At 37.2% G+C, this 144179-nt stretch overlaps 1 long non-coding RNA gene across 2 annotated transcripts; it reads left to right on the top strand.

Moving 5' to 3' along the window:
• The first annotated feature begins 58859 nt into the window (after positions 1–58859).
• On the top strand, positions 58860–138681 carry LOC146445498 (uncharacterized). Of its 2 annotated transcripts, none has more exons than XR_014852296.1 (4): positions 58860–59163; positions 62539–62691; positions 137227–137332; positions 138554–138681. It is a non-coding gene; the product is annotated as an uncharacterized LOC146445498 (long non-coding RNA). The 2 variants fall into 2 exon arrangements; XR_014852309.1 differs by lacking the exon at positions 58860–59163 and adding an exon at positions 60256–60337.
• The last annotated feature ends 5498 nt before the right edge of the window (positions 138682–144179 follow it).

Genomic DNA, 144179 nt, shown 5'->3' with positions numbered 1-144179 from the left:
CCAATTTTCCCAACTCTCATGCACTTCCATCATGTAGAGAGGATACAGGAAAGAGCAAATGGTTTCTGGTGAGGAATTTTTGGCTGATCTTCATGGAAGCACAGGAAGTGTGCCTTATTTGGGCACAGCAGAGGCAGGTTTTCAATAAATTCCAACCTTCTAGAATGTAAGGGAATGAGGGACAAACTAGGACATTATTAGGACATTATACTAATCCATGGTGCCCTGCATTTTGGCCATTCTGAGCAGTACTGATTTCCCCATTCAGGGATGCTTAAATAGAAAGGGAAAAAGGGAATGTCAAAGATAGGGAGCAGCTTCTCCAGGAGGGCTGGCTACTTTGCCTGGGATGCTCTTGGCTGGAAAAAAGAAAATGGTACAAAATGTGAGAAGAAGTCCATATAAATCAAAAGAAAGCATGTATTTGACATCTTGGTTTATAAAACTATGAGAGGTATGGTGAAGGTAGTTTTTTTCTGGCCTAGTATGGGAAGTCAAGAGGATAGAGAGCATTTTTTGTTCATATTCTCATCATAGCAAATAATATGAAATAAATTTTGTGTGATAATACCACAAATACTCTCATAGCATAGCTCTGTACATGGCTACTCTAAAATATAGTATAACATGAGCTTCCAGTGTACAAGGAAAGGAAAAAGTACCACAAACCTGGGATTGCAAAATACTTCTATTTTAGAACATTTCAAGAATCATCATTCTTGAAAATGTGTAAAATTAAACAAGTTTTGAAGGCATATCAGTCACTAATGAAAAGGAACAACAGACTGAAAAAAGAATTAAGCCAAATTTTCATTTCATACCCTTTTTAATTTAAAAGTATATGACAAGATTCATTAACAATTCTCCCTGAGAAAAGAGAAATGCTTAAAAAAATTAAAGGGTAAAAAAATTGCCCTTGTGTGAAACTTCAGATTAATTTTAACAGTGTCTGAAGTCTTTTAAGATGCATAAGAATATTCAATAATTATGTGTAAGGCAATTTATCAAAGTCATTTGCTTTGCTGGAATGCAGGTTTTAATATGCAAATGTAAAGTAAAATCACTACTACAGCTGCATATAAATACTATAGCTCACTTCCCTCAAGTTAATTTCTACGTTGCCAATAGAGAAATAAGGGTGCTTTTTATTTAATACAGTTCATTTCATTATGGATGTAATTCAGCTATACATTCAAAAATGACAGTTTGATTTGGTTTCCCTTGAATATTTTGAAGCTTTCTGAACTATAAACCTTTAGTATGCAGCAGAACAATATTTTAGCTCCATGTTAATATTCAATATTATGCTCACAAATTGAATTAGTCGAGGAGCTGCAACTCCCATAGTGAAGGTGCTTGGTATGAAATGTACAGCTTAGTGCAGATTTTATGCTCTCAAACAGAGGTGCTGTGGCTTTGTTTAGCAATTCTTCTATTTACAATATGTTCTTTAGGATGATGTGTCAAAGGAAATTCTGCTGGAGCAGCTTTAGTAGAAGAAACTGCTGTATCTCTTTTGAAAGCATGAAAACCATTAGTATAGGGGAAAAATATATTAAGAGAGCCTGAAATTCAGTGGTGAAAGGGAACTTTTCCCTTCTGAGCTAAATTCCCGTGAAAGGAAATATTCAGTTTGGGTCAGATGGACTCAGATTCAGTCTTCAAGATAGTGAATAATAATTCAAAATGCTGCTTTTGAATAAGACTGTTGTATATCACAGAATAGGGGCTGAGCTTTTATTAATTCTAGAGAGAAGCCTGTTTGTGCTGAATTTCCCCTGAAAGTTTAATTCAGTGCAGGTTATGCTTCCAGAAACCCTTCATGGCGGTTGGAGCAACACAAGTGTGCTTATTTTTCTGTTTCTGGGAAAGAGAAAACCCCCCAAAAAACCAACCAACTTTGGGCAATTATTTAATGGGAAGAAACCTCCCACAGGAATGATGTAGTCATGTTTATTAAGGGGAAGGAAAAAGATGATAAAATTTGGTTTGTTGTTTTTTTTTTTTTAATTAGTACTGAACTGGTTGTCAAAATCTGTGTTGAGCCTCAAGTTGCCATAGACAGGGAAGGTCACTATCCTCCCTCAGAACCTCAGAAACCAACTGGCTTTAATAGCTGGGTATAGCCCTTAACTGGAAAGAGAAAAAAGAAAAAAAAAAGAGAAAAAAGAAAAGAAAAAAATGTCTGAATGCAAAGAAACAAAAGTTTGGCCATGGTAGCACTAACTCAGAACATCAGTGTTCTGCTAAATGTATCATCTAACTCCCTTCATTCTCTTTCCATGAGCAGCCAGTCCCTGTCCTCTGTAGCCTGCTTTCTGCAGGAATGACAATGCAAAGCATCTTTTCCTGCCTTGGTGAGGTCCTCCACAAGAGTTCCAGAGACTACAAAATCAAGTTGTTCAAAGTTCTGTGGGGGCTGATTTTGAGCTGTGAATCCACAGCTGTGAAGTCTCTCACAGCATAATTCCTCATTTCTCTAGAAGAGATGCACAGGATGTGCACAGGGGACTCTAATTTCAAGCTGCTCCTTCTTGCTCGGATGCAATTTCTGGTCCACTGTGGCCAGACCAGAGGAGAGCTTCTGGAAGTTGGTTCATGTCATCCCAGAGAAGGAGGACCCCAGAAACTACAAGCCTGTCAGTCTCACTTAAGCTTATCCACTTAAATAAGGATTTAAACATTTAACAGAACAAAGACTAGAAAATAAAAAACCACAAGCAAGGAAAAAAATATAAAGAAGCTGTAAAGGATGCATGATAACCTTTTTTTATGAACCTTTCACTAGTACTAATCATTAACGAAAAGAGAAATTCTGAATTTTTATTTCTTTCTATTTATTTATTTCCTGGCTAGTTCTAACTTGCATGCACTTTACCCCATGCCCACCCTGACACTTCTGCTGAAATAAGAAGAGGAGGATAAAAAGGTCATGAGAGCAAGTGGCAGCAGCTAAAATGTGTCAGGAGCCATTTCTCTTGGGTTTCACTCCTCTTGTACAACGTGAAGGAAATTAGCCTTAATAGAGTGCTGCTAGTCAGAAAAAAAATATATCTCAGAACTGTGTGCTTTATATAAATTTCAAACAATTTGGTTTCCCCCATGGCTGTTTTAATATTTAACTTTGGTCAAATGTTTTTAAAATATTTCTGTTTCACTAAACTGACATGAGTACTGAATTACAGAGCTGCTGATTTCTTCATGTCTTATTTTAGGTGTCCTTTATTTTAAAAGTCTTTAATCTGTAAACTAGCTTATATAGTTATAAATACTTTCTATTAGGTTTCCTTTCCTTTGTGTGTGGAATGGGAAGACCATATAATTTGTGGAGAACTTAAGCAATTTCAAGATCTCAACTTTTCCACAACTATTTATTGATTGAAAACTCTTACTAAATACTTATTGAGGTAATTGCTTATAAAAGAGAATTCCATTGTGTGCAGTTCAGTGTCAGTAATGCTTCAGTTCTTTTTGCTTGTTTGTTTGTGGGGTTTTTTTTTTCTGTTACAATTCATGTCTATGTTGTAGAAGTTGAAGATATAATTGGGTCAACATCTACAGTCTGCTGTCATATATCCATACAAATCAGCAAATAGAAGTTAATCCTCCAGTTCTGTTGGGAATTAATGAACAGAGTTATTTACATCCATGGTAAATCAATCTCTACTGATAAATGAGATCTCAAAAAAGAGTAGTCATTAAATGGAGATATGATAAGGGAGCATTATTGGAGTTTCTACTTCTCATGGATATGTGTAGCATGGGCCACACTGAGAGAGAAAATTATGATTTGAACTGTGTAATGTTACTGTATTAAATACATAAAAGAATATCAAAATCAACTGACTCCTATGCCAAATTCCCTTCAGCAAGGAGAACACAAAATAGGTAAAACAAAACAGGCAGAAATATCTGTTTTCCATATATTCACACACAAGCTCAAACTGTGTATATGTAATAGAAAAGCTAAAATCTATGGTCAGTTAATTACTTTTAACTGGGTTAATATTGAAGTTTGTGATTCCTCAAGCTTTCAGTGTAGAATTGAACATACATTGCATGAATTAAGAATTCACCAGCATTATTTTTTCCATCATATAACCTTAATAGTTAATTTCAACTGCAATAAGTTAAAGCTATATTTAATTTTGGATTTTGAGCATGTGTTACTCTTGCAACAAATGAATCATTTCCCAATTAATTTTTAATATAACAGATAGTAATAGTATGTGATTATGGTTTCTTAGTAATAATTTTCATCTTAAAAGGTAATTTGCCATTTTAGATTTTCTTTATCGGCATATGCTTGCCAGTGTGAATTGTCTACAAGTGACATGAAAAGTTGTAAAACTGATTAAAACTACTGTATCTTCATCTTATAATTTTTAATGTAATTTTCTTTTCTTCATTTTCATATGATAATGATTTGTTACAAGTGTAATGAAACAGAATGCCCATTGCACTCTCTTTAATTAATATTATTTATTTTGTTGAATTTTGCATGGGTAATTTTTTTTACAGAAACAAATATGAAATATTTCCATTTTATCTTTCTGTAGAAAATAGTGGAAGACCAAAACATTGGAATTTAGATTTTGTGAAACAGGGTACTCCAAAACAGAAATGTATATCCCATGTTCTGGGGTAGAATTCAGAAAATTAGGTATGCCAAAAAAAAAAATTGGGTCATTTTTTATTTTCACTTCATTTAATTCCAGAAGTCCAAGGAACTGCAGGTTTAAATGGTCTTCACCTGAGATTCTCTCTCATAACATGTTCACCCATTGCTGATGCCATACAGAAGGAATTCCTACTATTGCCATTTTAAGTTCTTCAGTCAATTCCATGGAGATTCAAATGCAGGATGTTCTGTCCTTTCACCAGAGTTCTTTATTCATAGTTGGTATATAAAATATTCCTGCATGCAAAGATCTAAATGGTCTTTTGTGGGCTTTAATAGTCCTTTTATTTTAATCTGTTGTTGTTCCTGCTGTCCCGATCACTTTGCTACAGCTCTTCTTTAATACCCATTCCTCACCTTGTTGAAACAATTTAAAAAATATATAATCAAGCCACAAAAAAAATCCTGCAGAAAACATACCATAATCATAGTTTAGAGTTAATTAAATATTTTTACATAAGGTTAGAGTGTCCTTCAACACCCACAATATCTATTAGCAATATAGGATGAAAGAAAGTCCACAGAATAATCCGATTTTTTTCTAATCTTGCCTTTTTTTGTCTTCTTAGATTGTCATTGCTCATTAATCCATGACAATAATATCAAGAGCAGTTTAAATGCCTTTTGGGTTTTTGGAAACATTTTTTTTTCATCATAATTTTTGGTACTGCAAATAAAATTTGGCATTTCTTTTCTTAGGTCAAAAGTTTTCAATATTTAATGCAAAGTTTATGATAATCACAATGCTTTCGGGGTTTTTTAATGTTGTTAGAATTGGAAGCAAAATATAATTTGAGAAAGGGTGATGTTTGTTTGCTTGGAGGTTTTGAAAGTGCCCAAAGCATGATATTTCCTTTGTCTTTTGCTCAAACGCCCTGAAAGTTTCTACACTGAGCCATCACTCACATTGGTTGTGGGTTTTTTACAGCAGGACTTGGTGCCACCTGAGATGTGCTGGGGACAAGAAGGTGAGGAGGTCTGTAAGGAACACAGAATATATTCCCTGCTCCAATTTTCCAGCAGTACAATACCCCAGGTGATGTCTGCTGGCATCACAGGTAAGAGAAAAATCTCCAAACCTTCACTCAGTAATGAGAAAATACAGAGTGCCCATAAAATGGTTTGCTGCAAATTCAAGTTCCACTGAAAGGATTCACAAAATAAAGTGATTCAAGCTAGCTGGACAAAACACACAGAATCAGGAAGAAATATTTCATTTCCCTAGTGCACATTTGAAAGACGAGATAAATTTAAAATATTATATGAATATTTCCCAAGCAGACCTTAAGTTTCTGTTTGTTTATTTGGTTTTATGCTTTTCATGCATCTGTTACTTGCAGAACTTCAGGGTTCTGCTGTGCCAAAGCAAAGTCCAGAAGTAGAAAGAGCCCTGTTCTGCACAGGGATGAATAATTCCTGCCCCAGAGTGCTCCCAGAGGAAGACTGAGGTGTGCAGCAGGAAGAAAAGCAGCACAAGTTACTTTGGTGCAGTGGAGACAAAGCCGAGGCAGTGAGAAAATTGAAAAAGTAAAGCAGAATCTTGTTTTTCAATGTTTTTATGCTGAACTTTCTATGTGAGTAATTGGCACGACAATGTCTAGTCATACCAACAGCACTTCAAGGTGTTTGTCTGAAAATAAGAATCTGAGAAGTGCTGCTGGATGAATTCAGTGCAAGGAGCTGTCTTTCTTCTTTTCTTACCATATAAGCAGATAGCTCAGCTCTCTGATAGAAATACTCACAATTAGATGTTTAAAACAGACTGAAAATTGTTTGATGAATGTAATAAAGTTTGCTTGGAATGCTTGTGAATATACTAATTTGCTTGAGTATTCATGTAAAGCAATTATAAGAAGAAAAAAAAACCCAGAATGACTATTTTATTCCTACGGAAATCTGTGAAAATTCCTATTGGAACATCACTCTATTATTTTTATTTCACTTGCCTGCGGGTTTATCTATACAGTTTCTTTTTTAAAGTGATTTGTGGCACATTCAGTATTTAAAAATAGCTGGTTGTAAGAAGACGAGAGTCATAACTCTTTGCTTATAAACATCATCAATGGCACAGCAGCCAGCAGAGCTTTTCCTCACTGCATCAGCTGAGAATGAAATACAAACAGGAGCCCTTTTCTCTCTGGGGTGAGGAGAGCAAACACCCAAATTGAGGAGGACAGCAGATCCCTGCTGGGCAGTTTAGCTGCAGGAATCTCAGTTTGCATTGCTGGATCTACTTCCTATGTAACATTCCTGGTAGGCTTGAGCATTCTGACACTTTTTGTATTAAAAAAAAAAAAAACAACAAACAAAAGTGAAGTAAGATTTAATTTCCTGCTTCACTGAAGTGGTTTGCTGGCCCTTGAAATGCCTTTTATTTCTGTGGTACCTAAAAGTCTCATTCAGATTTGCTGTTTGTCATGCAGGTAAATTTATTTTGACTTGTTTACCTAGATTATGTATCTCTCAAAATCCAGTTTTTATTTTTATTTTATTTTTTATTTTTTAATATGACAACAGGTTCAATGGCTGTTGAATTTATAGTCCAGTCCAGATTTTAAATTAATCTAATTAAATATAAAGGTGGGAAATATGATTTTGTTGAATTGCAGTTAATATCTCCCTGCCTAATAAATTATTATCTTGTTTTCCCTGAAATAAAAACTGTCTCTGCTGCCTGCAGTGCATATGACCTGTCACCAAAAGCATAAGCAGAGCACATGCCCTTTGTGCCTCCATAAGGGCAATGCTCCAAGGACCATTTTTTCTTTTTTGTGAGTGAGCACTATGAAAATACTGCTAATTATTGCTGACCCAGCCTGTGACACCGTGAATTCAATCACACAATTTGAAGCATAAACTGAGCAACAAGCTAATCCCTTGCTGTATCATTATCCATCTCTCACCCCCCTCCTCGGGATTGTTGAGGAGAGGATTAAAGCCATGACACATTTGGAAGGGATTGGAATGACCTATGGACCTTGTAGTTAATCTCTGATGCCTGAGGAGCAATGGAAATCCTCTCATAATTGGGATTTCTTAGCTGATTTCATTTGTGCTAACACACTATACACGATATTTGCTGGGTTTTGACTCAGAAGGGGAAGGTTTATGAGGAAAAAGATACAGATAAGACAGTATTCTAAAACCAAAGGGTCAAATAATTGTGACTTTGGTTGCCCAGGCGAGCAGTGGGTGTCATCAATAGCAAATGCTGCTAATCATTAATTTTTTTTGTCAGAAGACTATATATTGGATTTTTCATTGGTCTTTCCACAGCTATTGTATAAACAAAACAAAGCACTCTTGCTTTTTTACCCCCTGGTTTTAAAAGAGATCCACTAATTAGATAATTTGTGTCATTAGGGCAAGTCTGGGGATTTTTCTTTCCTTAAGGAAAAAAGCCACAGCTCTTTTGCAATCTCTGCATCCTTGGAGACTGTTGAGAGGTTATTCCTTATCAATTTAGCAGCTTTTCAAATGCTTATAGCAGGGTGTGGGTTTAAAAAAAAAATACCATTCAATTCTAACCTTCTTGTCTTCATGCTATTGCAAAACAACAGTTAATAGAATTGATTAGGAGCTCCTGCACGAAAATACAGAGCTTACTTTGTTCTTCTTTGAAAGGTATTTTGAGCCCATGTGAGCCCTGGCTGATGTTTGGTAAGACTCTTTGGGATCAGACTGCTTTATTTCTGTAGAGACACTTATTGACAGATGTCAACAGAAGGTTCAAAAGCTGGAATTTTACTCCAAGCAAAAAGCAGCTCCATATGGCTTCACTTTCCCTAGACATATTATATTGTAACATGAATGATCTTGCTCTAATTTCCTGATAAAATTGATAAGTTCAAGCCTTAAACCCAGAATTGATTCCTTTTTTTCCAGTTGATTTTAAAATTTTTTGATAGTTAGAGAATGTCTGTTTGCCCAGCTGCAGTTTGGATTCAGTTAGGGAGTTTGGGTTGAATATGTCAAGAAATAGACGTGAAGACAGGCAAAAAACCAACAAAAGCACAGATATATTTGCCATATGTAAAAATTACATTTCTAGTATATATTCATACATATGTAAATATATAGTAGCAGATAGGTATTCATCATGGAATCATAAAGTGGCTTGGGTTGGGAGGGACATTAAAGATCATCTCATTCCAACCAGTCTCCAATAAGAGACTATTAAAAATGTGCACTTTTGATGACTACTTAGACAGATTATTCAAATTATATTAGGTTTTACTGGGTCAAGTAACCCACAAAGACAATTTTTTAAAATTACCTTTATTTAATGTGAATGTTTTTAACAATGAGATCTTATTAACATATAATTAAAAGTAACTCTAAACTTAAATTTTATTTATTGCACTTTAATACACATAATTTGTGCAGTTTACTTTGCCCTAAGATGGGGGGCTAACCTCTTCCTGCTTCCTCTCTCCTCATTTACGTCAGCAATTGCATGCACTGTCTTCAAAAATTTCCTACTGGTCTAAAAATCTCACAACTTTAGTAAGAACACGAAATTTTAATCAAATCTTAATCAAATCAAGACTGGTCAGCACAGTGTCTAGCAAATTCCTATCAATATTCTGCTTCTTTTTGCATGAAATAATAACAGAGTACAGCAAGAGGTTGATGGAACCTTCTGAAGATACCAGTGCTACTACCACCATGAACATTTATCAAAAAAGATCCCCACCCTATAAATTAAAAGAATAAAGATATTGATTATATTCAAAGTAAACTTTTTATCACTAGAAATATTCTCCCCTGCTGTCTCATTCCTCTAGAGCTGTTTGTGTATTCTCCAGCATTACTCTTGGTTCAAAACCAGGGCTTATTGACTTCATGGTAACAAATTAAATGACTGGCTTTCTGTGTTATACAGCTACAAAAAGGAAAATCAATTCTTCCTCACACTTCATGATACACCTTCACACTCCTTAGGAGATTTTAGTGTGGACATGTCTTTTAGCCCCTTGAAATACGTTCTCGGACAGTTGGGTTTGTGTTTGCCTAAGAATATCTATTTATTTTTTTATGCTGGTTATTTCTGATCCTATTATGGTGTTTCTCTTAAGCAAATATATTAAGAGGGCATTAAAGCACTGTCTCATCTCAAGGCTGTTATTGAACAAAGAGTTCTAATAGTCAAACCTTCCCACTTACAGCAAAAGTGGACAATTAATTAAGAGTTTATTTTTTTTAATATGAGTCAGACAAAGTGTCATCCACATGCTCTTATTTTAGATTTTTTTACATCTTGATCACTCACTCATATTGTTTTTTGATTGATTTGTTATTTACTGGCAGCTGAAGTATGTTTTCAGGTCTTTTGCATAGGTTTAATCTTGGGATGGAAATCATATGTTTGAAACTAATAATCACTGCTCTTTCAAGAACAGCTTTAACATTTTTAGCTTTAAATAAGTTTTGTTATTATTTTAATTTATAATAAATTTAAGTGGGTTTTGCATGAAGACACTCTAACAAAATTAATGTGTATAATAAGATATTCTCTTGAAGCACAACAATTTAAATATGCTGCATTCAATATATGAGGCAAAAATGCATTAAAAAATTCCATTACTCTCCTTCACAAATAAAGACATCAATATAAATACAATGAATATAAATATGCATGATGCTAAAAAAAATTCACATAAAGAAAAGTCTGATAATGAAGGTAGATTTTCTTCCTAAACCAGATGAAGTTGCAGTTCCTTGATATTATAAGTAACTAATAAATAAACAATTGCATTTGAAATTTTCCACATCGGCTACACAATCTGAAAATAATTACCTATTCTCTTCTGGGCTTGCCTAGAATTGGAATACATCTTATATTAATTTGTTTTCTTTCATTTTAATATATTTTCTATAACTCTGGTGTTCAGTAAAATTGCTATTCACTTGCTATCAAAAGAGTACAGGTTTATTTCTTTTCCTCTTACTTATTGATAAATAGCCTATTTTTTTTTTTTTTTAATGCAGCTACTTCCTTCATGCTGGAATCTGAGCACAGGTACTGATAACCCTAAATCCTTAACATCAGTCCTAGCACAGAGCTGACAGAAGGAGTTTCCTAAATGTTTTTCTGATAGTGACATGACTGCAATGATATTTATATTCTTTTCACAATGAAAAAAAGAAGAGGAGGAGAGGAGAGGAGAGGAGAGGAGAGGAGAGGAGAGGAGAGAGGAGGAGAGGAGAGGAGAGGAGAGGAGAGGAGAGGAGAGAGAGGAGAGGAGAGGAGAGGAGAGGAGAGGAGAGGAGAGGAGAGGAGAGGGAGAGGAGAGGAGAGAGAGGAGAGGAGAGGAGAGGAGAGGGAGGGGAGGGGAGGGGAGGGGAGGGGAGGGGAGGGAGGGGAGGGGGAGGGGAGGGGAGGGGAGGGGAGGGGAGGGGAGGGGGAGGGGAGGGGAGGGAGGGAGGGAGGGGGAGGGGAGGGGAGGGGGGAGGAGGGAGGGGAGGGAGGGGAGGGAGGGGAGGGGAGGGAGGGGAGGGGAGGGGAGGGGAGGGGAGGGGAATCTAATTATCTTCATTGATTTCAATTGCTCTGTCTCCCTTAACCCCATAAAGCTCCTCTCTAAACCTTGTACAAATAACATGAATATCTTTTGTCACATTTGATGGGGAACAGGAGCACCTATATCTCACTAGAAATCAGTCATTCTGTAGACTCTGTAAGATTTTCTTCAAGCTCTTTACAACATATAAACAAGCATACAAAAAATCACAATATTAAAACCTCGTGTGTTAAAGTGTTTTTGCTTTCTTATGTTTCTCATCCTTTGCATTAAAGTCCTGGGTAACACCATTATTTGAAGGTTTTTTGCAAATGGTAAAGAGGAGTTGTACACAAGCCCTTTATGTTTTCTCTGTTCCTCTTTGCTATTTTCTCTAGTTTGCTTTTCCCTGTGTCCTTTATTAACACTGACAACAAAAGGAGGCAGAACCTTGTGATTAGTTTTTGTAATGCAACACAGCTCAATCATGGGATTTGTTGCACACCTGTGGTAGAATGGGACTTCAAAGAAGCAAACAATTCAAAGTTCTTACTCACTGCACTTGAACAAGGTGAGATTTACTTTAATTAGACAGAAGCGACCATGGATGGAAAAATATTGTTTGATTTATACAGACTTAACACATGAAGTGTGCTCAGTGTGTCACTAAACGGTTGTTGTTTTTTTTATCTGAGGCCAAAGATTTTTCACCCGCATTGCCTAATCTTTATTGGTTCCAGAGGTGAGCACTGAAGAAATGTGATACAAACCAGGGTAGGTGAGATACAGGCAAAATTGCAATTTTTCTAATTCTGATGGCTGCTAAAGCTTGAATGGTCAGCACAAATTCTACCACAATACATGATTAGGTAATGCTGAACTTATAAGGAAATTTTACTTTATTTAACAGGGAACAGTTTCACCAGGTAAAGCTTTTTCTAAAGAGCTTAGATGCCTTTTGAAATTGCTTGCTGAATTGTGTGGCAATTTGTATGTCTATTTATCACTCATATTCATAATCTCATATTCAAAAATTAAGTCAGGCATCACCTTCTGCCCCATTAAAATACAAATGTAGTCTCTCTTATACGTAGTCTTTCTTCACCAATTTCTGTTGTTTGAGATTCAGATAATTTATTATTTGTGATTATTGTTTATGAATAACAATACCTATCCAGGTGACTGAGGATTAAGCCAGGGATTCCTTGCAGAAAATCCACCTCTACAAGCCCCTGTCAACTTTCTGAAACAAAGGCACACATTTATTCATTTTTTCTTCATACTCTACATCAAAACAAATTCCTGAAATGCCAAGTTTGTCTTTTTCCTTTCATTTCGCCTCCTCCCCAAGCCTCTTTTAATTGCTCTATATATATATATTTTTTTTTTTAATAAATCTTGATACACCTTAAATACTGGGAGATAAAAGACTCTAAATTATAGCCAAGTACAGACAACCCACTTCAGGAAAAAGTGACAAATGAGTCAGAAAAAAGGGTGTAAATTAGTAAAAATGAAGTTCCACGGATAAAGAAGAATAGTTCAGCAGGGTCTTTGCTGCTGGTGCAGAGGCAGCTCAGTGTGCCCTGTCTGCTGCTGGGGGTAAAAGGGCAGCTTCAGGTTCTGCACATGTGGGCTACAAAAATTTTGCTTACTGAAGTTAAATGATTTCTATAACAGGGTGTTTCTGAACTACCATTCAGATTCTCTTATGGGGTTATCTCACCAGCTTTGGTGGCAATGTTAAGCAGGTTTGGTTTGTTATTTTTTTTTAGCAGAAATGGAAAACAACTCATGGGTAACACCTTTAAATAAACACTTGGGTTTGAGTTTCTGACACTTGACTTCTTTAATTCATTTTATTTCAAAATATTTATCTGAAAATACACATATTTACCTTGCAGATTCCACAGGCGCTTTAGTCTGAATGAAGGTCACATTATCCAATGCTGCAATTGGATTTTTGAATCCCACATAATTGAGCTTTGGATTCAGTAGCCAGATCTGATAAACTCTTCAACAGCATAAAAAACCCAGATCAATTCAAATGAAATAATAATTTAGGTCTTTGATTAGGAATTGGAAACAAGTTCTTAAAATTTGGAAAAACCCCAAACCAGCAACACACGTTTATGCTTTTCACAACACATGGTTTCTAAGCTGCCATTTGAAATAATTTAAAAACCTCAAATAATCATTGGCATTTGAAGGGGATTGCGAAGGCTACTGGTTTCTTCTGATACGAATAGTATTAGGGAATAATACTTTGTTTTAGGGAAAATATTAAAATTATGTGTAATTTTGTTATTGTGATTTATTTTAAGAGAAGTACACACCTGACACTTGTAACTTTTAGTGTTACTTTCAATTAATAGGTGGCCACCTATTCCAATGGTGGGGTGGAAAATTAAATTTTCTTCTTTCCAGCAGATGATAATGGAAAGGTTTCTGTAAATATTTCAACAGCTTCAGATGAGGTAACATTGCATTGGGACTCTTAGGATTCATTTATTAGAAGAATATATTGAAGATGCAAACTTTGGAAACAAGAATTATTTTTCTTATTTTCTTTTTTTGCCTTATTTTACCTAAATCACTTGTATTTTCACTAAATTTCTTAATTAATTAAAAAATCAGTAATTAATAAGATCCTGCTGTTCAACAGTCCATAATTTTTGATGAATTAGTACTGGAAACCATTTTTTTCTGTTTTCATTTGGAGACTGAGGGGAACCTAACAAAGCCTGTGTTTCATTTGAAAAATATACAACTACCTTTTGTGTTTTGGTTTTGGTTTTTTTGTTTTGGTTTTGGGGTTTTTTTGTGGTTGTTTATTTCTCAATATCAAACCCTTTAAGGCAATATATTTTAAAATGTCCCTAAACACTCAATATGAGTAGAAAATTAATTTGTACGGATGTAGAGTTTATTGAATATTCTACCTTACTTTGCTTTAATAAGTATTTTTCTGGTAATATATCAAGGAATATACAATGCACTTTACAGCTCAGCATGGATTTTCAACTTAATGATTTTCCTCTGGTTATGAGACTGTCTACTTCAAAATGATTTGTTTAGAAATACAGTAATTCCTTGGTTTTAGCTCACTTTTGAATTACTATAGGGGTCCAAAGCACTATGAGATGCTTAAATTAAATACATAAGATGGGACTGAATGCTCCTCATGCTGTTTCCAGGTTATTCAGATGTATTTACCATGCAAGGCTTTTTATTCAGGCTGCTTTCACAACATAAATGTAACAACTGCTTTTCCTTGAACAACAACTTTCATATTGAGTTGGACAATCTTCTGCAGAAGCTCATGTGGAATGAGCAGCAGATCTACCTTTGGTGTAGAAAGGTATCAATGGCTCCACTGCTGAAAGCACTAAGTGCATGCAGTGACCATGATGTATCACCTTCTTACAGGAAAGTTTAGTCAGAACAGTTGTAATTAATACCAAGTTCCTGATGCATTTAAGAGCTCTGCTTTTAAAATACATAGTTAAGAGGTAATTTGAGAATTTGTGGTTAAGGTTTTCTTCAGTTTGTCTTTAGACTTTAGTCTCCTTTTCTGTCATCCTTCAAATAGTTATCAGCGTTTATTTTCTCATAGCAGCAGCTGTAATTTTTTTGTTGCTCACTTTCTTACTGTGTATTTAAAAAGTGAGATGATTAAAACAGAGGTTGCTTTCCTGTGGATAGCTGCAGGAGCAATCCTAAACCATCATTACATGTGGATTCCCTTTGTATGCTCTTAAAGCTTTCTCTGGCACTACAGTCATGCATTTCATAGACAGATCCAGCCTTCCGTGTTTGACACACACAAGGCAATTAAAAGGTACTTATGAACAACTGGGATAGACTTGCAGAGTCTGGAGCATTTTGTGGCCTAGAAACCAGGGAGATGAGTTATTAATGAAATGAATCATCAGATAATAGTCTCCCATGAATTTTAAATGGAGTTTTCTAAAGTTCTCATGGGTAATAGGAGGTGAAGTGACTTGCATTGACTTATAAAGAAAAATGCGAGGTGCTTTAGCAGAGAATTAGCTTAATAAGGGAATTAATTTTCTAAATACACCTCTCCAGAGTTAGTTTGCAATACCATTCTAGTCTAATTTCTGTTCTCACAGTTGATGTTGCTCTACAGAGCTGACACTCCTACCATCATGACACTCTTATCACCAAATTGCAGCCTGAACAGTGGTGCTGCAATTCACCAAAGAAAATTTTCCTTCAGCTTTTAAGTGGGGACCAAGCATTGCTCATCCTAGTTCAATTACAGCAATTACTGAAACAAGTGGGCTGACTGCTGAGGCTTCTGATTTCACCTTCACAGAAGCAAAGGCTCACAGTCTCAAACACAAATGAAAAGAGTCAGGATGTGGCCCAGAGGATCTATCCTCAGGATAAAAATAAGCAGGATTTAACTCTTGTATAAAATCCATCTTTGCTTCCCTTGTCTGGCAGGCAGCATTGCTGTTTGTTGGTAAAATTCATATTTTGTATGATGCAACGATTTCAGAATGCTATAGACAAAAAACTTTAACACTTGAGTAAAGTTTATTAGTAACAAGTCAAAATTTAGTTGATAGGGTTAAAGAACTGTACTACTGAGATGCTTCAGAGGAAGCAAGAATGAATGTGTCCTTTCTCTATTCGAATACCTAAGGATTTTTTTTTTTTTTTGGTACCATATACTTTCAATTGCACTGAATTTTGACATCATACTGCACAGAACGTCCCAGAAACGTTTTCCCACTCCTTTCCAAGAGCATGCACATAGCAAAGCATCTTATAATGAACCAAGTTTTCTAGCAGAAAATGTCCACGCTCTGATTTTCTTTTCTTTTCAATTCAATTTCTTCTCACAGGACTCAATCTTTTGAAGCAAAATATTGTTCTCTATGGCTGATAAGTCAGTGCATATTAAATGAATAAGCCTATAAAGTCTTTATCTGGAGAACTGTGTTGTTCCAACATGTAGATGCTCCTTTATATTTCAGTTTCCTATATCAGCTTTGGGTTCTACAGTCTCTTTCATAATGGAGATGAATGATTGACTTAAAAAGACTAAGTGAATGATTTGTTGATGGAAAAATTTATTTTGAGGATTTATGGAATTTCATTGGATTTTGTATTTAAGCTACATCTTAGGAGAATAAATGTAGTTTGCGATCACAGGTAATTACAGAAACCAGCAGAACACCAGAAACTGCCTTTTGCCCTCTCAGCTCTGAGAATCAAAATTTCCAACTCAAGGCAATGTACAAAAAATGGTTTTGCGGATGAATTTGAACAGAACTAGCGCAGAGTCCTGCAGCCAGTTAGGTTAATAAGAAAAAATGTTATTACCTTTTTCCCCAAGGATGCCATTAATTTAACACTGGCAAGCTATCATTAGTGCTGTGTGAAATGACTAATTCTCCCTCAGGAGCTGCTCACACAGGAGGTGAGGGGTTTTCCTTAAGCGTTCACCAGCCTGTGCGAATCATAGGTTAGAGTTTCACTGCAAGTGCTAGGGAAAAGCTGCACGTGGATTGCTGCTTTTGCTTACAGCGTTGTGCCCTTTAAAACACTTCAGAATTAAACCTTCAAGACTAACTTGAAAGAAAGAATTAAGCACCTTTACATCTCCAAAAATGCTGCTCTTTCTTGCTCAGCTCTTACTCGTACTTGTGTCACACTCCCTCCTAGAAGAACCTATCTCTCTCATGATCCTGCTTGGGAATACTTTTTTATTTTGAAAAACAAACCCAAAAAAAAAAAAAAACCCCAAAACCAAATAATAGGTGATTTTTTTCCACTATTCCAATATTTTTTTCAGTCCAAAGGCTAAGCTTCTGGTTTTCTGCTTTATTACACTGCTGTGTTTCCAATTACAAAATACATGCATACATATAAAACTGGTTTTTTTAAAAGATTCATCACAATGGAAATTCAAGTGTTGCATCTGAATTAGGAGCCTAATGCCACTGGAGAAATCCAGGAAGGATTCAAGATATTTGTTTGAAGAGGAAGGTCAAACAATCCAACACTAACGGCTATACCCCAATTTCTTTAAAATTAAAAAAAAATAACAAGAAGAAAAAAGCACTAAGCTGCATAATTCAGCTTGCATATCAGCAGCAAATAGCTGGAGGAGAAGAAAAAAGGAATAAAGGAGCCAGTGGTCTGAAATGAGATCAATTACCTGAAAAAATCTATGATTTACTCTTTACCCATTGTAAACAAACTGGTTTGTTGAAGTTAGGATGGTAATTATATAGCCCCTTATTGGCAAAGTGGTTGAGGTAGAAAAAGAGATCTGAAAGAGCTATTTTTTGGGGAGGTGGGAGTTGCTTTTTGGTGTGGGGTTTGTTGTTGGTTTGGTTTGGGCTTTTGCTTGTTTGGGGGAGTGTTTTTTTGTGTTTTCTTAGTATTTTTCTCCTTTGAGATGGTTTTGCAGAGTTGTTTTATTTTGTCTGCAGGCAGCACCAAGGGCATGCTGTAATCATCTGGGGCCAGGATGTCAGATGTTACTAGGAAGGACTTTGCCTTCCCCTGATACTTTTCTATGTCACTTAGCAGTAGAAACAGCTACTGTTCTCTCAGTCTCCAAATTATCTGATAATATTTTTTAGAAACAGATTGCAAAAAGTACATCACAGTATTTGAAGATTTTCAGTAGCCCTGATGCTCTGTTCCCAGCTCATAATTCTGCATTGTGCTCTAGTCCTGTTTAATGCCTTGAAGAGTTTCAGTGTGTGTTGATGACACTGTGAACCAAATATTAAGAAAAATCTAGAATACATCCAACCCTACTTGAACAAGAGTAACACTTGCAGTGAGAAACTGCCAACATCAGAACAACTGAGGAAATAAAGCAAAACACAGGTAGAGACAGTGGGAGTATTGCCAGTGGTTTCTGTAGAGCCAGGATATACCTCTGATCGTGATAAAAAAGTTTAGACATTCTTTAATTCCCTCTAATGCAAGCTGAAGACAGCAATACTTCCTGAAAAGGCTAGTGATATAAATTATTATTGATTTAACTGGCACTAGTTGATTTTTTAATGCAATATTCCAAAATTATCACTAATGACAATATTCATCAACTTTAAAAAAAAATCCCTAAAATATTCATTTGGGCTTCAGGTTAACATTGAAAATATGCTTTACAGAGCCTTTGAGATTTTCTGACTTTTGATAGCATTTGACATTTATATTGCATTTCAATTCTTCTGTCCATATAGTTGTGTTGCTTCTATGAAGGTGTAACTTCAAAACAATTGCATTTTTAAAGCTCTTTTTTTTGTAAGTAAAAATAACAAGGGTAACTACAGGAACAGGACAGTAGCTGTAATTACGTTATTAATTTAAAGAGATTTTTTCTCTCTCCTGCTAAGTTCATAAAATTATAAAGTAACCTCCTGGTGTTAAATACAGTGAGAAAGAAATCACGTGTATATAAGTGAATAATTGCAAGTGCATCTTTAATCCACTGAATTATGTCTTCAAAGGACAGCTTATTAAACAGTCATCTTTAATTTTTTGGAGGGAAAAAAAACCCCAAAAAAACCCTTTCATTAATTTACTCCTTTCTCTCTTCTGTTTCATCAAAAATCCACTGTCATGTGCCAATAGAGTAGGTCAGGGACTAACATATCAATTTCCATGCTCAACGTGCAATTTACTAATAAAACTTTGTGATTTTTTGATAGACCCTCCCTGTCTTTTGTCATTCTTTTCTACCACTAGCATTTAGAAATCTTGGGTGTTCCCTTCCCCTTAAGGGTGGGATGTCAAAAACAGAAACATCTTCGTCTTTAATTGTGAACACACATGACAGCAAATATGTGGTTGGAAGAGCTGTGATCAGCATGAAGTATTTTTTTTTAATCTAATTTCGAAGAAATTACATGAATATAAAATACTTCACAAAACTCTCTCCCCATCTAAGTGTATTTAGAGTTCACATAAACAACTGCAAAATGAAACCAGAACTATTCAATGATAACTTTGATTAATTAAAACTGTACAGATTCTGAGTTTCAGGTTTTCAGCACCAAGGGACAGACTGTAATTTCTCCTGAAAAATTTATCCTACACCCAAGAGCAGTGCTGGACTATTTAATGTGAATATGATATCCCCGAGAAAGTGGCAAAATGGAGTCTAACAATGTTCCAGAAACTTTGGATAAGAGATTAGGTGTCCTCCAAAATCTGGTGAAGAGCTTCTAGCAAATCTGTTGTACACATAATATACTTTATCTCTGCTAGTAGAAACAAGGAGCCAAGACCTGAAAAGTAATACTAGGATGACATCATAAATCCAATCCAAGATTGGAGATAACACTGTAACAAGCTGCTGACTGAGCCAAAATGCAGTTGCAGTTGAACTTTGTGCTAACATTTAGTCGCTAACAGTGAAATACCCACCTGGTGAATCCCCCATCTCACATAAACTCCTTCTCCATAGATGATGCCCAGCAAAATACTTGCATATTTTAATAATCAGTATCATTAAATGGAATTGAAGCTGTAGCCTTTGCTTAGAGTTTTAGCTTGTTGCACATGTGGGAAATGTTGGTCTTTCCCTGCTGGAAGTGTACAAAAGCAAGTAGCTGGCACACTGAGGCTGTGCTAGCTGCGTGGATTGACCACCTAGCACCCAGCTCAGCACAGAAATGACACAAATATCTTGACTCTGCGTGTGGATTGGCTTCTTGCACACCAGGCAAAACAGCCCACATTTGAGACAACAAAGCTGGGTTGTGCTTTTGCCAGGATAACAGAGATGGAACTTTTTGCACTCTCCGATACAAACCACTAGAAGAAAACACAGATATTATTTAAACTAATTTATGTCAAGAGGGGCCCCCTCCTCACACCCACCCCTCCCACTAAATTTCTCAAAGCAAACAAGTTCCACTTGCAAGTTTGCTTTGAATAATTTGACATTATTCAGGTCTTTTGGATGTTGTTATTCAAGTCAGCCCTTCTGTTGCTTGCATTTCTTTCTGTAGAGTGGCAGCTGCTTCTTGCAACTGTGTGATGTTTTTTTCCCTGAAAAAAATCCAGGATGAAACAGCAAACCTTTTAATTAAAGCCCTGTTTAGCATAGTGAAAGAGAAATGGCACATGTGAGAGCTGATTACCTGGGGGACTGAGGGCTCAAAAAGCTGCAAAAAAGCATGCCTGAAGAGAGAGTGGAGATCACTTGCTCTTTCCTCTGGAAGGTGCAGAAAGCTGAGAGGAATGGGAGTTCCCCATTTGAGAGAGCCCAGGCACAACCCTGGCAGGGGTTTCCTGTGACAGGATTGCTTTATGTTGTGTCGTGATATTTCCTACACTATTTGTAAGGAGAGTTCAACCAACATGGAGAATTTCATCATGTTAAGAGGTATTGTTAATAGAGGACCCTGTAATCTATCTCAGCATGTATTTAAAATAACTCTACAGTTACAGCTGATGAGAGAGATCGCTAAATATCTTTGTTCTGAAGAACTTCGGTCATTTGTCTTGAAAATACAAATCGACTCCCAGGGTACTGTATTGAGCTGTAAGCACATCTGGGGATCAAAATGAAAGGCTTAAGCTTCTTTGTTTAAAACAATTCTTTGGAAACCAACAAAAGACTTGCCCCGTCAAGTAATAGATCAGTAACGACATCTCTTTCTGTATTTTTAGCATCATGAATCTGTTGCCTGTAGTAGTTAATCTGATTCATTATCTTGCTGCACTCTGAACCTCACAGATTTTGCATACCAAGATAACACTGGAATTCTAGTAAAGATTTTTTTTCCTGAGGGAGGATGATGATGATGATGTGGGTAACTGTGCATTAAAAAAGTTTATCATAAGCAGACTAATTGCCTGTGAAATATTACTGAGAGCATACTGACCAAATTGGGTTGTGTATAAGTGATACCTTGTGAAAACCTTGGCTCTAATGTGATCTGGTAAATTCCCCTATAGCCTGCCAATTTCCAGTCCCAGGCAATCAAAGTGAACTGCTTGGTCCAGAGACAAACACTGCAGACCCAAAAATATTTTGTCTTCATTTAAACCTTAATCCATTTAAATGGAATCTGCACTGTAATAGTAGTGTTAAATCACAGAAACAGGAACGGTGCTAACAACAGGACATTATCTTTTATTGAGGGCAAGCAGCAGGGTTGCTACTAATGAGGACATCACCAATTTATCAGCTAAAGGTCAATCTAAAAGGATTCCTGCCCTCTGCCTGTCCCCCGCCCCAATGTTTTTTCCTCTGTGCTCTTCTGTCTGAACCCCAAATCATTTTTATCAATCAGACTCTGCTATGACAGAAGACATCTTAATGCAAAGTCTACATAATGTTTACAAGGAGTATGGACTTGCTTAACTGGCAAATTCTGTTTTCCTCCTCCTATTTTTCTGTCCTGCCACTTTCCTTAAAGTTTGTGGTCATTTTTAAATCTTAACACAAAAGAAATCTTTGATGATATGAATTTCTTGGTGACTGGCAGGCTTTACTGGAATAAAACTAGGAAAAGGATTCAGTATCCTTCATGTATTATGTAGCTATCAAAGACAAGAGCTTCTAAATTCAATATTGAAAATTGCAGGTGCATATCTTCAAAAGACTTCTTGATTGCAAAAATATGAAATAAGTAAGATATAACTCATTCCTTACAGCTGTAGGTTAAAGATTAGATCAATTAAATCACAACCTATTCCAGAGTAAAATCAAATTAAGATTTTATCATACAAATTTAGTTACTTTTTACCTTCTCAAGCTTGTGTCAAATATTGGTTAAAACATGACACCCAGAAAGATATTTACTCTTTCTTTAATGGAGCTGGCAAGCTCACATGGTCCCTTTGCACAGGAGCTGTCTGGTGGGATGTGGCTTTGCCCTTGCCAAGGAATGAGACCTCGAGAATCAACTAAAAGAAATAACCTGTTTTCCTGCACCTCACTGGCAAGACACTACTCTGTTGGAAGCTTGTAATTTCATTATCTCTTCACACAGGGAACTTGGTATTGGTGATATTTTTCCTAATTTTGTAGTTTGTTACAATCCATTAAAAGCTCAGGTCTTCATCTCGATTCTTGTATCACTTTTTTTCTTTGTCATTTCACTATATGTGGATTAGTACCTTGGGAACAGCAATTTTAAAATAATTTTGACAAGAAGATTTCAAGTTATTAGAGTGAAATAGAATCATAGAAACAAAAATGTTGGAAAAGACCTCCAAATTCATTGAGTTCTTTGACTGAACACCATCACATCAACTAAACCATAGCACAAAGTGCCATTTCCAGTAATTTCTTGAACACTTCCAGGGATGGTGACTCCACTGCTCCCCTGGGCAGCCCATTCCAGTGCTTAAGCATCCCCTCAGTGAAGAAATTCTTACTGATGTGCAACCTAAACCTCCTGTGGTGCAGCTTGAGGCCATTTCCTCTCACCCTGTAGCTGATTACCTGGGAGAAGAGACCAATCCCACCTGGCCACAGTCTCCTTTCACGCAGTTGTAGAGAGCAATAACCTCCGCTGAACCTCCTTTTCCCCTGGCAATGTTTTTACCATTCCCATTTTGAAACCACGTTTGGTCTAATGGGCTTTTTTTAATGAAAAATGGAAGTTTGGCATTTATGCACAGACAGTCCAAAATGTTGGCAATCCATTATTTAAGACTGTAATTTTCAAGTAAGGCCACACTTGCATGCAGACTTGCACTGTTCTAATGTCACAGTCACTGTGATTGTACCCAGGAGTGCCTCTTGGTGACAGCACACCAGATTGGGTACAAGATCTGAGTTACCAGTTTCAAAGGAAACAAGAAAACAATAGTGATCATCATGATAAACACTACTCTCAGCATGTGTTGTTAAATTATTAGGTTTTTAAACTAATTTACTTAGTGGATACTCCTAAACAGGTTAAAAATGGATGATTTATTGATTTTGCCTAATCTTGTGAGGAATCAATTTAACCTAGGCTGATGTTTCAGGTTTAAAACAATTTAAGAGTGTCTACACAGGAGTTTTGCACCACTTTAACTAAATTAATCTTGAACCAATTTAATTTGGGCTGGAATAACATTTTGGACAGGAAACACTGAATAAAATGCTTAAATGTAAGAATAAAGTGGTTCTAATCCCAAATTAATGATCAGACTCTGCCTCCAGTTACTTGTCATGCTCCATTAAAATTAGTAGGATTGTGCTGCACCTGGGAAAACAACCTTCAGCCAAAGGTTTTCCTTACTGAAAAGCACTGCTCTTTTTGAGGTGTGACTTCATTCAGATGACAAGTGGAGTGAAGGCTTTAGGTTTTTAGGTGTAGATAGATAGTTTAATGCTCCCAGACTTCAAGGTGGGTATGAGTAAATTCCACACAATGGCAGGGAAAGGGGGAAAAAGGGAAAGAGAAAAATAAAATATATTGATGGGCTAAATGTTAGAATTCTGATTTGCGCTGATTCTTGACTCTTCTTTTAACAATTTGTTAGATAATCTATTTTGTTTCTCGAAAGTACTACAGTGATCCTAAATCTCCTTTGCTCCCATGATCTATCTGGAAGAACACATCTATGCACAGACACCTCTTACAAAACCTCTGCTTCAGTGCAGCTCGTGTGCTGTCTTGTCTAGCTCCAGCACCCCTGCCATGGACAGGGACACCTTCCACTAGACCAGGCTGCCCAGAGCCCCATCCAACCTGGCCTTGAACACTCCCAGGGATGGGGCAGCCACAGCTTCTGCCCTGTTCCAGTGCCTCACCACCCCTATAGTAATAGATTTTTCTTAATATCTAATTTAAATTTGCTCTTTTTCAGTTAGAATCAATTCTCCCTTGTCCTGTCTCTCCAGGCCCTTGTAAATAGTCTCCCCCCATCCTTCCTGTAGGTTCCCTTCAGGTACTGGAAGGCCACACATATGGATGATGGATGAATGCAGCTTCCGTGTAGCAAGGTAAACAGCATCCTTTAGGATTTTTGGTATTACCAAACTGTGTGATGTGGTACTCTCTGCTGAATTTGCTCTCCTGCCAGTGAACAGAAGCATAGCTGTATACATGCCTTGCTTAAATGCGGACTCCAGTATCCTAAATATGTTGATTTTGTAGAAACTGCATGTGGAGGATTCATAGGTTTGGTTTTTTGTTTGTTTTTTCTTGTTTTTCCTTTTGTACAAGGCCAGGAGCATAAGTGCTGCTAGATAAATCTTAACGATAATAAAGATCAATAGACATGAGTATATTTATTGCTGTTTGTAAACAAAAAATAGAAAATGCTATCTCAACTGCTGTAAAAAGTGTTGATGAGGCCCATTTAATTCATAGATATTGCTGATATTTTAATTCAGTGGTAGCACTGAGATGAGAGAAACATATATCTCTCTGAATTTACATTTGCAGCGAAATGAGAGCTACTGGAAATACGGCTTAAGAGCAAGTTTGCTGCTAGTTCACAATATCAGAATCCTACTTGCACTTGGTTAATTATGAAAAGTCTCCATTTAAAAATTCAGTCCTGTAGTTTATAGTTTGTCACAAATGCCGGAAAAATAATATTGCTGATAAAACTGTGTGCCACTGTCCCTATAGGCACAGTGTTACAGAATAAATATGAGTGTAACAGGCCTGGTTTTAACTTAACAGTTTTAGAAAATTTACTGTGGCAGGTCTAGTTGGGCATATTTCTTCTCTGAACCACCCAAAAATTGAAAAGGGCAAAAATCTTAAATACTAGGGTGAGAAGGATGTGTTCCTTTTTTAGAGTCCTTTTCAGCTCCCTCCCAAAAGCATATATTTTTTGTTAAGAAATAACTGAAATTATTTGAAATCACCTAATTACATCAGTCATATTTTTTCAGATATATTTCCATATCTTGAAACCAAGTATCATGCATCTTCTCAAACTGAAGAAATGGAGAACAACTTAAATCTTATCTTTCAAAAATGATGATCCAGTGAGAGGGAGAAAAATTTGCTGAAGTATTAGCAAGTAGACCAAACTTTTCAAGTTGCCTTAGTGGCACCCAAATGTTAAAGCATATGGGCAAATTGCCACTGTCAAAAACACACATGCTGCTTTCTTAAAATTAATTTAAAGCACATATTTCATGGGCCAGAATGTCTAATTGATGCTCTATTGGCTTCTTTCCACATTCTAAAACTTACTTTGTTCCAGATCTCCACTCCTCCTGCAGATGGTCAAGCCTCAAATGAAGCTTGGATTGGCCAACAAGTGGCTTCCCAATCCCAATTTGTTTTCCCTTGCCTGAAGTTGCATGAAATTCAGCTCTGAAATGAATTCTTGCTGACCACCATGTAAACATATTTCACTTACTTTACTTGTTCTTTGGTTGGTTTTTTTTTAATACATCACACAGTAAGCTGATGCGTCTGAGATTTGCCATGGGGAAAGTTTGAGTAGCTATTGACGATGACACAAACTGAGTGGCAAAATTACTTTTGCACGTTTGAGCTGGCATAAGCAAGGACAGGAAGTTCAGCAGATAATCACTCCTGGTTTGAGGCTGGCACTGGGCTGAATTACCAGGTATAACTAAGCCTGTACCTTACCAACTATGCTGGCTCTTTCATGAATGATAGAAGGCATTTTAAACCCCTTTTCTCACAGCCAGACAAGCTTGGTTCACAGAAGGTGATTTCCAGTACTTTACATCCCTAGTGTCAGATTTTTGCAAACATACATAGCTTCCTCAGGGACCTTATGCTTGTCACATTCAGCACCAGTAAGAACAGCTTTTTTGGTTTATTGCATTTGATCTCCCACTACTTTATAGCTCTGTTTGTCGTGCTAATACTACAGCTTACCGTTTGTCAGATTTACACTCTTTTTCATTATGTAGTCAGGTGTATGTTCTGCTGTCATCAAACACCAGTAGCTGTTGTGAAACATTTTGGGGCTGGGCCATAAAAAAAAGGCAAAGCTGCAATATTCTGTGCTGCCAATGGAATGAACTAAATTTCATGTTCTCTTTTCACACAGTTTCTTTAATCCTAAGTCAGGAAACCCCAGTAACAGGTAAATAAGCAATTGGGTGGGAGCTGAACTTGGACATTGGAAAAACATTCCACCATAGTTTATTTTGCCTCTTCCTCCTTTGCCCCAAAACCAAAACCTGAAGTGTTGATTTTGTTTGGTTTTGGGGTTTTTTTTGTTTGTTTGGTTGGTTTGGTTTTTGTGTTCTTGTTTGTTTGTTTTTCTACATAGGAAAGAGTAATATTAGACTTTTTCTGAGGAGGGAAATTCCTAATGTTTCTTCTCCTTTCCTCCCTCTGAAATTCAAAGCTCCAGAGAGATAGAAGTGACTGTGGCCTCTCCACACCAGCCCTGGAAGTTAAAGTAGTTTCCATCTTCTGCCTGAGGGGTTTTAAACAGGCTTCTTCTCCAACCCCTGCCTGGGGCTGCTTTCTAAACCACTGACATCCCAGCTACTCTCATCCAGCCAACATAAATTTCTCCAGCTGACATTGGTTTGTTCTGCAGCACAAATGCTCACAGGGAACATCTACTAGAAGCCCTGTAACTTAGTGTAACTTGCTTCTCAAGTGAATATCCTGCTCACTGGAGTCAGTGATGCTGGAGTAAATGGTCGTACGAAGCAGCTATCATTCCACTGTCTTTTGGGGAAAAATACTCATTTTAGGCAAGCTTCATCTCTCTGCAGCTCTACATTCTGCATATAATCCATTAGAAAAAGACAATTAAAAAATATAGCAGACTAGATGAAAGTGTTGCTCTCTGCCCTCCTTTCCAATACAAGACTGCAGGGTAAAGGTGTTTTCTTGGAAATGAAATATATGAGTTTAATCTACTGAGGGAAAAGAAGGAATGTAATTGATATTTTCCATATTTCTCTACTGAATTTCAATGTGCTAATGCATCATCTGATCCATTCCAAACACATCAGGATTGCAGCTCATGTGCAGGGCAGCTGTGTGATACATGTGCAATTTGTTCATGTTGCCCAGACAGATTAGAGCCGCTGCGCAAGAGCAGAAGCCTAGGGAATAGATCTGCACTTGCACAGCCATATGATCTTTACATGCCTGTTGAGCACTGGGCTGAGATTTTTGGAACTAATTCAATCAGGGGTACAGCCTGTAGAGAAACCCAGAGGAAAACACAAAGTCTCAGATAAAACTTCCAAAGACAAAATAAATCCCCAAGCAAAACAAACCAAAACCAAAATCCCCACAAACAAGAACGCAGGAAAAGATCAGATCTGCTGATCTTGTTGCTTAAGCAAATTTGCACCTAGTAAGCTGACTTCTCTGAGCCCAATTGATACATCCTGACCCTCTGCATTTTTTAAATTACTTGTCTCAGGTCTGTGACTCCAGCTAATGAGTGTAGCATGAAATGTTGTGGAGATGATAGAAGGGAGAAGAAACTGAAAAAAAGCTCCATATATCATTGAAAGGGAGTTGCTCTTCCATCTGAGGAAAAGTTTGAAAGTATTATTTTGGACAGAGTTTAGCAATGAAGGGGAAAAACACCTCTTCCTTTAGTGAACTAAAATTCTATGGTATTGTAAGAATTCTCATTCATGCCTAACAAGACTAAATGCAGGGAATCAGAAAAGAACTGGAGAGCTGAAACAGTAGGAATATTTTAAAGAATTTAATTTATTTCTGGCATGTTCAGTCTTTCATGTTTCAAGCATTTCACACATTTTAGAGTATTTTATTCTTCCATTAGAGAGCAACTGAATCGATACGTTCTGTTCTGTGCATTTCTGGAACTCTTGCTGTTTGGAACTATTACATTGCAACTGTATGACACCCTCTAAGTGAGACAAAAAATAAATCAAATTTTGAAGGGTTTCCTTGGACACCTACAGAGGTTGGATGATTAAGTGAGACTGAGTGAATAATAGGTACAGAAAAATACATTCAAATAATTTTTATCCTTTTTTTGTATTAAGGAGACTTCCCTGTCTGACCCTAAAGAAGTCACTATGGCACTTACACCTGCACCACCTGAGCTGGGTGACTCTGAAAAGGGACCTTGAACAAAGGAACCTCTGGCCTTTTATAGCCTCAGTCCAAGTGTGCAAAAGTCTGGCGGTAGTCAGCTCCTGCTGTGTCTCTCAGTGTCCCTCTGTCCCCCCTCACCGGGTCCTTTGTTATGTAAAGGGTCAGCAGTTCACAGTTCTTTTCTCAGGCTTCCACCCAGAGCCTGATCTGCAGCTACCTCAGCTACCTGCACGGAATAGAATATGTTCCTCTACAGTTCTCCCTTTATTTCAACTGAGCACCTGCTGATATGCTAAAAGGGAAAACAGAAGCTTTTCAAGGTATTTAGCCACTTCCCTTACATACAACATCATTACAATTAACAAACCATTCCAGAATGAAGGCTAACAACATTGCCATAGGGTGGAAATTATTAGCAATGTAAAATCACAAAGGATTCTCAAAAGTCAGTAACTATGAACCGGTTGATAATATATAAACATACTGTAACAAACATTCATCTTCATCCAATCAGCTGGCCTTAGTTGGGATGTAAGTTCCTAGTAGTGCCTTCTACTGGTAGTAGTTCCCAGGTGTCTCCTAAAGAGCATCTCTGTCCCCAAAAACTCATACATCAGTTACATTCACTGTAAAATGAACACCTCTATCTGATTCAACTGACTCTGAAATCCCGTATCTTGGTATAAATTCCAAGAGAATTTAAAAACTCTGAGAGCAGCTTGATACAGGTGATCTTCTGGCATGCTGGACAACAGTTTATGATTCCCTTTTTGGTGGCATAAATTGCTAAATATTCTTTGGCAGAATTGGCTTTCCCGGAATTGTTCATATTCCATCACCATTTTGAGTTGCCTCCCACTTTCCCATTGTCTCTTTACCTCTACTGAGCAGTCCTTCTCACGCACTTTGTCTTAGGGTCTGTCAAACTTGGCCTTTCACTCTGGCCAAGCCTCAGAGCCACAGCTGCCCCCTAACTTGTCAAGGTCTCTCTGCCTTGTTCCTTCCCTTCTTCCCAGATGTGCTGCACACATCAAAGATTCTCATTCTGCTCCCTGCTCACTCACCCTTGCTGAGAGTGGTTGTGCTTCTGCTACCTGTCCTTGGCTCACCACACAATTAAATCGGATCAAACCAGTTCAGACCAGTTCTGACCACTTCAAACTGATTCCAACTGGCTCCAACTGGTTAAAAATGGTTCCAACCAGCAGACCAGCTTGAGCTGGGTGCCTCTGGAAAGAGACCAAGAAGAAAGAAATCCCTGGGCAATTATATCCTTACAACTTCTGCACCTGCCCCTCACACACTCTTCATGTGTCTTGCATGTACCTCTTGGTACAGCAGTAATATTTGGCCTTGGGTCTTCTAACACCTTACTGGGCTCTTTCCCTGTGTCCATGGAGGATGGCCATTACTTGTAATTATTTTATCAAGTTGCAGCTTCTGCTGACAACTGCATCCTCTTGATATTCTGCCTTGTGGTTCTGGTGCACCTGCCTGCAGGCAGGGCATGGAAAACCTAAGGAGCCCTAGACTTAGGATAAATGTTACCTAGCAACAACAAAAACAGCACTGTGTTATCAATATTCTTCTCATACTAAAGACAAAACACAGTACCACACCAGATACTAGGAAAACTGCTGAGAAAATTAACTCTATTCTCTCTGAAAACATACCCAGGTCGAAGTTCTCAGCTTGCAGCCTGAGGTTTCAGCAAACCTAGCTAATACGTTCTATATCACACAGTATTATAACTCTATGCGACTCCTTCTTAAAACTGCTTTATTCTAAACAACTAATACCTCTCAAAAATTTAATGAGAGAGTCCCTGAGCTCCAAATCCAAAAGCTCTCTAGTAAAATCATGTAATTTCTTGGTTCTCTCTGCCTTAAAATGATCTATCTCCACCTTCTGGTATCCCTCTATTTTTCCTGTAACTGATCAGGATATAACTGCTTAAGAAAACAAAGCACAATAGGATTGCTGCTCCAGAATGTAGCCTGATTTATTGTACTTCCTTTCACTCCTGAAAGAACAGCAGGAGACAAGAATGGAGGAAGAGATCAGATGGTGAAAATAAGAATTGTGCTAAAATTAACTCTTTTGACTCAAATCGTGCTCTCTGCAGGGGATACCAGCTGAATATTGTGTCAGGAGGTAAGTATGCTTGGGAGCCTAAAAGATACCCAAAGGGAATTAATTGAGTGTCTCAGAGACCACAAGGAGCATTTCTTAAATCTCTTGTCAGAGATACACATCTGCAGGTTTGACAGTAGAATTTCCCCCTTAGAATGTAGCATTTTATGAGACATGCTAGGTGGGTGCTGACTTTACAGTTTATCATTTCCCTCCAATGATGTGTTGCTTCTGTAATTAGAGCTCTTCTTTTGATGCCTCCAAGCCTAATTTTTTCCCTTTTTTTGCATCTTGTGTTTGTTTTCATCAGGTTTCCATGGAAATCTTGGACTTGTAATTGATTTTTTTGAAGTTCAGCAGTTCTATAAGTAGACGTGAAGCATTCTAGTTAGAATAGCTTCCACTACACTATACAATGCTACCCTCTAGTTCTTTTACAGTACAATAGCACCTTCCTTTAAATCTTTGTGTAGGTATAACAGACTAAAAACACGTCTGGATCAACTTTTTTATTTGTGTGAATATTCTGGGTGTTGGCTCAGAGGAGAAAAAAAAATACCTTAACTTCAGTGAGGAAATTACTCTACTTTTGGAAGAAACAGGGCTTTCCAAGAGGGTTTGTCATCAAAATTAGAAGGGTTGTTGAAAATATTTGCTGCTGTGGGAAGGCGACATTTTCCAGTTGTCTTTTACTGCTGTAAGCTGCCAAGGGTAAAACACTGAACACTGTTCAAATTCAGCCCTGATATTTTGGGTGCTGAGCTGAACTGGCTGTGTTGCCTCCTGCCTGATGAGCATTCAGCTCTCTGATCTAAATGTTTTCTAGAACAGCAAAAGGAACTAAGATAACCCACAGCCAAAGCTTTTTGTCTAGTTACCAAGTGCTTACCTTGAAAATGCAGTCCACTGCTGACCTAATTAACCACCCCTATGGGAGTGAGTCATTAAAACAGTAATCTTCAACTGTGAGACAAAACTAATTCCCAGGAATTTTAAATTATTGCATAGTTTCTCCTTTTGTGCTTCAGATATTGAAAGCTATGATTGAAATCAACCTCTACCCTCGGCCAAGATTCCCTAAAAATGAGGTTGCCACTGATTCTTTTACCTGTTTATCTCACTGCTCTAGACATATCAACATGGTCCAGATGCTGTGTGACATATAAATGCATAACCCACTTTGTCAGAAAGTGTTTGTCCCTTTGTAGAGCAGGAAACAGAATGAGTGCAGAGAATGTCAGATAAAATATCTGTGCTTTTTCAAGTTTCAACAATAACACTGGGGTTAGTATGGAATTACTACAGTTTTTATGTATACCTTCCTTCCACAGGTTGGGATTCCCTTTGATTGTCATACAAAGCATATAAAGTGCAGTGGTCATCCTTACCATGAGGAGGTATTGAAGACCTCTCTTGTTCAAATTATTTTCAGCACAACAATAGCGACACATAAAGTCTTATTACCTTTCACATGACAGAAGTTACTTGGAACATTAATTATTTGCAGAAATAGTGGAAGGTAAAATGAAACAGGAATCTGTTATTTAATTTTTGAGAACATCTGAGTATTTCACCTCAATATTTGAGATTTCAGATTTTCCAAGCTTGGAAAAAGTCTTATTCTATGAGCTGAAATACCAGTGTTTGATAGTTGAGCCAGTTTTAAATAGTAATGCATACTAATTTTCCATCTATATATGCTTCCAAGTTAATCACAACTCTCCCCAAAACTGAAGTAGTTGGTGGTATTTTTCATCACAAAAGCACAAAAGAATTTAACTGTGTTATGAAACACATTAATGTCACTGAAATCATTAAAAATAGCTTGCAGGTAATCCTCTAAAGATGTAAAATTTGGTTCAAAAGTTTACCCGAGGCCTACACAATCTATGTAAATGTTCTGGGACATACAATATTTTATAGGAATTTGTTCAGGTGGAGCCTGCATCCAGCTGCCCAGAAAGACAAAAAAACCCCAATTTTCTCAATGGTATTTCAGTGTTCAGGCTCCAGAGCCATCAGGAGCTTTAAGCTACAGAACACTGCAAAACTAGCATGAGTGAAATGAGGAATAAAAGTGTGAACATTTTAAAAAAATGAGCTTTAAATTCAGGTTAGAGTTTGGTGTGCATTGGTCTTCTCCGTTGTAAGTGAGAATTAATCTAGTACTTGGTAATGAATTTTTAGAATGAATGGACTGTCTCAGATATCCATTTTGACAATTTATCAAAAATGACAAAGTCTGTTTTTCTCTTCTCATTTTTTTATTCCTAATGTTCAGAAATCTGGCCTTGTTGAAGCTAAAGCATGTAAAAAATATGACTGCTTTGGATTCATCCATCCTTGGTTGTCATTTTGGCATGGGCAGCTTGTAGAGGAAAGCAGCAATCAGTTCACACAAAGAAAGATCTCAGTTAAATTATAACAAATGGTCAAAGAAAGAAGAGAAAGATATGGAATTTGGCTAGTATTTTTATATTTCTAATTAATTTTTGATATAGAATGGACATCTGGGAAGCTGAAAATCTTGTTTATCTGCAGTCTTTATATGCCACTCATCCTTTGATAAACAGCAGTGCATGGTTTTGCAGAAGTGCTAATGATGGCAGGGCCACCAGCAGGAGCTGCAATGTGTCTTGGGTTTCACTTTCCAACATTTCCAGGATGACTGAAGTTCACCAGTGTGTGAGGAGAAACCTGAAGAGGTTGTCCTGAGAAGCATGTTGGTGTGATTTCATCGTTTTTAATGAATGCTACCTTGTTTCTCACAAAATCAATACAAAACAGCACTTCCTGAAGCAGGAAAAAGAGAAAGTGAGCTCCCAAAATAGACTCAAGCAAAACTTGTGTCTTTCAGCTACTGATACCTGACTTGGTGAGGGAAGACAGATCTTAATGTCTCTTTATAGGGAAGCTATTTTTGTCTAGTGTACAAAAGGTTTAAGTGATATTTTTGCAAAATTGGCAATGATGAAGCATTTTTAAAATCCAGCTGCCAACTCAAGGAAGAGTAGAAGAGTGAGGATGATGAATGGTCTCAGAACAGCACGGGCGGCCTGATGGCTCCTCCTCCCTGGAAGAGGAGGCTCTCTCCTTTCATTTTATGCATTTCTCTAATTCCATTTTATGTCTTTCTTCAAATTTCTGGTAGCAGTCTTGTCCCATTTTATCCTCGGAATCTTATTTTCCCTCGACCTTTACAATAAACTGGTCTCTTTATTCTGCCTTAGTGAATTAAAGCAGTCTAATTTTAAAACAATTTTTTGCAATCTTCAACAATCCAAATTAGCTTAAGAGAAACTCTGGCAAGGGATGTGGATGAGCAGTGGCCAGAGCAAGGAGAGTAAAAGAAGAGGGGAGGTGCCAGTAGCATCAGAGAGCCATTGAAATGCTTCCTATTGCCTTGTGTCCTTTCCCATTAGGCCACGAATCATTTTTAGGAAACTCTTCTTGAAATCCACTGCCACTGGGGAAATAATTTGTAAGTCTAATTATTAAGGATGGTGCCTAGCTATAAGAAAGAGCTAGAACAATTTGCAGGTGTGAAGAAGAGCACTAAGCACCACCATCACACAAGCAAGCTCTAAAGTCAGGTTGCAGAACCCAGAGAAAACAGGAATATGAAGCAGTGGGTGTAGCCTAGAGCTTCTTTAGTGCTGTATTTTTGAAAAGGGACAAACATTCTCCTGTCTGGCCATTGCAGAGGATGCTTTCCCTTCCATGAGTGCCCTGCTTTAAGAAACAACATCCATATGTGAGAACACTTCCAAATTTGTTGGGCAATTGTTTTTTATGTTCTTCCCCATGACTGCTTTTCATAGCTCTGCTTTCTTGTACAGCTAATGGACTCTTACACTGTCTATTGACCCTGTAACCCTAACAACTTCTGAAAATCATTAGATTTGAGAGGAAAGTACATAAAATAGAAAATAATGGAGGCTTTTGTTACAAGATTGCCTGTGTTTCTAAAAGATGCTGAATGTCTCTTGAAATTAAAGAACATTGCATCCTTTGCTGTATTATCACACAGATGAAAAGACACAGAAAATTACATCTTACTGTAGCAATTCTTTTGTTAAAATATTATTTGTACAGCCAATAGCATTTACTTCAATACTTGTTGAAGTTTTTTTTTTTAAATCTAATGATTCTACATCAAAATTTCTTGGGAATTGAAGTAGTGTATCTTACTAGCTCAATTCTTCACAATTGAGGTAGTGTGCTCAGAGCCAAACAAAAAAAACATGAATTATCCAGTTTGACTCACAATTGTGCTTCACTTCAACAGTATGTGTTTGCAAGGCAGTACACCTTCTGAAAAAACTTTTCATCTTGGCTTAAATTTTTATTTGGACGAGAAAAAATAATAACCATAAGGAAGCACTAATTGATAGTTCAGAGCCTCAGGTCAAAATCTAACCAGTAGATAACCTGCTAGGTGAGCACATAAGAAAAAAGGACTTAGACTAAGATATCTATGTAAGGAGTTCAACTACTTTGCAGAATATTAAGCCATACAAGGAAAGTCTAGACAGAAGAACACCCTGGCTGTGCAAAGTGATGAATGAGTAATGATTCTCGCACTCGTGGAGCTCTAGTGAAATCAACAGATCAAGAGCTGGTGTCAGTGGATTAAATGTCAGAATCACATCATGAGGAGTGATTGAGAAATTGTCTGAGACTAGTTATTGTATTAAAATATGTTGATGTTGTGTTCTTTGGCGGGAGAGAAACTAATTAGGGAGTTCCAAAGCACCATGAGCATCATCTCTCCCAGTCCCACAGCACAATTTAAATACTCGTGCCAGTGGCAAAAACCTGATTTCCTGCAGACAGATGGAGCTGGGAGTTGCTGAAACCCTTTAAGACCTCCAAAGGAAGTGCAACACAGCCTCTCTCTGGTCTCCTCTTGTTCTCTTTGCTTTCTGTTGTTTACTTTGCTAATTTGCCCGAAGCTGTTTTCTCTGCTTGGTTTGTATTTGCTTTAGAGGATGCTGCTTAACACAGATTGCATCTCGTGTTTGCTTTTTAAATTCAAACACCGTGCTGCCCTCATAGTCAAAAGTTGTCTGCAGCACCAAAAACCCAGGCAATTCACCCTGGGAAAAAAATCCCTTTGATTTCGCTGGAATTTAATTGGGATATCTTGCAGAGTTTTAAGTCGACAGGTGAGCTTTAATGATGCTGGATATTTGTATGTGGTGTCTTTAAGCAGTATTAACATAGAGGTAAAGTGATGGATAGCAAACAGAACATGTTTTTTTCCACAGAACATGGTTTTTTGCACTGCTGGAGGAGCTGAGGGGGTGAATGATGATGTTAACCCAGGGATGGAGCTGCTCCTGGCTCTGGCTGCGCCCAGAGCTTTGGGAGCACAAAATAATTCCATGTGATTGCAGCCCTTCTGACCCCTATCGCCCATAAAAAGCAGGAAAACGGCGGCATCTCTAAGAGCAGAAATATTCTTCAGCCCGAAGATGGGTGTTTTAAAGAAAATCATTATCCCGAGGGACATTCGCGGCGCGAAGCGCCTGAGGGGCGAGGCCAGGCCGCTCCGCCAGGTGGCGCTGTGCGCTCGCGCCGCTGGCGCCACGGGAGCGGGCAGAAATCCCGGAACGGATCCCGGCAGAAATCCCGGAACGGATCCTGGCGGGAGAGGGTGGGAATCCAGGAACGGATCCGGGTGGGAATCCCGGGACTAATCCGCGGGGAAACGGGTGGGAATTTAGGAACGGATCAGGGTGGGAATCCCGGGACGGATCCTGGTGAGAATCCAAGGACGGATCCACGCGGGAGCAGGTGGGAATCCAGGAACTGATCCGGTTGGAAATCCCGGAGAGGATTCACGCGGGAACGGAGGCAAGGCGCCCCGCGGGAGAGGATGGGAATTTCGGCACGGATCCCGGTGGGAATCCCAGAACGGATCCACCTTCTGGAGCTTTACTTAGGGGCTGTTTGTAACACCTACCCAGTTAGGAAAGTGTATGGAGTTCCTCCTATAATTCATCCGCCGAAGCTGTCCTAGGAAATAAGTCTTTAACTGGCAGGTCAACTTACTGCTTTCTCTTACAAATCCAGTGTGTATATATATATATATATATATATGTATATATATATATATGTATATATGTATATATGTAAATTTATATATATATATGTAAATATACAGTGTATATATATAAACAGTATATACCTACATACATATATATACAGTATATATACAGTATATATATACAATACATATATATGTATATATATATACAGTATATATGTATAACTTTCTCTTACAAATTCAGTATATTTATAAATCTGTATATATACTGCACATATATATATATATATACATATATATATAAAATGTCTCAGGTTTGTGTATATTTTCTGATTCATCTCCATCTGCAGATGTGCCTGTGTAAATCAAAGGAAGGTTGCTATATGTAGTTATAAACATACACACACAAAACTAATTGTGTTTTTCACAACAAAGTAGGTGGTGAATGAGATGTGAAACAACTTCTGGCTTCTGAAGAATATGGGCAAACTGCATCGATATATTTCTGCTCAGTGTTGGAGTAAACCTGACTTAGCACAGACCAGCTGCCCACAATGAAAGGCCTGGTGAGCTCAGTGGGTTCTGGAAGAACCAATACTGGTTGATAAAGTGTCATTGAAGAACAGTGATTTGGTATATATTTTTGTTCTGTTCCAGGTTTTATCTCCTGATATACTTGTGTAATTATACAATAATTATATTCTTGCCTCAGGAGTAATATTATTACTGAGAGGGTACTGGAAGTAATAAGAGTAATAAGTGAGTGTTTGATGGTGGCTTGCTTGTTTGTATATTGGTGTTTCTTTATTTGGTTAGTTATTCGGTTTTCACCTTCCCTATAAAGATTAGTAAACATGATTCCCTCATCATGAAAACACTACTTATCTGAATTTTTTTAAAATTTAATATTGCTTTCTTTCCTTTTTAGAGAGAATTATGAAGACTCCTTTATGAACTACTTCTACTGGGTATTTTTTAAAGGGATACAGATTAGTCAGACTTGTTATCTAATTTAATGCCTCCAAAATTAATTGGGTGGATATCATAGCAAGGAATGCAAATGGAAAAACGGATTGGCCCACATATCCACTGAAAATAAAATGTAATGACATATTAATCTAACCTGAGGTATTGGATGACTGTGGTTATGTGGCTAGAAAATACTTCTCAGAAGGACAGCTGGAAAACTGCTATTCAGAAAGGATTGTCTGTTCCTACTTAAGGCAATGTTTAATCCTTAACAAGTCACTTGAAAATATTTATAAGAAATAGATAATCAAATATAAAAACTAGAAACGTTATGTTTTCAATGGCAACTAGTATTGGCATTGTTCATAATTTAAAAAAATTAGGCTTCCCACGAAGGTTTGATAATGCACGACATAAATTTTCTCATCTTTGCTTTAAATATTAACATGAAGTTTATTGTTTGCAAGAAACAGTAAAGTTTCTGAAAATACAAATTTTATTCCACAGGCCCTCATCCCTTGGCCCCAAACATCAATGTAATGAGAAAAAAGAAAGAAAATAGTGCACTTTTTCTCATTCTTTTTTTCTCACTTGTACTTCTGTACTCACTCAGAACTTCTTACGGAATTCCCACCCAGAGTGAAACTGTGAAAGCAAAAAAAAAAAGTATATAATGGAATTTTAATAATGAAAAGCAATGGTTTATATTAAATAATTTTTATCAAAGAACTTTGGAACTTTCCAACTTTTAATCCCATATTATTACACCCCCCTTGCAAAGCAGAAAAGAGGCATTGAGTTCAGAGGAGTTTCAATGAGTGAACTACTGCTGCTGCATGGAAACAAGTTACTGACTGAAATCATATCCAGAAATCACATGAGAGGCAGATGCAAAGTTCTGCAGAATACCTGAGGTATTCTTATCATATTCTGTTATTGAAAAATGGTTGTAAAAAATGACATTGAGTGTATGAAATATGAATTTGGGGTTATTGAATAGTCAGTCATGTTGGCTTCATGCTATGGTTTGATCAGCATAAGGCAAGGAAGGTTTGCAGAATATCACAGAGATCTGATAAGAACAGTATTTTCAGATTTACATCCTTATTTTTAAAATGAAATTGGATAGCATTCCCCATGTGCTCTTATACACGTGTTTTATAGAATATAGATTGGTGTTTCAACCCTTTTGGTGTCTATCTTTCAGCCATGATGTATTTTTTGTGCAGAATGGTTTTTGGCAAATCAGTTTTGCACAGAACAAAATCTAACTATATGATGAGGAACTTGTCCTGAGTTCAATCCTATAAGTGGTTTTAACAGGCTTGCATAGATTCAGCTCCATCTTAATTTATCTTTTTCATTTTTCTCAGCAAGCTTCTTTCAACCTGCAGTTTGAAGAGGCACCTTTGAAATACAAGGTGAGAAGTCTATCAAACAGTAGGAATTAATGATGAATACATTTCTTTTAACAAGGGCTGAAGACTATTCTGGAAAAAATAATGTTCAAAGACTGGATATATGATATGGTTGTATTACTTTTGGAGAATTCATGCTATATTATGAAATATCTTGCTGAAAAAAAATCTATTTAGCTATTTTCCATCTTCATTCCTTTAATGGGAAAAAAAATAAAGTGAGAAAATTGCATGTCTCTGTTAAACAGAAGGAAGGGTTATCCCAGAACTTTGCATTTATCATCTGATCATGTGCAAACCTTGTTTAGCGCAGGAATAAACAGAGTCAAGTTAAATTTGTTGTGAGCTTGAGCCCCTGACAGTGCTCATTTTATCAACAAAGACAAATGAAGGAGCAGAAATTGTAGCATGGCCTCTACTATTTCATCTTTGTCAACCTTAAATACAATCATTCACTGCTGATAGATTTTTCTCCTTCCTTCTCCCAGTAATACTAAGCTGTCAGAATCACTCTTGATGTGGTCCAGAGCCCAAGAAGCAGTGATTAAAAAAGAAGGAATGAAATTAGCTCTTTTAATCTCCCTCTTGATAAATATCATATTTTCAGAGAAGGAGCTCTGAAATATCCTCTTTCTTGTTGCAGATGCCATTTCATTAAAAAGAGGTGAAAGTAAATAGTAGAGTGGTTTGACATGAAGTTTGTTTAGAAACCAGTGATTAGTGGCATCACACAAACTCTCAAAAGACTGAATACTGAAAAGAGTGGAAACTCAGTTATCAGTGGAGGTTTATTTTCTGCAGAGCAATCCACAAAAAATACCATATAGAAAGACACATTTAGGAAGTGCCCAGTACTGATTCATTACTGATAACAACTGCATTGAAAGATTGATCTAATGACCTCAAGGTGCAGAAAAGCTCCTCACCATAAAGGGTTATCTTTCCTGGCACTCCAGTGGTTAATTTTTTAATTTTTTAATTTTTTTTAAAATTCCCTGTGAAAGACTATTTCAACTTTTCTTTTTAATCTGTCATTGTTAAAGGGAAAAGTTGATTGACAGTCTTGTGGTTAAAAAGTTCATAGTTTGCCAGATCACAATATGTCAATTCAAAATTGCATGATGCAAACAGGTGTTAAATATTGGTATTTAGCTGCATAGGGTCAGGTCACATTCAAAAGGGGACAAATTAAATTAGGCATGGCAGATTTCAAAAATATCTGTCTATCTCACCCTTGTGTAAAACAGGATGTGACTTCCCATCAGACTTCTTATGTCTTGTATGAAATAAGGAAGGCAGAATCCAAGGATAATGATGTATTTAAATAAAAAAACTTAGAACAAGTAAAATGTGAAAAGCACAGCAAGACGAGTTTGAAAGATTGCAACCATTGCAATGTAAAGAAAGGACCAAATGATCATCCCCTGGCAAAGGCTACATAAGCTACTATGTCCCACAAATTCTGACTAAACAATACAGAACCATGATGCTGTATAATCTAATTAGTAATTTTAAAGAATATTTAGAAGAATTTGTCTACAGAAGCTGAAGAAAAATGGTAGTAAAATAATTATCCACAAATGACTTTTCATTAATTTATATGCTTTAAAATGACCTGTACTGCTTTTAGGTCTTAATTTTTAGCAGTTTTTATAAAGCGTGAACTGTTGTTTCATGCCAGGCTCCAGAAATATGGTCAAGCACAGACAGGAGCACAAGAATCCTGCCAAGCCTTGCTGAACCTGTTTGGAAGAAGACAGCAACTGAAGTTACTGGAACTTTGCTATAAGAATTTGCAGAGGTGAAGAAAATTAGTCGTGACTTTCACCTGCCAGCCTGGAAGGCTCATAAGGCTGTACACCTCATAAATCCTGTTAAAGCCCCATTCAGGGAGTTTAAGTGGGACTCTAGTTTTGCTTTAATGGCCTGCATGCCAGCAGGGTTAGACTGGAATGAGAAGAGTAGAGAATTGCTCAGAAAGCCCTGTGCCACTGCAGCACTGTGGTGTTTAACTGGGATATTTTGCTGTGCACCTATATTAAAATAAATAGTTTTCCCCTCCACAGGATGTAACAGCTGTACAAAAAGATCTAAAGGGTAATTATAACATCAGAAGACTCTTCAGATTTTGGATTTCATTATTAACTCAGAGCATAAATTGACTTTGAGTGTGAATATAATTTCCATTTTCAATAGCCTTTATGGGTTTTCATCATTTAAAAATTGGTGTTCTGGAATACTTCTTGCATGTTAGTTCAACCTCTAGTTAAACCCCCAGACCAGCACCAGCCTCACTTTGGAAAGCTGGGTCCTCAACTTCTGAAATTACTTAATAAACGAATTTAATTGCATATTTTACTGATTGACGTCAGCCTAGGATTTCCAGAGGTGCAAAAACAGGAATTAAAAAAGCATATATACTTTCATTATATAGAGGGTTTTTTTTGTTGTTTATCATAGAGAAGAGAAGCCTGAGAGGGGATCTCATCAATCCATATAAATATCTCAGAAGTGGGTGTCAAGATGATGTGCCAGACTCTTTTCAGTGGTGCCCAGCAACAGGATGAGGGGCAATGGCATAAAATAAAATACAAGAAGTTCCACCTCGACAGGAGGAAGATCTTTTCACTAAAGGTGACAGAGCTCTGGAGCAGCTTGCTGGGGAGGTCATGGATTCTCTCTCTCTGGAGACATTCAAACCCACCTGGACACATTCCTCTCTCACCTGCTCTGGGTGACCCTGCCTTGGCAGGAGGGTTGGACCAGATGATCTCCAGAGATTCCTCTCAGCACTAAAGATGTTGCAATTCATGCAAAGCAATGATATTAAAGAAGCAGGAGTAGAGATAGGAGGTACCTTAGGTCACAGAAACAATGAAATGAAATCAAACAGGTGAATTTTCTAGACCCTGAACCCCAGCCTAATATTCCTTTAATTCTTGCTGAGAATTTTGTCTAATGCTGTGCTGGTCATTACTAGAATGGGAAAATATTCTCTTAATCTTTCCAAGGCAAGCCTTGGGGAAAAATGGATGAAAGGCTGAGTGTCAAACTGAATGAACAATCAAAGATATTGCTGCTTCTTAAAAGAATAATGAAGAGTTTCAAGATGCAAATCTATCAGGTTTTGTTGAAATGTAAAGGGACAGAAATGTCTTTTCTCATCTGGGATGGAGTGCTGAAAGTTAAGGGTTGTTTTTATTCCCCATTTTTATTAATCCAGGGACTTCTCTAAGAATATACTTAGTTCTGTGGAATCATTATCCAGATGGAACTACCAGTAGGGTACATGAAACAGTTTAGCTAATTGAAATATTCTAAAAACAAGGATGGATGGTTTTATATGCTAACTCCACCTCACAGTCATCTCTGTGGACTCAGTTAAGCATCCAAGGAAAGGAGACACAGTGCATATTTTGATCCATGTCACATGAAAGGGGAGATTTCCCCAAACCCTTTGTGTTTGATCAGTCTGTTAGGAAAGCCAAGCTCCTTGTGCTCAGCCTGTTGTCAGCATCCCCTTCTGGGGACCCGTCGTGGGGCAGCCCACTGAATAGGAGGCCAGTTGGACAAATTTATTCAGGGACACACACAGAGCATAAAACAGACCCCTCCCAGGTCTTCATGCTTTTATTTGAAGATGTAGCTTGCTGCCAACAATTGCTGATACCCTTGAAGGACTCACACTAACAGCCCATGGAGCAGCACTCTTTATTAATAACACTGTGACAGGCTGTTTGAGGATTGCTGGTGATAGGATCTAATTGCAAAAATGCATTTAAAGCAATACACAGACAATCCCTAACAAAAGATCACTCCAGGTATCATTCAGTGCTCCTAGAGGACAATTTTCACCCAGTTGGCCACCCAGGTAGGGAGAAGACAAGTTCAGCTTGATCCCAGAAATTGGGAAGGAGTCTACTCTGACTTTTCCCCATTCTTAACTGACTTTTATAGTATTTCTTTACGATGGGGTGGAGCTTGGGTGACTCTAGTCATGCACAACGCTCAGTGAGCTGTGCCAGTCCCTTGGAGGGAGGCAGGTAGTCTTGGTATGGAGATGTGCATCAGTATTACGTCCCAGGAGAGTGATGTTGCCATGGTTGCTGGTCTTCTTTCATCTCTCTTGGTTCACAGTTGCTCTGTGGCTTATCAGCTAAAAGATAGCACTGAATTCCCTCCTCTGCAAGGATTTCAACAGAGCCTGGCCATGGTTTTCCCACTCTGCCCCATCCTCCTCTTCATCCCCCCTTAGATTGTGTTGTATGGGCAAAGTTGAGCATGCTGACCACTTTCCATCCTGTGAATAGCAACCACATTTCCCACTACAATTTCTGTACTGCGATAACTGTGTCTGTAAATTTCCACTTTTTTTTAAATTTTACCCCGGTCTTTTTTTTTCCCTATAATCCATTTTCTGTGTTTATTTATGATAATAGCAAAAGGAAATATGTTTGAAGGGTGAGAATTTTTCTTTAGGAGCAGGTCTCAAAATGATTGTTTGAAACCATTTCCTTTGGATCGTTAAAATTCACTAGAGACAGCTAGAGATAGTTAACACTGATATTCCTTTTGCATCTTTGTATAGCAGAAAGCAGGAAGAGATCAGAGAGTTTGGAGTTCCCCATTCACTCATGCTGTTATGCCCTGTTGGGAAGGTTGTTGGGATGTAAATTCATGGAGGGTAACTGGAAGAGGAAAGCTGTTGACAGAATTACAAGATACTCACCCTTTGTGTGTTAGAGAAAACAAATGAGTTGCTGAACATGTGAAAAATTTGTGCTGAGAGAGAAGTCAAGAGTGGTTAGAGGTACTTCAGCACCTGAGAATAGCCAGGCTGTTTCCCTTCCTAGGGAAAAATGCACCATATCACAGCTTTACGTGCATTGCACTTCATGTGCAACATCACAATAAATATGTCCTACAGAGCCTGATTTCAAAATATTACACATCAGCTGAAAAAATTGCAAAACAAATTGGTTTTCTTTAAATGACTGTGGTATTTAACAGAGTTTTCCTCTCCACAAATGTGATTTATAAGATTTTTTTCATATACATTAGTCTTGTTACCTGTAAAATTGATGTGTGTCGTGTGATGCTATAAATGGATAAAGAAAGGGAGTTTTGAAGCACAGATATTATGAGGAGAAGACATGACAAAAAGATGAAGTGTCAGAAAAATGCAATTTTGATTTAGAGAAATCGTTCTGACTTTATACTGCAGATGGGGAACTAGAAAGCGTTCTGGGAATGTGAGATGTTTCTGTACTACAAATTTACATCCATGTTTTATAACCCATAAATTTATAAAGATTTTGACATGCCAATGTTCAATAAGGAAGATAGATTTTCTTTGGATTATTGGGTGGTAGGAAGAAAATTTTATCAAAACCATAACTTTGCACAGTAAAAATGGGAATGATGTTGTATTGTGTGAGGAATAATCAAAATCCACTTGGCTGTGAGCTTTCATAAATATTCTGATCTTATTCCTGTCCATCCATATTACATTGCCATTGATTCTGCTTACATGAATATTTTTCTTTTCCCCAAGGCAAGGAGGCTGCAATGTTCATGTCTATTGATCTCCTTGCTTTAGACCCACGACCAGAGCATTCCACAGAAATTTTCTACACGTAGATCTGCTGAATGCTAAGCATCCTTGCTAACCCTGAACACCTACAGGAGGTGCTGAGACACCAAACCCCTACATTTTAAACAAAAGCTGCTAAAATTTGGGCTGAAACACCCAGAGAAAACCTACAGAGTGTATCTGAGTGTGCTATAAAGGCAATTTCCTTTTTCTTTGGGAAAGCAGATTTTGGGGAAATGATATATTTTTTAAAAATATTGCCTCCAACTTTACATTTTAAAATATTTTTTGCAGTATTTTCTGGATAAAGATATTAAACCAACATTTCATAAGTTATTTCAAGAGAGTACTCTCTGATTTCTTGACCCAAACAACAAATAAGTAAAAAAAAAAAAAAAGAATATTTCCCCTCCAAATTTCACTGTTGTCTCTGACTTTGAGCTGTGCATATCACAGGGTTTACAGACACAGGAATTGCTCAAATCCCTTTTCCTCTGAAACCATCCTTCTCTGAAGCACATGAATGCAACCACTGTAACTTAGGTCAAGAAAATTATCCCGCAAAAAAGATTTTTATCTAAATAATGTATTATTTCCCCTCATATCCCATGAACAATTTCATTCTGGATGAGAAGATGAACACGTTTTCTTCAATACTGAGTGCAAGAAAACTGTTTGTCATCATTTGAATGTGACAGAGGTTTTGGTGCATAGGGCTTCCTGCAAAAGACAAAGCATAAAGCAGAAAAGAACTATACTCACAGATGCACAAGAGAGTCCAGTTAATAGTTAATGACAATATTGCACATTTCCTTGTTCTTTTTGTGTCCAAGTCCTGCAAATCTAATTAATTAGAAATGCTGTAGTGTTATAGCATTATGTGCCACTTGTGCCTTACAGCTTTCAAGGAGTTTAAGAGCATGAGAGGGTTGAACAGTGAATAGGTTTTGTTATCAAAAGAGAGCAAATATATTCAAGACAGTATTTTCATTGTGTGCCGTTTTTTCTGAAAGAAACTATTCAAGTATATATTAAAAACCACAGTTAAATGAGAGCTATGTAATTATACCACATTCAGTTGTTGTTTAAGAAGAAAAAAAATAAATAAATGTAATTGATTGCTGCTAAAAAGTCTGTTTTCCTGGCTCTGCATGAACAAATGCTTGAAAATAAGTCACTTGACTTTAGCCCCGCACAGGACTCAGATGGGCTCACAATTTTTCTTGCATTCTGAATACTGGTCTAGTTCTCTAAATGTCATAAATGCTCCTAGGTCCCTGGCTGTTAACAGATGTACAACCATTGACTAGACAGTGCATTATATAAGTCAGGGGAATTTACAGCTCCTCACTCACCCTCAGTTACTAATAGCTGATTATCTAGTTCTTATCATTTTCTCAACATGATTTTTTTTTTTAATATAAATATCTAGCAGGAGCATTAAAAGAATTTTAAAGAAAAAAAATTGGATATAGTGGAAAAGGGCACTTTTCTCTCCATTGAGATAGTATTTAGTTTGTTGGAATATGACTACGCTCTTGGAGAGGATCTTCAGGGATTATTTTCATTAGGTTGGTGCAGAGGTTATCTTCACCTCCCAGTCATAAACAGCAAGGAGAAAAGAAAGGGTGGAGGTGGAAGATAGGGGAAAAGAGACTTGTGAGAAGAGGCAGGAGAGGAGGGTCATGAAACAGAGCTGAGAGATTAGTCACACAAGGAGATTCGACGGTGAAGTGGGAAGAGAGCAGTCACTAAAGGAGGCAGAAACAGAATTGTTGTGAGATATACTAAATTGTTCTAAAGGGAGCTGGAAGTAAGAACAAGAAGCTCCTGAAGTATGGGTGGAGCAAAATCAGAAAGATTTCTTGAAGATAAATAGATGGTAGTAAGTTAAGGCGAGCGATTAAAAATATTCTGGAAATAACAGAAATTAAAAAAAAAAAAAGGCCTTATTTATGCATTCATGCAGTGGGAGTTATTTGCAATAACACTTTTAGATGCCATTTTCCTTTCCATCTGCATTCATCCCGTTCCACTGAGAAACATTTGAATTTAATGCCCTTGACATTCTGGTTTCTGTGCTTACCGAAGAGGGAAAGTAACATTGTTTGGACTGGTATTATTTCTTGAACATTACGACAAAGAAAAGCTAACTTCACAGTGAAACTTTTCAAAGGAAGACAGTTTAGCACATACCTTTCTAATATTTGTTATTCCTAGTGATTCCCATTATGTGGAGTTATTTGTGCCCACTCTATTTATTGTAGCAGGAAATGTTTCAGCTTTAAAGAGAGCAGCACTCTATTCAACTGACTCTGGCTTTTACCTAATGATCCAATAAGTTGGTGAGTGTTTGATGTGTACATATTGTGTTTCAGGTCTCAGTGGGAAGTTGCCAAGACTTTTATTGAGTGGTAATATTTTCCCCTTGCTGGTTTTGGATTTCTCTGAGGATCAGCAGTTAACACAGCGTCTTCTCTTACAATTAGATTAAAGTGCCGGTGATTTGTTTTTCCTTCATTCAATTTTTTAAATTAGGTCATTCCTTAAAAGGTTATCTTAATATAGTAAATGCACTACCTCTATGAATGAGGCAAGCTAAATGATGCATGGGTTTTTGCTGTTAGGACTCTGTACAAAAGACTTTTAGAAAATTCCCATCCTGGCAGAAATAAGGATAAACTGCAAGTTACAGACACAAGTGCTAAGCTTGCTTGTAAGCAGTACCAAAAAATCACAGCTATAGAAAGAAAATCCTTAATCTTTTGAGCTCAGATGCTGATCTTTAGCAGCTTGTTCCTGTTTTGATGAGCAGTTTTATGTTGGCTTATATTGGTTAAGGATCTATCCTAGGAGGCTGTGCAAATTCCCACTTCAGGTTTAATTTTCATTGTTCTACTGCAATTGGTGAACCACAGTCATAAGCAGCAAGAAAATTTTGGTTGGTATATTTTTATACTCCAGTAATGGATTTTGAATTATTTGAGTAGGTGGTTGTGACTCAGTGGGTTTTGTTGGAAAAAATGTTACTGAAAGCTTGCAAATATTTCTGGCTTAGCCTGAGTTCCAATTTGTTATTAGTTTGTTTGTTTGCAGATCCTCTTCAATTTTCAAGATTTCCCTCTCTAACAATATAAAGAAACAACTGCAGATTGGCAAAAGAAATGCTCAGCCTTCAATTAACAGCCTTTCATAAGCAACATGGATTATGCCCTAATTCACAGAATCATAGAATCATAGAAGCAGCAGTTTATATACAGTTTATCTTCTGTAAAACCGAATTACTACAGAACTTTAATTATATTGTAACATGAAGCCATCTTTAAAAAAAAGACTAATGAAAGATTAAAATTTTAAATGTTTTAAAGGGTTGTCTATAGTATAAAAAAATTATGTAACAGAGAAACTGCAAAACAGGCAATTTTTTAAATTCTGCCTTGTAATATGCCTTTAAAAACACCACTGTGTAGGCTAGCAATTCATACACTGTTATCTGTAGTCTTTATTAGCCCAGTCATCCAGTAGACCAGAGCAGCAGATTTACAGAGAGCTGAAACATAAAGAATTAAAAGCTCAGATACAATAAACTATTAATTAATCAAAGTAGAAGAAAAGATTTAACACCTGTTGGTAAACTCTTTAGAGCATACTAAAGATTTTCATAATTTTTGACTATAAGGGATCTAGTTTTGAGACTATTATCAAATTCTGGCAGATTCTGATATTTCATTTACTGCAATATTTGTAAAGAAATATAGATAAGACTTGATTATTAGTTTTAAATAGTTTATTTATGCAGTATTTCCTTCAGAACCCTGTGGGGCCTGTAGAGTCACGGAAACCTTGACACTAGGTGAAAATTTCAGCATTTTTCTGGGTGGAATTTTAAGGGATACTAAAAGCTATTGAGACCTCCTATTTTAAAGTTTGGTCTCTTGTCTAGGATTTTTTACGGTAGAGTTTGATTTGCCTTTCTTTTTCAAACCCTTCAGTATTTGTAAATAATGCTCTGAGTAATTTGCAGACAGGCATGAAGAAACAATATGACTGTTTATCCAGCAAAATTTTAATTGGTGAGAAAGAGTGGTGCAGTTAAGATTAATATGTGAAAAATATGTGTTTTTCATCTGTATGCTAGTACAGGAATTGTTGCTAGTGTTTTGTTTAATAATGAATTTACTATATCAACCTTAAATGTGCTTCTTCCCTAAGTACTTTCAATTCAGAAGACAAGAAAAACTTGTCAGTCTTGACAAAGTGGAACCAGGCAAAGTAGAAACCTCACTCACCCATTGTCCATCCAGTGTGACCAATTAAAGCATTCTATCCATCTATTTAGCATACCAAATTCAATCAAGCTATTTAATTAGCTGATGTTGCTATTAATCATACAGCAAGCATTGGTAGTGTATTAAATGCTATATAAAGACACAAAGGAAAGACACAATTCCTTCCTTAAGAGAGTCTGAGGGAGTCACAGAGACTCCAGCAGTGCACATGGGCAGCTCCAGAGGAAGGCTCAGCTTAACAACAGCCTGGGAATTCCATTTGTTTTATTTATGTAGTGGATATTGTGGTGCCACAGCATTTACAAGAGTACAAGGGATGATGGATCATGTTGAAACCTGGGTATGTAACCTTACAAGGTTGGATGAGACAAACATTGGAGCTGATATGCAAAGGTGTATGAAGGGAAGAGGGAAGCGAAGGAGGATTTTGTCTCTATGAGACAGAATCCATTAGAAATTCACAGCTTCTAGACTAACCTGTGACCCCTACTGCTTGTTTTTGTGTGACAATGTTTGTGTGAAGGGGCCAGGAGGCTCTCCTTTCTGCGGAAGAGAACAAAAATATTTGAAGCTTCTAACTGATTTTGCTTGAGTATATCACAGTACAGCAATGCAGTTGTTTCCTGGGATTGTCAGAGAGCTACTTCATTGATAATTCAGTGGTAGGTGTCAGAAATTAGAGTTTGACAGTGATATCTCTTTAGCTTCTCTGAGATTCCATATAAACACTGTCATGTATGTATGTTTGCAGAGAAGATGTTTCAGTCACGGTTACCCAAACTAAAAACAAAAACAAAAGTAAACAAAAACAAACAAACAAACCCCCAAGAAAAGTAAGTCTTTGAATTTCATCAAAGAATCATTTACATTTATAATTATAGACTCTTAGTTCCTATAAAAATATGCCCGCAGTATGAGAACTGTTATTATTCACACTTGCAGAAGTTCTGGCTTTTGTAATACAAAAGTGTATATTCAAGTAAAAGATCTGAAATAATAGAATGTCATACATTAAAATCTCTGTAAAAGTTACCCTTTTTCTTTTGTAAATTCCTTTTTAGCTTTCTATTGTAAGTTACAATAGACCATTTTATTTTTAGTTATTTTGATTGTTCTGTATTCTCTTCAGAAATGTGTATCAGCATGCAAGCCAAGTACACTTAGTGTCAGTATTTGAGATTTAATAAAGATGGCAGCATGGAAAAAAATAAGAAATGGCCACTAAATAAAAGGTTTGAGAGCTTGCAAGAATGTTGGATTCAAACTAAACAGTCCAGACTTTGCTACAAGGCAAATCTGTCTGCAATATTTTATTAACTTTTGCATTTGCTGCAAAGACAGCAGATCAGTAATTAAAAGAAGCTACAGAATATACAGATTAGCAACAGGAAGCAACATTCTTGAACACTGATGAAGAACCAAGGGCCTGAAACACCTCTTGGTTTTAAGAGGTCTCTTTAAATCAGTGAGCATAAGGATCCAAGCAAAGAAAACTATTTGTGTTAACTTGGTTCTGATCTGTAATGATGTTTTGATGAATAACATAGATTTTATTTACTAGAATTATATCTGGGATTCTCATTTCTAAGCAAAAAGTTGAAATCTGGAAAAAAAAAGCTTTCAGCTGATAAAAAAAGGTTATTACACTGCAGAGAAAATGGAAAGTTCCTTAAAAATCCTAGAAGTCATTTGAGACTTTCTAGCTCATCAAGGAAAATTGGTGAGATACTGCCACAGGGAGAGAAGTTGGAGGAGATTAGCTCTTTTTATCATCAGTTTCATTTCTCACTAGTAAAGTCTAGAAAGGAAATCTCCCTTCTGTGATGAAAAGCCAAGATCTGTCTTCTCAAAGATGCTAAGTCACCAGCCTCATTCTAAAAGCTCAGTAACCTGGATGTGAGAACCACTGATTTCTGTACACACAGAAGGGGCAGAGGGGTCACTGACATTTTTCTTGAATAAGCTGTTGAGCATCTGATTGTAAACATAAATGTTTGGTGATGGGTCAGCCCTCCTCTTCTTGGACTAACAAGGGGCAGGCAGGGGTACACCAAATAAAAAATACCCTTGATAATTTAAGTGAGGTGACATGCTCAGGGACCATTAAAATTAATTAGAAAGCTCAGAAATCCATGCCATTCTTGAGGCAGCCAGCTCAGGTCTGTTGCCATTCCTCTGGGGCTGAACATGCTGAGCAGGAGCCCATTCTGAGCAGCTACCTCTGAGCCCCTGGCAGTCACTGAATGACCCAGCTAAAGCACCTGTGAATGATTGAGTTATAGGTAAAATATAGGAACAAAGCTCAAAATAATCTTCATTGATTTCCTCAAAACCCCTAGCTCTCATGGTGAATATGGTGGTGCTGGGTTAATAGTTGGACTTCAGGATCTCACAGGTCTTTTCCAACTTAAATGATTTTATTTTGCCTGGCTACCACTTCCTGTATTTTCCCAGTCCCTAGCATTTTTCCTTTTATCATCATTCACCACTACCCCAGAAATTTAAAATGAGTTTACACAAAGCAAACCCACAAACTAATTTGCTTGATCCTTGACTGCTCAATAAGCTATCATCTGTCCTACTCTGCTTTCTGATTCAGAAAGTTATTTAGAGAAGTAGAGGTTGTGTAATTCTGTTCTAGGTATTTCCAGAGAGACATATTAAATTGCCTCATGAAAAGGACCTGGTACCTAGGTCATCCCTTTTGCCAGTGGTTACAATTCTTTCCAAATTGTAAATGAAGAGTGGGTTATGTGGAAAATACTATAAATGTGGAAGAAAAGCCTAATAATGTATGAACATGAGGAGGGTGAACTAAAGCTATACTGGTATCTCATAATTTTGACTCATTTTCACCCCTTAACTGTAACATGCGGTTTTTTCGGGTACTGTTCATATTAGTTTAAGTGAATAAGTATCTTTATCTTCCTTTAAAAATGATATCTTTTGTGAATTTTTGGATATGTTTTTCTATGCCTGGAAAATGTTTTGAAAAATAAAAGTAAATCATAACAATCTTATTTCATTACTGTACATTTTTTCTGCCATCTGTCACAGCAGAGTTATCTCACAAAAGAATATTATGTAAACAAAAATTTTAAAGAATTACATCTAAATCACAAAATATATTTTGAAAAAATTTTGTGGCTTGATTTTGTTTCTGGTTTAAGCCATGGAAGTACCTTCTTTTCTCAACACTGACAATTCCTCTGTGTGGAGAAAAGCAAGGAAGACCAAATCAAACACTTGAATCTTTTTACTTTGCACAGCGTGTTGTACTTCATTCAGAAGGATCCACTTGAAATTCAAAATCGCACTTCACACTTAATCACCTTCCACACTGCACAGGGTGTGCTAACATTTGTGCTTATGTAAGGAGCAGTAACTTAGATGGGAATGAAGTATTTGAAGTTTATTATTACAAACTAATACCCACATGAGTCACACAAGACTACAGCCAAATAAAAAGCGTCTGGCATTTAGGGTTATGTTCTGCCAACAGGGATACCAAATTTCTATTAACACAGGAGTGCTTCTGAAGACAGAACTTGGTTCCAAATTTCACAGAACTTCTGCTGACTGGCAGCTTATGAAAATGGGGACATATTGAACTGTGTGCAGCCAGACTGATGTGTTTAAGAGAGTCTTAATAGACACAAGTGAGAGGAAAATTAGTCTGTGAACACAGTGAAGACATAGAGTCGTTTCTTAATTTTACCAATTTAGTCATCATATTGGATCAAATAGGATCAAACAACTGAAAGGGTCAAAGTCTGTCTTCAAATGGAAGTTCTAATGGATACTATGAATTCCCTGGATGAAAATTAATTTGGACTTGGTTTGTGAAGTATTTTCCAAGCCTAAGAAAGGACAGGCTCTGACACATTTATTTGGCATGCCTTTGAAAAAAAAAAAGGTGTTATATTCACAACAACTATATTTCTGTGCATAATATTGCAGTCTATAAAAAGGAACACTTTAATACATTTCTTTGCCAGTGGAAGATCGATTTAAATGCAATACTTCATAGCATTTAATCCAATCTAGATTAGGACTCCAAGTGATGAAATAATAGGTAATTCTGTCTCTTCAAATATCTGGGCATTGTGCAGAATGTCTAATAGGACTTTGTTAAGTTCCTTTCAACGTCCAGTTTTCAGTTACTCAACTAATGAATTGCATTTTCTCATGTGCTTATTGGAAGGTTGGAGGAAAGTATCCCCTTTATACTGTGCCTTATTGAATGGCAAATATTATCTTGGTCTTCTTACAGACATCCTATCTGTAGTCTTTGGGATTATTGTTAATTCATTGCAGATAAGAGTATTTTTTAATATAGTAGACTCTCTATACTTTTAATAGAATAATGTGAATATTAATTCCTTATCAAAATGTCATTCATAACATTTATATGTAATTAATTCTGTTCTTCTGAAAGATTTAATAGCAGCAGTAATAATTTTCAGTCTTGATGCAATCATTCTAAGCACAGAGGAAAAAGACATTTAGCTGAGGTTTTCATCTGTACATCTCTTTCTCCCTCTGTGTGCATGTTGCAGGTCCTGGGTGGATTCAAGGTGATAAGCCCTTGAGAGAACCATAATGTGATTATCTTGCAGAGAGGTGGTAGAATAAATAAGATTATCCATAACAAGCTTAGCTACTGATGAGTTCAAGCTGTGCTGATACACAAAGTCCTGACACAATCATAAGGCAGTAACAGAAAAAATACAAGTTTGCAAAGGAGAGAGTGCTGCTTGAACTGCAAAACCTTCCATGATTAATGCAAACTCACCTACAGCCTTTCACATTGAAGCTTTACTGCATTTTCCATACTTCTTTCATAGACTATTCCAGGGTGAGCTTTACGTCTCCTTGTACATACAAAAATTGGTATTATTTAAATTGAGATTATTTTTAGCTTTTTAACTTTTTTTTGTTTGTTTTACTTGAAGAGCAGCTGAGCATTTCTGTGAGTTGGAGTTATTTGTGATCTGTATTTACAAATGAATTTTTTTGATAAATTATGTTTATATGATCATGTAGGTTGTAAAATAGAATGAGGCTGTTCTTTTAAAACATGAAGACACCAAGTAAATGTCATCCACTCATATTACATTAAGGACAGAGGACATGTTGTTGAATTAATTTACTTTTTTTTGGTAATATCAATTTTTGACTCTGTCTTGCATAGTCTGTCTTTGACTCCAGCAGTTCAAACACCTATTATTCTTCTTTTCTCCTAATTACCTCAACTCCACAGAACTGAATGGAAAAGTTGCTGCTGTGAACACAAATCTAATCTGCAGTACTTAATTTAGCCTTTTGGATAAAAAGGAACATATGTAACAGTTCTCTCTCATATAACATTGTCAAGTCACAAGGAAGTTTATTACGACTAGTTTTCTAATAGGGCTGTTGTAAAAAAAACCCCAGAATATGCAGAAATTAAAAGGTTTATTAAGTAAAAATTGTACAATTTCAATATGAACAAATGCAAGAAGTTTTCCAAGCCAAGGATTTCAAGTACTAGCAATAGTTTTCAAGTACTAACCTGGAACACCTTGATTTCCAGAAGCACAGCTTGTAGGTTTATTAAAATTATTGGTTATTTTGTCATGTCATGGTGAAGGAGCTCAGAGGCAGGAGGAATTTTTGGCTAAAGAATATAGTTTTAGATAACCAGTTTAGAGCCTGACAAAATTCTCCAGGTCATGATAAAATCCATATTTTCTAAATGATATCTAGGGTGAGGGACATTTTCTGAGCCAACAATGCCTTGGGCTGTTCACTGCCTTGTGCCAAGGGAAAAAAATTATTTTAATTAAAAGAAGCAGTGACTTTAAGGCTCAGTTAGGGGCAAAGAAATGACACCAGATGTATGTATATTATTAATATGACGCAGGTAAAATGCATACCTTTCTTAACTTTGCAGCTGAAGTGTCTGAAATAAATGCCTGAGAAGAAGGTAAAACATGCTGATGAGAGAAAAAGACATAAGACATAAATTGATCAATTATTCTGTAGAATTTATTTCTTCAAAAAGAGAAAGTATAAAGAAACCAACATCTATCTGGAGAAAAAGAAGAGAACCTAATAATACTGCATTACAGATTTGATTTCCTAGAGCTTCTTTCTATGAAAAAACAGCAGAGGGAATGTCTGAACTTTACATGTATTTCAGCACAGCTTGTTAGATATTGCAAAGCTCTTACATTGCAGCTAGAACATTATTATTGGTGATGTATAATTTAAATAGGAATCATTTTGATTTCAGACATCTGGAACATCAGAACTCTTCAACAGCCTTAATGACAGGGTGGAACAATCATCTTATTACAGAAGTAAAAAGAAGAGGTTTCTCTATAGATTAGAATATTTTTTCTGTAGTGTATGCTTTTATAAGCAACTCTCTAATCTGCATATATTAAAAAGTTCTGATCTTACAGAGATGAACATTTTGCATAACTATGAAATTAAATTCACAATGTAATATTTCTTTCTTAAACCAAAGCTAAGTTTTTTATTTCTGTTTTCTTTTGGGTTTGGGGTTTTTTCCTCAGAAAATTAACCACATAAATTCCTCTAGAAATCAACAGACACATAGGGCAAACCTCTGTTGTTATTGCTTTTTCTGACCATTTGAAATTCTCTCTTCCAAATGCATGAGAAATTGACTTTTTTAAAAATCATCATTAATAATTAATAATTTTAATAAAAACTTATTGCAGAAGGGAAGGCAGTGCAGAGAAACACTCCTTTTTTTGCTATATTGCTGTGTGAACAGGGAACAGGGACAATTTTCATTGTTTCTAAATTGGTAAGTAAAAGTAAAAGCCTTTAACCAGTTCCCAATAGAAAGAGAGCTTAATCTATTTGCAGATGTACATGTTATTTTTGGCTGCTGTTCAAAAAGGTGCACTGGAAGCAGTGTGAAGCAGTGATATCCTTGCAGTTAATTTTAGTGTGAGAGAGGGCAGAGTCAGACTCCTCCTCTTGTTCAAAGGAGCAGGCAAATTGCTGTTAGTAGAGCACTACAGAGGCTTTGGACACAACTGTTCATTAGTGTCTGCAGAGAAATTTGTGGCCATGTAGACAATTGGCATCCATGGTGAGGTGACATCGCTGCCACCTGGTGCTCTAATGAGATGGAAGGCAATTAAAAATAATTACTGCTGCAAACTCATTGAAATTCCGTAGTTTGTTCAACTCTGGCCCCTCGTAATTGCTGCAGAACGTTTTGGTTTATCTCAAAAATTACAGTGAAACTCAATGATATTTTAAATCAGGAACTGAGAGGGAGTATGAATCTCAAAGGTTGATTCCAAGGAAGATATTTAATGGCTACAAACTACCCTGGTATAGCATTGCGAATTCTATAATTTCAATATTGTAGGAGTGTCAGGAGTTTCACCACTGAACCAAATCTGAAGGTCGTTCAGTGTAGAGTTCTGACGTTAAAATTTGTGCGTATGGATGTACATACACATACATACATTTCTGGACTGAGAGTCTTGGAAAGTATAACTAGCAGGAAGTTTTTAAGTTTTCAAGGCAACATCACAGACTGTACAACGCAAATGTTAAAAATGGAAGAAAAAGCATAGAAGTTGCTACAAAATGTCTTCTGTAGAGTTACTCGCTAGTGATGTCATTAGAGAATTTTCAGAGCTTTGTGGCCTCTGCAGGAGGTCTCTGATTCCAGTGGTAAGGGAAAAAGGATATTCTTTCCAGATAGGACCTGTGGGCTAAGCGGCTAAGCAGTGAGTGAAGACACTTACATGGCAGAAACACTTTGAGGAGCTCCTCTTTGAGGAACCTCATTTGGGGGATTGGTTTGAAGTCCCAGTGCAAATAAATGCCCTGGAGAATTATGAGACTGTTGCTGACAGGACCCTTTAACAAGACCCTTCACACTAAAACATAAAGGCATCATGCAGTTCTACTTCTGGCATTCACAGTCAGTGCCATAGCCGCTGTTAAAATAGAGAGAAATCTCCAAACCTAGAGGAATGAAGTTGGGTGTTATTAACAAGACCTCAGAAACACAGAAAATAATTGTTTTGGGTTTTCAGTATTTCTATTCCAAAGAGTTTAGCTGGACAAGAAATAAAGAGAGTACAGTATACTTTATACAACATACATATACCATAGCCTACATATAGTCTGAGACAGAAGTGAGAATTTAGCTTATAGATACAAAGCTTGTAATGTTTGCAGAGATGTAATTTTGAAACATAAGTCATTTATGAAGATTTTAAAGAAGAAACAACCAATGCCTCCCCACAGTTAATAATGAAATTAGCTTTAATAACTACAACATTTTGGTGCTTCACAGTAATCTGGAGTTTTGCAGCAACTTCTGGGAGGCATTTCTCTCCTGGGATACCTCTTTCCAGAGAGCTGTCAAGTGTCTGGTGTGGCAAGGACCATTTGTGCAAGGGGAGAAAAGAATCAAGATCAGAGAGAGTAGAAGGGCAGGAATGGGAGTTTTGCCAGCCTTGAAGAAGGAGGAGGCCTGGGGTTGGATTTTACTGAAATCTAGCTGCACACATCTTACATCCCCTTGTGCAAGAAGTTGAACTTCTGGACATTGGTTTTCTAATGATAAAATTCAAATGTTGTACTAACCAACTGGAATGTGCCATAAACTGAGAAAGCTGAAGGTACAGTTCACATAATTCATCCTCCATTCTGGTAGAGCTCACTACTGTAAAGTTGGTGGTGGTATGATCAGTTGTGACTGGAATGGTATGGGATTCTGGAATAAATGTCTTTTTTTTAACTGAAATTCAATCTAGATACATATTTTCACTTCACATTGTTTGATAAATACTATACTGCTGTGTGAAGAAATGCCATATCTTAAACCAGAGATGTAATAAGCTAATATTCAATAGCAGAAATGTTCAGATTTTAATTCTTCATTGTCTTAGTCATAATTTTCCTTCACATCTGTTTTCTCTTATGAAAGAAATAAAGGCAAAACATGTGCTACGGGACTGATGATTTTTTGTAAAGGCTCTAATCTAATTTTCTGCCTATTTCAGGCTCAATTATCGATGATGGCACTATTTTTTCTGCTTTTCTTTTTCTTCTGTGTTAGTCTCTGTATCAGCAGAGACAAGCCACCACACTGCAAAAGTGTGCTGTCATTTGTCATTACAGAGGACAATAGTTCCACACTATACCAACTGTGTGTTTTGTCATAGTTTTATAGGCACCAGGTATATAATCATATGCTATGTTGTGGCAGCCAGGAAGGCAATGCAACACATCAGCAGGAGAACTAAAATGGCCTTCAGCAATATGTGCAAATTCAAATGGTGAAATACTGCTTTCTGTGGGCCTTTTGTATTTATATTCAAAATGCTGCAGCACAATAACAATAGATGAACACAGTCAGAGGTCTAATGAATTAGATTTTGCCTTGGCTCTGTTGAAAACACATTTAGCAGTTTCAGCAATGGCAAGCCCATCTCATTAAATTAAGTGCCTCAGCCGCCAGTGCCAGCAACACTTCATAAGACTGATGTACTAAAGTTTTTGGGATATTGCTAGTCTGGCACATGTCCCAAAGAGATGATCCTCTACTTTTTAGAGAACCACTATCAGATGCAATAAATATTTGAGGATCACCAAAGCTAGACAGCAGGTTTGTGCACTGAGGTGAGGGAGGATGGAAAATATGAAGAGTTATCTAGCTTTGTCCCTAGAACATTTTTTTACTTCTATCCAAGAGAATTGTTCATTTTATATAGGGCCAAATTTCATTGCTTTTATTAATATTAAGATATTATCATGTTGGCTTAAGTGATATTTATCTTGCAGCAAAGTGTTTTTCTCTGTTGCTCTGAAGGAAGGAATTCATCATTATATTATCTCCAGTATAAATATATTTGGAAATGCAGACCCAAACCTATTTCACAAGTATTCCTATAGTTTTCAACCAGATGAACTGCTCAGGCAGGGCATCATTGGCCTGCAGTGTACTGGAGGACCACAGTGGAGCAGATATCCATAGAACAGCCCTTGGAGGATCCCACACCAGAGCAGGTGGATGTGCACTGAAGGAAGCTGCAGCCTGAGGGGGACCCCATGGAGAAAAGCCCACACAGGAGCAAGTTTTCTGGCAGGAAAAATGGGAGACCCAGGCTGGAGCAGTGTGTTCCTGAAGGACTGGGCCCCATGGAAAAAGAGCAGCTCATGAAGGACTGTAGCCTGTGGGAAGGACTCGTGTTGGAGAAGTTTGTGGAGGAATGTCTGCTGTGGGAAGGACCCCAAACTGGGGCTGTAGGAAGGAGTGGAGAGACAAAGCATTACGAACTGACCTCCAGCCCCATTCCTCACACCTCTGTGCCTCTCAGGGGGGAGGAGGTAGAAGAGTCATAAGTGAAGTTGAGACTAGGAAGAAGGAGGGCTGGGGAGAAGGTGTTTTTAGTTTTCTTTTTATTTCTCACTATTCCACTCTGTTATAAATTGCCAAGGAATTAGTTTTCCCAAGTGGAGTCTCTTTTGCCTGTGATGGTAATTGGTAGGTGATTTCCCTGTGCTTATTTTAACCCTTGAATTTTCCATCATATTTCCTCCCCATCTTGTTGAGGGTGACAGAGTCCCTGGCAGCCAGCAAAGGTCAAGTCACCACAGCTGAATAACATCAGGATCTGGTTACAATAAATGTCATTTCTGGAGACCCATAAACTTGTGATTGATGGGAAAACTGACATCTGATTAGTAAAAAGTGTTTGAAAACCATGTGAGATAGCTTAGATAAATCTGAGAATTGCTACTAGAATTTGCAAGCAGAATGTCATAGAAAAGGAGTTTCCAAAATGGATTGTGGGGTTAGACATTCTTTCTGCTTCTAAGGGGAAAACGATGTAAATATTGAAAATTCCCTGACTGCCTTTTGAACTTCCAGAGTGTTTAAGTGTGTGAGTTTTGCACGTGTGGTGGCAGAAGTGCACTGGACTATTTTCAGGAAAGGAAACACATGTTTCTTTAGCATAAGCACAGGATCAGCTCTTGTTAATTTACATGTGCTGGTCTGTGCCTCATGTAAATTATGAAATGTTATTCTTCAAGCAAAATCCTAGATAAATTCTGAGTACCACAAAATCATAAAGTCTGTAAGGAATACACGTGGTGCTTATGAACCATCCTGTGGATGATCATAACTGTCTTATATCCATGTTTTAATTTAGGAAGAGTTTGGTCTTCCAGCTTGGGAGTGTCCCTTAAAGGAAGCAGGAGTTGTATAGAACATTGTGGAATTATTTAGAAATTAGAGGAAGTACCTATAGATTAAGAGTAGTTTGATGGTTCTTAAGCTATTTTATAGCACTCAACTCAAGATCCAAAGAGCTGTAATTGCAAACCTAATAAATTCAGTTTGTATTGGTGGAAAAGGAGAGCTTTAATCTTGTATTTCATGAGAAAACAAATTCACCTCTGTGTGATAACAAGCCTGGTGGGAAAATTAGCTGATTGACCCTGAGTCACTGCTGACTTCAGTGACAGTTAAAGACAGTCATCCTTCTCTCTTTCACCCAACATTCAAAAATTTACTGCTTTAATGGGGTTTTCTGCAGTAAAAATAGCTGTGAAATGTGTCTTGTGTGTTGCAGATAAACTATGCTAAATACCAAATCCAAGCATGACGAAACAACGCAGAAAAATCTTGCCTGCTTTAAGATTTATCAAAACAGGTATTTAATTTTAAGTATAGTAAAAACACCACTTACTTTTCAGTAATAAAAGGAGAAATCTTAGAGGCACACTGATTAGGCTTTTAGTATCATCATTTTACTGCTAAAAAAATCATATGCAAGTAGACTTCTTATTTCATGCTACTGGTAAAAGCCAGGAATGGCCCAGGAGGTTCTGTGTAAAAGCCTCCATTTCTCTGTAAGTGAACAGAAGTCTTTGGTCTGTCTTGACTCAGAATACACAAATGTAAGCCTTTGCAGAAAAGGACTTATTAACTGGCTTGAATTTCCCCATACATTTTTACTAGGCTTGTAGGGGAGACTGAGATTTGGTCAGACAGTTAGATTAGACAATCATTGTGGGTCCTATCCTATCCTATCCTATCCTATCCTATCCTATCCTATCCTATCCTATCCTACCCCACATAAAATGTATGGGAGATTTTCACATCTACATAAAATCTCCTGATTGCAAATCTTTCTTGAAAAAGTATTTCTATGCTTAGTAAATTGCTGTTACACTTTTCAATTATACTACTGGATTTTTAAATCATAAAATAAAGGCTGTTGTCTTCTCAAATGCATCAAGGTCAGGCATTATCTCAGAGTTTCAGAGAAGCTACTGCTCTAGGAAAATAATGCATAAAGATATACTGTAAGATGTCAGACTACTTTTGTGAAGACAGAAAACAATCATGGAACCTGTGCTCTCTGTAAGGGCAATATAATCATACTTTCCAAAAGTATGTCATTAAGAGTTTTGGACAACATTCAAAATTGATTTTGAGCATCTAAATAAGGCAACTTCAACTTTTGTCTGCCTCCCTTTACTCATTAATTAAATGATCTCCTATTTGATCTCAGGCCAGCTTAGCTTCTGTATCCACTTTCCACAAACTGATGCTGAAATTTTGTTTACTAATTTTATTACTTAATGTGAGAACTTGCAACATTAAAACTTCTCTGCCTGAGACCTCAGCAGCCACATTGCTGCAGGGTGAGAGGTGACCATATGCTGGCAAATCCACAATAAATATTGATTTGAATGCTCTTAGCCTGTGGCAAATGCAGCGTAATTCAAGTTAGCATGAAAGAAGGCTAAGCAAACTCAATTTATTTTACATTTGCCATGGGCTAAAAGAATTCACAGTGGACAGTTGCTGTAGATCAGCTGCTGTATTTATGAAAGCAATTCTTTTGTCAGTAAGACTGGAGTGAAATCAGGGAACAATCAGGGTAGAAATCTGTAATTCTGGCATTGCAAAATACAAGTATCCAGGTAGTCTATGAAGTCATCACATCCTCAGTGTGAAATACTAGAACAAGTATATTTGATGGGAAGAAAAAGAGTTTTGGAGACGTGTTGTTTGTGATGGGTACTGTTAGTTTTTCAGCTGGAACCAGAATAGTTCTTACATTGCCAAGCAAACGTAAGAAAAACAAAACCAAAAGAAGAGACATCACTTTTGACATTTCAAGTAAAATTATAGATTTATAGGTATAATGAATGGAAAAGTATAAAATACCAACTTTTCCTTCCTGGAAATCAATGAAAATGTGCCAATGATTTCAGCAAAAACCCTTTTGGCTAAACATTTTTCTCCTCATGTTTTTCATCTCCTTTCTCTGCTGTACTCACAGTGAAACCTTCTATATGATGCTTAGACGTGGATCAGATTTTCAAATTAACTGATAATGTTCGTCTCTCACAGCAGCCACATGCAACCCTTAGGTGTTGGCCTCCTCTATATACATTATTCTATATAGAGCATGTTGTGCCACTATACTAGAAATAAAGAAGGTTTTAAACACTATAATCAAAAAACTTTTGATGAGAGATCTGATGAGAGATGCCACCTACCTTCTGCAAAGCTGGTAGGCAAATTACTGCTGGGCACCACATACACTGTTGTCTGTACATTAGGTTTGGATCAAAGGTATTTAAACTTCAGCCAGTTCAGGGAGAGGACAAAGACAGTTAACTATCTGCATCTAGGAATTTTATCTAGGGCATACTTCTAATCTCTTTGCCTTACAGTTTTCTTGTCTGTATAAAAACAGCATCACTTTCATTAAAAAAAAGCCTGATTATTTGCTATGAAAGAACAAAATATTCAATGAAAAAAGATTATCCTATCCAAGAATGAGAAGATAACTGCTAGGCTGTAGAGAAACAGTCATTTTTCTGTCTTTTTCTGCAGCTATTTATCATTCAGTGTGTGACAGCTTCAGCAGGACGTAGACAGTCCCCTCAAACTACAACATCCATAAATGAATGTTTGCCGTACTTTCCTGGATATAAAGATTATCCTCGAGCAAGGAGAAATGATGACTGAGATACCTCAGCTCCTGATGTGAGTAAATAAGCTATTTGTCACTTGAAGCAAGGACTGGTTGGGAGCATAATACAGCAGCAGAGCTGGGGGTTGGGGGTGGAGGGAAATCCCTTACTACAGTTTAATTGCAAGCCCACAGAGCAGGAAAAAATTAAGTAAACCTGCCCATTTCAAATTCTCTATTGGAAACCAGGAGGCTGTTTTCACCTGCTGCAGGTTGTATTTTACAAATTCCAACGTATTTGCCTAAATCTTTTAAAACAGTCTTTCAAGGACTCATGATGCAAGTTTAGACATATGATTTGAAATAAGTTTGAGGACAGTCTAACTATTAGTTAATCATGATGATGTAGTGGCTGGAAAGTAGGAGAAGAAGATTTAAACATTTCATGTATTCCACATATATTTTTCTGGTACAGTTCTTCTGGTACAGTTTGGTAAAAGGCACTGGCAAAACCAATACTGGATACTGAAAAGAATAATATTCAAGCTTGATTTTGTCTCTTTTTTTCCCCAAGTACCTGAACAGGAAATATAGGAAAAATGCAATTACTGACTTCCAATTAGAAGCTCAGCTGGTCTGAGGAGCAAAAGTAATATGCTTTAGTACTTGGATAGCCTGATGCTGCCCTAGAAACAAAACCCAGAAATTTTGAGTAAATGATAAACTACCAACTGCTAACTTTGAATGGTGCTGCAGAGAAACGCTGTTTCTTATGAAAAAATTAAAATGGCAAAGATGCAATAAGCTTATATGACTGATAAAAATCAGTGACATATAATGGCAGGCAGTGAGAAGTCCCCCAATGTCACTGTAAATGTATAATAAAAAAGGTTGCTAACAGTGGCAAAATCATCTTTGGTTTGCATAAATGAGAGGGAAAAGACAGATGGACCTGAAATGATCAATAGGAACACAAAAAGTAAATTCAGTCATCAGAATTCGTTCTCTCCATGAGTCAGAGGCAAAGCCAGAGTTTCTAGTTTGTATTGGAATACAGGTTGTGCTTAAACTGTATTTCTGCCAAGTGTTGCCATGCCATTTACATAAAATCAGTTTGTTTGGGTTTTTTTGTTGTTGGGGGTTTTTTTTGTTTGGTTGGTTTGGTTTGGTTTTTTGGTGTTTGTGGGGGTTTTTTTTGAATTTTTTTTTGGGGGGGGGTCAAGCAGACACAGTTTCATCCTTTCTCTTGTTCTTTCCCATTTTTCATTTTCATCATATCATTTTCATACATTATCACTTCTGGAACCATGGACCAATAAGCAACTTTCAGACACATAATTATGTTTTCATGTATTCTTTAAGTTCTCTCAGCAGTGAACATTCAATTTTACACTTGACGTTCTGTACGCAGCACATTGTCACAACTCTGCTGGTTAGCATGACTTTTTCCAGTCACCTGTATTGAAGTGGAAGTGGACCTTTGGATTTCTGTGTTAATATTATCTTTATCCTGCCTGCACCTAGAGAGTAGATGGAGAGGGAAGGAGAAGGGGAAAGAAAAGGCTCTTAAAGAACTCGGTTCCCTTTTATTTCCAAACTTTGTTCTGAACTTTGATCTCACCAAATAAGACAGGAACATCTGTATTTTATGTTGCAATTCAAGACACAAGTTAATTATCTCATTTTTGTTAATATTATCATGTTGGGGTTTTTTTGGTTTTTTTGGCTGACAGAACAACCAAGGGCAATACTTTGTTGTATTAAGCAGGCATTGTAACAAATAAAGATTGCAAATATTATTGCTTGAATAGCAGATAAGGCAATTGCAAACCCAGGAAATGGAGCTCAAGTATCTGGGAAAAAATTTATTATTTTTTACAGGGATAAAACATTTATTTCTTTTGATTGAGCAGTGCCAGTTTGGTCTCTGACACTGTTTAGGATATATCCACTGTGGCTGATGGGAGAGCACCCAGCTTTTTAATGAAAAGGAAAAAGCTACCTCTCACCATATCAGTTCAAACAATAGGGAATTGGAGTACTGGGGCATATAGGGAAGTACATTTACTGACCTCAGTGCAGCTTTAGATTAAGACTTCAGAATAAACTATAACATAAATGTTGGCATTCTTTCCTTTAGAAGTCTACCTTAATTAGAGGCTAATTTTGTTCCTCTTTTTTTATATGCAAATTTTCACATGAATCCAGATTAATTTTTTATTCATACTGTAACAAGAGTTACATAAAAATAGATTTGAGTAGCTGATAATTACAAATTCGTTAATGATCCTTGTTAACAATAGATAGATGCAATTGCAGTAAGATACCTCCAGTATCAAGGTCTTAGTAGTTAGATATATATACTGAATTGTACACATTAAAGCCATGTATTGTATAGGATTGCTGAGAAAAACTCTTCCTGAAAAAAGTTGTATATCATGCTTCTATAAATCAGACCTATTATCCTGATGTTAGTCTAGCACAGTGATAACATTTAAATAAATGTTGCTCACATATCTTTAATTGTATGGAAAGCTATGTGTCTCCAGTCTGAGAAATATTATGATCAAAGTGTCAGAAGGACAATACCCTTGTTTTCTTTCAAAGATAAGGTAAGATTTGTATTCAATTCACAACACCTCCAAGACATGGGGGGAAAAAAAAGAAAGAAAGAAAGTAAAGGATACTGTGAAGTGTTAATATAAGGATATACATGAATGAGAGAAAAAGTTATCAAATCAGTAGGTGTATATGTGGAAGTTAAGTACTAATTGTTAACTTGACAGCCATTTTTAAAATGTAAATACATCACGAATTTTATGTGTATATATAGCTGTACACATATATCTATCTGTATTTAGACTTTTTAGACATTTAAGTGTTGCTTCATGAAAAAAGCCTGTACTTGCATGCAGGTCTGGTGGTTTTAGGAAAGTCAAAGTCCAAACCACATCTGTCCCACCATGCACGACATTGTTTTTACTGCTCTCTGTTGCTGTACTACTTGTGTTCTCAAGGCTCATGCTCTTGGTGAATGAGAATCTGATTGAACTCAGTATTCTGCAGAAAGTTGCGCTTAAGATAGAAATTAATTTCCATCCTTTATTCAATTATCTTGTATTTTGGGTTTGGAAGGTGAGAGAGAAAGAATTTGACAGCAGCCATGCCCAAGAGCTTTGCCAAAAAGGATAAGTTCTGTAATGCCTGAGAAAGGTTGAAATGCTGAGTGCCTTTATCACCCCAGAAAAGTGATCAGGTAGCAAGATTGTGTCACTTCAAAAAGGGCTTGTCCTCAGATCCCCCACACTTAATTTTTCATTTAGCTGCTGGTACTTGACCAAGCCATGTTTTAATATAAATAGCTCATTCAAAAAATTATTTTCTTTTTTTAGAGCAGAAATTTCACTTATGGCATCAAGAAAATTAAAATGTAGTTCCTGCCAATTGCATTTCTCCTCTCCCTGTCTCTTTTGGCTTAGCTGACTAAATCATCCTGGCTCATAATTTTTCCCATTTTGTGCAAGATTAGAGAGCTTTATAGCTAATTAATTGCTACAGATTCCAGTAGCTTGAGGAAATATTTATTTTAAATCTAGTTTCATATACATTGTTCTGTATGCATAATCATACATATTCATGTAAATATGGATACATACAAACATGTAGGGGAATGTGGTGTGGGGTTATTTTGTTGATTGGTTGGTTGGCTTGGATGGGCTTTTTATTTGGGGGTTTTTTTTGATGTTTGAGTTAATCCTTAACCACAGCCAGCTGAAAAATATGGAAGTGCTCTATTTGAAGCATTGTGTATGTTATGCCTCACACAAGTCATACCTGAAGTGACTGATAAAACTGAAGAGCAGATTCATCTTATTCTACACACTAAGCACAACAGAGTGAATGCTGTGATAGTCAGGTTACTATAACTTTCCTCAAATTCATAGCTTTTTTGCCTCCAGACCTTGATATTCTTTAGAATATCTAGATAAGACATACTGGAGGAAAGGCAAGCCATAGGTCAGTGCTCCAGAGCATGATAAGAGCATTGCTAGCTATGCTATAGTGAATCTGTACCCTCATAATTTGCCATATTCATTGAAACTTAGAGGGTTTTTTATTTTTCTCTTTTAATCCATTTTCCTCCTTTATTCTTCTGGTCTTGGGGATGCTGATTCCCTTCTGCAGAACATACATAGTCTGTGCAGTGGAAGAGCTTTAGGGACATTTCTGTCCATTTTATCAAACTGACATGGTGGTGAATTCTCTGTTTCTCCACCTGGCCACACAAACATCCTAGTCCATGCTGGCAGTACTGAGTAACACCAGTTGCTTTTGATAATCAAAGAAGATTGAAGTATCCCATTCACTTGCTTCCAATCAGTCTTCCCAAAGACTTAAGCAGGCATTAGTCCAGAACCTCATGGGTGTCAAATAGGAATGCAGGGATGTGGAGAGGTAAAGCAGTGCTGGGATTGCCCAGGCAGGGAAAATCCAGAAAATCAACATTCTCCCAGGCATGGCTGGAGAATCTGTTCAACAAGAGGGAGCAGCTGCTGCCCCAGCAGGATCCACAGGCTGACCAGACAGAACATTCACTCATTCCAGACAATGCCAGTGATTACAGATGCATCTCCAGCAACTTGAGAATCCCACTGCATTGAAGCTCATGATGTAGCAAACTTCAGGACATAGAGTACACTCTTAGGATTTATCTGCTTCAAAATCAATGATTTCTATCCTTAGACTTCCTTACTTTTCAGACCAGAGTCCTTCCAGAGACTTATCTATTTTCCTCTGACATACAAGGCTTCTTCAGATAGGACACGTTGATGCATTTCTGTGATTGAAGGAAATGAAATTTGTTTTGGAGGAGTTAATGGCATCAGAAACAGATAGAAGCACGTTGAGAATCATGTGTGATAACTGCAAGTGATTATAGTCAAGACTACATGTGAAAATTGGAGAGAAAACTAGTATGCTTTCAAAGACTCCAGAACGCAGGTATATATAGTAGATATATATATGCCTACTTTTTTAAAAAGTAACAGTGAAATATTTGGGCACTGAACAGGCTCCCCAGAGAAGTGGTGACAGCACCCAGCTTGAGAAAATTCAAGAAGGGTTTGGACAATCCTCTCAGGTCCTGTGCAGGACCAGAACTTGGATTTGATGATTCTTGTGGGTCTCTTCCAACTCAGCAAATTCTGCGGTCTCGAGGATGCTGATTCTGTGATCCTTTGATGGCTCATCTGTCTATCCTGCTGAAAATGCTTCATGCCTTAACATATTTATCATTCTTCTTTTCCTTAAAAAAAAATTTAATGGCTTCTGAATGATTTCGGATTTACTTGTACCTGTAGTACAAGTAAGTAGTTCAAGATACACATTAATCCCTTTGATACACTGCAGAAGTGGAAGTCGATTTTAAATGGATAAACTTATGAATTGAAGCAGACTGTTTAATCAAAGGCAGCTTTCAGTAATTATTATCATCATTGTTATTATTATCGTGGGTCTTTGCTCCTAATGGTGGTAGAATCAGATGCTGGACCAAAATTTGTAACTGATCAAGTAACTCAGGAAACTGAAATCCCGTGTGGAGATATGACACATACCATTATGTATAATGTTACCCTCAGGTTCCAGTGTTGAGAACGAGGAACCCATCTGCAAACAATTTGTGTACTCCTGGGTAGGCATGATTAAGACATGATTTGTTTTGGCTGCAGTCTAACCTTTCCTGCACAAAAAATACACTTTAAACACAATCTGATAATCTGTTACCTCTAGAAATGAAAATAGATGAAATAATATTTATGTGTACAGTGGGAAGATAAGCATTCCAACTAAATTATTTTTCATGGCCTTATTTATTCAGTAAAGTTGTAAAGAGAAGCTCTTTTTTTTCTGCACAGAGGCAGCAGGAACCAGATTTCATTCTGATCTTGGCATATGTGAAAAGAAATATTTCTAGAATCTCTACTAATTTCTTAACAGTCTGTTCAGCAGAAATTATTCTTCTTGCTGATGCTGCATGCCATTTCAATAGTTTATGGAGTCACTGAACTTAATCCAAAATTCATTTCCACAATTTTCAATTACTTTTTTTTGCAGAAAAAAAAACTACTGGTCCTACCAACCTGATCTATACTTTCTCTCCCTTTCCTAATGCAAAATGAGAGGAAATCACTCACAGATACTTTCATTGTATGAGTCATATTGCTTAACATGAAAATAAAATATCCCTAAAAACTATTTGAAACTGAAGAGTCAGCACCTAGTAGAGCCAACACAGGCATCTATTGCACTGGCACATCTGTAGAAAACATTCATCAAAACTTAGAATGTCTATCAGAGTGTAGTCACTCCAGTATTTGTGTCTCTGCCTGGGTTTACTTCAGTGAACAGCTTTAGAGCAAGTGAGGCTGCCTGTGTGAGAGAAGCTGTATATTCATAGAGTGCTTTCAGGGTTTGGAGTGACTTACATGGTTAGCAAAACCATTATCTGCCAGTATTTCAGCAGGCCATCCATCACAGTCCCAGACTATTTCTTCTTGCCATGCTAAGCTTCATCTCCCTGTAACTGTGAGCTGAAAATCCTCCTCAGAAAAGAGCAGAAACTTCCTGTTGAGTAGTGCAGAACCCAGTATACTTCATTAGGAAAATACTACAAATATTATTTCTTCACTATTAATTGCATATTGAAAGCCTTGTACCCAGCACACATACCTTCTAGCAAATCTCTAGCTCTTTCTATAGCATTGGAATATTTTAGAAGTCACATAGAGACTGCTTGCATAGAGCTCAGTTACTTCGGTTTTTTAATGTAGATCTAAGTTGAAAGTTTTGCCAAAGACTTTAAGACTTTCTGACTTCAGTACATTTTTCATAGTTCAATACACAAAGGTTTTTTTTGAGACAAGTCTGTGTTTAGAAAGAGGTGAGACACTGGTACCCTAAAGACACCAACAGGACATTCATTGGAGAAGAGGATGAAGGAACTTAAGACATACCACTTTAATTAGAAAATTACTCCAAGAACAGAAATAGAATTGTTTTAAAATCTCCCTCTCATTTACAGTCCATTAGTATCAATAACTTCTTCTAACAAAAGGCATAGAATGCTCTAGAAAGTGTCTCTATGTCTGCCTGTTGTTCATATATTACCAATATCAGTGAATGACTGCTGGCTGGTTTTGCATGTCTGTGTTGTCTCATTGAATTAGTGAAGAGATTCACTGAATTTACAAAAATATGCTTGTGACAGACCTAAATTCTTTTCTATGCCACTGTGCTGTTGCCAGCGTGGAATAATATGAGAATATTTCATCTTTGGGGATTAAGATGCAAGTACAACTAGTTGATAAGTATAAATGCATGCAGCCATCACCTTAGCCCAGAAAAAACTCAGATTGCCAGGGCTCTGGATGTGCAGTGCAGTGGCATTTCAGGATTGCAGTGCTCTCAGTGACAGAGGCAGTGCATTGCCTGCACAGTCCCTCCTGGTGTTTTTTGTTCAGCTGCAGAACCCTTTTTAACAATAGGGAGGAGGCTGTAGCTTGAATATTCCCTGTGCAGAATTCTCCATGGAACACTGACTGCAGGATGGGAAATTTACTTTGTTAAACTACATCAGTCTTCTGAATACAGCCTTTCTGCCCTCTGTCCTTCATCAGATCACAACCACAGCTTACATGTAACCCAAACTGAATAATCAAATGCCTGCAAAATATCATTTTTCCTCGCAGAAGTGATGGATGCTTACCAAGGCACTGCTCTCTGTTTGCAGCAGGGCTGTAAGAGTAACTGGCCCCCTAAGAGCCATGAGCTGAAATGTCTCAATCCCTTTAAGACCGCGTTTCCATGTAAGAGCACCTGAGAGTCCTGGTCAAAGTATATTAGCAACCTGATTAAATTCCTCTCCGTTCCTCTCAGACAATGCCCTTAACTGCTTCTGTTGGTTTACTGCATTAAAGGCTCATCAGAGTTACAGCTCCTGACTCAGTATTAATCACCCTGGAGGGTTCTGCTGAGGTTCTCTCCCGACGCCACGCGCCGTGCTGACGTGGTTTATGCAGAAGGTCACTCTTACCTTTATTGCCTTGGCATTTGGAGGACAGCAGCCCTGCCCTGAGATTTTTGAAGTGCCAAGGACATGGCACGACTAATTTGATACACGAGAACTGTCTCAGGCTTGCCTGCAGGACTTCTCATTTCCAGACATATTTTTAAGGCACCTGTAGTTTCACAGATCTATTAGACTGTTAAAAGAGCTGAAATTATTTTTCACTGTATACATTTTATTTTTTTGTTTCATTAATATTTAAATTGGTAGTCACATCCACTGATACACTGGTAAAGAAAAAAGTGGGTGCACTTACCTGTTTGATATTCACACCAGTGAAAAATCAGTTATCACCCAGATTAGATGTGCATAAATTCTATTTACTTACATTTAGGCTGGCTGAACTTCTAGCTGCAGCAACACAAAATGAATGGAAAGCAGACCCGTGAGTTATAATTTTAAATTAAATAGGTGCACATAAATAAACATACATGACATATTATCCCTGATGACAGAGGAGATGTGCTTCCACTATTTTATAAAGATACATTTCTTTTTGAAAACAGATAACTATTATTTTCAATTCCTGTTTTAGGCTGTAAATGTGTCTCTACTACTCAAGATATTTTGTCTTTATAAGTCTCGAGAAAAGACATATGCTGAGCAAGTTTATGGTTACTGTACTACTTAGATAATGGTTTAGTCTTGCACTTTTTAAAAACAAACTTTTACCCCCCTATATTTTCCAAACCTTTCTTTGTTGTTTATCTATATGCAGGCATATAATTGTATTTAATGATTAACATTAGATCTAGGCCAAAGTGATTTTTTTAATGAGCAGTAGCACTACTGCATGGTGTTTTATGCTTTAGTATGGAAGGTCATTTTTTATTTATTATTTGCTTTCATAATAAAAGGTTCAGAAGAGATGTTTATCAGGACAATTAGTGACCCTGGGGTTCTTTTGGCTAGCAAAACAAGCAAAAACAGAATTATAACATCCCAGCATGCCTTCCATTTGCTGTGGGCTCAGAGAACATGCTCCTTTGCCAGGAACATCTGGCTTTTGAAAGCTGGTAAAAAGTTTGGGATTTCTGTAATAAAACCCAGAAATTAATTACAAACCCAGGAGTAACTTCCATATTTTTTTTGAAGTGGAAGCTGTTTCATTTTCCTTAGGGATGAAGATCAGAATGAGATGGACTTGCCAGTAAAGCTGGGCTAAACAAATTATTCAGTAGATACACACTGCTGCAGCTCAGGAAAACTTGATTCCACATTCTTGTGAATTAGTCTACTCAATAACATTAGCAAAGGCACAGAAATCCCCATAAATACAGGTAAATATAGTTCTGCAAGCACCAAAAGTTTTGATTCTATTCTCAATTTACTAAATATGTTGGCATCTATTAAATACAATAATGAAAGAAAGAGAGACAGTTTTTAAAACATTATCATTCTAAAAAGACTCACATAATGTTATCTAAGTGCAGTAATTGCATAAGAAAATCTGTCATGAAAAGAAGCTTTTTGTTGCTTTTCTTTTTTTTAAAATTCTCTAGGGAGACTCAACTAGCAGTTTAAACAGATGTCTAATTTCAAAGTTATGATTAGTTTCCTACAGGGTTCATTCATATGGTTTAGTTCTGTGTGCAGTAATTTGCTGAACCAAGGCCAATGTCCTGTGCACGTAGGAACATCCATACTGGTTCTGTCTGTGGTACAGACATTATTAGATTGTGCACATTGTGGGTAAGACATCTTTCAAATGACTCCCCAGTGCATTATGTCACCACTGAAATTTGATACATTTTTTGTTTTTCAAATAACCTGTATTTTCAGATCATTTTCAGGTGCAGAAGGGGCTTCTCAGTAAAAAAAGCAGACTTAATCAATCACATCATCACTTAAAAGTTGAGACTCCAACTCTTGCTTGTGCAGGGCCAAAACCTCAAAGACTTGAGTGAAATATATAAGCACATAGCTTGTATTTTAGCAGTAGCTTGTGAGTATGGATCTGAATTTTGTTTCTTGTGTTTGTGCTTTATAAGCACGTTTACCTGAATGTTTGCAGAAATTAGGTGTATCTTGCAGTTGGGTGAATGTTTAAGTCTGTTAGTTTTTTCTCTAAGTAATAAAAGTGTTAAGAGGAATTATTTAGTACCCAGAGGTATTTTCCTTGCTGTTTTTTTGCTTGTTTCTTTGCTTACCCTCTTTTCCATTCACAACATAATTATTTGGGGTTTTTATTTCCCCACAGACTCACAGACTGAAAGTCAGTAAGCTGCCTCCTTGCTGGAAATCTGTATATTCTTAATTTGCATAATAGTGAAAAGGGTTTGTGGCATTTCAGTAGGAAAAGACCTTATAAAATATTAACATTTTGAGAGATTTGAAGAATTACAAATCAACCTCTAATTAACTCTCATAAGAAATACTATATTCTGTGATGAGCATAACACCAAGTTCCTTAATGGTACATTCCCAATGTAATTGTTTTCATTCACTCTTTCTGTGCTGTTACCTTTTTTTCTGGTTTTCATTCAAGTTGACAAACTCTTAGTTCAGCATAGAACTGGATTATCTCCGTAGCAAGTTGCACTTCAAGACAAGCTAACAGCTCCTGGTTTAGGACTCTGCAGAAATACACAATGATTTCCTAATCCTGATGGAATGAATGGCTTAATGTCCTTAACATAACCCTGATCTTACCAGGTTTGATCTGGGCCATCAAAAGCCCATGGAAAAGTACAATTCATGACAGACTTTGATAATAAAACCAGTAATGCAGAAAAAGTGATGCAAAACAAAACCCTACAAAACAGCAAAAACCCCAGTGAAGTATAAAACATGGGGAGATTCTCCAAGACAAATCCCTTGGAATTGTTTTGTTTTTGGACAGATTGTGTCAATCTGTAAGGTGCTCTTTATTAGGTGACAGTTCCATGACCTGCCAGCTGTAGCAGCAATTCTGACTCACAAACTTACAGCCCCTGCTTGGTGTTTTCTACCCTTCAGTGGTTAACCCAATTGCTTGCAAAATCACACATTAGACCAGATCAGTGTTCATATTCCAACCTCAGCTTTTTACTCTGATCAGTAATATTAGATAGTGCCCTTAGCACAGCTAAATGGAGAGCAGTGTGAGATGGGGAAAGAGGAATGAAAAGCATCAGGTAAAGGAAAGGAATTTGCTGTGCTGGTGTTACTACAGAAGACATCTTTGTTGGCAAAGCAAGGAGACACATTATTTTGTTTTAATCTTGAAGAGCTGGCTGTGATGTGTACTCTTTGCATCTTTTAACAGAACTTTCAAATGCAAAGCAGCAGTGGAAAGAAATCCAGCATCTGTTGACAGTGTCAGGAAATAAAATCAGCTGTTCACTTGTGGCTTTCTTGTTTGGTTCTCTGGGACACAGCTTCACACCTCCAGTTTGTAATACTCAACACTGTGGTCTTGAAATGTACCTGAGAAAATACTTTTATAGTGAAATAATGATCTTTTTTAAGGTAATAGTACCCATTTTAATCAATGAAGGATTGTTTCCTATTTCATACTGGCAGTACTTACCTGTATCTCAAAATGTATATTGGAATCTAAGTTACATAGTAAAAATAACTTTTTCTAATTAAGGCAATATTAGAGAACTGTTCCTGTGGTTAGTGGCAAAGGGCATCTTGAGTGTGGGATATACCCAGCTCCAAAAATATCCTACCTCTGAGCATTTTCTTTCATTAGGCCCTTGGCAGTTTGGTGATGTTGAGTTAAAGGATTGAAGGTTTTCCACGGGGACACAGCAGGGATCCCAGGAGCAGTGTAAGGAGGGCAGCCTTTGGTGGCTGTTGGCTTAGCAGATAATCCATTGCACCCAAGCAGCCTCTGTTTAAGGAAAGGAACTCTCTGTCTGACTCAAATGCGCTTATATTTCTTAAAAAAAAAATAAAAAATCATTACTTCTGCAGATCCAGTGTTGAAAATGACAGATGTCACAATGAAAGGGCTGCTAATCTGAGGTTGGAGTGTGAGCCATTCAAAGCAATAGGCTGAATTCTGCAGTACTTCTATTTTTCTTTGTGAACCCTTTTCTTGTGCGCTTATTCAGTTTTTGCACTGAATACTATGGCTGGACTTAGCAGGTTAAGAAACTTTATAGACAATCCAGAATAAGACTGCAAAGTTTCACCACATATTTACACAACTTTCTGCTAAGTTTTATTTTGTTTTAGGGACTGGGGAGGAGGTTGTTCTTTTGTTTGTTTTCTGTGATGTGACAACATTGCAAGGCTATTTTCTATTTGTGTTTACATACATTGAATCTGTGCTTTCAAAATCATTTTGTCAGCTGAGTGTTTCCTCCCACTGGTTGCATTTCTTCCTTTGTAATGACATACTTTGACAATGGAACCCAAAGGGACATGTACAGCTAAAAAGTAATTTTCAGATAGAGAATAGAAAGCAAACAGGAACTTGCTAGAGCAAATCTTGATTTATATATTGCTTGAACTACTACTGAAATCAAAGGGGAAAAAACATGTTTGAAGTCTTCCCTCTTCCTGTTAAATTACTTGAAGGTCTGTGTACATGATCAGCCCAGAGTCTTGCTAGCAAATAAACAAACCATGTTCTATTGAGTTTCTTTCTGAAGAGAAATCCTTTCTTTCTCTTGAAATGGAGCATTATGAAAGAGCAGTACTAAGTACACAGAAAATACTGCCATGTGATTATGAATCATTTAGTAAAACCCTAAGTTGTTTTAGCTAAACCATAAAGTTTAGCTAAATAATCTCCATGTGCTGTACCTGTTTTGCCTTCTCCCATGCAGTGTAAATTAGCAGATAATCCCTTCTTTCTGAATTTGTAGGTGGTAGTATCACAAACACTTAATTTTTGCAAAATCAAGCCCCACTTTCTTATGAAGATCTACACTCTCTAGACATGGTATTTTTCCTAGTGTTTCTTGAGTTGACAGGAAAAAGAGAAATTTGTTAGACCACATAACTGACTGTAAGCTTATAATTGATACAGGTATAATTAATCAAGAAGATTTAATAGCGTTGGCTTTGTTGTTTCAAACATTTTGTTGAACTGTAGCTTGAAAACAAACTTGATTAAAAAAAAAAAAGCCTGAAAAAAGAAACACAGATTCAAATAGAGGGTTTTTTCTAAAGGAAATGTTCTTACTTAAAACAAATGTCAAGATAACAAAGGAATTTCTATACTGAGAAACTATGGGAACAAATTTAGCAGTTTTGCAATAATAAATGAGTAGTAATATTTTTCTTTCTGTATTACAAATACACACATTATCCCACATGCTTTAGCAGCCTTCTCTTATAGAACCTGGTAAAGAGACTCAGAAAAAAATAATTTCTTCATTTACTTTGACAAAACAGGCACACAAATATTGTTTCAGTGGATCTGGAGACTACAGGTCAAAGAATAGCTCAACTTTATATAATCTAATCTGTGGAACTGCCAGGTGTTTTTGTCTTGGTCTTTCTTCACGTTCCAGAGTCAGCATTGAAGGCTTTTTTTTGTTTTAGGTAGCAGACCTGTTAATTGTTGGAATTTTTTTTCATAAACACCATTATACAAAGAAGCAGGCTCATTTCGTTCCATGAATCCTTGCTGTCTGTGTGTGCCACACCTGGAAAATTCACACATTGTCATGGCTGTGTCTCCCATAGAGACAAAAAATTTACTTTTCTTCATCAGCTGAAAGCTGAACAAAACAGAATGTTTTCCAGCCCAGGACAATGGAATTGGTAACTCTGAGCAGTGGGTGCTGTATCCATTTATTCAAGACATAAACATTAATATTTCACTTGAAAGCATTTAACAGGAGCAGTAAAACACAACTGACCTAAGCCAATATTTATATTTCTGGGTATCAATAAGCTCTTGAGGCATTCTCATTGGCTGAAGTTTGAAACACTCCAAGTGGTCCTCAGATTTCTTCTTTGGTTGCAGCATGGCCTCTTTAATCTTACTGGGCTCTTTTGTTACTCTGGCTGAAAGTTTGGTTTTCTACTCAGATCTCTGCTCAAAACTATGTGTTCTTAAGTGTCCATAAAAGTTAAATAAACTCCAAGTCCCTCTCTTCCATATTAATTTAGCACATTGCTTTCAGATTTTCTTTCAGTTACTCTAAGCTTGACATATCCTCATAATTAGCCCAGCTCTGTCAAGAGACAGTAGAAATAAAACATCCACTTGTCTCTAGATGGATGGAGTCCTCAGGATTCTACTTTCAGAGGCAGAAAAGAAAAGAAAAGATGAAAGTGAAAACACCACAGGCAGCCCCTGCCCTGAAGAGTGGCACAAAACCCCAGTGATGTGATGGGGGCTGTGTGGTGACAACTTCCACCCTGCACATCTGGGACATCCAGCACATGCTGGCATGGAGAGACATTCCAGAACTGTGCAGGGCAGGCAGCCAGCAAAACCACAGAGAATCTGACACATCCTGATCGTAGATTGACTCTACAAATAATCTTCTGTGGAGCTCCAGGGGCTCCATCACACACAGAGCTGCTCCCCACTGCACGAGGAGAGAGAGCTCTGGCACATCTCTGTGCACACACTGGGCACTTAAACTCTGCCATCTGTTCAGGACAGAAGGGCTTTGAGCAGTCTGACAGGCTCTCTGAACATCTGGAAATTTTGGACTCAAGGGCTGAAGTGTTATGCTAATAGCTAAGAACTACAGGACCCTCAGTCTTTGCCTGGATCTGCACAGTTCTGTGTCTCCACACGGGCTCAAAATGCTCTATTCATAAATGATTCCTGAAGTATGAGATTTTAATTTTCTTTTTGCTTGTAAATGAATAGAATTAGGAGGGGGTTTTGACAGCTTACATGCATTTCAAAAGTCACGTCACTTCAAAATCCATGCTTGTTTTATAATTTATGAGGCATTACATCTCATTATTTCCTGATAAGATTCATGAAGAGACCAAATCCTCTGAATAAATTCTTCAGTTGTAGCTTAAAAGATTTTTTTTTCCAGAAATAACCTGACATTAGAAATTCCTTAGAAAATTCCCTAGAAAATAAAGATCTTTACTCCTTAGGAGAAATTTTTCAAGGCTATTTGTTTTTTGACTTAACATCCTCAAAATCTACAGAATTATGCCAACTTTTGTTGATATTTTCTTTTAAGAAACACATCCAGTGATTTCAAATCTTATTTTGTATGATGCTGAGTGAGCCCCATGTATGTTTAATCCTTAGTACTGCTGGGTCCAAACATCTCAGGACTGTAATGGACCCTTTGACTGAACTAAGTTTTCTGTCTGCAACTTGGGGAACATGGAAAATTTGTGCAAAAGAGAAAGAAGTCAGGATAGAGAGATAAGAAGGGAGAACTTGACTGCAATCCGGGTGCAACCAGGAGATGGCTTGGTATATCCATATCCATATCCATATCCATATCCATATCCATATCCATATCCATCTATACCACAGATGTTCCATAATGGAAAATTATGGCTTAAAAAAGGCCAGGTAGTACTGGGATAGCCTGACCTTGGGTGTAACAGCGTCAGCCCACATTTTTTGACTTGTATGAATTGTTTATAATATGAACTCACTCAAGTATAAGGAGTTAATAACTCTGTTGAGATTGCCCATCAAATCTGAAAGTGATTTGAAAATTCTAGGTATTGATTTATTAAATTATTCCAGTTTTTTAAAACTCAATTTTTTACATTTACTCCATAAAATTGATTTTTTTGTTGTTAGTACATCAACTACAGATCTTTTTATCTCCTCATCTATTGGAAGTTCCTCTGAATTGTCAGAATTTGGGTATTCTTTAAAGGATCATATACTTAGAATTTAATTAAAAGTGTCTTTATTTCTGTTATCAGCTCCAATTAGATACTTGAATTAAGTCAAACAGTGCTAGAGAATCTTCTATTCATTTCTTCCAATTACACATTGCAGATTTTTTTTTTCCTAGTCACTCAAAAATTGATATTTTATTAATATTGCACCTGAAAGCTGTCGCTGTTAAGCAGCTAGCAGAGTAAAGAAACCACCATTCTCAGTGGCAAGAAGGAATGACCTTTATTGTTTTGATTTCATCACATATATAGAGTTCTCAAAAGTCACCCAGATTGGTCAGTCAGAAGCCTTCCCCCAGGCCTGATTGGCCAGGCCTGCACTGTCCAAGTTCTGGGACACTGTTTCAATAACATCCAAACTTTATTTATAAAACACAAGAAGAATTCTCATGGGAAAAGCCTGTGCTAGCCACAGCAAGCAGGGTCAGACACTGCAATGTTAAACCTAAAGGACAAGTTCCTCTCCATTGGATTCAGCAATAGTCCACCCTGCATATTGGAAGATGTGAATAAAATCTGTCTGTGTCAGTTATCCACTTATTGGCTAAACAGTAATGAAGGAAATTAGTAAAGAAACAAGATTATTTTTTTCACTCTTTCATTTACAAGGAATTATGTATAAGCTGGAGGAAAGTGGAATAACAGAAATTGGTCCATGCAGAGTAGCTTCTCTTTGAGGTTTGTTTCAGATTCTCAGTCCAAAAAGCACCCCTAAATTCAGTTAAATTCTGCCAGAACACACTGACTTGCCAGCAGCGCTCTGCAGTCTCCACTTGCTGCTTTCATATCCAGCAATGAGCCACAAAAGTTGCCTGAATTTTCATGTGGAAAAATTGGCTTGCACTTCTCTCTTGAGATCTTGCTGGCAGCCAAGTGGATGCAGCTTCCCTACCTCCAGCCAGCTGGCCCACCTGGCAATTACGTGCTAAGATGTTCCCAGGGATTTGCTGGAAATGCTTGTTAGAAATTTACCCTGTAAGTGAGGAAGGGACTATGGCCACATCCTTTTTTTCCTCTCTTTTTCTCTTTTTTTCTTTTTTTTTTTTTTTTGGTAGCACACATTGCATGGTGTCTGACGGAGAGGATGTCTCCCAAGGTCAAAAATACAATTTGACATGTGTTTTCAAAAATATTAGAAACTCCAAGACTTGCCAGTGATAAGGAGGTTTTTATAGCAGAGCCTACCTGGAGCCTTTACAAGAATAAGTACCATTAGCAGAAATAGCTGTAAGACCAAAACTTATTACTGATGAGCTGGAGGCAAGAAGGGTGGATGTCTAACATTTCTCTGGACTTGAATATGCCAGTAAATATGTTTGCTTATGAAGCAGTGGAATAAGACTTAAATTGCTGCCTGAACAATAGAATTCAGTGAAGTCGATTTTTCTGTGGGGAAAAACAGGCAACTCACAGATTGTAAATTACATAATTATCTCTCAGATAATTGGTCTGTTAAAAGAGAAACTAAACAAAAGAAAACAAACAAAAAAATAGACATTTAAAAGACTTCTCTCCATAAACAGACATGTTTAAACTCAGCTGAGACAGATAAAGAATCACTGAAGCCCTGAAATGTATTTAATCAATTTTCTATCTCCCGCTGGCTGTTATAAACAGACATGACATAAAGGTAGCTGCTAAAGGTGGTTCATGTCAGGTCTTTCAGACACTCAAATAAAATCTTTTTGTCCATTTGTTTCAACATTCCTAGGCACAGCTATATCATTTGATTAATTTGACTAAAAGCATTTGATTAATTTACTCAAGATAATAAAATTCTGCTTGATTGTTGTAGGAAAGAAAGAAAAATACTGATATACTCTTGAGGTTTGCATTTATATGCAAGGCACTAATTTTTTTAGAAGGTCTTTTTATTTCTTTGCATCTAACTATTCATTTCACGTTCTTTCTCATGCACACAGTGTTTTGGATTGCAAAACCTTGGAAGGTAAATGGTGTGGCAGTATTGTTCCAGCACTGGCAACATGGCTTGTCTTTTAATTATTCGCCTGGTTTTGTTTATAAAAGTAAAGTTCAGATCAGTAAGAAGTTCTTTGTCTCACAGTGTAGAAAGAAACTACTTAAGGTAAACATTATTTCCAATATTGAAATTTCCCACCACGCAATACTTCAGACATTTAAAATGGAGGTTAAGCTATGTTAACTTCAAACTATATCTATATGCAAATCATAGACATAAAAACATTAGAAACAAAAAGCTGTTTAGTTCATATGTTTAAATATTTATGCAAGATCTGGGCTTTTATTTTTTTACTCTACATGGGAATAAACTAGTCATTTAATAGCCCAGTCTCACCCTGACATTTTGCCATATCTGGAACACCCTTTTATCATTATAAAGTTCTCTCTCTAAAATTACAGGAATCAGAGCAGTTGAAAATTATGACCAATATGATGGAACTGATTTTCAGTGGGGAACACAAACTCAGTTCAAAAGAATAAAATGGTATCACATTTTTTTAAAAAATGCTTTATGAAGTTTCTTGCATCACAAGAGGAGTTGCTTTCCTGTTTGGTTTTGGTTGAGTTTTCATTTTTTTTTTGCAATTACTGGTCTCTGTTGTTTGCATTTCTTAAAGTATGGGAAAGAGGACAGCACTCGTAGTATTTATAAATAAAATTTGGGTTTGTCTTCAGCCTAATGTTCTCTGTTCTAGCTGAACTGGTAGTCTGTAAACATAACACATTATGGAAGGGAAATTACTTTCATCATGAGAAAATGACAATGACCATTTTAGATGTGGTAGCAAAGCACCTACTAAAAAAGCACCTACTACATGGTCCTTAAAATGCTGTGCCTTTCTAGCAAAACACTGCCAAATTTGATGACATCCCAATGTTTTTAATGTTAAAATCATTTCAGTGTCTTGTGGACTAGTAGACAAGTTTTTATTGTATTAGAGGAAGTGTAATTAGGATGTTAAACTTCAATGACTAAAAATAATGCTAGTTAAAAACAGGTAAAAAATTAATTATTAAAAAATTAAATGGATTTACATGGTTTTTAAAGTAGTAATAATCTCTTCACCATAAAGACTTTCTAGAAGTTTGTACTCACCCATTTTTTGGACACCTCTCAGATCAATATGAAGGATTTCTACTAAATGATTTTGACCTTTAAGCTGAAGTAAAGGATGTGGTGAACATTTTCCATACAACAAACAGGATCTATGGTATGGCATAAAATGTGAGACTATGAAGCTTAAACATGTACTTTAATTTATAAGGTTGTGTTGGCGTCAGCAAATAATATTTGCATGTGATAGACAAAATGAGTTAATTAGAACTATCCATTTAGCAAACATAGCCCCATGGAGCTAAAACCAATAAGCCAATGAAATTCCCCTCCCTGTCTGTTGCATAGAAGTTTACCCATATGAGCATGAAAACAACCATGCAAATCTTCTTTCTAAAACATTTATGATTAAAATGTATATTGATATACATTATTTCCAGTATTGGTTTGGTGGATTTTTTTAAATGCTAGCCTTGTAGATGTGGAAATGATTCACATTAGCTCTACTCATACAAGTCATCAAGTTGATTTGGCTTTGGAGCACTTGGAGGGATTTGCTGAGCAATTGCATATGACAGTTATTCTGCAAAGATTTTAAAAATGTAACAAGAATGCATTGATTTAGAAAAAAGCAGCTCATAACCCAATTAAAATAAATAGCATTTTGAAACAATAAAGTACTGGTGTTAAAAAAAGGAATGTGGGAAAAGACAGGGACCACAATTCACAATTTTGTCTTGGAAAATGATGTGTTAGACCCTGTCAGCCCTAACCTTGCCAGGTATAAATCCAGCTAACTCCACAGGCAATAATGGAACTGTTCCAGTCTGTCACAGCTAAAGAGCCAGCTCTAAATCTTTTCAGGCAAATTTTCCTCTTTTAAACTTGTGCTGTCTAAGCACTTTTAAGTGTGACTATCTGAGCAAAGAAATTTCTCAAACACAATAGGTTTTAATTATGGCAGCTTAAATTAATTGCTCAGATAAATTAAGGACTTTGCCTTATTCCAGACAGTTTTCCAACTCAGAACCATATCTACTTTATTTGAAAAAATTCTTTTCCTAGTGTTTTGGTGACATTTTGTTTGTTGTTTGTTATTATTAACCAGTTCTCCAGAACACTGCAGAATCTGTCCTCCCACTTGTTATACACAGAAGCCCAAAGTATTAATCATGTGCATTTCATCTAGAAATGGACTTTGACAAATTAATTCCAGTGGCTTAGGGTAAGTATCTATCAGTCTGCTCCCCTGGAAATTACCATGCTGGGGGCAGAACTGGCAGGAGAGACCTTCTGCCCACAGCTCACCTGCTTCCGTGAGCACTCTGTGAACCTGCTGGAATTTATTGTATAATAACACTCTGAAATCCAATTTAAGTTGCAATAAATTATCATGCACACAGTGAGCCACTTGTCATAACTTCAAACTGCATACAGACCTCCAAGCGAAAAAATGGGACTAGGATGATGAAGAAACCTTTAAATTCAGTGTTTGGAGGGACTTAACACAAAATGGAAGGGGATACTTTTGTGAATGACTTGAATGCATAAATAGCAGAAGAAAGGAGGATTTATGAAAATGCATAAAATTGAGAGTGAAAGCCCATAGAGGCTGTGGAATGGTCATAAAAGAAAGAGAAATTATAAAAGTTACTGCATCTGGTGTTTTAAAATTAGATTTTTGAGCATAATAGGGGAGGAAGAGGAGGCAAAGTGCTGAAAGAAGCAGTCTGATTCCTTAATCCTGGGGCTGGCTGAGCTTCATTGATGCCTCTTAACAGCAGCCACCTCGGCTGATCTCAATTACATTGCTAGCAACAGCTCCCCAAAGACAAGAGTTATGCTCCCTGTGTTGCCAGGCTGACAAGAGGAGGAACAAAAGGTTTAGAAATGAATGCTAAGTTCACCTAATTTAATTCAAATAGATTGGCCATTTGAGAAATGTTCCGTTCTCTCAAGGAGACTGGAAGTGCTGGAACAAATTTTTGCCTTAATGCCACTACCCTCAGTAGAGTTTTCTCAAGTTTAAATGTAGGCTGCACCAGAGAGAGAGAAAGGCAGAGCTCTCGTGTTTTGCTCTGTGGTGGATCAGTGCTGAGTTTGTTCAGGGCTTTTGCTGGAATAAAGGTCATTTCACTTTCCAATTTATGTGAAAATGTTTTATAATCTATTTTTTTTCATCCTTTCCATTCTGTTCTCTGAAGAATTGCCTGAAGACATTTTATCAGAATCTGGGGAGGCTTGCAGTAATCCCACCCAAAAATGAACAGTTCTGTTTACATGACTCTAAGTTCTCAGAGGGCCACCCTGCTCTGCCACAGCTTTGTAGCATTGTGCAGTGGAGGTGTATTTTTCTGTTTGGTGTAGTTTCAGAAAAAATAGTGATGACTTACCACATTTCACTGCTAGAACAGCTTGTAGAAGAAAAAAAATAGAAATGCGATTGTTGTAGGGAAAAAAAGAGAATAAAATTTGTCACATTGAAATTTTCAGAAGACATGCTAAAAATAGCAGGTCAAGGGAGGAGATTCTGCCCCTCTGCCCTGCTCTGCTGAGACCCCACCTGCAGTGCTGCATCAGCTCTGGGCTCCCAGCACAGCAAGGACAGGGAGCTGCTGGAGCCAGGCCAGAGGAGGTCCCAGGTTGCTATGGGAGATGGAGCACTTTTCCTACAAAGAAAGTCTGAGAGAAAATGAGATTTTTCACCCTGGAAAAGAGAAGGCTTTAGGATGACCTAATTGCAGCCTTCCAGTACCTGAATGGAGCTCACAAGAGAGATTGAGAGAAACATTTCACAAGGGCCTGGAGTGACAGGACAAGGGGAATGGCTTCACACTGAAAGAGAGTAGGTTTAGATTAGATATTAGGAGAAAATTCTGTACTGTGAAGGTTCCAAAGCACTGACACAGGTTTTCCAGAGCTGTGACTGCCCCATCCCTGGAAGTTTTCAGGGCCAGGTTTGATGGAGTTCTGAGCAACCTGATCTGGTGGAAAGTGTCCTTGCCCATGGCAAGGGAGGTAGAACTGGATTATCTTTATGGTCCTTTCCAATCCAGACCATTCTATGATTAGAATGAAAAATTAAGCAAAATATGTCAAATGGCCTCTATTAGACCAGAAATTATTTTTACTAAAGCTAGAGCATCTTTTCTTTTGGAGGACAGCTTCTTGAGTACATGTGGGACCAGTGAGATCATGAAAAGTTATGAGAACTTTTTAAAAAAAGTTATTATAGGGGTGGAGTACATTGACATAGGAGAAATGAGAGGATAATAGAAAGCTGAGAAGAGGCTCAAAAAAAGAGTAAATTGATTAATAAAATATATTTTGGTAAAAATTGCAGAAATGGGGAAAAATATTCTGTTTTAAATCATGTTTTACCATTTACAAATTTCTTGTGCTGCTTGAATAAAATAGATGGAAAATTCTCCACTGAATCTTGGTTGGCACTAGCAGCCAAAGTAGATGCAGAGTGTTTTAATCAGATAAAAGGACTAGTAAGAGTCTTCTTTCTGGTGGTTTAATAAAATGTATTAAGACCTTATTAAAGGCAGATAAGAGGATAATATCTTTCCCTATCTATTAGAACTCAAAAAGAGTTGCTAATTAACCAAAAATTATATACAAAAGTTAGTTTCAAAAGTCATCTGTAGTACAGTAATAATAATAATAATAATAATAATAATAATAATAATAGCATTTGTCCAAAAAGTGTGATTTTCCTCATTCATCTGATATATTAAGTAGCAAAAATTGACATTAAATTGTGCCATATGTACAGTGGCCCTATTTGTTTAATCAGTAAAATTTATGGGTCAAAATTCTCATCAACAATATAATAAACATGTTTGTTTTTTCTAGCTTTTTATTAATTTATATGAATAAAAAATTATATTATCAATCAAAAGTGAATCACACTTCTTCAGAGGTCAACTCTGTGTCATTCATACTATCAACACCAAGAAAGGGGAAAAGAATGAGGTGTGGAAATAGGTAGAAAAAGGACAGGTAGAATGTATTCAGGTGTTTAGGATATTTTCAAAAGATAATTAATTTGACAGGTTTAATAGTCATGGTAAAATTATCTTAAGCAGGAATATTTAAGACCTCTTAGGAATTCTGAAAAACTGGAAAATTGTGACTAAAGGCTGTTACATTTTAGAGAAAGAAAGCAAGGTTATCAGAATTTGATTTTTCTCACCTTCAATTTTCAGGAAAATGTTGGAAAAAATTTCAGGTAAGCTAATCACATAGATGGTACATAGGACATGAATATGTACCCATACAGACTTATTAAGAGTAAATGATGTTAAATCAATATATTTTCTATCTGTTACAGCTTGTAAGGCTGTAGAAAATAAGTGCATGCTATGTACCCTAGGTACCTTGATTCCAGAAAGGCTTTTGATGCTGTTGCAGATTGTATTCTTTAACAAGATAAGAAAATAAACCCAAGCTGAAATTACTGAAAGAACAGCTGGAAAAGCATACTCAAGGGGCAATTAATATTGTGCAATATCAAACTGGATTAATACATTAATAATTCCAGAAAAGTTTGTTCTGAGCCTTGTACTATTTTAATAAACCAACCAATAGAAGAGAGTAGGAATATTCACTTTAGAGATGCCACTTTAGAGATGTTCTGGAAAGCTGGCAGTCCTTTGGGAGATGGGTTCAAATGTAAAATGATTCTGACAGTCTGGAGAAATCAGTCAAAAAAAGAAAGCAGGCAACACATGGTTCAATTTTAAAAAGTCTCCCCTTGTGCAGTCATATCATGAATTCTTACATTGTGAATAGGCACCACCTCAAAATTACTGGCTGGGCACAAAACACCTATAAGAAGGCAACGTATTGAAAACTCAGTGTGACAATGTCATGTTGATTTCAGAAAGATTGGCACGCTACTGGGAAATAAAATGTGAGTTTGTCAGTAAAACATGGAGTATAACCTTTCCACCACACGGATCATAAATCGTCCTCCCAGCTCCTGGACTAAACTTGAATAAAAATTCAGACCTGTCAGTGATGGGAGAATAGGAAATCTGATCAGTGATCAAGAGAAAATGGCTTAAAATTAAATACTGGAAGTTTGGAGTTGTTTCAGAGAAAAAGGAGACCTGAGGGAGGTCTTTATCTCTGTTATATAAATGTTAGGTAGAAGTAAAGAAAAAGCTGTTCTGTAAATCTCTTTACATTATTAATACATGTATGAATTGGTAATAATCCCAGTGCTGTTACTCCTATTTCTGACATTTGTCAGAAAGTGGCATTTCACTAAAAAGTTCCTAAAAGATGTCTATGTTGAAAAGGTAGTACTCACAATACATAATAAAGTACTTATCTGTTCTTAACAATCTTTAAAATTATTAAAGTCTACTTTTCAGTGCCTGCAGTAATGAGGAACATGTAAAAGTTAGAAAAATAGATTCTGTCAAATACCCATATGTGGTTAGCACAGGTTTTTCCCATGAGAATTTTCTTGTGTTTTGTAAATAAAGATAAAGTTTGGATGTCATTGGAACAGTGTCCCAGAACTTGGGTAGTGCAGGCCTGGCCAATCAGGCCTGGGGGAAGGCTTCTGACTGACCAATCTGGGTGACTTTTAAATACTCTATATATATGATGAAATCAAAACAATAAAGGTCATTCCTTCTTGCCACTGAGAACTGATGCTTTCTTTACTCTGCTAGCTGCTCAACAGCAACACCCATAAGGTGTAGATTGAATTAATTTCATTGAAACTACACAAATTAATACAACCTAAGCAAGTGTTAATTTAGAGTTTTTCTGCTGGAGTAGCATTATATTAATGTGTACAACTGCATGCTTATTAATCAATTGCATTCTAAGAGATTCATTCTGTAAGGACTTGGACAACAGGTTAGTAAAGTGCCTGCTCACAAAATCTAAGCATGTGTAATACTTCCAAACTGGGGTGCTAGTTTAGTAATGAAAATGGCACTAAGCAGAAAAAGTGAAGATGTTATTCCTATTAGGAGAAAACACAAATTATCAGTAAAAAACTAGAAGAAATGCAGATGACTCTGGCTGGTAAGGAATACTAGAAGAAAATCCCTGGGACAGAATGCACCATTGAAGTTTCTCTGCTAAAGATACTTGACAGTAACCAGCAGTTCTGTAACTCTTCAGAACCTCACAAACTTGGAGAGTTGTGAATTTGGCCCAATTTCACCCAAACAGAGGGATTAAACTGGAAACGAAAAATCCAATTCCTTTCCAGAAACCACTGTTCTTCCTGCTTGTGCAAACAGGCAAGTTGCTATTTGCAGAGCTAGAAGAATGTGGCCTGAAAATCCATTGAACCACAAAATTAACTTTTGTGGCATTATGTGGGACTCGAGACACCCACCCCTGCAAAAGATAAAAGTACACACACACATAGATTAGACAGGTAGAGATGCCATTTCTGAAAACAAGCTAAATTATGCAGACTGATGATACACAAGTGAGAATTTCCAGGATGAGTACACTGTAACTCCAGCAGAGAAAGCATGGAGACCTGCTGAAATGGATGATACTTCAGTTATTTGTAATGCTCTGACCCTAATTTGCAATTCAGAAAACCTTAGTTCTGAATGTTTTTTTGAAATCATTCGTCTAATCTAATTTAAAGACTTCTTGAATAACCATATTTAAAAAGCACTTTTATTTAGAAAGAAATCATAAACATTTCAAGCATGTTTACATCTTCTAAAAACAGTAAAGTACAATTCCGTAATTCATATTCTCATGAAGTTAAATATTTTACCAGCTACTTATAGTACAATTTTAAAATGAAAAGTGTATGGCAAGAATAAGTAGAAGATAACTGCAAAATAAGCAAAAACCTTGTCAGCAATGTTGGAACCTTATTTTTGATAACTTCCTTCACAGAAGCATAGATCAGAATCTGCTCCACTTAAGTCAGTGGGATTAGGTTCAAGTGTAAAATCAGGAAAAATTATATTTGATTATGCCTCGAGTTATTAACTATTCTGTAAAATTAGAGCAAATAGGATGAGAACAGTCATCTGCACCTGCTAATAGAAGAACTCTGTTATCTCAGGGCCTTCTTGAAAACCATTGACAGTAATTATAATCTTCCCAAGAGCTTTAGTGCACCTGGAATTATGTTTTCAGGAAGGAGATGCCAGCAAGATTAAGAATATATACAGAAGTCAGAGTACTCTTACCGTGAGGGGAACATGGCTTGTGCACATTTTTCCAGACTCTCTTCCTTGCATTTGCATTCTAATGCAAATGTGTTTCATCAACGTGCAATTGTAAACATACCCTTCAGAAAAATGACCTATTGATGGGCTCCCCAAAAAGCCTCTACTGCCTATAATGTGTAATTTCATTTCAATTTCTGTCTGAAATTAATTATAAGCACTGTGAGACATCATAGAAAATTGCATTTTCTGTTTTGCTTTTTTTTTTTTATTATTTTTTATTAGTGGCAATAAATTCCTGATTATTCTTTTTGAATTATGTTTATGTTTTTGCTTTTTGCTGATATGAAACTTTAACTGATAACAGTAGTGAAGCAGCAATAAGCAATGTGAAATATACATCAATGCACTTATTCATGGTTTATGTTTGACCATAAAAAACACCAGGATTTTGAACAGCTTATCTTTTTCTAACGTCCTTTATAGTGTCTCCAAGGCTTGGTATTTTCATACATTAGTTAAAATATATGCTGCTCTTACCATGAATAGAAATTAAAACCACAATTTATTTACAGGACACTTTTATAGCCATATATATGCGTACTGCTGGTCATAACCCTGTATGAGGCTGAACGAAAAAGATTTGACTGTAAAATATGTTACTCCTAATATCATATGTTTTGCTACAGTACTGCATAGAATGCATAAAAAACAGTCCCTTCCAATGCCCATGATATTTCTAATATATAGAGGAATACATTTCCCGTTCGTATCACTTCTTTCTCACTGCATCTTTCACAAGCTTTATGGTAAGACCTTGGATTTCAGAATATCAAACATAATATTTTGGCAGGTTTGTTTTTTTTTAACAGCTTTTGTTGCAGGTCCATTCAGTCTCAGAGCTTTCTTTTCTGCTTTCAGATAGCCCTAGGCTGAATGAAAAACCTGAGGTCAGGCTTTTCTCTCATATTGGGGAGCTTGACTTGGCATCCAATATCTGATAGACTCCAGCACTAGAGAAGACCCAAGCTCTTAAGCTTTGAAGTTCAGTAATACTTGAAAGAAAGCCCTAAGGCAAATACCAGACTCAAAGAAGTTAAATCTGTTCTGGATAGGTGAAGCAATACCCCATAGCTACCAAGGGAGATTTAATTAATAAAATGTGTTAGTTCCCTATCCTGCACCAGAATATCCTCTCATGATGTCTGTCAAGAAATTTAATACTATCAAGAATTCAAATTAAATCCATTATTCAAGACATAACTTCTGTTTAGAAAACCACTTTGTGTACTTTTTGAATTCAAAAAAGCAGTTATCCAATGAAGAGAGAAAGCAGTTGCAGCTGAATGCCTAAAAAGCCCCTCAGATGCTGGGAGAAGAGACATAAATCACAAAAAGGAGGAAAACCATACCTTTCAAAGTGCTCTATCCTTTACAAAGCATATTGTTACTCTGCTTAGCCTCTTCAAGTCAATGATCCATGAAGTCTAATATAGTTTCCAATTTCTTGTAGAAATTGCTGAATTTCTGCTTGTCCATGACAGAACACTGCTCCTGGGGAAAAATAAATAAATAAATAACACATTAAATTTATCCACATGGATAATGTTGGAATAGAGTCACTCATCCAAAAAGAAACTTCATCTGAAATGCATCCATTAGGCAATTCTGTATCTTAGTGTTAGAGTACTTTTGGTTTTGCCCACAAGTCCACAGAGAAAACCATCAAAATGTGAAAACAGATTTAATTTTGTCTTGTTCTCCAAATTTTTGCTGCCTCAAATTAATTCTCCTTCCTGTTTTTTTTTTTTTCTTCTGCCTTTGTCTCCTCAGTTTATCCGGCAGCTTTATAATCTATTTAATTTTTCTTGTTTATTCTCTTCTCTCAAAACAATTTATTAGTCTTCTTCTGGGTTTTGTGTTTGTAGAATCTTCCAAGAGCCACATAATCAAATACATTTCATCATGATATACCAAGGGCTGAAATTTCTGGACTATGATGGACAGTTACAAAGGACATTTTTCTTATTACATCAGCATCATTTACTTGGTTTGCTAAAGATATTGTCACAAGTAGAAATATAAATTCCAAATATTCTGCCTGCCCTGTTATTTGCTGCAGATAAATACACATAATTTAGATCATATCAATAACAACTTCAGCACTGGAGATTTCTTTGGGGTTTTATGACCCTTTTCAGGGTTGTGGATCATTGGTTCCCAGGAGGTTGTTAATTCTCAGAAAAAATCTCTGTTCCTCTGCTTTTATTGCTTAAATGTATTGTTTGTGGAAATATAACATAAATACTGGAGAGAAAAACAAGTTACCAGATGAGCAGAAACTGATATGGCTCAAATTGACTTTATTTTATGCTAGATGGCTTGATATTACCATTCACATCCACTGCTTATCCTTAATTTATTAAAATTTCAGGGTAAGAGACTGCCTGTTACTTTTGCTTTATAAAGGGCCTCAAGATGAATTGAGTACATCAGTTGCACTTTTGCATCATAAACTGAATAAAACCTATGAAAAATCCCATTTTTAACAAATGGTATTTTCAAGTAAAGGTGTGGTTCTGGCCTTTGCTGCAATATTAAAAGGCATTAATCCTTTTGATAAACTGAATCATGACATTGGACTAAAAACTTGGGGGTTTTCACATATACAAAGGATTTCCAGACAAACCCAAATATATTTTGTCATTATCAAATAACAACAAAGCAAAATTAAACTCAGCAATGACATTATTTCTGATCCAAAGAAGATTCTTTTTCAGTTTATTACAGTGTTACTGATTTTACCAGTATTCTTTCCTCACCAATATTTTTCATTGTTTGTTAAAAAAAATCTAATTCCTCTCAGACAAGTTTCCTAATTAAAAGTAATCTTTAGTGCAAACACGAAAAGGAGCTTTTCTGCAGCCACCCTTTCTCTTTGTGCAGAAGAGAACAAATGTGATGATGTACATCATCTATCTGCCTCATATGTCTTGTGACAGAAACATTAATTCCAAGCACATTTCCACTTCAGCCACTTATTTGCACCCTGTTAGTGCATGAGGAGCAATATTCCTGTGGAGTTATGGTGACATCAAGTGGTTGGCTATACGATCCCTGCAAAGGTATGGATATATGCTCCAGACATGGGGGAAGAAACCAAAAGAGGGAACTACCAATAGGTAATCTACCTCCTTGAAATATGGATGAACTTCCAGTTAGATCCACATGATGGATTGAAGTCTTAATTTGAGATGTATCATCAGGGTGTGTATCATTAAATGCCATGAATGAAAATCAAATCATTGCATTTCATTCTTGAGATGGAGTTCAAAGGCAAGAGACTGATACTGAGATGAAAAATGGTGCTCAATGCCAAATCATCCAAACTGTTCTCTTTTACCTTGTGCTGAAATATACGTAGGTGACTCAGTCGCTGCTGTGCACTCATTAGGAAAATAGAGAGGCTCAGAATGATTGTCTGATAGGATTTTTGTGATTGAGTTAACAAGTTAATATCTACAGCTTTAATTGCATCTTCTGCTTTAATGAACACAGCCTCATGAAGGTAACAAAGGAAGTTGTTTGTTCTATGGTAGGCTGGTTTCTTTAAAGTTCTTTGCTGCCAGAATTTACACTTTTAATACTTTTCTTACCATGACTGGTTCATGAGTATGAAGACATATATTTTAGGAATCTCCAGTGAGTGCATTTTCTTCTTCAGCCTGTTTTTACACTCACTTTTCCAGTGCGATGACTTCTCCATTCCCTTTCCTACAGTCAGCTCTTCCTTCTGTTTGATATCCTCAACCCCTCAAAACTAATGCAATCCCTCACCATCCTTCTTCCATGTCACAGCAGAGCTTGTTCCCTGCTTCAAAGCTTGAATCACTTGTGTGGATGTTCTCCAAGAAAGGTTAGCTGGGGACTAAAGACTCGATATGAAATCAGTAAAAGATAAGTTTACTGGTGACCAAAGAGGAACTACAGACTCGTCACAGCATTGCCAAAATGGTAGCTGAAAAACACAGAGGGAGTAATCAATGGAGTTTGTTTGAATTTAAATGTACTGATACAAAAATTACAAGTTAAGTCACAGTTTAATACCAGTGCAGTTTAATGCTGTGGCTGTATAATACTGACCCAAGCTGTAGAAAAGATGTCATCTCCTTTCTTCATTTTGATGAAAGACTTTAACATTGACATCTTACTTGACTATTCCACATTTTCCCATGTATTATAATGACTTCATGTTTGTGAGTGAAACAGATTTACCTGAAAATATATATATATAAATATATATGCATATGTATACACCTTTTTTTTTTTTTTTTTGTGGTTGTTCATCATGTTGTGTGATCCACAGAATGCAAATTATTAGCTCTGGTACACCAAGCCTTAGTTGCAAGATTATGATGCAAATTCAATTTTAGTAAGTAGAGAAAAATTCTGACTTGGAGTATATATTCTTTAGTGGGGACTCTCATAAAAATATTATGTATGAGAAGCAGTGTAGGACAAAAATCACATGGCTTCATTGCTCTGGAAGATATACAAAATAAAATACATTAATCAGTCTGCTCACAGGACTATTTAAAGAGAAATCCCATTAAATGCTTAAATTGATTTACTCTTCCCTCCTCAAAATAATAAAATAAAATTCCTCAAGTGTCTATTAAATCAGACAATAAATAAGGGGAGGTAGGTAAAATCCTTGGGGAAAGGAAGGACCTTAAGGCCATCTGATTCATATTTCATACCTCCTCTATTTCTCCATATTTTTTTCATCCTTGTTGAAATTCATACATATACAATGTCATAAGCTAGTGTTGGTTTGGATTCAATTTATTTTACAAAAGAAAAGAAAAAGAAAAAAAAAAAGAAGAAAAAATCATGTGAACTGAGGCCAAAATAGTCTAGTGAAATAATTTTTATTTTCATTTATATTCCCTGCCATGTCTCTCCACTGAAGTTAATGCATTTTCCCTGAAAGGTAATTCATTTCAATTTAAATCAATACAGTATCTTTGAACTAATGCCTGCCAGAGATGCCATGTTTGAACAAACAGTGGTATATTTGTGTAAACTGCAAATTTTATTAGTAAGTGCACCAAAAAAAAGGCATGCAGAAAAATACTTTTGCTTCTAAACAATACAGAGTCTGATCACAAATAATCCATATTTTGTTTTGCTGTTTTGTTTTGGTATTCAAGGGTATTACAGTCTAAGGCATAGGGGAGAGAAGAGAAAAGCTGTTTATATGTCTAAATACAACTGGGTATAAGTCTTTCCTAAGAAATGAATCATGAAAGGAATGACTCCTTTTTGAGGTGGGTTTTTTATTCCACACCTTTCAACAGAGCAGGGAAGACTGTCCCAGGGTGGTACAAGGAACATGAAAATCCACATTGTTTTAAACTTGTATTTCCTAACCTGCAGAACACAACCTCCCAAGTAACACTTAATGAGGGTGGGTACACATATGAGAAGAGAGCATTTTTACCATGTACTTTTTTGTTTAGCACAAACCTGTAGTGTGTGGGGTCAAAAAAGAGGCAGATGAACCCTGATTTATAAAATATTTGACAGTAGTTCTCAATTTCCTCATGCAAATAATCTGAAAAAAAAATTTCTTTCAAGCACTGTTTTTCAGTGTGAAAATTACCATCCCCTCTGAGGGATCAAAGGGATTATAAAGGGCTGGAAAGTGTCACATCAGTTGCCAGTTTTTCCATTCTTTCAAGGGAGCTGAGGAAAGCAGTGACTGTGTTTGCTGGCTGAAAATGCTTTCACTGGTAACAGCCTTCGATTGCTGGCAGTAGCTTGGCCTCTTTATGATAGAAAGTAGAGTGGGTTGGCTTTTCTGTCTGTTGGTTTTGGGGTTTTTTTATTTGCCTTCCAGATTTGGAGGTCACCAATTTGGGCGGTTGGAACCAGCTTAGTCAAGTCTAACATGGTTTGAACCAAATGGAACTGGTTTGAACCAGTTTTATCTGGTTTGATATAGTTAAAACTGGTTGAACTAGATGGAACCACTTTAGTCTGGTTTAAATGGGTTGGTACCAGTCTGATCTAGTTTAAAGCAGTTTGAACTGATTTGAACTGGCTGGAACCAGTTTAGTACCATTTAAGCTGGGTATGACAGTTTGGACCCAGTTTGAACTGGTTTTATCTGGTTTAAACTGTTTGGAACCAGTTCAATTCAGCTGGAACCAGGTTATTCTAGTTTGAACTGGTTGGAAGTGTTTCAAAACAGTCTGAACTGGTTTTAGCTGATTTGATCCAGTTTGCACTGGCTGGAACTTGTTGGAACCAGTTTAATCTGGTTTAAATGGGCTAAGACTGGTTGGAACCTGACTGAACTGGTTTGATTAGGTTTAAACTGGCTGGAACTGGTTTATCCAGTTGGAATGGTTGGATCATTGGAACCAGTTTCAAATGATTTGAACTGGTTTTATTTAGTTTGATCTGTTTGAAAGATGTGTGAACCTGTTGGAATGGAGTGGGACCAGTTTGATCTGGCTTAGACTGGTTGGAAACAGCTTGATTGGAATCAGTTTATTCCTCCTGCAGAGCAGACAGCAGTGGCATTCCCATTTCCTGAGACAACTCCATAAGGGTCAAAGGACAAGGATAGACACATTGCCTGCCTAATGAAATATTCTACCATCTTTTTGGTGCCAATTGTCATACAACATTCCCATGCCAGTCTTGTTCAAAAGGATGGAATGACCCAACTTGATTTTCCTCAGATGTTTTGACAGATGTCCCCAGCCAATGTTAGGAAGTCAGCTCCTCACATAGGGCAGTCACCCAAATTCTCAAGTATATTCTTCCTCCTCCTTTCTTTTCATCCTGTCATCTCCTTTAACCCACCCCACAGCCATCATCCTTTCTTGAGACGGTGCAGGGATGCCAATGGGGAATATAGTAAACATTTTACTGTAATTAATTTTTTCCCAGAACTCAATTTTTTCCTATCTCTCTATCTTTCTGTGTCCAGTTCACTATATGAATGGGTATTGATCTTTAAATATAATACCTCTAAATCTTTCTGTACGCTTTTGACAGCTTCCTTATTTATTAATTTTACTGTTGTATTTTTTTTTTAGAAGCCAGGAGCACTTAACACAGTTCTTCCTTGAGATATCATTAAAATATGCTAACTAAGGTAAATGTGTAAGAAAGAATGCAGACATTTCTAAAGGTTATGATCTGTGACAACACTTCTTAGCTTTAAAGTTAGTTTAATTGAATTAATTGTATCACTGTTGAAACTGAAGAACAAAGAGAGCTCTGACTCTGAATGTATTAAAGTGAAATACTTGACCTTTTCAATATGTTACATTTTGATTGGCATTCCTTTCTGTAGGAGCTCTCTTAATAATAATTTCATAATTATTTTCCCCTATGAAAAATAAGGTAGGTGTGTCAAAAAGCCGAAGTACAGCTGAGATAATTGGAAATATCCAAGTGTGGAAGTGTGCAAGTGTATGTTACACACCCTACCATAAAACAGAGGATGTCAGCAGTGGGGGGTTCATTTTGTTGCCAAAGCTTTTTGCAAAAAGAAAAAGACAGAGCAAGTTAAACTTAATTTCTCATATTAGAATAATAAAGTCATAGAGAGGTCTGGTTTGGAAGGGACCTTAAATAAAGATCATCTTGTTCCACCCTCCTACCACGGTCAGGGGCATCTTCCACTAAACCAGGTTGCTCAGAGTCCCATCCAGCCTGGCCTTAGACACTTTCAGGGATGGGACACCCACAGCTTCTCTGGGCAGCCTGTGCCAGTGCCTCACCACCCTCACAGGGATGCATTTCTTCCTGATATCCAACCTAAACCTACCCTCCTTCAGCTTAAAGCCATCCTATCTTGTCCAGTCCCTACTTGCCCTTGGAAAAAGTTCCTCTCCATCTCTCTTCTAGGACCCCTTTAGACCCTTATAAAGGCTGTTATAATGCCAATTTCACACTTATTTTGGTTTTCACGATCTTAGTGAGTCCTTTATTCATAAGGGTGTTTTTTCTCTGAAAAAGGTTGTTCACTGCTATTTACATGAGAATAAAAACTATCTGCAATGCAATTCAGGTTATTTATTAACAGATCTGTCTGAAAAGTAGAGGTGCCTTTTAATTATTCTTTTTCTTAGTACTTTAACTCGGTAAGATGTAATCAATTTTCTCAAAAAAGCAGAAGGAGTTTCATATGTGGAGGATATGAACTTTTCTTCTACCTCCTTCTTTACCTTCAGGACTGAGTACATGCTGTTCCTATTCCCACGTTGCATTTTGCTGTGTTCACTCTCTACAGCTCCACATTTCTGCATTTATATCTTACTTGTCCCCCAGTGCCCTGATCTTTTTGGGTTTCCTGGCCCCTCATTGCTACATGATTTATGTAACAAAAGCAAGGTAAAGGGCCCTTTCTCAGCCTAGGAAACTTAGTCTTTCCCTATTAAAGTTAATATAACCTTACTACAGACTGAAGACTTGAGGAATAGCTCTGACAGCATGCCGCAGCTGCTCAGGAAAAAATTCCAGGTGGCACAATCTCTTTTCAGGCCATGCTTTGCTGTCCTGATTTAGCTTTTACTACAAAACTTTACTGATGAAAAATTTTCCATTTCGATCTTTTGAAATCAAAACAAAACAATAGCAAGCACTGGGAGAGATGTTGGTGTTTACTGATTTATTGGAAAGACCAAATTTCACTTTACATGCAAATCATCCCTAAGCCCTCAGAGGTTAGGATAGGTGTATTTATACACAGCCAATATCTCTTTCTGTAGTGCTGTAATTCTATGCAAAACCAAAGCAGAAATTATTTTTTTTGTACAGATTAGAGCATGCTTGAGGCAAAAATCTGGGCTTGTTTTCAGCTAGTGAAGAATGTTTTTATAGGCTGCATAAGCACCATGTTTCTATTCTACTGCTGCATCTCTAACCTCCCTGTAAATTGTTTATAACAAATACTCTGATTTTCAGCTTTGATATCTGCTCTGTGCTTACCCCATGAAAAGTTAAAAGGTCAGTAAGTGTTTTGAACTAGTTCAGCTTAATTTATTGATACTTCATTTCACATTGTCAAAACATGCACAAAAAGCCTCGAAAAATGCCTTTGACCATATAGGAAGAACAAACATATTGTAAATAACTTCCTAACCTCATTTTAAATTGCTGCCTTCTGGACTTCGGTTTTCTAAGTAGAAAAACACTTCAAATTCAGCACCTCACCAGATCACTTTAACCTCTTTGAAAATGCATTTCAGGAGCCTTGATGGATCTCTTGCTCAGCAATTGGCCTTGGGAAAGTATACACTTCATGGTAAGCTGAGTGCCACATGCAGTAATCTGTCAGAAAGGGAGCAGCAAGTGTAATGGGAGGTTGAAACAGATCGTTTAGCATTGTGACATTATTTGTGAATTTGGCTCTATGAGAGAGATTTTTGTCGTGCATATGGTTGATATAGATCTGAGGTTATGAATGTGACTGGCTGCATCCCCAGTTTCTGAAGAGTTTTGAAGTATAACTTAACCTGGGTCTCTCTCTGCAACCTTTCAAGAGTGGGACTGATAACACCTCCTGCATGAGATGCTCCACCAGAGTGAAGCTGAATGGTTGTGATTCCTTTCCAATTGTCTACAAAGCCATTTGGGAGGAACCTAGTTCACTTTTATTAACCCCAGAGGTCTCTCCATTTCTTTGGCTTTTCCAGTTTATATCTTTCTTCAACTGTCCAGCTGAATTGACAAAGCACAGAGTCCTGTTCCATACAGCAAGTGTCTTTGTAGGAATCCCTTTAAAAGCTTTAGCACTTAAGAAAAATCAATAGTGCTTATGATGTCTTGCAGGTCTTCCCTCTCCTGCACGCTAAATTCTCATCAGCCTGTTATTAACTGTTGGAAAAAGACAGTAAACATTGCATTTTAAAAGCACTCGTGTGGCATTTCACTTGAATAAGGTTGTCTATCCTTCCTTAATGAATTTAGTGGAACTGTGTCGTTGGTATATTTAGAAAGAGAAAGAAGAGCTGTGCAAAATGCATTGCAGGCACAGAGCCAAGTCTATCTATTATATACAAATCCTCCACGTTCATTGAAATAAAATGAGCCCATAGAAATACTGATATTTTAAATACCACTTCAAAGTATAAATGGCCATAAAGATAATCAATTATACCTTTGTCCAAATATACTTAGAGGAGAGAAAAAAAGAAAAAGAAAAAAGAAAGCTCTGGAAGATTAACCCATGATTTATCACAGGAAAGAAAATATAGACATTAAAAAAAAAAAAACAGTGAAAAAGTGAAGTAATAATTACACGACTGTACTACATTGGGAAAGGTATTTAGGAAACAAAACTACTGAAGTGAGAAACACCTAAGTTTCAAACATGTAGTCCCCAAGTGTCATCCTTATGGTTGCTGTACCTGTGGAGTTACTGTGTCTTGGAAAGGGATCCGGAAGAATTGGATTTGGACCATGTTGCTCCTAACAGGCGTTAAAAATAAAGGGCTATACATCAGCATGGTGTGTAGGTTTACCTGCTATTCACAGTTCACAGTTCTGCTTGTTTGTCCTGTATATCCTTTGCATTTCTATATGGATTATATGCATTTTTCAAAGGAGAAGAAAGGATGATTTTTAATTTTTTTTTTCCTTTGTGTTGCATCCCAGGGGTTAGAACAGCAATATAGAGTACATGGATCCTGGTTTTAATCCCCTGGTTTGCTTAATAGCCTCAAATGTTCATCACTGCAGAAACCAACCTAATTACCAGGGTAGTGGCCACTTTGGGAGTGCTTATACACCTGTGAAAGGAGGGGAGGGATTTCCCATGCTGCATGTCTGAGTCTTTTTCCTTAAAAAAAAAAAAAAAAAAAGAGATTCTTTTATTCCAAAATGAGAGTGCAAACATATGTATGATTGTGTAGCCTAGTGATGATGACATTTCCTGGAAAGGGACAGGTTTTGATCATGCAGCATTTCTGCATGTTTGTAATCATCCATAGTGATTAAACCATCCTTGGAGATGAGCCTGCAAGCCAAGCCCACAGCTTCTTCCAGAATTAGCCTTGCACATCCTGCTGAAGAGACACAATCACTTAATGAATCTTGATCTTCTTGATATGTTTACTTTTTGGTTGAGTGAGATGGGAGTTGTCCTCTCCAAAACAGTTTGATGCTCACATCACGTTTTGCCAGCAGGACTGGGGGAAGGTTAAAACTCAAATCCAAGGGTCCTGCAAGGTGATTTATCTGTCTTCACAGGGCAGTGGAGAGGCCAGGCTGCCTCTAATGAGTTTTAAATAAAACCTTTCCAATCAGCCCCTATTTTAGCAGACACACCTTTCAGAGTAACATGCATATCCTCAGAGGAGAAGAGGAAAGGAAAAGCCCAATTTTCTGATCCATTTGGTCTTTCACTTGCAGCACCAGACCCCAGCTGATGTATACAGCAAAGGTACATTGGGAGTCCTGTCTGTTCAACACCTACAGTGCCATTGCCCTTTATCTCTTTATCAGTCATGCTGCTGCAGGGGATATTCTAGACTTAAAATCTGGTCACTACTTGGGGGGAAAAAAATGGGTCCCTTAAAACAGAGTACAAATATTTACATTGGCATAAGTGAGAAATCTGAAGAAATGGCCCTCTATATGAGAGAGAAAAGACATATTGAGCAGGCTTCACAGATGAAGAAGCTGTAAAGTGGAATGACATCTTTCAGTTTATTTATAGCTTAAATCTATCATCTTTCCTCTCAGATTAAAACATCGGGTGAGTTTCTCTGAATCTGCTTCCTGTGGTGCAACATATTTTTTCTCTGGCTCATTTTACTTTTATCGTCAACATCAGCAATCTTTACCCTTCCTTAAACAGAAAAATTAGCAGCATTTCACACTTAATCTGCAAAAGCAGGTTTTTTTGGCACCTCCTATACTAAAGAATGTAACATGAAGCATGCTCAAGAGAATCCTGTGCTTGTAAGTACAAAGGGTTGTGATCTTTCTCTTTGCTGCTCTATAAAGGAGATTTTCCTTTGACCTCAGTAGCTCGAGGATCTGTCTCTAATTCCATCATATGTCATCTCATTCTTTCCTATGTAATATGTAAAGTATATCACCTTACACTTACTTTCATTTATTCTATTAGTTTCCAAAGTAGCTGTGCCCACACTGGGCTCTTTCATTGCTCCACACAAGCCTCTGACATTCCTGACCATCTCAGTTTCAATTTCAGATCATTTTACAGTAGTACCTTAGAAACCCCCCAAAACATGGATTTGTTCTTCTTTATAGAGTTATTTGAAGTGTAGGTACTCTAGACAAGTCTCTCCTGTGATAGAGTGTAAACATGCCAATGATTCTGAACCTGTAAAAGAAATATAAGAAATATCTAATATACAAAGCAGCACTTTGGGGGAGAATTACACCTTCAAAAAATAAATAAAGTGGATTGCAGTATCTTAAACCATAACTCACTGTGAACCATCAAGACAATGAAATTTATCAGACAGATGGAAACTAATTTCTTTAGAAATCAAAATTCCAGTACATGCTTAAAATGCATGCCCAGCTGTAGGTATTTGGATAGTTTCTTTTGATATCAGAAATACTTTGCTTCTCATCCCACAAGTGAGACTTGTGTATGTCAAACAAGAAAAGAACAGACACCTTTCAAATTCTATATAAAAAATTACTGTTTATGAACACAGTTTTATTACTTCTACCTGCAAATTTTAATTGTTGTCCTCCTAGCCTAAAAAGACTCACTTTGCAAAAGATGTTAAGAAAGTCTGACTTGCCTCAGGTCAGGCTAGATAACTGGGAAAAAAAATAAATCTTGCTTTCTCTGCATCATCACCTCATATTTATGTTATGCAACCATGTTTATGTTTTATACTTTTTACATTTTTAGTATTTTAGGGACTATTATAAGGTAAAGATTTCTTCAAATTTCATCTTCTACAAGAATTATAATCACTCTGTCTGTGTGCCATGAAAAGACCTTTCTCTCCAGAAAAGAAACAATTCATCCCTCTTGAAGCAGCTTCTAAAAATTAGCTGCAAATAAAAAAAACAGGATAGGTTTGTTTTGTTCAGATCAATGCCCAGTACCCATGAAAACACAATTTAACATGATGAGTAATCTTTTTTAAAGGAAACTGAAGTATATAGCTGAGGCATAAGAGGAAAGATGTTAGAGCATAGTTGGCCAGTGTCCAGTGATATCAACATGTATTCATTGTTTTATGAGAGTAATAGTTAGAAAATAAGTCAGAAAAACAAAAATAGGATGCTTTTTCATATGTAACATGTATCTTTCTATTTTTACTGCGCTCAGTGCTTATATAGGTAATGGTCAAAGGCAGTTTAAATTTTGGGCAAACTTGCATGTTGGTTAAAAAAAATAAAAAAAATAATACAATAGGACAGGAGGACTTAAGCTTGCTAATATGTCACTGGGGAACATCACAAATTGTGACACAGGGTAGTTTGAGAGGGTAAGGCATGTAGTTTTTCCCTTGATGTCGTGGTATAATATAAGCTTTTTAAAAAAGTACCTCTCAGTCATACTGAGACAAACTGGTGTGCATCTTTTCCAATATAGAAGATATAAATTATCAAAAAAGGTTTTCAGTAAGTTGTTTTATTTACAGTTATATACTGTACTGTAAGAACTTCAACTCTCAGTGATGCATTCTACATTTCCTTTACAAATGCTTAGGTTAAACAGAAGTTGCTAACCTTTGCTCGTCCACAAATCTAATCAGATCAAGGGATGACCAAAAAAAAAAACAAACTAACAAAAAAAAAAAAAAAAAAAAACCAAACAAAACACCCAAAACCAACCAAACCCAAAACAGGCAAAGCTCCAAAAACCACGCAGTGGACAGAGAAATTAAGTCCATTGGGAAAACCATGTTTGTCATCATCTGCCACTGTTCTGCCCACTCTGATGGGTAATCATTTTGCACAGTTTCTCCAGCTCTCTTTTGCCCTGTGGGAGAGATGACAATGCTTTTCATCCAATCTCCAAACTAGGAAAAATCGTGGTCAAATATTCACAACTGCCAACTTCAAAGCAATTTTTCCATGGCAACCATACCTCAAAAGCCTGGAGTTGCAGAACTTGCCAATTAGCAACTCCAAAGGGGGCCATTAGCTCCTTCAAAAAGAGAATGGACACTGTTTTTAATCACCATTTGTTCCCAGCCTTACAGCAAGCACTACATGAGCACTAACCATGCAAGTGCAAAGCTGACTACTTAAAAAGGAGTTGATGTTGCATGAAAAGAACAACACACATCAAGCCACATTTTTTAATAAATAAGGAACAATTATCCTCAGTAAATCATCGTTTCTAATTTATTGTTGTTTAATTAAAGCAAGTGGTATTTTCTTGTTATTGGCAGTGGTAAACCAGGCATTACAGCCACAGAATTTGCCTTCAGTAGGAGTCCTTAGTTGTACTGCTGCTTGGGAATGAACTAGTCCTATAAAGCAAGGAGCATCTGCATAAATATGGACTTGTAGAATGGCCTGCCTAGCTGCTGAAGGCTTCTGTTAAAAAAGAGAAAATGCACTGGAGAAAATAAAAATATGAGATAAGGAAAATACAGAAGTAGGAATTTAGCTCCTTAGCTTGTAAAACCTTTCTGACTCCACTGAAGTCTATGGGAAGTTGTGTCATTATTAGCCATGAAACTTAGATCTATATTTATTTTAGATTTTTCTATACATAAAATAGGAAAACTAACATTTTTAATTTAAAAAAATATATTTTCACTGACTGTTTTAAAGTAATTATTTCTTTATTCACATAAATGGTGTGCCATGTTCTTTAGAGGTCACATGGATTTCAGCAAGAAACGTAAGAGAAACATGAACTTCACCCATTCATTTAGAAAAGATGTCATTTGTGAAGACCAATTATACCCATTACCATTAACACTGCATCACAGCTAACTAATTTATCCCTTACCATTCTGTCATAAAACCCCAGTTATCCAGCTCATCTTGTGTTGCTGGGGATGTTCACATCACGTTGACATCTGGTGCATTTGAGAGCGGTGGCTGTGCAAATTTTGAACATGTAACCAAGTTAGGGACCTCTCCACACAGCAGAGAGGCATCTCCTTTGACATAAAATTGGGATGATTTTGGACGGAATGAGGAGCACAGGATGTTAAATGAAACCTGCCTGAATGTCTCTCCCAAGACACAACGTGGTCAGGGCATTTCAGGCTTGTGCTTTATGCTGTTACTGCCATGTGAGCCTGTAAAAAGCAGCCCAGACTCCTTGACAAGAGCAGGAGAGGTGGCAGAGCCAGCTGAGCAATCCCTGAATCAGAGCAGGAGTCTTGACAGGTCAGGAGAAAAATGAGGGCAAAGTAAAGTCACATTTAAGCAATTTAAAAATGATTTTCACCCACACGTATTGTCATCTATGTCACACACACAGAGGCACACACTTGGAAAGGAAACCAGGAAATTTCATGGCATTTCAGTTGGATAGACAGTGCAAATTTCCTTGTGTGTTCCTTTGTAGCATTTTACTGTTAGCTGCCTGGCTGCACAGAGGAAGAGATACTACTGCTAGTCCAGACCACAGGGTTTTTTAAAATATATTTCTTATGGGCTAAGTCTGATGATGTGCCCTTTCTCCAAAACTGACATCTGGTGCTGGAGTCAACAGCTATGAGTAGGGAAATTATGGAATCATAGGAATCATAGCAACACACTGGCTGGAAATCAAAGGCTCAAGTCTAGGAAGGGAAAAAAAAAAAAAAAAAAAAAAAAAAAAAGAGGAAACTTTTCCCTGCTAAAGATATAGACCATATTTGACTGCTAATGGATGCTTTTTATAGAGCCCTCCCTGGTTTAACTGCACATTGTGACAGTATGCTAATGGGGCACTATCAAAGTAGGATGTCCATATCAAAGTAGGATGAAGCCTAACTTGGGAGAAAAGTAGAAATTGCTTCACAAAGGTTTCCTCTTAAATGAAGTTCTTAAGTCATGTGAGCTACTACCTCTGAGAGAAGATTAAAGAAATGCTCAATAAAAGAGAAGAAATCGATCAATTCCATTTTTCTCTCCACTTCTTCCTTCTCTCTATTTTTTTTGTATGCTCTTTCTTGAAAGATCAGGTTGAAAAAACAGAGTAATGAAATTTTTAAACAGAAAAAAATACTATGTCGTCCATTTTTTGACACATACAAGATGTTTTTAAAAGCAGCAGTGGCGGAAAAAAGCTAACAACTCCTTGCAAAACCAACAATGTCAAACTAATAAAAGATAGAATATTTCTGTTGCTTTTTCTTCTTAGCACTACACGAAAATCCATAGTAAAGTTATTTTCCCAAAGGCATGCTGCTGACCTAACCAGTGATAGTTATGGATGCCTTCACAGCCCAGGTGTACTGCCTTTGTAGGTGTGTTTTATACCTGATGTTGCTTGTTTTTCCTCTGCAGTGGGAATCCTTCATATCCCATGGGACCACTGGGAATATGAGTCCTGAGTAATTGTGTGCCACCAACCTCACAGACTGCCAGCATGTTGGTAAATAAGTAGAAATCTCTGTTTCCCACATCACCATCCTCTGCTGAGGTTTCTGCTCCAAAGCCACCCCTATCTCTCCCACCGTGATGTGGCAGAAACAGGGATACAAATCTACTTTGAGAGTTGTAGTTTTGCCAAATGTAGCCCCTCCTCTCCCCACAACATTCAATCAAATTTCTAACAGTGTAATGTCAATACAGACAAGCAAGGGTAGAGTTGGGCCTTCTTCAGCTCTCCTAGGAAACCAGCTCCTGCCTTGAAACTCTGTCATTTCTCTTACTCTGAGGCTGAACCTTGACTAATGTGCCCTATCAGATCCACAGTGCTTCCCCATTAAACATTTAAAGCTCTGCTGGAGCAGTTGAGTGTGTTAAGTATCTCAGAGGAATAACCCAGGTCCAACCTCATGCCTCCCTTTTGCTTCCTTTAACAGGGTCTGTTCAAGCCTTTTGTGGAGACTGGAAGAGTTTCCCACAGTGCTATTGGAGCACACCCTGTTTGTGGGCAGGACATGCATCCATAATCTGCTCCCAGCTGAACCAGTTGTCCATTACACAGCCTTGGGAAAGGAAATCCCAATCCCCTGGAATCCTCTCACATGGTCTTTCTATCATCACACCACTGGTCTATCCAGGGAATATTCATTTATTCATTTGATAGAATGGTATGATGTTGCAGAGCACCGCTGCTTAACATCTATCACCACCAGTTCTTTGAGAAAAAACTGAACAGAAATAAAATTAGCATGGTCTTATCCTGTGTTTTTACCAAGACAAATGCATCCCAGCATTCATGTCCTAGCCCTCGAGCCCCAATCCATATGTAATAACCACCTAGCTCTACAGAATTCCATTTTTCCCTTTGCCTGTTCCTAACAAATGAGTACATATGTGTTACATTTAGCAATGTGCTGTCTTCTTTTCCTCTTATGCCCTTATTTCTTTTAACACGTGCTTCATTTATAGCATAACTTCAGAGAAGATAGAACAAGAGCCAAATATTTCTAAACATTTCCCATCACTCCTGAATTCCTTTACTATGAATCAATATCAGATTCAATCCCAGGCCATTCTGAGCTCCCTCATATCCTTTTATTTCTCTTCAGACACAGTGCCAATAATTCTTTTAACCATCTTGCATGAGCTGTGTGAATTCACTATCACAGTCAGTACCCCTTGCACCAAAAAGTTGAATTGCAATGTCACGATGTCATTATTAATGTTGTCAGAAATACTCTTGCTAGTGATATTGTTACACATCAGAATTAAGGCAAAAACACTTCCTGTAGGTCTATCCTTGGTGTGTGGTCGCCCAGAACAGTTTTTATTGGGTTTTTTCCCTTTCTTGCTTCTTTTTCCTCTCTGCATTGTGCTTGTTTACTGAGTTGCACTGCAAAGTCTATGCAATTAGGATCCTCCATAGAGGTCCTCTAAAAGGCCTCCAAAGCTGAGGCTTAAAAGCACTTTCTAAGTCATAACTCTGTCACTGGATTTTAGAGCATAAGTGCTCTGTGTTCAGGTTCTTGCTGGGGGGAAAGATGCAGTGTCTTCAGACTGTTAAGGGCTCACAGGCTCCAGCTTACACACAATGGGCAGCAAAGTCACACCTTCCTTCCTTGGCAGCTTGTTTGTGCCTTAAAAGGGACTTTTACCACGAGGATCATGGCTAAAGATATCCATTTCTATTGTTACAGTCTTTTAGCACCTCAAACTCCCATGTATCACCTACAAGGGTTTAGCTGGTCTCATTCTTGTGTTCAGAATGCTCTGAAATTTTTCCTGGGAGCTTTCTCTGTGCAGTCCTTCTCCTGCCTCTCATATAAATTCTTTTAGTCTTCAATAACCATTCCATGCCTGCCTTCCTTTCATGAAACAAATGGAGATTTCTAGATTGAAATCATCTGTTACTCAATTCCTTCTTTAAAATCATGCCTTCACAAAGCCCTTCTTCTACTATCTGTGCTAGTGTAGTCTCTTCAAATTCACTTGCTACTGAAGTCTCTTTCTAAAACTGATTTTCTATGGATTTTTTCTTTATTGTAACTACATTTTTATCTTCTCAATCCAACACAGTTGTGTCTTGTCAGTATTCTTAATCACTGCATATACACACATAATCCTGTATGAACTGACATATTGCTAACCTCCCTTTTTGACTGTTACTTTTGAAAGAGACAGGTATTTAAATTATTTCTTTGAGTAGTTTCCCCTTTTAGCATAGCTATTATGCACATAGTTACATCTGTATGTAACTGCAAAGGTCTGTACCAAATGTTTTTTTCAAGTGAATGGAGGTTTTATCTCACTTATCTATCTTATCTGTGCTACACATATCTCACTTCTTCCATGTGATGTAGATAAAAATGTGAAAAATGCATGCATTGCCAGTAATAATAAACTCAGCTCCTCAGGGTAAAGTGCATCATACATCCTTCACACCTGGATGATAGAATACTAGAACATTGTCTCAACTGTTAGTATCACTGATCTTGAAGAATAAGCTGTATTTTCCTAGTTCTCTATTATTTTTAAACACGAATTCTATTTTTTATAATATCACTGTCATTTGAACATGTATTTTTCAAAGACCAGCAGGTGATTCAAAGCTAAAACTATTTCTCCTTCACCATTTGTCACACATTATCCCAGCACTTGTAATTTCACACACCCTAATCGCACACCTTAAAGCAAAAATTCCATCTTCACTGTGTCAGAGCTCATTATCAACTGCTTTCTGATGGCCTCATACACTGCTACAGTCAATACTCACTCTTGAAACCATGTCAATTGAACAAGATCAGAAAATCCTACATTAAAATTATTATGTGCAACTGTGGAAAAAATATAATTGTTTCCAAGTAGATGTTCTAACACAGATTTCTAAGTGGTCTGCTTTGACTTATATTTATTAATGACATTTTTTGTTGTCATTATCTGCTGTTAGTGGCCAAGAAATATATAAATAATTTTCTGATGCACTGTTTAATGCCTGACAGTGAGTTATATCAGTGATAGCAGCACTGCAATGCACATGAGAGTCACAGAATCACAGAATATTCTGAGCTGGCAGGAACACACAGGGATCATCAAGTCCAGCTCTTGATTGACCCCACAACCTTGACCTGTTTAGCACCAGGCTCTGACCATCTAAGTGTCACTTAAGATGCCTAAATTAAAACAGGGAGAAATAAAAATGGGATTTGGATAATATGAAACATATTTATATCCCCATATTATCTGGAAAAGCCAAAGGTAGACAACTGCAAGAAAATGTGCACATTGGTAAAGTATTATATGATGTTTCTACAGGATTATTACAGCATTTTGTTGCTGTTTTTTCCATAGCTATCAGTATAATGTCCCAAGCATCTAAGCACTTCTAGGGTAGAGTTTCCACTATTTTCTTTATAAAAATGTCACAAAGGATTTTGCAGTAAATGAAAATTTCATCACATACCCTTCACCATCTGCAGTAGCAATAGCAACACTGCATCATTGCTATGGATTGGAAGTCCAGATAAAGAGAAATAAAAAAAAAATTGGAGAAAACACAGGCTAAGCTATATTTTTAGATTTATTTTGAGACTAGTACTAAACTCCAAATAGCTATTCTGATTGCATCACATTGCTTTTCATGGCTTAGCTCCCTCCCTGGCTATTATTCCATGGGTGCAAAGCAGAATTACCTGAGTTGCATTCACTCCTGTATGGCTGGATGAATTCAGTGTATTTTGTAGAATTTCTCTGGAGTTCTGTAGAACCATAGAATAATTTGGGCTGCAGGGATCACCTGACTACCTTCAGGTCAAACTCTCCCTCATGGTGACAAAGGTGAGGAGATGTACACATTCCAGGCTGTGGGACTGGAATGTGGATCAGAGCTGTGAAACCTTCCAGTATTAAACAGATGTCCACTGGAGCCAAACTGTGAAAACATTACACTGTTAGAAGGGATCTGCTGGAGATGTGGAGAACAGGAAAGCTTTTATCCAGCATCTTCTGGGGGGGGTGGGAAGAATAAAAAGAATGTGGCACTATTCATTCAATCAACACCTGGCACATGCTATTGTTCTGCTGGCTTGATTTGCCACTACAGGCTGAAAAATTCATCAGTTATCTTGCAGAGATATCACATCGGTTTTAACTTTGATTGTGACAGCCTAATTTTAGCTTGCAAAGATGATGATGTCCTGTCACATTTTGCCTGATTATTTTTTCAGGCTGATTAAGAAACATTTTCTTTCACTAGTTGGAACATAAGAAAGTAAAATGACTGGATTTTTAAATTTTTCTCTTCCAGGTTTGAATTTATCTTTTGTCTAAGAATGCAAAAGATAACAATTTAAACATATATATACACATACACACACAGACATAATATTTGACTTTAAGAAAATTCTTGGCCACTCAATGAACCTGAACTCCTCACCTACCTTTTTTCCCACAATTATATGTGTTCCTGATTGAAGGTTTGCAGTGGAACTACTGACTGTGAACAGCACAGGACAGTTTGTGTAGAAGATCTTTCTGAGTCATCAGATTCCCAAACCCTAAAAATTCATGCATGCTAAGATCTTGGGGGGGGCAAATGTGTAGTGAGATGAGGGTGTGGAACTACTGAAGACCCAGAGTGTTCCAGGATTCTTTTTGAAATGGAAACAGGATTTATCTATATTCACCTACCCCTTCCTGACGTGTGATTGACTTTCCATAGCCACAGGTACTGGTTGTAAGCATGAGATAGTAAAGCATGAGATAGTAATTGAAGTAGGGGTTTTTGGGAGAGGGAAAAAAAAAAAAAGAAAAAAGCCTGATTTAAAGAAATAGACAAATTCTCTCTTCTTAAACCCCTAAAGACTAGGTGCAATCTCTTGGTGTGTGGTTTTAGTTGTTTGGTTTGCTGAACCTTAATGGAATAATGTAGACTAATTTCAAAAGGAAGAAACAAACAGCTAAAAGAAAGGATATCCTGGAAGATGTAGCACCACAAAGAAAGGGGAAAAATCAACCTACAGAACTATTATCTAGCAAGATCCTTTCAGTTTGAAAGATTATGAGCTATAGATTGTATAATGTTTGTTAGGAAGCAGATCAATTGATTTTCTTTTTTTTTTTTTTTTTCTATTCTGTTCTCCTTCTCACTGCTGTGATGAGGAATCAGCTCACCCTTATTTTGTCACCTCCATGTTATGCCCTTCTTGTGAAACTGCACTGGGCTGAAACACATTTTTTCCTTCACTTGTTATTCCTACTGGAAATCTCCTGCACCTGCAGGCAGGGGCATTCACAGGTACAAAGCAGTTCTTTCCCTGACATGAGCTGAACCTGAAGGATGTGAAATGAAAGGATTTAGTATTCTGCTGATGGCAGAGAGTCGCTGGCAGTGACCTTCAGGAGGTGCAGACATGGAACTCCCTGGTATTACACAGCTCCCCTGGGACAGCACAGAAATTGCAACACAGCTCACAGAGCTGTTGTACTTCAAACTGCAGACTTGCAGGATCTTAATTTTGGAGAGCCACTGCCCTCTTCCCAGGAAACCTAATGGTCACTGTGCAAACCCCATGGGATGTAGTCTGCATATCACTCTGCACCAAAGTGCTGCTGTGGTACCTGCTGCTTTCCTGCTGCCTCCTGAAAAATTCTGGATCACTTGAAAATGCTGAGGATCACTAAGACTGAAGTTATTTGTGCTGTGAGATCTGCAATTTTTTGTAGGGTGGCGGGCAGAACCCTTTTGTGGACCAAAAGCTGACCTGGGGTCTCATACTTTGCTGAGGATCTGGCCTCATCCTGTAAACTGTGTTGTGCTAATGCAAATAGAAGTCTCTGGGAAAGTTCACTCCATGTTATAGGACCTATAAATTGTTACATTACCGATTCTTATCTGTCTTAAAACCATGAAGTCTTTACCTTGTAAAATATACTTAACATTTCCCAGAGATTCCCTGGACTGGGTAGGTCAGGTGTATGATTTTATGTGTAACATTCTACTTGTGTAACAACAATTTTTTCACTACAATTTGCATTCCAGCTATTTTAGAGAGAGACATTTATTCACTTTGTGTACATAAGAGTATTTTTAGGATAGAGTACAAATGCTTTAATCCATTTGCTTTTGGAATGCAAACTTACTGAACATAATTCATTTATTAATGAAGCTATGATTGTGCAGTTAGCGCTCTACTGAATTGAAACAGATGGAACCAACAGATTTAATATAAATGGCAATATAATAGTTTCTGATTCAAAATGAATTAACACATAAGGGCAAATCCTTCATTTAAGTTTCCAAAGTTTCACTTCCTGTCTTATTTATTAAAGCCTTTCAGGGGCCAGTGTGATGTTGGGACAGAAGTAAAAAGTCCACATGTAACCACAGCTTTTGCACTTTGGAAACCTGAGCAAAACCCTGTGCAGCCCTCTGTGGGACTGGTGCTGTGCTCCATGAGATGACAGACAGCTTCAGCAGAGAGCAGAAGAGACAAAATACTAATTATAACTTTGAAGATCGAAATTTGCTTCAGAAATATTCAGCCACACAGAATAAACTATCATCGATACCTCTGTATAACTGTAACACGGCATAGCAATATTTCCAAGAGGCAGAACGCAGTACAGTACAAGAACAGCTTTTCATTTAGATGTATGCACTTAAAGACCCAGAATAAAAAGTGAGAGCCAAAATCTGAGGGGTAGAAAATTGTTCTGGGAAGCCCCAGGGTTGAAAATATGGCTGTGGAAGACAGCCAGTGAAACCTCATTTCAAACGTGTGCAGATACAGCAAAGGGGTTGGCTGGGGTCTCAGTGAAAAATAGAAGAAAGAGGAAAAAAAAAATCACAGAAAGAGCATTTTCAAATGCAGATTTGGGAGTTTCAGCACTGCCTACATTTTGAAGAACAAAGGAGTCACAAGGAGATTTATACAAAGGCCAGGATGTCCTTAGGGAAATCTCAGTGAAGGAAAACCATGGCACCTGGTAGCGAAGCTTATTCTGCATATTAAATGAGGTCATGAAAAAGCAGTTTTGTCAGTGATCAAAGCCTCTCTGGAGAACTCAAGAAAAAGCATCAAAATGAGGGAGCAGAGCTGCTGTCCAGACTAACTATAATGCTTGTAAAAATACTTTACTGTTCCACATTAGAGGTCAAAGATTCTGTAGGTGAAAATTAAGGAAAATCCTAGGACAAGAGTTGACCAGTAGCAGATTCCTCTTAGTAAATAGAAATGAATAATGACATAAAAAGTTTCCAACTAACTTCAGCCTTAAAGAGAGAAGATAACAGCAATAAAAAACCCAAGTGTTCACTGCCACAGTAACTCAGAGGTTGTATGGTCTGGAAAATAAAATTTTTAAAAATGTACCAACTCAGAATCTTCAGTTTAGTTGATGAGACAAAATATATGTCCTGTAAATGTTAGTTTTTTTCAGATAGGCCAACTCTCTTAATTGGATATAGGTATGTATAAAGGTACATGCAGCCTCAAGCAGACCTGTTACTTCTAAGCTTTGAAGTTTCAGAACAGTGGAGGTTTGCCATATGTAAAAAGAAAAATCAAAGTACTTAGGATAACAGTAGGAAAGCAGAGGGTAATTCTAAGAATGGAAGCATGGCTATAGAGCAAAACTGAATTTTTTATGACTATGGAAGCTTCTAAAGAAGTTACTGCAACAAAGTCCTGGATTGAGGATTTAAAGTTTTCAAATATAATTAAATTTTGATAAATATTCAGCACATACCTCAAAAAAATGAGGTAGAGACTATTTAAGTCAACTGATGGGTTATCATTCAGAAAGTCTACAATCATCCTGTCTATGCTCTTCCCAGCTTCTGTGCCAATTAAAGTGATTTGCAGCTGTGACAAGGTTAGACATAGGATTCTGAGGAAAACAGGGAATTTCTTGCATGCTAATTATAATAGAGGAAGCTCTCTTTATCACTTTTCACCTTAGTTCAAATAAATAAATAAATAAATGTTAATTTTTAATCTTAGCTTCCTAAGGTTTTAGCTGAATAATGAAAAAAAGATAATGTGACTAATGAGACCAAAACTCATTAGTGAAAAGCTCACCACTCAGGGCAAAACCCCAAAATAATTGTTGCTGCATAAAATACAGAAGCTGGAAGAAAGGAATTCTAGCATTCTTCCCTCCTTCTGTGGAATTGTGCATCATTTCCGTTTTATTAATGGAGAAATTGAAACAGAGGTTCCACACTGTCTTTCAGAGCAGATTTCAGCAGAGAGTCAGAGGAATTCAGCTTTCTCAGGAATTTCACACAGCACCTCTCTAGCAGAGTTCTGAACACGCTGTCATAACAGCATTTCTGTCACTGGCAGACGAGAAAATTGGCAGACTCCTACAAAGAAGCCAGGACCAGGAAGAAGATAAAAAGGGGATGAAGTCATAAGGACAAGCCAGGACAGGATCCAGACTGCACAGGGTGGTTTGGAGCAGATTTGGCTGCTTTCCCTTAAGAATATCTTCTGCCAGAGGTTTCCTCCCAGCTGAGCAGGGTGGCCCTGCAGCAGAGTCACTCGAGGGAGCTCATGTGCTGCAGAATGAAGAAAATACCCAAACCCCTCCATTGATTAACCAATTCTCACTGCTTTCTCACAGCTTATAGCAGTGATAATCAAGATATTCTAGATATCCAAGATGAACCATTGACACCATGCTCCACATGAGCTTATAATTATTAACAAGTGATTTGTGCACAACACCAGCCAGTTGTGGCACCATCCTGGGAAAAAAGGATTCCAACAGCATTGGACATATTTCCATTCTGATTGACAGAGGAGGCAGATATTCCTCTGCCTACATCCCACAGAGACTTCCTTGGTGGAAGAGCTCTTTTTTGGACAGTCTTTTATACCCCCAGACTCAGAAGGCACATGAAGTTTTCAAGTAATCCCAGCAACATGCAGCATGTGAGCTCCTTTTTAGAACTCCTAAAGAAGCAACACCCTTTTGCATCCTCAAAGACATTTCATTTATGAATTGCTTGTGCTCACACAGATTAAATGCTGGAAAAATTTAAGTGATAAAAACTACATTAGTGGTGTTGGATGCTAGTTTTAATTTGGAAAACATTACATCCAAAACATGGCAAAACTATTTTTACTTATTTCTTGCAATAAAAAATTTATAAATCTAAATTTTAGTAATTTTTGAGGTTTTTTTAATGTCTTGGACCACATTATGACAAGGAATATAAAGAGCTTCACTCTCTCCAAATTTCACTTACATTAGCATCTAATTGGAGAATCTATTCTATTCAGAAGCTATTCTATTCTATTCTATTCATCTAATCTATTCAGAAGCTGAGAAATCTGAGCAAGTCATGGACATGATGCCATGTGATCATAAATATTTGAATGATGTTTAATTTGATGAACCTTTCTTCCTGTTAATTTTGCCTTTGTCAAAATAACAATAATGCAAGCAATCTACTGCCCATTATCAGACACAACCTGTGAGCTCCCAGTACTGTGCAGTCCCTACAAGGAGGAATGCATATCTCTTACTACCAAAGAAATCTAGAAGAGGATAAAAAAAGAGAATAGCACATCCTGGAGATATACAGCAGTTTAGCCCAGGAAAGTTAGTCTGTTTGTGATTTCTTGAGAAGTAAGATAAATTAATGTCATGGAAATTGCAGAATAAAGAATGAGAAATTTGATGTTGTATTTACATTTTTCAGTCTGAAGATTAAATCAAGCAAGGGTTTCCTTACCTTCAAAATTATTTTATCCACATCCTCCCTTGTATTCCCTATAGATAAAAACAGAAGCAAGACCTCAATTCATGTCTTCTGCTTTCACAAAGGAAAGATCAGATGGCAAAGCTGAAAGTTGAGTTTTATTACATGTGAAACATTCCTCACTAATTCCACCTGATAATACCTGAACAATTTATTAATTATGAAGTTTTTCCACCTTGCTGAATGTACCATTAGAGCTCTTCTTGAAGTTTAGTTTTACACTAAATTATATTATAAATGTATTAAGTTCTTGGAGCCAGTGTTTTCTATCTGGCTTATTTTGTTCTTTCTTCAGAGCATAAGTGTAATTACTTGAATGGTTTAATATAATTGCATCTTAAATATGTAATATCAGGTTTCATTCATACTATTGTAGCTCCTGGCATCTTCTTAATTAATTGAATAAAAACAAGTAGAGATATTATTCCATAGTAAATACCCAATACAATACTTTCCTAATAATGGAGAAATCACACATTCTTTCTTGATACAATAGTTCCATTACTCTAAGGGACATCAGTTTAGACCTCTGACACACCATTTACCCATTTTGACCACATATGATTATCCTGTTAGTTCACTGCATACAAAAGATAACAAAAAGCACTTATTATGTCTTCCACATTCAAAGAGAGCATAATTATCAAAACCAGATAATTCATAGGTTCAAAGTCCTACCAAAGCTGTGAGAGAATAAGTTAAAAGAGGCAGATTAAATAAATTGTGCAGCTGTTGCTGTTGGACCAAGAATTCCCTTTTCTCACATGAATGGCTTCATCACAGACTCTGGAGACATGTAGCTCTCTCTGACTCTCCAGGAGATTTTCTACTTCATCCTTTGGCCTATTTAAATCACAAGGAAATTTCCCACTCACCAAACAAGAGAATAATTTATTTCTCTTTCTATAAAGAGAAATAAAAATTATAAAAAATGGAACAGCATCAAAAGGAAAGATAAAGAATGGGACTTTGCAATGCCTCAGAGCCTGACCACTGAAAGACTTTGATTCAGTGCAGTGGATTCAAGACTCATCAAGTAGGGGAAGATATTGAACCAGGCTATTCCAGATCTAAAATGAGCAAAGAATATAGACTTCAGAATTCCCTTTGCCTGCATTTTATGCCAATGTTGAAAATAACATCAAAATAGTTAGTCTCAAAACCAAAACTAATCTTTTAATTTAACAATAGAAAAAGCTTCACCATTTTAATTTACAGTTAAAATCATTTGGGATTAGAGTGCTAATTTCAACAGATTTTCTCTTTTGTGCTGTTTGGACGTCTCTCCCCATTAGATCCACAGATTTAAGTGTAATTCTATGGTGTCACCCTGTGATATCCTCCATGAAGAATGAATATAACACAGTAACAGAAATATTTTTACTGTGTAAATTCTTGAATTACATTTAACCATAAATAATGTCAATTCAAATGTAACTGTAAAATCTTAATGCTAAAGTAATACCTTTTTATGTGTGTAACTGTCCCATTCTGAAGATACACTGTCTTGCAATTCAGAGTGAAACAGCCACATTAAACCTGTTCTAGAGTTGAATGTTCAATTTCTTTATTGCAGCAGCACATTTTTGTAGGGGGTTTTCCTAGTATAGCAAGTTAGTATGTATATAATAATGGGCCTGAGCTTATAGATATGTTTTTCTAAGCTCTGTGTGTTATTTTTATGTCAGGATAACTCACCTTGACAGTCAGGGCTACTGGAAGAAGCCATAATAGACATTATGATCACAGTTCAGTCTACATTGTAAAAATTACTTTTTCACAGGTACTAGCTTCTCCTTAGGCAAGACAAATGTTCTTGATACAGCCTGGCTGATGGCATCTGGTGTCTTATAAAACAACTACAGTGAAAATTAACTCTTCCAGCCTTAATAAAAAATGTATAAATGTAATTATTTTGTCCAGTCATCCTTATGTAAAAAGATAATTTTTATGTTTATTCTTTGGCCTTAGCTATTGCATTGATGTATTTTTTTTCACAGTTATCAATAAATGCACAAATTCAGGGCAGCCTTTGGTTTGTATCAAACCATGACATGAGTCTACAGTGGATAAAAAATCAGCAAGTATGATATCACAGAATGGATCAAATACTTCACTGACTAAGAGCCAACATTCACATCTCCAGGAGCAGCAGCAGTGGGTTTATATTACCCTTTCAGACACAAAATGTGATCTGCAGTTATATTCTGTCATTTCACATCAGCTTTCAGGATATTATCATGCAAAGTTTATCACTCTTCTTGCAAACGTGTTATCTGTAAGGTAGTGTGGCTTTTTCAACAGCCTGTCCATGGCAGCAAACAAAATTATTTGCCAGCCCACTGTCACAGGGGATGCAAATAAAAGGACATGCAAACAGTGTCTGTTTCCTGCACTAGAAAAGGCCTTTGAAGCAGACAGGAGTGCAGTGAATATTGTTAAAGAATAAGAACCACTAGGTTGTTGTACAGACTGCTCACCCTCCAAAGGTGTGAGTGACTGGACTGTGTCCTCCTTGTCAGCAAACATTCATCAGGGATTTAACGAGACAGACAGAGTTTGTTCCATTGTTTCTTCTCAATAATTGGGATTAACTGTTTTAAACCTGAGCAGAAACTGAAATTTTGCTGAGTCTGGCTTACTTTTAGCTCAGAACTCCCTGCACTACTTCTAATTTGTTTTCTCTTATTCTCCTTTTTTCATAGCTTTTAGATAAACAATAATGTTAACACCACTGAAGAAAGAATCCTTAAAAAATCACATCATTAAGACTATTCAGGTATTCATGAAGTACTGAAATATGGATAATGACTTGAGCATGTCAGTGAAATGATCATCTGTCCCCAATTAATATTGATATATGGCAGTTGTGAAGGCTTTTAATGATCACATTACTAGGAAATTATTGCTGCTCATATAATTTGTCCTTATAATCATGTATTTATCATAGATACAAAAGACAAGTTCCCCAAGAGGACTATTAAAGCCCATATTCTGCTGATTCTTAATTGGTAGAGAAGACAGTCTTTACACTTATGTGGGAACAACTGTCTTTTTGTCAACACAAGTGTCTCTTTTTAATTACAGTCTATATATGCTACACACACCGTATGTTTTATGGGAAGGGGATGTAACAGCATTTCTGAAAAATATCTGCATGGGGTGGAATAGATAACCAGTTAGGCAAGAATCAGCCTGAATAACTTTCTGAAATTGTCCTTAGAGGGGAAAGTGATGAACTAAAAATATTAATAGTTTTCTCAGCCTAATTTGCAGACCAGTTCTGAATGGGGTTATTCGATCACACGTTAGTTCTGTAGCTCACAGCTGCAGTGACTGCATCCCAAAATAATGCCACAGGTATCTGAATGGTGTGTTCAATAGATTTCAGACCACTGAATTTTACAGGCTTAAAGATTAAATGAAGACACCGTGGCTAATATCTCACTCTGCAAAATTAGTTCCCTTGTCTCATGTAATTGCCTGCCTGTCTCCATAAATAGATTGCAACCCAGTGTTCTATCCTCCATCTAGTTATATCTGTGAACTAATCATATATGTGGCCACTTGCTATACTTTTTATTATGATTAAAAGTCCTGGACTCCTGAGGTTGTAGTTTGTTGGCTGTGTAATTTAGAGAGTTATCTCAGAGATCCATTTCCCATGCAATTACAAAATGTGTCAGACTTGAAGCCTACTAAACATGAAACTCAGTGTGTTTGCCTCTGTACTCCTAGAGCAGGCATAGCCATCAATCTCAGAGAGTATTTTGTTTATAAGGACTACAGTGTCACACACAGCCATAAACCAAGAACTTTGAATTGTGAAGCCATTGTTGCAGCTGCCCTTTTCTTTTGGTTGAGCGGTGTAAGAAAATTTACTGGTTAAATTCTGCTCAGACAGGCCCAGTGATATTGATGGCTGCTCTAATTTTTAAATTAACATGAAGAGCATGCAGTTCTCTATTAATTTTTTTAACTCTGAAACTCCCCTGGGACATACATTCACCATGAGTCACTGGGATCTTGTCTTAGAGAGGAGGCAGCAAGTGTCTTCACCTGTGAACCTGCAAAGTGGATTAAGAATGCTGTTTGCAGAGAGATTCACACACACAAGGGAGAGATGGAGAGAAACCTGGCAGGTTTAGCACAGGATGCTCCTCCTTGGCACACTGCAGTGGGTTAACATCACAGCCTCTGCAGCCTGGAGAGGGTGCAGCTCTCTCTGCCCGGCCTGGGATTGTTGGCAGGTGACTGAAATTGGCCCCACATGAACCAGCAGTGACAAGAAGTCTCCAGTTCTGCTTTATTAGCTATGTATGACAAGCCAAATGATGGGCTTTGCATTTCCCTCTCCCTACCCCTGACATTACTGTCCAGGCAGTGCTGGATAATGAGGCTCTACATATCCTGCTCCTTGAGGTCTCCTGTGAAATCACCAACTCTCCCTTAACTCTCATAAAGATCCTTTGGAGGATTAGCTGGACCTTTTTTGCCTTGGGTTCTGTGCTTTTATTATACAATGCTCAACTTTTTTTTTTTTTTAATATAGTCCTTTATTATAAAAAATACTTTTTTATTATTATGTTTTTCCTTGGGGATGTTTTTCTGTGTTTACCTCTAATTGCATGTCTAGATTCCCTCAGGGAACTTGAGTGGGCTTTCTAATACAACATGTGTCCAGCTTTATAAACTAAGATTACAGGTCTGCTCTCTATTGCACTTCTACCTAGAATAAGTTATTTATATGGAGCTTTATACACACATACAGAATAATTGCCAACTATCACCTTTTTGTCACCCTCAAAAGTTGTCAGGATTATTTTTTTGAGCTTTGACTTGGTTTTTTTGGTTTTTTTTTCCATAAAGGCATAACAATTTGATATGTCCTAACAGAAACTGCAGTCATTCTTTGCAAGAGAATTGAAGTAGCTGTTAGCCTAGTAAACCCCAATGAAATCACTTAAAGCTCAGCAGAAACCTAGCCCAATTATCATCCTAGGGCAAATTATAATTTCAAGGTAAAATGCTTACACGATGCCTGAAGCTGGAGAATAGATTTTTCATTCCAATTGGAAGTGTGAAAACATTCCTATATATTTTAAAGTACATTTTGTTGAATAAAATCAGTAACTGGACTGATACATTTTCCTCTTTCTTTTTTTCCCCTTTTCTCTCAAAACCAACCAACCAACCAAACAAACAAACACAAATCAACCAAAACAAACAAAACTAAATAAGCTTCCCAGAAGACCAAACTGTACCGAAAAAATATATCCTTTGACTAAAAATTAAATGTTTAGTCCCCAGAAAATTTTCAATAAAATCAATGAAACAGAGAAGTAGAGTTACAAAATGGAGGAAAAACAATGTGGAATCACGTTACTCTCCAGAGTATGACAATCAAAATGTTTGTTCCACTAGAAGGATGCTGATTTTGGGGCTCTGAAACCAAGAGCATCATTGCCAGACTTATCAAAAACATGTTCTTACCCTCTAGTCACAGCACAACCCAGGTCATCTGCTCTCAACCTTTGCTGCTGACACGATTATCCAACATAAATAGTTAAAGTCCCAGGTGAGGATCTTGCTTGCAAGGTTAAGGAGTCATGCTAACCTATTTGCTCATGGGCTCAATTAACACATTGGGCTTTTGTGGATTATGACCCATCTCCTGTAGGAAATGCTGCAGCTGTTTGAATTTTAAATACTCTGAAATCTGTTTCTTATGGCAGCTTTCTGAGGGTAAGAGATCTGGGGTCAAATCCTTGATCAGAATAAGATTTTGCTTGTCTCCCTGTGCAGGGGTTTTTCAGAGATTTTTCTCCTGCTGCACAGTCTGGGATGAAGCTTTCCTATTGCTTTTTGTTAGAGCTGGAAAATGTGTAGTGTAAGCACTGAGTTAGAGGGGAAGCTTGAGGATGACTTGAGTCAAAGGCTGATACACTCTCTGTACAGCAAGAGTCTGATCTGCCCTCCTGGAAAGGCAAAATCAGAAGAGTAGCAGAGACAAAGAAAATAGACATTTTTCCATCCCACCTGATAGTATCTAATTCTCAGGGCAGCAGTAGATTCAGATGACTTTAGGCAGTTGGTGCTTCAGCTGTAAATTTCACAAGGTGTTTTTTTAACGTGTCAGGAGAGGCAGAGCTGTGACAGTGAACACTCACTCAGAACCTGAGTCCTCTTTGTGCCTTAGCACTGTATTCTGCACAAATTTCCTCCAAGAGCTGAGCTACATAGCCCAGGTGCTGTAAATGCTTTCTGACTTCACCTCTGATGATGTAGCAAAGAAGCCTTAATTCATCACAGGGAGAAGTGGAGGCAGTGTAAAGGTGTGTGTGAGGAGACAATCCTCACCTTGGTGTCCATAATATAGTGTGGAAGGGTTGGAGAGGCTGTGTCAGCTTCAAGGGACTTCAGAAGAGCATTTCAAATGCACTTAAGTGAGCTGATGTTTGGGGCAGAACCATCAGGAAGGAGCAGAAAAAGAGGTATTCACTCTCAAAAGAGGTATTCACTCTCAACAGTGCCTGTACTCAGGAGTTGTGAAATTAATTTCAATTTTCACGTCCTTCCACCTTTATGGAATAAATCGTCTAGGCTTATTAGCTGCATTTAATGAAAACTGTTTCTTCCCTTTTTTTTTTTTCTTTTCTTTTATTCCCCCTGCCCTGCTCTCCTCTTGCCATGTGTTTCATCTATGTTCTCAGAGATCTATGAAAAGAACAGTCATCTCTTGTTTTCCCTGTGGCACAGCTATGCAGGGATCCAAGTTGTACTGATCTCAGCACTAAAGACATCACTATGCTTCTCGAGTCAGGTGGCTCACTGGCTGGATTTCACATCACAGACAAATAAATGGAGAGGAAAAACAGTAGTGAGAAATGTTTTTTCATCTGTCTGTATGGCTGGAGACACAGCTTGACATCACTTTAAAAGCCGCAGAGTTGACTCGAGCTGCAAAATCTGAATTCATAGCTTCAGTTTTCCTGTGGTCCAGGATACACTGCATTAAAAGTTTTCCCCTTAAAAGTATTTCCCTTTGTCTTAGAACCTTTCTGTTCCCCTGTAGTTACTAAGTAGCTTTTAACTGCATTAAAAATGCAAAAGAGTTGAATGATGTAAGGATTTCTTGGTTTTTATTCCTGAAAGAAATGGGAAAATATGGCATATATTTTATATATATATATATATATATATATATATATATATATATAGCTGTCCCGACAGGTTGCATGCCAGTTTCAGCTAGATGTTATTTAAGGCAGACAAGTTATAAACCCTGAAAAATGGGGTTTGTAATGGAAACAACTGACCCTGAACTTCAATGTCATGTGCACAATGCTATAATAGCTGCTACTTGGCACTCGCTTTCCATCTCTCACTTCAGTCAACAGATTAAAAGAAAAAATATGCTGCTCTTTTATTAGCTTTTAGGTTAGGCTGCCCATGCATGGGCATTCAATTTCTCCTTTCCTCTGGCTGCTGCATGACCTGCCTCTGAGGCTCAGAAAGATGTTAAGCTTGACTTTGCTTCTTCTAAACTCAAGGTGGCTGCATGCAAGACTGTCAATTTGCACAAAAAGTTCTGTGGGCTTGGAAGAATTCCATAGGTTTGGTCAACATTAAGCAATTTGTTTCCAAGACCTTACTCAACACTTCTTAAATAAGAAATCACTGTGTAAAGAAATATTATAGCAATTATTATAGCAATTAGTCAATACTCCAGTGGGGTAAGAACCAGGATGCTTCAGTGGGAAACAGCAATTTTCCAGAAGGATTTTCCTAGCTGGAACAGCCTGGGAAAAACTCCTGTGACTGTTTTTCTTGCTTTTCTAGCTCTTCAATAAGGGGTGGCCACCTAATCATAGACAACTCTCTTTCTGTCACATCAGGATATTGAAACAAATGAGGGGAAAAAAGTCCAGTCGCAAAACAATCTTTGCCTTTGATTTGGTAAAAAAATGCATTTGGAAGTTTTATCATCTGAAAATAATTTTGAGGTAGTTATAGTCAAGAAGACATTAATTGGTCCTGAGGAAACCAGAAATTCAACCAGAGAACTAGGTAGGTGTGAAATATTTTTATTTGAAAGTTGGCTTTAAGCCAGTAGTTTTTCTGCTTGAGAAATAAAATCTTTGGGATAGAGTGTCAAAAAAAAAAACACAAAAAACAAACCCAAACCAAAAAACTGCAAAACTCCCCCCCTAAAAAAACCCCAAAAAACCAAAAAAATCCTAAAATATTTTCACTTTCAATGGGACAAATTAGAGTTGGGCTAGAAGTGTTAGCTATTTGCCAAGTTGAGCCATGCCAAGGATGTGTAATGATTTTACAGAAATTGTCCTTTTCTTGAGAACCCAGCAGCTTTCAGACTTCTGAGGAGCTCCCAGCGGGTCACACCTACTCCCTGGTGCAGTTTTTTTGGCTTCATCTCCTTCAGGCCATCCTGCATTTACAGGATCCTATGGGAGCTGTGTATGTCCTAGGGGACATATATTGCATTTGATGATGATTTGGGGAGCCAAACTGCAAATATTCTGATAAAGCACTTATTTTGATTTTAAAGTTTTGTTTAAAAAATGTTACTTGGCATAGGAATCAACAGAAAGTATTGATACTAGAGATACCAAGGGGAAGCTGGTATTAAGCCTGTTTCAGAACAGACAACACAAATAAAGCCTTAAGACTGGCTTTTAAAATTTAAGAGTAGTCTGTAGTTCTGTGCACTCAGAGAAGATCTGTTTTTAATCAGAGAGGCAATGCTAATTTCCAAATAATACCTCAAAGCAGTCCTCCTCATTAAGGAGTTGACCTTTTCCCATCTGATGTTAGAAAAAACTCTGTTATCTCCATACTTGTATATACAAATGCTGAAAATCTCGAAGCTTCTATAGTTGTTAAAGTGCCTGTGATGTCCTCATGTCTGGGGTGTAATTTTTCACATGAAGTCCATACCTGACCCAAATGACACTGAATAAAGAAAAAAAAGAAAAAAACCTCTCTCTCATCATCAGCAGCCTAACTTTAAACATTTATCTCCAGTGTACCTTTGAAAAATTAAATGTTCCTTCCTGCAAAGCAGAGGAATTAATAGCAGTTATGTTTAAATATTGGGTATGTTGTTTAACAGGCAGTCTTTTATAATGTCAAGTTAATGAGAATGCCAATCAAGGAGGAATACTGTGTGTTAAGACATGCAAATGAGACATTAGCATACTGAAATTGCTGTCATCTTTACATCCTGCGACACAACGGCAATCTGTGACAACTTTTTCAGGAAATGGCCAGATTTCAGTGGAAAAGACAAACTTAAGTGATTATTAATTCACAGTGTTTGTTGCTTCCATGACAGCTGAGGGAAGAAAGCAAAACCAGAACATGCTCAAGCATAACTTTATTTTGTCTAATCTGCACCAAAAGCACAGTTCATGACATCTTGAGCAGACTGTGATTGTAACCAAGTAATAATTAAATTGGAAAAAACTACCCAGTGATCCCTGAAAGCCATGAATTACAGGAATAGCTCTGGTGGAGCCCTGGACTTGATGGACTTTGTGCAAACAGTTTTGACTTGAAAATTCTTTCTCCAGGCTCTGCACACAGATATTTATAGTACTGTCATATAATAATTAACAGCCAAAGATAAGTTTGCCCTGGTGAGCAGTAATTGGGATGCCTCATCTGCATCCTGCTTTACTGAACCTTTTTTTTTTTTTTTTTTTTTTTTTTTTTTTAATGTAAAGGCCTATTCTGGTTAGTTTTTTTAGGGCAATGGAAGAAAGTTCCTGACAGGGAGGGATGGGAAGTGTGTGACTGCTCTGAAGACCTCTGTGGCTTTATGCTCCATAGAAAAATTAACTTTTGCTCCAAAGGGTCTGATGTACATCAGCTGCAAATCTACTCCTTCCCAAATGTTTAAGTATGGTTGAGGCTCTGGTTTACATCTTCAGAGCACCAGTAACCACAATATATTTGTGAAATACCATACAGCTATTTTTCACTTGGCATGACCTGATACCTTTCTTGGGAGAATATCTTACTTTCCAGAAAATTCAAAATCGTTGTTTTGGGGAGTTTGTCTGGGTGTTTGTTTTATTCTGGATTAAAAACTCAAAAGTTACTGCCTATTTTATTTCACCTTGAAAATTAGTTTCTGTTCCTCATCTATTAACAATTGTTTAAGGGGAATGATTTACTGTAATACCACCTGAGTTCAGAATGATTCATGCTCTAATAATTATCAAAAGGTGTCCTGATGACTGTCTTATTACTTTAAAGAGTTTCATTATTATAAAAATTATTATTTTAATATGGTCTCAAATGTGAGATGCCTAAGGCATATGCCATGTACACATTGTATGCATTTAATTCTTTGACATAAATTTTAATTTAACAGCATTATACCATTCCCTGCCTCACCCACACACTGTTCTCCTACACTTCCTTTTTAATATGATGGAAATTTTAGGAGTAATTTAATTTTCTTACAATATTGATGAAGAAAGAATGCTAAATCCCTCAATGCATTCCTTTCTTTACCTGTGGAAAATTTAAAAAAAAAAAGGCACGTTATATATTTTATGATTCTCTTTGCATTTCTGGTCTCATCTAAGTGGAAAAAGAAGTTTCTTCTTTTTAAAAATATTCAGCTAATAACATGAAACATTGAAAGAATCAGAATGGTTGCAGGGCTTTTTTTGTAAAGAGAGGGAGAAAGTCCTTGGAATTTTTTTTCTCTTAGCACAGTAAAAATTTAGTTTATTGACAATAATGATGAACATATTTTTGTAACTTGTAATATTTTTTCAGTGCAACCTGAGTTAATTTAAGTTCTTCCCTCTTCCCTCAACGTATTGGGATGGTAAAAACTTCACCATGATGTTTTAGTAGGATACTATTTGGGGATTTGTGGTTTGTTGGGGTTTTTTTTAATATTGAAAGCAAGCAAAGCTTGGCTCAAGCTGCAATCCTTCAAAAACCAATAAGGAATGTGCCAAATAAACACACAATGGAGAGAGAGGCTGAGAGGCTCAGCTGAATTAAAGAAAACCAAAGTTCAGCATCTCGCCATTACGGTGAACTGGAGGAGGTGGCACAATTCCAGTGCATATTGAGAGCAAAATTGCAGACTCATAGAGGTATAAAAACTCCCCTTTGTTAGACCTTTTGGCTTCCACAGGAGTGTCTCCCACATTATTACCTGAATTCCCTCAGACACTATGGATGGTGCCTTGTTATAAAATCATTGCCCTTGTGCCTGTAGAAGTACCTGCTAAATGACCAGTGAGTGAGACAATGGTTTAAATTAACCTGATAATGTGCCAAATTAATAATGTTAGATCTTAAAACTCATTCTCTGGTTGGTCTTCTGTACTGCTGTACTTCCTGAGCAATCCAAACCCTGTTTCAGATCCTGTAGGCATCTCACTGCCAGTGGGCTTCCTCCTGATGCTGAAACTCATTTCCACAAATCACTGGTGACTTGGAAAGCCACAGATGCCATCACAGAGTTAATTTACAGCATCTTTTCTGGTGCAAAATATCTGTTTGATGTTAGCTATTTTGATATTTCTTTAACATAGTATTTGCTTATTTAGTATCTTTTGGGGTTGGTTGTTTTGGTTTTTTGTGGTTTTTTGTGGGTTTTTTGGGGAGGGAATTTTTGTCTTGTTTTTCAGTTTTAACTGATGTTTCTGGGATTATCTGAGGGATGACTCTGCTTGTGCTGTGTGTATCCTTAATAGTAAATAGATTTTTAATAGCAAAATTTTCTCTATTCTGAGCTTTGTCAGTGATGTATGGAGCTATAGGGACACTGTGGCAGTCTCTCTCTGAGTTAAAATTTTGGCTCAGCCAAGGACAGATCCCAAAGAAGGACTTTAGGAGCAGGTCAGTATTCTGGCATGGCAAAGGTGTTTGATAAGGATAGATTAGAGGCAGATAAGCTTTGGAAAGAGAAATTCAACATTAGGAATACAAGGAGAATTCAGGTAATTTTCTGCAAAATATAATGAGTTTCATCAGGAAGAGACTGCATCTGGAGAGGTAAGTTCAGAGTCAGGATATGTGGGGAGAAAAAAACCCTTTGAGGAGAAACAGAATGTTTTTAAGGGGCATTTGGACAATGTTTTTAATAACATGTTTTCAGTTTTTGTCAGCTTTGAAGTGTCAGCAGCTGGACTGGATGATCACTGGATGGTCACTGTAGGTCACTTCCAGCTGAAATAGTTTTCCATTCTGTTCTGTTCTGAAAGATTTCAGGGGTGAGAAGCCTTCAAGTGATGACTTTAAAGGAGGGAATAAATGCTAGCATAGACTTTTTTCCTTTGGTTTCCATCACTGTGGGAAAAAAAATCTTTTTGAGCCCATAGGCATTTAAATATTAAGGTGCTGGTGGACAGCTATGGGAAAAGAAAAGCATGCCTGGAGTCTTGTTCTTAATTCCACAGTCTGCAGTGAATACACACAGTCTGTGGTTCATCAGTAAAGTAAATATATATTCTTTAAATAAGACATGATGTTTCAGTAAATGGAAGAAAAATTCTATAATAAAAGCTGAGGACTTGAATCTGATTCAAGCAAACACAAGCACAGCAGAGGGAAGGAGGAGAGGCTTCATTGCACTGACAGTTTTTGGAAGCTTTCTGGTTTTGGAGCACATGGGAAGGCAGAAAGCCTTTGCAGCCTCCCCAGAACAGATGGATAGTCTCTGATTAAACTTGAACTGGATGAGTGTTAGTTTTCAGGGATTTCAGGTAATGCCATTTTAAGTGTCTCTGATTTTGTCTTTGGGTGGGGTGTTGGCCTGACTTTTGTTTCACAGAGGCAACAATTGGCATTTTTTTCATAATGTGTTTTGAAGTTCTAGCTCTACCCACATGAATCCACATGAATCCAATAGAAATATTTTCTTTGCATTTTCTGGATGCAGAAGAAGAAACTACACATGACTGGGAAAGCACAGGACCATCTCCTAATTTCCATTTGTGTTTCTTTTATGTGCATGGATGCAGTCTTGAGACAGTCATTTTGAGAAATACAGATTGAGAGTGAGACTTTGGCAATTAAATCTCCCAATGCTTCCTTCTTCCCTTTCCCAATGCTTCCTTCTCTGTTACCTTCTTCAAGCTTTCTGCTTACTATATTTTGAAGGCTATAGCAATAAAAAATAAATACAGAATTTGATGGTAAAAGCCCTGTCTTTGGTGCAGCTTTTTTAGTAGAAAGACCCTCTACTCTGTGCAGCAACTTTTGAGAAGTACCAAAAACTTTCACACAAAATGGTCAGATAGGTAGAATTTATTCTTTTCATGTCCCTTTTAATCAGCTGGCTGTAGTCTCATGGTCTGTTGTCTACATCAAGGAATTCCTCTCAGCACTGCAGCCTGAGCATCTCACTTTCACCTAGTCTAGATCCACACCCTGCAATCCCCTATTTCCACACCCTAGTCTCTTGCCAGATTTGCTCACCCTCCTTCTTCTTATTTTTCCATTCAGTTCCTCCCCAGTCAGGGGGCTTCCTCCTCACAGCTGAAAAATCTCCAATACACTTTTTTAATTTGTCACCCCCTAAATACCAGGTCATCATTGTCCCAGTCATCCTTTATTATCCTTCTTTCACTGTCTGTTCACAAAACCTACAGCCTTTTCTCAGTTCCAGTTAACTGCTATTTTCTTCCTTTCCATGAACTGTCTACCTCTTCTCTCTTTTTTTCTTTTTAATAATCACTCTCCATCATCCTGCAGTCACTTTCCTGCCTGCACAAGGAAAGGACCACTCAGAGGACAGAAGATCCAAATGAGAACTTAAACCTCTGCCTTCCATAGCTCACAATGCACTTAGCTGGCCCAGAAAATTACAGTTTGGACAATGAATCTCTGTTTGAGACAGTGGAAAATATTTGCTCTTCTACATCACCATTCAGCACTTTTTGTGGTACTAATAGAGAACTTGGGCAATTTTTCTAGAGAGAAGGAAAACTGTGAGTGCTGAAAGCCTGCTACACCACACCTGCTGATCCATCCTGCATTTAATTTTCTTTCTATACATGCTCTCCTTGCCAGCAGGGAAGGCTAAATAATGTCAATGTCTTCTCAGTCATCCTTATCACAAATGATCATTCTGTGTGGCCTATGTTAATCATCCTCACCCGTCTCCCTCTCTCACTATTAGATTAATAGTTGCCAATTATGCATACTCTCCCCTGCACAGCTATTGTTTACACATTCCCTAATTCTCTTCATTAGGCCAGTGAGTGGGCATAATTATGGTTATAAGTTACCCATCCATTTTCTCAAGGACAGTGAGAAATGTAGTACAGCCAGAGTTTGGTTTGATGATAGCATCTAGGACTAATAAAAACGAAACTCAGGCTTTACAGAGCCTCATCACATCCAGTGGGGACATTAATCTCATGCTCCTGGTGTGTGTTCAATATGCAAATTCATAGCAGTTTTAGAAATTGTAGAGAAAGAGAAGAGGTGCCTGCTGCTGCCTTGATCCTCACCACTTGCCTTTTTAATGGGGAAAAAATGTGAATGATAATAACTTTGCTGTTGAGCATGTAATAGCTAAGGCAGATAATGAGGGGAGGCAAGGTGCTCGATCTTTCTCTCAGCATTTTTGAGAAAAGCTGGAGGCTAAAGGTGATAGAAAGGACACACGAGGGGCAGGTTGTTTATATACTGAGATGAGCAAGCTGAAAACTCAATTAGAGTTTGGCTGAAAAATCTCAGTGAGTTTTAAGGAGCACTTCTTTAAAAAAATGAAAGAATGCCTTCAGTTTTCTTTCTGTTCCTTTAGGTAAATCACTGTGGTCACCTGCTCTATAATGTGACCCTGTTAAAGGTGTCTAACTTCTGTTTTCTCCTCCTGACTTAAGAAAAGAGTAATTTTCTTATTTCTAAAAAGATACAAGTGTGACTTGTCAAAGAGAATAAGGAAAGCTCTTTCTGTAAGCATAGCTTTCACAAGGGATCTGTTCCAAAAAATAAAAGCCAAAAATTTTGTTCAGTATCTCATTTATTAAAAAGAGAGTAACAACAAACATTTGGTTGGCATTTCTCATTAGCAGATTTTTTCAAATAAAAATAATGAGGCATATTGAACAATTAGTTAGAAGTGTAAATCTCTCCATAATTGCATTCCAAAATTTATTTACAAATAAGATGGCTTGCCCAGTCCAGGAAAAAAGGGTAAATACTTTGTAATTAATTAATTTTTATCAAAAGCTCCCATTTGACCAATCATAATCCACTTGGTAAATGAAACAGCATGTAATAATCCTTTTACCAAATGGGAAGAAAATTAACTTTTCATGCTACTAAATCAGTATTTTTTAAAAGTCATCCATGTTTTATATTTAAGAAGAATATTGATCAGTTAACCCTACATTCAGTTCAGTTTTTATTCCTTAAAGAGTTCCAAGTCTGCTGCCATTTCCTCTCCAAATCACAGCAGTGGTCCATATGCTTTCCCAGGGAGCCAACACCACCAGGGAGCATTTGTGGGGTTTGGCTCCCAGGAGGCTCTGCAGAACAGACACCAATCCGGGAGTTCTAAGTTACTGGTAATTTTAGCAGTAATTTGTGCATGAAGTAGAAGAATCATGGTGACAAAACACATGGAAAAGCATTGTTAGGAAACCACTGTTCAAGAGGAATTATTTTTAAAGAATATAACTATCCCTCCAGACAGGGTCACATAGAGAGTGACCAGCTGTGTGCCTGCGACTTGAAATTTGCATACCTGGCTAATTTTTCTGAATTTCTGTTGTTCTAGGCTGTCTTAGCCTCCTTCGTAGGTAGATCCAACACATTTTTTATCCTGTGCCTCATTACCCTGTAAATACAGACTTACACTTTTCACTTCCATGACATTTTTTCTCTTATTGTGATGGTTTCCATGTTTATCTTCCATGACTGCAAATTCTGCACTTGGAAGTTCTCAGTAAGTGCAAAACCTTGAGTGAATCATTAGGCTGGGGATGAAAAAGAAATTAAAATAAAATTACAAAGGAGTAAAATGGCTGGGATACCTTCTGTACTATTTATAGTGAATAAAATATGGTCTGCACAAAGTGATTAATTGCTTCTCCTGTGATCTGTGGTCTAGACTTTCATTCAGACAAGAAGCACAAGGATGAATCCCCACCAAACCTCAACCTGCAGAGTGAGATTTGAGCAGAAGTGCAAATCACTTCTGTTCGTGGAAATGAGGACAGCTGGAGGACAAAGTAAAATGCCACAGCACAAAACAAGTAACTGATCCCAAGAAATAGATTACTCATGTTTTTTATTGAAAGTAGAACACACAAATTCACACTTATAGACTTATCTGATGCCAAACACACTTGACATGCTTGACATGAGTGCTTCATTCTATGGTCAAATAGCTTGAATTGAATCTGAGGATCTGTGCAAAAGGATGTGCTGGAGACAAAGGATTCAAAAAGCATGGAAACAAATACCTCATAAATTAATTTCTAATTCAAGAAGTAATAAGTACTGACCAATTAAAGATGCTGGTTGGGGTACAATTGTGAACTAATGTATGTGATAACATTTTGATAAATAGACTCTTACTCTTTTCCGTTTATTTGGATTAGCAGAAACTCAAATAACTTGCAGCTGAATAAGGATGGCATTCAAAAAAAGGAATGTTGTCTTGACAATAAATCCAGTCCTTCTGTTGCAAAATGACAAACTATGTTGTAATTATCTCAGAAGTATCTTGTGGGCTTTTAGGATTTCTCTCTGAAATTATGCATTCCATTCAAGCAATTCCAGTAGAAAACTATATCAAGATATTACTGCTACAGGCTCCCATTTAAATGTTATTTGGGGCAACGAGATCCACAGGGTTAATTAAGAAAGCATTATATAGTCCACTGCTGAGGGATGGCCTAATGACTCCAGGCCATAGGGGACAGAACCAGTTACACAAATATGGGACCTGAGAGGATGGTTTAATGGGGGCAGCAATAAAGTGAGAGCAGAAAAATTTTACTACCCACTGATGGTCAATAGCTTTCTTAACATCTGTGGCAGCCTGGATGGCTGTGATCAGCAGATACCCTGAGTTAGGAATCTGGCTGAGGCAGAGTCCCAGGAATATTTTTATTCTAAAGCAAAGAAGTCACTTTGAAGTTCTGTCTGTGAGAAAGTGCCTCCCTTCTGTAAAAATTGTTGAATCAAATAATTCAGTTCAAAATTTTCTTTACAGAAGGAATGGGGAAAATGAAATTGTGCTGATTTAATAATCTGACTATCTGATTTACGACTGCAACACCTGGACTAGAAGCAGGTTTTAAGACCATTCTTAGCATTTGAACAGTTTTGTCCAACAAAACCACTTAAAAGCTTCTTTTTTTAAATTTTACGTGAAAAGCATGGGCACTCAAAAAATGAAGACTTAACTTTGATGGAAAATGAACTGGCAACAATTTCACATAAATCCATTTTGACAACATAACAATAAGTTAGGGAAACATTGAAAATATGTTTTCTTCTAAAATAATAACTAACAGTGGCTCTTTATTCCTGTAAGTACTGAAATTTATCAGGATTGCATTTCCCACGTATAACTTCCCACAAGAAGTTAGGTGTGTTGTGGTGCTTCTCCTTACCTCACCCCTGCCTGCCCACTTATTTGGTTCTTATATAGTACTATTAAAAAAAAAACAACCAAACAAACAACTCTTTTAGGGGCTGATTTATTATTTATTTTAGCTCTACTTCATCGACTTCCAGGCAGGAATCAGATGTCTGCATTACTGTCAGTGTCAAACGAGTGGGATTTCCCTCTCCAGTGTGCCCCTATTAAAGCTGTGACCCCAGTGATCCCTCTGCAGTTCAGCTTTTGGGATTAGCTTGTGAAGAAAGGAAAGGTTAAAGCAAACCTTTGCCTTTTACCTTTCACATCCGCAAAGTTCAGACAAAAGCACACAGAACTTGCCAGAAAAAAAATGTTCAGATTTTACCAGCTCTCCCAGTAAATTCCAAAGAAAGGTAAAAGCTGTAAACCTTTCTAATTTTACCATGATCTTCTGTACTGATAACACTTGCTGAGTGCCACAGTGACATTGGCACTGGAGCCTCTTACAAAAGTAACTGGGGTCAAAATATTTGCCAGTATTTCATGTCTGATCTTACACCTACTGAAAGCAGAAGGAATATTGTCATTTATTTTTGGAAGCAGACTACTGCTTTTGGTTAATTCCAAATATAGTTGAATGAGGTAGATATTCTTTATACCTGTCTGCTAATGACTAAAGCAAAAAATTAAAACATAAAGTTTAAAAGGTCATAAAGTAATTTATTCTTCTTTCTTTCAGTTAATTCCGGTACAATATTATGTTTCCAAGGATAGAAGGTTATCTACTTCATATGAGTAAATTACCCAATTTATTTGTTTTTTGGTTTCCAGGATCCTCCTGTAATACATGTAGGAAATCTTAAAGATCTCTATAGTTTCACTGCAAATATAAATCTTTTTCTGTGTATTAAATAGATGAAAAATAAATTAGACTGTTGTATGACCACTGTGGATGCTGCAGCCAACCCACGAAGCACCTAACTGAAAGGTGAACAAGTCTGCATTTTATATTTCACTCCATGAATTTCAATAGTAAGGCAAAATTTAATGGAAAGCTCAAAATTCCAAAGCCCAGACATGAAGTTAAATTTACGGAAAATCGGAAAACTTACGAAGTCAGAAAACATAGTCCTAATCGCACTGAAATCAGTGACAAACCCTTTTAGAAATCACTGAGTGTGACCCCTGCCCTATCCCCCAGCTGAAATAATAACCAGACCTGTGTGAGGAATGGACATTCCCCTTAGCCAGAGATGTCTTTGGCTGGCTGGAAGCAGCACAGCTTCATTAGTGCAGTGCTCTACCCCAGATAATTACATCTATTTGCCCTGGCTGCCTAATTCTGCCTGCTCACACACAGATTCAAGTAATCCTGTCTTGATGCCTTCCAGCCTTTGGGCTGGCTTATTCTCAGGTCACTTCAGTAGCACTGGCTTGCATGAAAAGCTGCTATTTTAATGTTTCTTTCTTGGAACAGCAGCTCAAAAATTCTTCTGCTGTCTCACTCACAACAATTCAGCAGCAAAGTAACAGCAGCAAAATAAAAATGTACATATTTCCTTGGGTATCACTTACAAACTCTGCAACTGAAAGGCAGGAGGATTTGAAGATGATATATATATATATTTTTGGCCTTACACATTCCACCCCAAATGCGAGCAAGGGGTCTTTCAGACATCTTACAAAGAAAACTGCAATCCCAGGGCACCACAGTGGTAGGAACAACTCATTCCTGACCCTGGCTGTATTTCCTGTCATGATAACATTTTGGTGGCTGCAGCTGTTGAGGTTCTTGCAGCAGAGGCACAATCTGCCTTCTGTACTTGTGATTTGTGCTCCTGACACAAGGATGGCACATCCAGGGTTTGCACACAGATGATCCAGACAATATGCAAGGAATAGACACAGACAGAAAATATTGCATCAAGAAGAAATAACACAGACATGCAATAGCTGTGAGTTTGCCATGCCCTTTCTTTGGGTTGAAGAATGAAAATCTATAATTTTATATGTTTGTACTGCTCCTAGCAAAATGGGATGCTGTGCCATTTGGCCTCTAGATGGTACCAGAATATAAAGGTTTCATAATATATTACTTTTTTGTCTCTGGAGTCAAAGCTGTCTTTTTAAAATACCTTCAAGGCCAAAATTCTAAAAATGCCTCTTTTTTTTTCCGTCCAGTTTTCTCTATCCCTCATTATTTTGTATTTTTCTATCAGTACATTTCTCGCTTCAGTTAGGTGTGTTGGTTTGCTTTTTACATGCAAAATTATTTTGGTTGTATAAAAACAGTTCCTAATGGCCAAATTTATACGTTAAAACTCAATTATCACAGTCAAAATTAATTTAATGTTGACAGGTTAAACATTATTAAACTAAGCTACATTCTTCATTTTATAGACTTCCTCACTGTGAGATACTCCCAAAAGCTTACACAGTAAAAACTAAATATGAATTAGAAGTCATGTGATTTGGGATAAATGTTTCCATGGTATCCTTATCCATGTATCATTTGACTCTTAAGATATCCTAAGATTTTTATATTATTGTCTCTGTCACACAGAGGCCATCTTAAAACCCTCAGTACCCTGTCCAGCTGATACCTCTCCTCGTTTTGTTTCTTTTGCTTTTACCTGACTCACTATGAATCCTTTGGTGGCTTTTGGCAGCCCTTTTGGGTCAGGCATGTTGCACATTTCATATGTTAATTAAAAAGTGCCTTAAAGTACATTTCTGAGGCCACAATTTGCTTTCAGAGCCCACCAGCCCAAGTCAGTGTTTAAAGAATGAGAGTGATACTGAAGAAAAGTGAAGCAGTCAGCTTGATGTGTTAACTTGGTTTCAATCAGATAATCATCAAATAAATACATGTTGTTTCAACTGCAATACAGCAACTGTCATACAGGATTTTTTTTTTTTTAACCAGAAAATCATACATGTTAGATTTTTTAACACATTTCATTTCCTCACGTGGGTGGTTTGATAATATTTTTCCTCAGGGACAAAAAGAAACCTGATCATCCTGGTAAATCTGACCTGACTTACTAAGTTATCCACTTACTCTGAGTAAAGTAGGAAATGCACTGGAACCGAAATGAAGTTAAAGGGAAAAATATTAAATGTCCTTTGCCTTTTTTTCAAACTCCAATAATGAGTATGGATCTCCATCTCCCACAGGGCTTTCCTGCCCTGAACAGGGCAGCCTGAAAAGATTCTCATACTGAACAGGAACATTATGGCTCCTGCAAGTCTCCACTAAAGCATCCATTCAACACCTTTTCTTTCTCCTCTCTTTGGGATGGAAAATTCATCTCACTATCAGTCAGAACTCTTTCAAAATTCCCCATCTCAATATATCTCTGCTCCTTCTTAAGAAAATCTGAATTTAAAAGTCAAGATATTTTCTTTAATTTGAAATGTAGCGTTTCCTTAGCAAAATGCTCTGGGATGTCATATTTATTTGAAGAGAATTATTGTTTACACAAAGATACTTAGATTTTAATATCAGCTGCCTATTTTGAAGTCCAGTAGTGCTTTAAAATAATATAATAATTTGATTTAAAATAGCTCTAGGTATTTTATTCTGGGGAAAGCAAAAGAAAAAAGTGCTCATTTTCCCAGTGAACCAAAGTGCCCATTTCTTTCCCCAGCTGTCAGATCAGTTCACTCCAGCTTACAGATCAGCTGATTCTTAATTGTGGGATGGTAAAGAGGCTGTTGGATGAAAACTAAAGATGGAATATATCCTAGTTGTCCTAGAGATGCTCTCTTGCTGTCGTGAAACTAAATCTTGATGGGAAAAAGCCAAGAGAGCTGTTATTTGGGATGTCACAGCCCAATTAGAGATGTCACCATGATTTCATTGGTAGGTGTTGAGCAGAGCAGGACGTGGGAGGAGTTGGCACTGTGCACACAAAATCCAGGCTGTCTGGGACACCTGGGGACATGTCTGGCATTGCCACTGCAAGGAGCAGTGACCTGCAAGGTGTGCTGTGACTCAGCCCCTGGCACTGTGAGCCTGTGCCAGCACCCTGTGCAGCACTCATCCCAGTTTGCCTGCCCAGAATGAAGGAATTGTGGCTATCCTGCCCTGGATGTTCTCAAGCAAACTGCATGGATGGGGGAGTTCAACAGGCTGTGAGTAAAGTTTGCAAGAAGGTCTGAACCTGCAATCTTGTTGAGCAGAGCTCATTTGTTAATTGATGATTTTACTACAGATTTACTGTCTCTCTCTCTCTCTGAGAACATAAAACCAAATTAATGAAGGAATTCAGGTGCCTCAAATTGCCAATAGATAGATAGGTGTAGAATTTTTAAATCTAAATGTTTAAAAAATTATAGTCATTGTGCAGTGCTGTTATTACATCTTGCAACATGTAGAACAATTTCAGGTATTATTAGCTTTGTTCCTCTGTGGAAGCAGTTTCACATTGATATTTTGATTAAATTTACCACCAGGAACAAAATATTATTTCACTAATGACTTTTTTCCTGTTTCTCTACCTTTTTCCCTGTGTAATTAACCAGCTACCTTCTCACCTTTCCAGATGAAGCCCAAAAAGCAAGCTTGCTTAGGATTGCAGCACCTAAAAATGAGAAGACAGCCAAGAAAAGCTTTCAAAGAACAAAGGAACAGTATAACACTTCTGCTAGGTAGGCACAAGGAAGAATATCTGACAAATGTGGAGAGTGCACAGCCTGTGCTTTGTCAGTGTCACTCTTTAGAACATGCTGGTGGCTGCAGAAAGGATCTGAAATAAGTATTTTGCTATGAAAAGGCAGCAATACGCAGAAAAAGCAGATGTAGACATCACTTTGTTATTACTGCAGTATCCTCCTTTTTTTTTTTCTTTTGTAATTTAAAGTGCTGCCTTTGGTTTCACGTGTAGGATATTGATTGCACAAGAATAGTGCACTGCTTTTGTCACTCAATAGTCATCCAAACACAGATACCGCCGGTTCATTTTAATGTTACATTTATGGACTGAGTAAACTATACAATCCCTACAACAACTCCTAGGAAGCCTAGGGCATTTCCTCCCTCCCCCCTCCAATGGGTAGTGTATTATGGATTTCTGAGAAAGCAACAAACAGCCCAGGCAGGAATATAATTGGGCCAAGGAAATACTGGGAGGGTGCAGAAGAGCAATCACTCAGATCCGTGTGATGTCCCTGATGATGGATATCATGTCTGAACTCAGGAATGGGAGATGTCAGAAAGGAAAACCTTGGGTTCTGTCATACTCTAAAGAAAAGAGATACATTTTGGATTGATTGTGGATGGTTATCAGAGGTAAGAGGGAGATGTGGCTTGGAAAGGGAAGAGCAGGGGGAGAGGTGGGAAGCCTGTGTAGGTATAACAGGCTTAGTTAGAGGAAAGGCAGTTAAAAAAATCTTTTAATGGTTTCTGTATGTTCCCCTTTTTATGATTGACAGTACGTATGAAGTTCTTGTGCCACATTTTACATTCAAAGGGATAGTCAATATTCACCTACAAAAAATTTTTGAAAAATCACCCCTCAATCATACATATGATTATATTACTTCAATTCAGAACATTATTTAAGTCTCTATAAAATCAGAAAACTAAGGTGTGAAACAAAACATGGGCAAAAGGGCTGAAATTTCACATTTATATTTATAGACATCTCTATTGTTAAAAAGTAGAAGGCTTGGGCTTTTTATTAGCTTACTTAAGACATTGTCAATTTGTCTGAAGGTTCACTGGTGTCTTCAGGGAAAGAAAAAGCTCTGAAATATAAATAACAGGAAGCTGAAGCACATCTCACTATTTATTTTTCATCTATGTAAGTTGATTTGATTTTCTCACTCTCTTGAAACCATGCTATATTCTTTTCTTCTCTGATCAAACAGCTTCCAAACATAATGAATAATACCTCTCAGCTGCAAGCAACACTTCAACAGCAGATCAATATGGACACACAATAGAAGATAAAAGATTTACTTTAGAAGTTTCTAAAGGATTAGTGATAAAATACATATATTAAACTCCATGGAAAACACTACGGTGCTGTCAATATATCTGGCATTATTTCCACAGCTGTTTTTTGCCTTTGGACTGGTGGTAAAGAGTTTCATTTATCAATTTGCATTTAATATGGCAGTTCTGATCACTTGGGTCCCAGTCATAACAAGGCAATTGACACAAACCCTCTGCTAAGGGCCAATACTGTCTTCCCACTCAGAATCCCCATGAAGAATGCCTGAAGTGCAGCCAGTCCCCAGGAGTAATTTTTTTCTGAGAAATCTATGTGTTTTAAGTTAATGCTAGAAATAAACCTCTCCTAACTCCTCATTTATACCAATGCAGTTGTTCACGTTAACATCTCTTTTTTTGTATGCTACCTTTTAAGAACTTCAAGTTAAATGGTGAAACAGAAATACCTCACCCATATGAAATTTGGATTTTTTTCTCTCTGTTGGACAGTAAATCATGGAAAAAATCATGTAATATATACATTTGTACATGTGTTGATTTTCATATACAGTGCTGAGAGACATGGCTTAGTTGAAGTGTCTCAGAGAGTTCAGCTGTTTTAAAAATCTACATTCACTATTGAAATAAATCAAAGGAAATTAAACTACAAACCTGATATTATAAGGTCTATCAGCATGTTATATATGGCTGTGAATATTAGGATATTTAAAATGCACTGACAATTGCAGGGATAGCACTCCTGGATGGGAAAACACCTAGATTCCACTTTAAGAGAATTCATATGTTTTCATCAAGTTCTGCTTCTCTTCACCTTTTGAAAGTTCATGTTTAACAGATTTATTTTTGCAGTATATGGTAGATATTAATTGCTCTGGAATAAAGAAAAATCCCTCTATCATTAATAGCTCCTCAGGTTACTTACATAAAATGAGAGAGAATCGTTCAGATAAGAAGGATTTGAGCAGCTCAGGCCCTTAACTGTGAGTTACAGTCCTTAAAAAAAATCTTAGTCAATCCATCCTGGTTTTGATCACAGAGCAGGATTATAGCATTTTTGCTTCCCAAGTGAAAATCTAGTTCAGAGACCTACTCAGGATGAACACTTCACTTGTCACAATAACCTATACAACAACAAAAAGTCATAAAAGGTGAATGGCGAGAAAGATATGGCAACTAATAAAAATACACTTTTATTAGGCAATAAAGATTACAATATTCATGTCCAAACCAATAGGAAAAAAGCTTAAATGTTCATTAATAAAACTTCAAAAATTACTGGAAAATCTAAGCAATTTTACTCTTCTGTTCCTATAACGCTCATGCTCTGTGGTTAGCATGACAGGAGATGAAAAGGGGAGGAAAACAGGGTACTAATCTATTTTATGTGTTCCACAATGGCAAACCCCTGATTTCTGGCCTTGGAGACCTCTTTGGTAAATGGAGTCTCCCTGTCCCCTTCACTCCAGGTGAGAATACCTCTCCTTGGACTCTGATGCAGAATGGCAAACAACTATGTACATGGAAAGTGGTCAGAATAAGCCCACACAATATCATTTTAATTGGTTTCTGTAAAAGGGCATGGAAATGGAGAGTATATTTTTTCACAGAGTCCTTATCACTGCTAAAAATTGATCTATGACACTGTGGGTATTAGTACAGCCTTTACTAAGCACCAGCATCAAGTTAGGAATGTGTTCAAGGTAGCAGCAGGCAAATCTCTGTGGGTCTAAGAATTATGTTGCTGAGATACATGTATTGGGCACAATTTTTTATTGGCTCAAAGGGAATCCAATTTCCAGGTTCATTACCCAAAACAACACAGAAATTTGAAACAAGAAAACATTTTAGTGCTTGAACGATAGATCAAACTATAATTCACAGTCCACATTCCCTCATGGATTGTGAGGATAAGAAGGGGAAGGAAAAAAGCAATTTTTCTGCCCACTTGATCGATGTTCTATTTGACCTCTGAAATGCCCTCTTGCCATAACCTTTTAAATACCATCTGCTCTTTTTGTGAAGAGTGTGATGGGAAGGAGTCACTTCCAGACAGCAATTGATTATAAAAGCATTAATCAAGCTCATGGATTATCTGTAGCATGACATTGTGTGCTGTAGTTAAGCAATTTCTCCTTAAATGTGATTGGAAAGGTTAATCCTGTTTCTCAGGACTAATTTAGACTTTGTATCAAACAATTCAGTGCATGGTGAAAACAGCTGCAGCAAGCAGGAACTGAGGAATTGTCTGCTTCCATTAGAAAGTCCCGTAAACTTTGGCTCTGAGAACAGATGAAGAGTGGATCTACAGGCATGTCCTTCAGTTTTTCCAAACTGAGTGGATGTTGACAGCTTCCCCTCTCAAATCACTGGAATTGTTCTCCCTCTTTCTGCAAGTCACGAGGAATTTCTTCTTCCCCGTTTAGTATTCTCAGACACCATTATCCATTGAGTTCACTTCTGCCCCCCAAGGATTGCAAATTCCTTTTCTGCCATGCATTTCCCCTCAAGATGTTTAGCACCAACTTCCCCCTGGGCCTGGTTGGGCAGGTTGAGGATGAGAAAGGCAATGTCCAGAGGTGGCAACAACTGGAATCCAGACCCAGATCCTAGGGCTTTGATTGCCCTTTCTCATTAACACTCCCCTCCACGTTTTAGGGTAATGTGAGAGGAACTAGCTCATGGAGGTATGGCTCTTGCTGATAGAGAATGCTGCAATAAATACGTGTCAAGTGTATTGTAAGGTTGAGGTAATTTATTTTTATCTGTGGCTCCAAACAGGCTGATTATGCTATGAAAAATTAGGATATTCTGTTCCTTTCTCCATATCTGTTGTCACCATCTTCAGATAGTGCAATTTGCAATTAATAAAGTGATCTGTCATTGCTATTACAGTTAAAGTAATCACCAGGGAGCTTGGCAATGGTCATTTCAGACAGCTTGGGGAGGGGGGAGTGAAAGTCTATGACAAAGGGCAGAGAAAAGGCTTCAGCCACCTCACACAGGTTCAGGAGAGCTGGATACAAGGAAAACATGGAACCTCAAACTTTCATTAAATTCTGAATTCATACTCTGCCAGGTTTATTCCCCTTCTGGAGTGCTTTGCCATTTTCTCGTGTCCATCCATGGAAATCCATCTTGGTTTCCCTGAAGTCATTGGGTACAGCAATAGCTTTCAACCTCCTCTAACCAACAGACAATATTGAAAAATAAATGTACTGAGGGGAGTATCTCATTTTACTTGTCACATCTGCCTCCTGTTTAATTGTTTAATTTCCTGTTTCTGCAGACAACATCAGGGCACCGTGCAGCCTTAAATTATGAGCATGTATCACAGATGAAAGTCCTCACCTCAGAGACATAAATACCACAGATCAGAAGCAATAAAAATCCAAAGAATAAATGCCAACACAGCACCAAGAGTGTCAATAACCTTTCTACACGGAAGCCCTGCATCCCCATTACATTATCCTATATATAAACAAAAGCAATATAAAACTTCTTGTTGAGCAAGACTAAATGTTATAATGCCACTCCCAAAGAGAAATGTGAAGCTCAGTGCCATTTACTGTTCCTGTTGATTGATTTTTTTCTAAATTGAAAGCACTCTGCTACAATAAAAACTGGAAGCTTTGTGCTTGTACACATAAAGAAGATCAGTTACTATCACTTCAGGTTTCTCAGATGTGACAAGAAATCATGGTCCCAAAACACCCATTGCTGGAATTTCTCTGTTTCTGGTCTATTCTTAAATTCAAAAATAATCTATGTGCATGTTCAACCAGCACAAATAAAGCACAATTTGAACATCTCATCAGTGTCACTGCTATCCTCCTCTGGAGGGAAAACTCCCTGGAAGATGTGGTGGTGGGACTGACAGATATCATCTGTGCATCTCCTTGAAGTTGCCCTGTAAGATGCAGTGTCCATGTCCTAGTCCTGTCATGCCAAATGTCCATGTCCCTGTCATGTCAAAAAAAAGGATAGGTCTAAACGGAGGGAATATCTCTGAAGAGTTGAATTAAGCAGGTATTTTACTCACTTTGTTGTGGTACAAATCACTACACAACATTCAGGGCAACAGCAGGACAACTGGGCTCACCCACTGAATTGGAATATCCTGAAGTAATAAAGCCAAGAACATGACAAGTGAAGCTCAGTGTCTTTGCTTCTTGACTAGACCTGCCTGCCAACTGAAATTTGCCCCAGATTCATCTTTAGGCTTTAAGACTTTAAATCCTTTCCATTTAAAGGTGCCTAAGACAGAAGTATCATCAGGGTAAAATTGTCTAACCTTGCATGCCCCACCAGGTGTGGTACACTGTTCCAGCACCCATTCATCCCACTAGAAAAATCCATTTCAATTCACCTCCCAATTTTTTGTAATCCTTGAACTGTCTCATATTCAGAACAGTTTGTCAGCTTGACCTTTCTAATTGCTTATAAAGCAACCTAATGATGATGATTCATGACCAGGGGTGGAATAATTTTTTTAAGGATATCGAAATGGAGACATTAGCTGCAGATCAAGATACTCTCTTCCCCATAATTCCATGCCTTCAAATGTAATTAATCAAGACTTTAAATAGAAACCTTACATTTATTATTGTAAGCATTATCTTTTCATTTAAATATTTAAAATATTGAATTCAACTGGTATATAAAATATCATATGAAGCCCTGCCTGTGATCCCTGTCTGCTCACAGGTACTGGCAGAGGACAGCAGACAATCTGTAATAACATCTGTGAGCAAGTGCTAACAGGGATCTGGCAACTGCAAGGGTAAGTGTATGGGGGTATTTTCTTGCTTTTACTCCTTTTTTTAGGCCACTTATGTCTTTTAGAACTGATGCAAAGAATACCAGAAAACAGTGCTTTATAATTTTTCCCCCTCTTTATAATACACTCTTTCCACAGAGAATATTTTCTTCAAATCCTCAGGCTAACTTCATTGGGATGATTTGTAATTAGATGTCAGACAATAGCAGGGAAAGGGAGCCAGCAGATCTGCAGAAATACCTCCACAAAGGAACACAATCAGAAACTCCAACTCAGGAGCAATGAACATCTGCATGAGATAACTACAGATGCATTCAAACAGTTTTCTACTGCTCATTTAACATCTATTACTGAAAATTGAAATGTGCAGGTCTCCGTTGCTGAAATTCTTCACTATTTAAGTTGATGACAAGAGGAGCCTAAAAATGTTCTGTTACTGGCACAGTCTAGTCTGTGGAGACTACATGTGAGGGGACACAGCTAAATGTCAGAGGACAGCTAACAAAGAGCTCTAAATAAATTGCTACCTCATATTTCTAGGTGTGGGTAATTTTGATCCTTTAGAGTTTGACTGTCAATATGTGGTAAGGTGAAACGGGAGACCAGGAGAATTATGCCAGATTGTGATGAGATGAGGGGGAAAAAGGAGCCAAAAAATGTTGCCATCCCTTGCAAACATAACTTTAGATCTAATGCCAAAAATAATGCATTTAAATAAGTGCCTGTCAAGCAAGCAATGTTTATTCAGCCATTTGAAATTAATG

This window comes from Lichenostomus cassidix, chromosome 1, assembly GCF_008360975.1.
Source record: "Lichenostomus cassidix isolate B80296 chromosome 1, HeHo_3.0, whole genome shotgun sequence".
Taxonomy (NCBI): domain Eukaryota; kingdom Metazoa; phylum Chordata; class Aves; order Passeriformes; family Meliphagidae; genus Lichenostomus; species Lichenostomus cassidix.
This window is presented reverse-complemented; position numbering and strand designations above follow the sequence as displayed.